This window comes from Parasteatoda tepidariorum, chromosome 2 (genome assembly GCF_982258835.1).
Source record: "Parasteatoda tepidariorum strain Cologne lab strain chromosome 2, Ptep-v5.0, whole genome shotgun sequence".
NCBI lineage: Eukaryota > Metazoa > Arthropoda > Arachnida > Araneae > Theridiidae > Parasteatoda > Parasteatoda tepidariorum.
The window spans coordinates 98,574,724-98,718,902 of NC_141756.1; the positions used below are offsets into that span (position 1 = coordinate 98,574,724).

The 144,179-nt window shown below is 29.2% G+C and overlaps 6 protein-coding genes and 2 long non-coding RNA genes across 9 annotated transcripts in view; 1 reads left to right on the plus strand and 7 right to left on the minus strand.

Annotated features, from left to right (window-relative positions):
* Positions 1 to 1,646: 1,646 nt before the first annotated feature.
* On the minus strand, positions 1,647 to 15,522 carry Trs23 (trafficking protein particle complex subunit 4-like protein Trs23). The gene is made up of 5 exons (XM_043046267.3): positions 14,889 to 15,522; positions 11,098 to 11,272; positions 9,784 to 9,887; positions 6,150 to 6,276; positions 1,647 to 1,998 (listed from the first exon to the last, which is right to left on the minus strand). Exons 1-5 carry the CDS (start codon positions 15,061 to 15,063, stop codon positions 1,926 to 1,928), a joined length of 654 nt encoding a protein of 217 aa, XP_042902201.1. The 5' UTR covers positions 15,064 to 15,522; the 3' UTR covers positions 1,647 to 1,925.
* A 512-nt stretch (positions 15,523 to 16,034) lies between these two features.
* LOC107438799 (uncharacterized) lies at positions 16,035 to 31,718 on the plus strand. The gene is made up of 3 exons (XM_016051181.4): positions 16,035 to 16,317; positions 25,013 to 25,182; positions 30,348 to 31,718. Exons 1-3 carry the CDS (start codon positions 16,191 to 16,193, stop codon positions 31,662 to 31,664), a joined length of 1,614 nt encoding a protein of 537 aa, XP_015906667.3. The 5' UTR covers positions 16,035 to 16,190; the 3' UTR covers positions 31,665 to 31,718.
* An 8,674-nt stretch (positions 31,719 to 40,392) lies between these two features.
* On the minus strand, positions 40,393 to 93,213 carry Spt6 (transcription elongation factor Spt6). The gene is made up of 37 exons (XM_087157842.1): positions 92,777 to 93,213; positions 88,592 to 88,709; positions 86,826 to 86,936; positions 86,609 to 86,682; positions 85,406 to 85,522; positions 83,251 to 83,323; positions 81,686 to 81,767; positions 81,343 to 81,436; positions 79,818 to 79,910; positions 78,032 to 78,118; positions 77,461 to 77,673; positions 77,292 to 77,381; positions 77,069 to 77,211; positions 74,008 to 74,497; positions 73,833 to 73,925; positions 71,865 to 71,969; positions 71,030 to 71,173; positions 69,415 to 69,548; positions 68,955 to 69,072; positions 66,609 to 66,685; positions 64,287 to 64,422; positions 63,701 to 63,838; positions 60,805 to 60,972; positions 60,375 to 60,502; positions 58,286 to 58,451; positions 56,106 to 56,295; positions 55,370 to 55,518; positions 53,809 to 53,949; positions 53,054 to 53,160; positions 51,618 to 51,706; positions 51,380 to 51,495; positions 50,210 to 50,332; positions 46,672 to 46,905; positions 45,889 to 46,093; positions 44,858 to 45,003; positions 43,557 to 43,711; positions 40,393 to 40,884 (listed from the first exon to the last, which is right to left on the minus strand). Exons 2-37 carry the CDS (start codon positions 88,698 to 88,700, stop codon positions 40,692 to 40,694), a joined length of 5,031 nt encoding a protein of 1,676 aa, XP_087013968.1. The 5' UTR covers positions 88,701 to 88,709; positions 92,777 to 93,213; the 3' UTR covers positions 40,393 to 40,691.
* A 2,215-nt stretch (positions 93,214 to 95,428) lies between these two features.
* LOC147815943 (uncharacterized) lies at positions 95,429 to 104,691 on the minus strand. Its single transcript, XR_015431472.1, has 3 exons — positions 104,406 to 104,691; positions 103,743 to 103,884; positions 95,429 to 95,694 (listed from the first exon to the last, which is right to left on the minus strand). It is a non-coding gene; the product is annotated as an uncharacterized LOC147815943 (long non-coding RNA).
* Positions 99,266 to 103,426, minus strand: LOC147815944 (uncharacterized). The gene is made up of 3 exons (XR_015431473.1): positions 102,756 to 103,426; positions 100,146 to 100,295; positions 99,266 to 99,354 (listed from the first exon to the last, which is right to left on the minus strand). It is a non-coding gene; the product is annotated as an uncharacterized LOC147815944 (long non-coding RNA).
* A 5,459-nt stretch (positions 104,692 to 110,150) lies between the features above and the next one.
* On the minus strand, positions 110,151 to 120,425 carry LOC147815945 (fatty acid-binding protein-like). The gene is made up of 4 exons (XM_087157843.1): positions 120,161 to 120,425; positions 114,720 to 114,889; positions 113,828 to 113,926; positions 110,151 to 110,452 (listed from the first exon to the last, which is right to left on the minus strand). The coding sequence occupies exons 1-4, from the start codon at positions 120,228 to 120,230 to the stop codon at positions 110,402 to 110,404; spliced, it is 390 nt and encodes a 129-aa protein (XP_087013969.1). The 5' UTR covers positions 120,231 to 120,425; the 3' UTR covers positions 110,151 to 110,401.
* A 10,928-nt stretch (positions 120,426 to 131,353) lies between these two features.
* On the minus strand, positions 131,354 to 132,600 carry LOC147815946 (uncharacterized). Its single transcript, XM_087157844.1, has one exon. It carries the CDS (start codon positions 132,438 to 132,440, stop codon positions 131,670 to 131,672), a length of 771 nt encoding a protein of 256 aa, XP_087013970.1. The 5' UTR covers positions 132,441 to 132,600; the 3' UTR covers positions 131,354 to 131,669.
* A 9,210-nt stretch (positions 132,601 to 141,810) lies between these two features.
* Positions 141,811 to 144,179, minus strand: part of LOC107444317 (vacuolar protein sorting-associated protein 37B) — a 7,780-nt gene continuing 5,411 nt past the window's right edge. Inside the window, exons 5-6 of one of the 2 annotated variants that reach the window (XM_043046270.3) lie at positions 142,509 to 142,925; positions 141,811 to 142,404 (exon numbers count right to left, since the gene is read on the minus strand). In XM_043046270.3, coding sequence (XP_042902204.2) covers positions 142,518 to 142,925 — 408 coding nt within the window. In that variant the 3' untranslated portion in view covers positions 141,811 to 142,404; positions 142,509 to 142,517. Of the gene's footprint in view, positions 142,926 to 144,179 lie in introns of both variants that reach the window. The other variant, XM_043046269.3, reaches the window with a different exon arrangement.

Here is a 144,179-nt window from a genome sequence, read left to right on the forward strand (position 1 = left end):
ATTAACTATCTATAATGAGTAATATATCTAAGTCTAATATATTTCTATGTTTTGTTTATTAGTAGTCAAGAAAGATGTACAAAAATGAGGTTTGTCATAGAAATTTTAAGAGATTATACAGTCAGAATAGGTGCCACTCTAAGAAAATGTCAAGACTGAACTTAATTTTGACTAATTAACACGATCCAACTTTATTTAGCAGAATTTTTCAGAAATTTATAGACAACTTTATACGAGAATTATAGCCAACTCGATTTTGGGTTTACAACTTTTAATGTTCAACTCTGTAGCCTTGTAATTTTGAAGCCAATCCAGAAGACAACAGAACTCTTGAATCAAGCATTGGGAAAAATTTGCTTTTGTGGAGGACTATAGTTTATAGCCATCTTTTTATACTCCTAAACAAAGAAAAAAGCTTCTAAAGGAATCTTTAATTTACGGCAATCATATCAATGATCTCTCTTTTAAGCATAAGAAATTTTCTCCCTAGCCCTCTATTGACTAAGGTTAGAATTTGAAAAACTTATTTGACAAAAAACTGTATAGAAAAATTTTTTTCTTTAAAAAATGAATTTTTCAATATTTTTCTTTAAACTTTTATCTTTTTTAAAAAAAAATACAAAGGAGGCAACATTAAAAGTTCCTTGATAAAATGCAGTCAGAAATTGAGTTGTTTTAAACACTTTTAAAAATTATCCACTAAACTAGAAAAATAAAAAATTGATTGCAAGCGCAAAGTCAATTTATAAAGACCTGCTGAAAAATAGTGAATACTAAGTTTTCGAGCTTATAGTAATTGAGAAAACAATGAACTTTCCTATTGACCAACTAGTCATAAGGAGTTCTGAAGGGAATTAAAATGTTTCACATCCCATGTGTGGCAACATGAAGAAAAAAATATTTGTTTTAATAATTACTTTGACACTTTCGCTAAATCAAACAACTCATTATTAATGTAAGAACTTTGTTTTGAAAGCACAAAGAATTTACACTTATTTATGAAGTGATTTACAAAGTAATGAAAAAAGGAACTGAATTAAATTTCAGTATCTGTAAACAATTCAGATAGGAAATTCTGATGTGTATCATAATTGCACTTATGGAATAAGCAAACAGGACTTTATGCAGTGATTATAAGGGAGGGTAAAATTCTCTAAAATGGAGTCTTGCTTAAGAGGATGGCATACTGCAGAAGAAAATTTTTGTTGCAAATTTTCTTTTTTCTTTATTACTAATTTAAAGTGTAGAAAAAGTGAGTTCAGACAAACCTAGAGTAAGCCATAAAGTTTCAAATACTGAAAAGAAAATTTTAAAATATACACACGAAAATAAATTATGAGATAACTTAAGATTATGCAATGGAGAAGTTCTCTTCTATAATTTGTTTGCATTTAAATATTTTGAAGTATTTTTTTCAACACTCTAAACTTCATGACTTACTCTAGATTTGCCTGAATTCAATTTGCCTTACTTTTTCTTTATTTTAAAATATTTTGTGACAAAAAATTTCTTCTGTTGTATGGCGCCGGTAAGTTCTCGCTACTTTAAATCCCTAAACATTTTTTTTAAATATTTGCTTTGTTTTTTTAAAAAAAAAAAAAAAAAAACTCGGTTGATTTTAATTCATTAAATAATTGACACTATGATTATCATAAAGAAATTTTAATAATATATGCATTTTCCAATATTTGTTTGGGTTTTTTCCCCCAGACAATTTATGATCAAGTTAATACATGTCTCCTTTAAGTAACTACCACTATTTTAATAAATAATTACTTTACATACACGTGATGAAAAAGAATCAGGAAAATAATAAAAAAATTATAAACATGTTAATTATGATCATAATTAAATTTTAGACATAACATGATCAATGAGTTTGATATAAAAAATGTAATTACATAAACATATTTCTTTATAGTAGGTTAAATATTGCTCATTCCTGTTTTTTCTACTTGTTCCAACACAGCTTGGAGATTCACATCAAACTGCTCACACCTGAAAATAAAAGTTTGTAAACATTAGACAATGTATTACACAAACAAAAAATAAACTAACATTAAAATTTGTACTGTATATTGTTTTAAACCAAATGCGTTATCTTTCCAATTGTTTCACAGTTTTGCTTTTTCAATATTCTGACACAATACTGACAAAATAGGCTGAATAATCATTGGCTGAAAGTGGATATAGTAAAATACATTGCAGAAACGTTTTGATATTAACTATAAATTATAGAATAACCTATTGATATGATCTGCTACCTTAAGTGTATTTGACAAAAATGTGGTTTACACATCCTTTTTGCTTTAGATAGAGGTATAAACATGTGAAATAATAAAAAAAAATTGTTTGAAAAGCAATTGAGAAGAATATTACGTCCAGCGTTAGCTGTAATATTTTTTTGAAAACTTTTGATGCTTGATATGATTAAATTAATAAAAATATTATATTTTCCATGCATTACTTAAAAATTGCTCCGAAAATTTTGGTTAATTTTATTGAATGCTTATTAAGCTAACAAAAAAATGTAGTTTCTTTTTATAATAATGTTATCTCCATGAATATTTAAGCAGGCTTAAAATTTTTTATTTAATTATTACATATTAAGAATGTAATTGATATATGTTAGAGAAGTTTATTGCTATAATTTCTGACATATTGCATTCAAAAACTTTTTTTTCATTTGTAATTTATTACTGGTCTCTCAAACCCTAAAAGCTTCAAACTTTATTGATAAGTATAATAAACTACAGTACAGAACCTGTTATCCGGAAATCAGAAAACCGGAAAACCAAAAAAACGGAACGAAATTTGATAAATTTTCCCGCTATTTTTAAAAAAAAAAAATTTTTTTTTTCCTCATAGGATTTTTCTTTCTTTTTTGAAAGATGTTCACCTTACCATCATTTTGGAAATAATCATTAGTGTATTACTTCATCGTTTTTTCTTCTTTTTAAGATTATTTCCAAAAAAAATATTTTTTTTTTAGTTGGGTTTAAGAATAAAAAAAACGGCTCTTTGCAGCGATTCAGGAAACCGGAAAAATCAGTTATCCGGAATAGCGATGGTCCCGATCGTTCCGGATAATCGGTTCCCTACTGTATATCAAAAACTGAAAGTATTTCTTCAATTATTGTAAGGTAGTGAGTGTAATACTGTTCTAAAAAACTGTACTGGTTTTTTCTTTGGCTATGAAGCCTATATTATTTTTCAACATGTTCAGAAACATAATAAAAAATAGGTATACAATTAAGAAAAAAGGGGAAAAAATAAAATGAGTAAAATCGTAAATATAAGGAATGCCTGTACAAACGTTTCTGTTCTCTGGATGTAAAGTATTTCTTTTAGCATAACTGAATGCTCCTAATTGGTATTTTTTTCATGAACTTTTACTTTAATGTTTAAATGTACATATTTTGACATAAAAGAAGACAAGTTCTTTAATTAATTATCTATTACTATTTTAGTTAGCAAATTCTTTTAAAAATATAGCATGCTTTTGCCAAAATTAGTTCAGTATTTATTAGTTATGAGCATACATGACAATTCTTTGACTTTTGCCACTTGTAATGAAAGTAAAAAGTATGTGCTTTTACTCGTTCTTCGTTACTTTTTAAATTTGTTACTTTTTTTTGGAAAAAGTACAAGTATTTATAACGAGAAATCATTACTTTTTTCAGAAATTTTTTAAAAATTTTCCTATTAAAAAACTTTTTTTTTTTAAATTTCTTTTCTTAATTTATAAATTTAATGTATAATATATTCTTTAACAGCTAACTTCTTTTTTCAAACATCTTTAAGGATTACAATTTCTAAAAAGGGAGACGGCAGTTGGGGGGAGGTAACGTGAAGCCCCTTCACTGGCTGGAAACTGAAAGAAGTCGCCCAGTCCAGTTTCCAGCTGTTGGAAGACTTATATTTAGATATGCTTGTCTTTCTTCCATTTAATCAGCTGTGAAAATCTTGCAAAAACATTTTTGGAATCTGTTGAATAGATTTCATCCCTATCGTAAATTGGCGAGAAGAAACACACATCCTTTCACGCCTGTCAAGAGTTTTGTAAATTAAGAACTTAGATTGGTGATGTTTTAAAGATAGTTAAATGATGTGCAAACATTTTTTGCACAAAAATTATATTTTTGTTATTTAAGTTTTAAAATATAACATTACACTTTATTTAATTAAAATATAGATAGCATTAAAAAAATTCTAGATATTTCTCTGCTTTTGAATGAAAGTTACTTTTCCTCCTTTTTCGAATTTCACCATGTAAACATTTAGTTCATCATAAGGATAAATTAAAAAAAAAAAAAAAAAACCTCAGCGCTTAATTTTTGATTAATTAAAAAATTAACAAATTAAAAAGCTGTCAATATTTAAAATTCTAAAATTATTTTTTGAAACTTTTATAAAAACGAAATACAATTTTTACTTTCATGATTTTAAGATGTTACCTATATATGAATAATTTTTTTTTTAAAATTTATGATGTTATCGAATTTGCTTAACAATATAATTTGTTACTACAAATTTCGCAAGTAAAAACAAAATTTCTAAAGTTTTAATAGATTTAAGATTAACATAAATTAGAACTCCTTAAAATATGCAAACATTGAGTTTTTATTTCTTGGTTTCCAGATATTTTCAACATTAACAATTTCAATAGAATTTTGTAACATTTACATTTATAGTTCTGCATTTTAAAGTTTTATACATTAAAATAAGTATTTATTACATTTTTAATGAAATTTGCAGTTACTTTGAATTTTCGATTTCCTCAAAATGTACTTTAAAATCGTAAAATTTTTATTTTGTACTTGTACCTTTTAAAATTAAAACATTTTACTCATAACTTTTTAAAAGTAATGTTATGTATGGTTATGAGCCAGAAACAAACCTTCCAGCACGGCAGCAGGCACTTCAAAAACCAATCTACTTAATTTGCATTATACTGGTTTTTATCTATCATATCTACAAAGTAACTGTGAAAGTATAGTAATAAATTTCATTTGAAGAAATTCTTAATAGGTACAATCATAAAAAATAAAACAACTTTTTAATTCTTTCATTTGGGACGAAAATATTTTATTTTATTAACCTATTATCATTTTTGCAAGTTCATCCTTTTTTATTAATAGTTTCAATCTGATTTTTTAACCGTACACACAGGGTTGGGTTTTTGCCATCAAAAACTGGTTTTTGACATGACAGTGGTAGAAACCGTGTTTTTACCGATAAAAACTGTCAAAAACCTACTGTTTTCTTTAATTTATGTCATATAGCGGACAATATATTATTTTCACTTAATTGCCTTTATAAATGAATGTTGTAAACAATTGCTATTGATTTTGCAACTATATACATGTATTCTTATAGAAGGATATAGATTCATACAGAAATATTGTAATATACTTATTGAAAATAGTGATACTTAACTTTTATCATTATAGCTTGATTTGCAAAGGATTAAAAATTTTGCACTTCTTAATTGTTAGAAATAAACAAACAAACAAACAAAAAAACTTGGAACTATTAATAAATTCAAGAACTAAAGAGAAGAATTTAAAATTTGGCATTTCTTAAATATTAGAAATAAGCTAAACAAAACTTTCAAAACTTGTAACTACTAACAAACTCTAAGTCAGGAATGACTTGACATTCTTCAGTAATGTAATATGCCAAACAAAATGATGCTTGGAAATGTTGAAAATTTTGTTTAGTATCCTAATATTTTACTTCAAGTAGTATGATTTGATATAATCATGTTGGGAAAATGTAAAAATCTGTTCTTAAATATCTTTTAGCAACTTTTTTTCTAATTTTATTGCCCAAAAATGAATTAATTTTAAATCATAAGCAGTTAAACTCAAAGTAAAATGCAGTTTTCTCAAAACTATGGGTTTTTGACAGTTTTGACAGAGGGTTTTTTGGCATGACGGTAAAAACCATGGTATAAACCGGTAAAAACCGTCATGTGTCAAAAACTTGCCAACCCTGCGTACACAGCATATAAGCATCTGCTTATTTTAGTTTTGGGCAAACCTAAAACATGATTGTATAATAATTAAATTAAATTTCAACAAATTAGAGTCTTTGTGTTATAATACTAAAGAATTTGAAAATTTGCTACTTATACAATGTTTTACCTGATCGGCATTTCTAAAGCATAGAATGGGTTCTTCAAGGCATAATCTGCATAAAGTTCATGTATCTTCTTAAGGAGACTTTCTATTCCACTTTGCTTAAAATCTGCTACAACCATAAATTTTGTACCTAAAAAAGTAGCGGTTGTAAATAGTATGCCAAATTTTCAAAATAGAATTACAAAATAGCATAACAAAAATATTAGAAGTAAAAAAAGAATGGCAAAATTTTCATTTATAGGAATCATGGATTGTTTGGCAAGTTTCAACCACAGTGGAAAAAATTACCTCAGGAAGTAATAGCTTTTTTGTTAAAATTCATTTGCTAATCTTTACACATAAAAAATAGTTTCAAAATAATATTTTAGTAAATTTTTTCATTGATTCCAAAAATTCTCAATTCAATCACAAGTTAGATCACCAAGCTTCAATTTAATCAGGAAGCTATTTCGATCAATTAAAATTGACTTAGGATCGTTTTAAGCCTACCCTTCAGTAAATCTTTTTAATCCATTTAATAGTTACATTAATTGCATTTCCATCTTCTTAATGTATATTGGACTCTGCATGATGATACAGGCTGTGTTGCCAATTTTTTCAACAAAAATAAGCACATTTTAAGCACTCAAAAAATATCATAATTATGATATGTGCATTAATAAAACAGTTTTTCTTCCTATTGTTGGAAGTTCTTCATATATATGTTAACAAAATGCAAAATAATTTTCAAAGACTTTACATGATCATGATAAAATAACTACTTTCTGACAAAGAATTCTTTTCTTGATCATCTAAGCCTTTCTTTTCTTTTGCCTTTAGGAAAAAAAATTGGAAATGTTTAATTGGTTCCCGTGATCAGCAAAAATTCAAGAGATTTTTTGGTTCACATTCAGAGGGCGGAAAATGAAGGCTGAAGTTGAGAATCTTTTGCAAAATGCAGCAGAGTTGCTCATGAGAATGCAAGAAACCTTCCCACAGAATACGCACACGCAGACGTGCGAGTATTTCATCTAACATGTAAAATGATTGGTGGTTTAAAAAACAAAAATAAAAAATAAGCACATTTAAGCACTTTTTAAAAAAGCTGCGCAACCTTACTCAGAAATGTAAGTAATCTACTCTAAATTGAAATTTACAAACTAATATATTTTATATGTATAAGAGATGTGAGAATTAAATAATCGAACTGTGCATACCCCAGCTGTTAGTCTTGTATGGAGTAGTGGGAATAATAATAATAATAATAATAATAAAAAAAAAAACAGAACTGTACAGGTGGCACATTATTCCGTCTCTCTATCTAGTTTAGTTTGTTTTTTTATCCTTGTATCAAAGGATTATTGTTAGCTTTTTAGACTGATATTACACTAATTTCAACAATTATGGATAATTAAAGATGTATGTTGAGTTTCAAAATGACATTTTCCTGGCATGTCACAAACAATATTTGCAATAATTACTTTCTTTAAAACTCTCTATACATTTTCTCTGTCTAACTTTTTTTACATCTAAATGCATAAAATCATTTCTGGAATCTGTGCACAAGGACTAATTTTAAAACACAAAAGTGTGTCACTTTCAATAACCTAAGTAGCTGTGGCTAGTGTTTAATTATTTTGTTTTCAAGTTTGATTTTTAAGCCATTTTGTTATAGCATGCCTTCCCAATAAGAACAGAGAAGAAAGTTTCCGATAAAAATCCATTTAAAGAGATTTTATAAAGCAAGTAGGTTCTTGTGTTGTAATTTTCTGCTTTCTTAAAACCATGATTCAGTCCGGGCTCATGTAGAAAACTAACAACACAAAGTAAAAGAGTTAGGCCCAAGAGTAGAAGAAAATACAAGTAAAAAGTTCTAAAATTACAAACCTCATTTTAACTTAAATGCTAGAAAAATGACAAAAAAGTAGAAATATTTAATTTTGTTTTTGGTGTTTAAACTTTCCACAAATGGTTACTTGAAAAAAAAGGAACAGGAAAAAAAAGAATAATAATAAAAAAAAAAAAATAGAATTAAGAGGATTAAACCACGAACAGTTTTGAAATTAAAATAAGAACATTTGAATACTTTTAACTAGCTGTTGCTGCAATCAACATTTTAAAAACCATAATTTAAACAACTCATTTATTTGTTAAAAAGACAAGAATAATTTATAATTTTTATTTCTCTCCTTTTATGTCTACCAACAGTTTTAAAGTAGGAAAAATCAGTATCAGGGAGTTATGAGGGAAGTTAAATCTTATACTCAGGACAGAATATTTACATTTTAAGTGGGATGATGGTGCCCACTGATAAGCCACTTGAGGAACTCCTTTCAAGTGGCTTAGAAAAGAAAGGAAGACATCTTTGACTATGACAGGTCTGAAATACAGTGGAAGATATTATCCTTAAATTTCTATTGAAAAAGAGGATACCAATTTTGGTTCAATGACTCTCTTCAAAATTGCTATAACTTCACAAAGATCTTATATTTAAATACGAGTGATTATTATTTTATTTAAAAATAATTTTCATAGTCACTTATTCATTATGCATGTTTTATGTGCTGTGATCATGGATCTGCTAATAATTCTAAATTTTTCTGTCATTTTCCTAGTGTTTAAAATTTAGTAAATTTTTATTTTAAACAGGGTGCATAGCCAGATTTTTCAACAAAAATTAAGCACCTTTTAAGTACTTTTTTAACACTAAAAAATATTTTTAATTACTTTCCAAAAAAAAAAAAAAACATATTTAGGAACTGTGCAGTAATAAAAATTATTTTTTTCTTTTAAATATATAACATAAAATCAATAAGAATCAAAAACATTTTCACAAACTTAACATAATCATGATAAAATAACTAGTACCTGATAAATATTGCAGAGAAAATTGCGAAAATCATGCATTTTTTTGTAATTTAGAATGGCAATCGACACGGCAAGAAAAAAAATCTCTTTTTTAAAAGATAGAAAATTAAGCATTTTTTACAAACCCCCAATATAAAAAAGCACCTTTAAGGGCCTTTAAAAAACGTAAATCAAAAATAAGAACCTATAAGTACTTTTTAAAAATGCTACTCACCCAGTTAAATATTTTCTTGTGTAAATGCTTGTAAAATACACGGTTCTCTATAAGATATTAATTAGAGTTACTAAATAAATATTTAAAATAAATAAATAAAACTATTCTGAAAATGTTAAACTGAAAAAAAAAATTTTCTCCTTAAAATAACATAATTTTTGGGAATTACTCATACATTAAATTTTCCAAAAAGCTGCTGCGAACACCACAGATGATTCCAAACATAACAACATGCCATTTCTTCTTTACTTTATTACCATCCACTTCCCATCTGATTGAAATATGTTAATGGTTTCCTAGCTGCAGTAAAATTCTAATATGGCACCCCAGTCCCTTGTTCACGCACTATGAAAGGATAGTGTTTCAAAATAATCAAAAAGACAAAAAGGCTTGCACCAAAGGTATGAAGAATATTAGGGAAAACTGACGAGTAAACAACAACGGGCAATGGCAAGTGAGAAGCCTATTTCAAAATATTTTAATATTGTATTAATCCCATTATTAATGCTTTAAATCTGACTCACTCACAACCCTGTACTTTAGAATATTATGTTATGGTAATGATATCGATATTACCTGTAATAGTTTGATAACAATACAGCTTGAATGTATCAGCCTCCAAAACTTCAATTCCAGAGCAATGGGGTTCAGGAGATAATTGGGAAGCAATTGCAAATAACCTGAAAAAGAAAAAAATTAAATTGTAGTTCAAATACTTTTTGGTCCCGCAGTGGACTGATCGTAAAGACACGGTTCCCAATAGAATACCAAATTCAAGCATCACAAACTGCAGTCAGTAAGCGGTTGAGTGACCACTTGGATCAACCCTGTGTAGGGAGTAAGGGTGCATGGTATCGGTTCTCGTTAAAACTGTTCTACCGTAAAGTTGCTTGACTTTGTCAGGCTACCAAAGCAAGGGAGCTATCCCTTCAGCAGAAGATCAAAATTGCAATGGTATGTCTTTGGATCATCCTTAGGGATGTTTCCCAGACCGCCGCCAATAGCCCATTGTACTGCTCTAGTGCAACGTAAATATATTACCTACCTACTACATACTTTTTAAAAGATTGAATGATAGCTATAATGAAAAAAATTTTACATTAAAAAAAAAACCCATACGAGAATAACAGGGCATTTTTTTTCTTCTCAATTCTTACTTTTTTTATTACCTGTCTCAATTCTTTAACACTGTGCCTCAATATATATACATAAATTATAAAAAGGTAGACTGGAATTACAAAGTAAAAAGACTAAAAAAGGCTTGCTGCCAAGTGGAATAATGTTCCTTTTTCAATTCAATTAAGAAACTTATTCCCCGGTGGAATAAATGCCTGGGTGGAAAGAAATTTGTTAAATTTCATATTTTCTTAATTATAAATCTCCTGCAATGCTATATTATTAAATTAATTAGCAATAATCTCCCTGGGTTTTGATCTTATGATAAATTATAAATATTTACAATGCAAAAATGATTTTATTTAAATCATTACAATATAGTTTCTTTTTTTAAATCCTTTGTTTAAAAAGTATCAGTTTTATAGAATTATCATATCACAATACGAAGATAAGTATGTTTCTGTAGTCCCTACGATATAGGTATTAGTTCAAATTATGCATTATTATTTTTTTTAATTAAAAGTTCAGACTTGAGTTCATGCATTTTATGTTTTGCAATCTAAATCTATCCCTTCATTTAACTTTTTCTGGGTGGGTAATTTAATTAGATATAAATTTAAGTATTAAATTTTGCCTAAACCTTTTTGAACATTTTCAATTTTTTTTCTTTTTGCTAAAGGAATTTTTTAAGAAGAAAAAATTCATTAGCTTATACCCTGCATGCTTATACATTGTATATAAATACTTCAGATTTAATAATAAATGAATACTTACGAATGAAATGTGCTGGCTAATACAATTTTCTCATTAGTTCCCAATTTAGGCCTACCAAATTTGATACTTATAGGATAGTTTTCTTCTGATTTCAAAACTTCCATAACATCACGATTATCAGTGAGTTTACGACCAGAAAGTGGAATGCCATTGACAGACAAAATTATATGGCCAACTATAATTGAAAAAAAGAAAAGCAATTACCTTCTTCATGTAATTACTTTTGTTAGTCACATTTATTTTTGTTCAAATAAGCTGAGGCACAGACAAGATATTATTTTGGAGGAAGTCTATAAATTTTCAGGCACTAAAGTGCAGTAGAGAGAAACATGTTAGCCATTATGAAAGATAAGAAAAAAAGAGCCTCAATGTTTGCCAATATACATACTAGATTCATTCATCGTATTTGAGTTAACTTGTCGAAATTTTTTTGTTTAAACTGTTGGTTTTAATTTTTTTTGTACATGAAAATTATAAAAATGAGAGATTATAGAGGGTGACAATGATAATGCTTTCATGTATCCTGAACTGAATTGAGTAAATTGTTATTGCTCTAACTAGAACTGTGAAGATGGTTTGACTAAGACTTATATTTTATAAAAGCTTTTACCAAATCCTCAGAAACTATTAACACTATTACAAAATAAACATTAATTTTAAATAATATATTTCAGTACAGTAGTTGAAAAAAATAAAGAATAAAAATATATTTGTTCAAAACATTGAAATTGTGCTTATAACAAGATTCTCTCTCCTATATAAAATTAAGATCAGTTTATTATAATTATTACACAGGAACTTCTATAGTTTAAAGCATCATTAAAAACTCTTCAAGATATAGAAAATTCAATTAACCGGAAACTGTAGAAAATGTTTTTTTTCTTCTTTCAAACACTTATGTCTATACAGTGTTTCCATCATAGAAAAAAAATGGGTGAGAATTTTTCACCCTTTCTCAAAAACAGGGTGAGATTTCAGAAAGTTAAGTGAGATTTCTAAAAACTAAAAAAACACAAATGGACTTGAAAAAAAATCATTTCTTCTATTTTCTATTTTTCTCATTCTTCTATTTTTTAAAGCATTGAGCATTTTTGCTGCATCATCATAGAAGATTTTTCCTTTACTAGGTATTTGTCCATCTTACATTAGTGCATAAAAAATTTGAACGTCTTACATGAAAAAACCTTACCCGCGGTAAACACGTGGTTGCCGAGAACCGTGGTTCGGAGGGGTTGTGTTCTGTTGTTCGAAAAAGTTCTGAACAATACTGGTTACTGGTAAATAGGGAGGTTAGATAATGGGGCAAATGTTGAAAATAATGAAAGATCCAGGAAGAAAAGTGAAACGGATTTTATTCTAAATGGCGTAATTCGAAGCTTTTTCCAAAATGCGAGAAATTCGCGAATTTTGAAATTGATTTATAGAATGCGCGAATTTCTCACCGTAATAATTTTTTAATGCGAGAAAAGAAAAAAATATGCGAGATTCTCGAGCTGTAGTGAAAACACTGCTATAAAATATAAGTTTCAATGATGGGTGGAAAAAAGTCAAGCTTGATACGTTGCAAAGTTTGAGTCACTTTAAGACGGGCTGAACAATTGTCAATACATAATAAAAAATTCTTTTTAAATGCTAAAATTTGCACCAAGTTTTCATAACAATTCTTTAAAAATTCATCAAATAATTAAGGTTCCCACTCAATTTCAGAAAGAAAAAAAATTCTCCGACTTTTCCAGGCATAAATTGAAACCATATTTTATCATACCATGCAATTTTGCATCAAAAAACTTTGATTTTTTATTTTATTTGAAGTATCAAATATTACATTTTGTGACCAAAAACATATGAGAATCATAATGGAAACATAGAAAAGTTTCACTAAATAGAGTTTTATAAAATAATAGCAATAGATGATAGAATTATTTATCTTGACTCTCGATAGCTGATTACTGTTATTGACAATTCTGAGACTGGCTACATTCCAGGTCTTTTGTAAAAATTGTAACTTTCCCTGCTTTTTAGAGTTAAAATTTTCTGACTTGTAGGAGCCCAGTAAACTTTCATGTTAGAGGCAAATCATGTGTTCTTATTAAGTACTCAGAAATAAAAATTTAAATTATTTCTGAAAAAAATTTCATCAAAAAACTGATAAACCCCAAGTTTTTATTAAAAAAAAAAAAAAACCTAAGCATGCTGGAATTTTTTAAAAAAATTGCTGTTTTGTTAAAACCCTCTTTATTACAAAACTGTTTACTTTTTAGTACAATTAGGAATTTGAAAAAATGATACTGTTTTTATGAGCTTATAGCTATTATGAAATATTAAATTTTTAATTCAAGTTTTTTAGAAATAGTTTCTGTTATAGATAAAATTTTTTCTGTTACTTTTCTTAGGACTTAACTTTGCTACTTTAACCATGTGCGCTACCAGTAGAACTGAATGACCTTAAAACTGTCCCCCTCCCCTAAAAAAAGCAAGATCTCTTCTATGTGCAGTATCCTTCTTGTCCATGCCCTATTGTTTTCTTATAGAATGATTTTCTTTCCTCATGGGGTACCATTCTAAGCAAAAGAAAGAATTTACAATAACAGAACCAAAATATTAATGAAAGAAGGACATGATTTCTTCCCCATCCCTTCTTGTCTCTCTAAAATGCTCTACCCTTGATGCATGGTTTTATTCCAGGTGGTAAAAGAAGTAGTTTTTGTTTCTAATACTTTTGCAAGACTGAAAAATTGTTCCTATCAATTATAGGGATACTGAAAATTCCAATATTAAGTACTTTTACGGGCCCTTATTTACCCAAATAAAAATTAAACAGTTTTTAAGGATTGCGGGAACTCCGTAAGAGGAGCAGTGAATACTTGAGTAACTAGAAAAGATCTTTTAGTTTTTAACTGATATTCTAAATTATGGTTTTCTGCCAAATAATGGTTTTAATATTCCAAACTTTATGGTCAAAAATTTTTTTTACAAGTTTACAAGGCATATTACTACCATAGCCACAAACTTCTAGGAGAGATAGGGCATATCATAAGGATTAACAATTGCATACAAAGCCATGACTGAAATTGTCACCGTGCGCTGCTAGGGGCACTTTCGAATTATAAACTGTTTATACAAGTATATTTGAAAAGGTAGTTTCATTTATCTAAATTTTATGTTTTCTAATAAATATTACCGAAATTGGCTTTAAATCAATTTAGTATTAAATTTTCATACTAATTTAAAGATTTAACGAGCGTGTTAAACTCTTGATTGAAAATGTTATCACGCGCTGCTAGGAGCACTTCCCTATCAAGAATTGTGTCTACCAGTGTCTCTGAATAGGTACTTTTATTTACCCAAATAATTTTATGTTTTCTAATAATTATTGTTAAAAAAAAGAGGGGACTAGTTCCTTACTGTGACAGTTACAATCGCCAGGGTAAGAGATTTTAAACTTGTAAATTTAAAAAAAGAAAAAAAACAGATGTTTGCCCAGATGTGGCTACCAGTTATACCTTTCAAGTCGGTCCTTTTCTACGATGTTTTTTTTTTTTTAGTTTCTCGCAGGCCGCTGCTCAGAAATTGCTAAGACCTTGGCTATTATTCTGCCACAGATCACAATACAGAAATCTCCCCAAAAATTAAATTTAATTAATTCCGCATCAGACTTCTAATACTAATTTAGAGATTTGGTGAGCTTGTCAAATTAAACAGCACAAACAGACATTTACTTTAATTAGGGACATTAATTTTTAAAGGTCCACATAAGAAAAATTATTAAAGTATCAAACTACTTTCCAAACCTTTGATATTATCCATTTGTCCAAAAGTGACAGTCAAACGATTGTTTACAAATTCTAGGACTAAGTCAAGAGGAAAGCTAAAAGTTTTCTCGTATTCAATAGTAATAGGGTTATGATCATATTGATATATCATTCCACCCGCTTTGCTAATTATATAAACACTTATAGCAGCCATACTTTTAAATAAATTTTTTGCTTAAATTTTAATCAACATAAAAGAATTCAAACTGTGCATTAACTCCTTAAGTACATATCACGTCACAGTTAATGAAACAATTAAAATGCTCAATATGCGTAAAGAACATTAAAATTACTGATTTGCAATCCTTAGAAGATGAGACATTTTGTTTTAATGATTTTCGCACTTAAAATCTTATTTAAAAAGTAACTTAGAAAGTCGGAAAAGATTTAAAAATTAGAAATTAAATTCAACTCTGACTTGATAAAATGACTATTTCTACAGCTTTCTATTTATGACATTAAATGGCTTACAGCTCATGTGTCAAAGAAAATGTACTTAAATGAAAAGTTATGGAAAGTGTTTTCTACACTAGGAAGCGCTGCAAACTCTTGACTGCATATACTTCCAGGTTACACTTTTTAATGTGTTTTGGAGCCATTTGGCTCACAATGTGTTCACAGAGCCTGACTAAGGCAGGAGCAGTTTCCCCATGCACCCACATCAGAGGGATTTTATTTTACGTTTTCTTCTTTAATGAACTTTTTTAAGATCCGTGTAAAATCCGTCACTTTTATGTTTACTGCTTCATGAGTCTATAGTAAAAACACCACGTGTATTTCGTAAATCCATGGCTTTCTACGGAGCGGAATTGAGATCAGAAATCATCTAATTTATTTCTTTTATTGAAAACAAAATTATCCGTTTGAAAACATCGCCTATCAGAATAACATGTAGTAAGCAGCTGCAAACTTTTTAACCGGAACTAGACTAGGTGCCGAGCTCGAGATTGTTAACCATTAAAAAACTCATTAAAACTCAAAAACCATTAAAAAAACTCAACATTGTTAAATATGTAATTTTAAATGAAAAAAAAAAAAAAGGCTGCAGCTGCCAAATTTAGTAAAAATGAACAATAATTAAGCGATGACGATGATAAATTTATTCAATAGAATCAATTTACTTAGCTGTTAGCAGTGGCTGCTAAGCCACGTTCAATTTTTTATTTATCCATGGAACAGTTAGTGTTAGAGAATCACAAAAATAGGTAGCCATAAGCGTATATCATATTTTAGCTAGTTAAGTAAAGTAAATAACAAAATATCTACCTCTTGAATTTTAAAATGAGTTCTGATATTAAATCATTGCAAGAATTAAGCTTTGAAAATATTAGAAAGCATTTTTCCCGTTATACAGCAGCTTATAAGCATACAACAAATGAAACTTTAACAAAGAATTTATTTTTTTTGCGTAAGTCTTTAAATATATTATGCACTTGTCTTGATAAACTACTATATAATGTTATCATACTATATATCATTTTTTAAAATATCTTCTGGGGATCTGTATCGTGATCTGTCGTGCCAACTTTAATCGCCAAGGTGTCAAATGAATTAAAAACTTTAAATTTTTTCCCCTTCTGTGATGTTTTTATTTTCAGTTCCTCGCTTGCAAGTTGCCTAGTCTTGGTGATTATTCTGCTGCGGAATTGGGATTATTCTGGTGATTATACAACACGGAAATGTTCCCTATCTTCTCATGTCTGTTTTTGTTTTTTCATGTCTATTATAGTTTATGTTTTGTTTATTTTGATGAAACATTATTTAATCTTTGTTACATGTTTAAAAAGGAGATATTTCCGGATCATGATTTGTCATGCCAATTACTATCCCCAAGGAGCAAACTGGATTTTAAACTTGCAATTTGAAAAAAAGAGAAACATGAAGAGATTTGCCCAGGGTTGGTTATGAGTTTATACCCTTGGAGTTAGTCCCCTTCTCTGATATATATTTAGTTTCTCTGGAGCCCATTTGGCAGAATTTTTTCTGGCTTTCTGCGACAAACCTTTTTAGCACTAATGTCTTTCTGCAAAGTACTTTTTATTACAAATATAAATGTTATTAATCAAAAATATCAAAAGGATTGTGTTTACCAAAAAAAAAAAAAAAAAAACCTATTTAGATAAAATTAAATTGTCTGGAATTTTTTTCATTGAATATTTATTTTATTTTATTACTTAGGGTAGGGGTGCACAACCTGCGGCCCGCGGGCCAAATGCGGCCCTTCGACTACTGAAGTGCGGCCCGCGAGAGTTTCTAAACACAAATTTTTTTTTTTTAAAAATGGCAATTTTTAATCACACTTTAAAGTCATCACGTTTTGACACAATCAATTTTAACAGATTCTTTAGTAAATGTACGTTTAACGCGCTTTCTTGAAGCCGAATTTATCGTAAATATTTCCGCTTTTCTACGTGATTTTGAAAATTCCGAATTTTTATAACGACGCGAGTTTCAGATCGCAAATTTAAATAATCACTTTTTGGGCACTTTATTTGTGACGATTTCATCTTAAATCTAAGTGATTTTCTATCTTTTTTTTTGCAATTCTTTCTTTTTCTTCAAAAATTTTTCTCGGCAGTTATTGCTATGCGTTCCTACGTATTATAAAAAATTCCAATTATTCTGTTACGACATGCAAATTTTAAATCATGCATTTGACGCGCTTTATTTGTGCTGAGTTCAGCATAAATATATTTTTTCCTAATTATTTCTATACTTTTCCTCGTGATTTTGACGATCCCGTTATTTAACTATGATGTTATTACGACACGTGATTGTTAATCACGCAATTAAATAATCACTTTTTGATACGGTATTACCGTACAGTTTTATCGTAAATCCTAGTTATTTTTCCTTCTTTTTTATTTCCGCAACGAACATGATTTGGTCGAATGTGGTAATGAATTGTGATTTGATCAAAAACCAAATATTCGACAAAAAGAAGAAGAAAAAATCTATTGAACGCCGTTCACTTGGGGCCAAATAGCAAAATCTTTTAGCAGTATAGCAACACTGAAACTAAAATTTCAATGCTCAGAATAATATTTCCTGGAAAAACGCTAATTAACTCTAAAAAATAAGGCCAATCAAGAACGTTTTTGAAAATGTCGAAAAGCAAAACAGAGAACATAAAAATCAATCTTAATTTGTGAAAATTTTTTTTAAAGCTGAACATCTCAATTTTTCAATTACCAGAAAAAGCCAAGAAAAAAGAATTAAGTCAACAGAAATGCTATTAAAAATTACTGCGTTATAATGAAAACGTAAAAAAAAAGTTTTTTTTTTATTTAAAGAAAATAAAAAGATAGAAAAAATGTTCTTAATTTTTTAAGTGAAAATCTTATGCCGAAAATCTCAATTTAAATTTTTCTCATTGCCATAATTTTAGAAGAAAAAGAATTGCTTTAAAATTTTTTTTTATTTGTAACTTTATTTTTAAAAAAATGCTGAGTCATAATAAAAATGCCTAAAAAAAGAAAAACAGAAAAAACAAATTTTTCTTAGTTCCTGAAACAAAACTTTAATGCTGAAAATCACACTTTTCTATGTTACTGGTTATTTATATTACAGTACAGGGAAAGAGTGATAATAAATTAATAGTATGAGACGTTCTGTTAAAATGCTGGGTTATAATAAAAACTGCAAAAAATGGATCCTTCTCAATTCTCAAAGTATCGAAAAAATGACAAAATTGACTTGTCTGATTATAATTTAAAAAAAAAAAAGTAATATCTATAAAAATTCAAAAATAAAAAAAACTTAGAAAAATGCAGTTCTAAAAAATATTTTGCCAAATATTTGACTGATCATTCAACCAACTGAATTTTTCACAGAAGGGCCAAATACTCGTTACATCCCTCCCTAATTTAAATGCAATGTTATTGCAACTTGAGAAATTCATAAAATGGCGGAAAACGTGAATTTTTAAACTGCTTACTGTTAGTAGTTTAGATTTCAATTTTTTGTTGCTTAAGTGATCTTTTTCGATAAAAAAAAGGAAAATGTTTACGATATAAAAAATCTAATAATTAATAAAATAAAATAATTAAGTACATTACAAAATAAGCATTGAATTTTATTTTGAACTATCACAGTTTTGTTTTTATTTTAGGCTTTTGTTTAAAACCTATAAATTTTCTTCAATTAAAATATTTAATTTGAACTTATATTACTTAATTACGACTAAACTTTTTCCTACTTTCATTCTGTGGGCATCGCAGTTTTTTTTTAATTTATTAGAATTTAATTCTACAATGAGTTTTCATATTGCATGATAAGATTAAAAAAAAATATTTCTTTTCTTCAATGTTTATTTATTTTGATAAATCTATTGTTCATATGATAAAAATAGCAATTTTTTTTTGTAAAAAAAAAAAAAAAGTATTAGTTTTTTAATTTTTGAATGAATTCTAATAATGGAACACTACTAAGTTATTGATATTACTAAGTTTATTAATAAAAAAATGTTTAAATAAACATTATTACATTTGTCATTAACATGTCTAAATACATGTGCGGCCCTTCGTCAGCCAACCTGCTGTGCAAGTGGCCCTTCACTCAAAAAGGTTGTGCACCCCTAACTTAGGGCGACATTCCCGAATTTTGTAGAGGAAGATACACTAATTATTTCTTTTTTCGCATTATGTAAAATAATCATCACTTCAAAAATATAAATAAATAAAATCATTAAATCTAACTACTGAAAAAATGATCGGCGACAAAATCATACAAATCCGATTCTTCAAAAAGAGGTTATTAAAGGTTTTTTTCCTATCAATATTTGGTTATTGTCTAAAATAATATCGTATTAAAATGATTAAATTTTAAAAACTGAGTGAAATCAATAGCAATAAATGCCAAAAAGTCAATAGAATCATTGTGTTAAAAATTAAATATTCTATTGCTCTATTTCAATTTCCCATATAGTCAGAAATATATCAGAATATTTTAAAATCATGTGAAAATCAATCAGGGTTGGGTTTTTACCAGGGAAAAACCAGTTTTTATCAGGACATGGTAAATACTATTAACCCTTTTTTATTTATTTACAGATATACCAGTTACTTAGAACTGATAGGAATATATAATATATCCATACCAAAGCTAATTGTATTAAGAATTATTAAATATTACGTTTACATTTATATACTTGTATTTCTGCAATTAAGTGTTTAATGGACAAATGTTTGATGGAAGCTGTCTGCTAAATTGTAATTGAAAAGTTATACTTCATGGTCTCCTCGTATATGAAATAGGGCGATAGTCAAAAAAGTGGTAATAAGCAAATGCACATTTTTAATACACAGATGTTATGTTTTTCCTCAGTAATCTTCATTAAAACTAAAACAATTTAGTTACTAATAACGAACTGCCAAAACAGCCTTTGCAAGATGCAAGGGAAAATGAAATAAAGTGCAATGGCTTTTAACTTCACCAACACTAATAACATAGAATGTAATAGTTAGCTATTTAAGCGGCAAATAGTCAACATGATCGATTTTAATCGACAAAAGGGGCATATACTTTTGAAGTGTGCAGCTGAATTTCCATAAAACAGAGAGGAATTGTTTTAGGAATTAAAACAACCAGTGGTCGCCGACCTAAATGTCGGTTAAGATTAAAGTGAAATAATGTTTGTTTTTAATTTTTCTTTATTGATAAAAAAAAATGTCTTTTTATTTATCTTTATTTAGAGCAATATTGCTCACTTAAAAATTGAAAAAGGTTCCCCTGAGAAAATAAATTGTTGTATTAGCAAATGCCTAGTAATTTTTAACTTGTTATAAACATGCATTTATTTGTACATTTAATATTATCATTTTGAGGGGGATATCATAATTTGCCATACTCATTTAATTGAGCTTTCACTGTAATATAGAGGAGTCATTAAAAATTTCTATGACAGAAAAAAAAAGTTAAAAATTGTTATGAAGGACAAATTAGGATATACTTTTTATTAGGAATATCAGGAAATTTTTTTATAACGTTAGTTCCTTAAATGATCAGAGAATCTACTGCAATGCTTACAAGACTATTTTTCTATTGTTTCCGTGCTATCTTAAATGTTCCCAAAAAGCTTTGCAGTATGCTTTAAGATGTTCACAAAAGTATCAGGAACAATAAGAAATTTTTCTGAAGATGGGAAAAAATATGTTTATTTTTAAAAACAGTTAAAACTCTAAACTAAACTAAACTCCGAGGCACGACAGCCCATGAGGGCCAAGGCCTACTGTGCCCATCTCAGTTTTCTTGACCTTGGGCTCTGGGGTGCAGGAGCAGATGTTCCGGTCAGGTGGTCAGCCGAACGCGGAACCCTCAATGTTTAGTTCCCAAGCATGCTTGGTACTCATTTATTGACCCACAGAAGAGATGAAAGACTGAGTCAACCTTGCCTGGCCCAAGGATCGAGCCAGGGACCTGTGGCATGACAGCACAAAGCACTACCTCTCAGCCACGGGGCATAGTTTAAACTCTAGAGAAAAACAATTTTTATAGACTGTAAAATCCATGGAAAAAAAAAACAAGTTTTTCCCTAGATGGTAGAAACCATGATAAATTCTGGTAAAAACTTCACATGGTAAATACCATGCCAACCCTAAAACCAATATCAATAAAAGCCAAAAATGCATTAACATGTATTTACGATACTATTAGAATAAATTTGGCATGTCGAAAAAGTGATTATTTCAATGCGCGATTCAAATTTTATGTGTAGAAATAATATGAACTTAGAAATTAACTGTAATTTTAAAAACTATGGAAATAGGTAGCATTAAGCAATTTAAAAAAAATGATGAAATCGTCACATTAAAAGTAAATAATCAAATAAGATATTTGACTTTTGGGTGTAATAAAGTTGTATAAAAAATGTCCAGGTATGTTTTTTGTTAAAATTTGGGAGATTTTGTAGCAATAACTGTCTAAAGAAAGATTGAAACACTGTATAGATTAACGAGGATATCGACACAAACTGAGTGTGTAAGTGATTTCTTGAATCAGCGATTCGAACTTGTGCCATAGTAATTAGGGATGTAACGAATATTCGGCCACTATTCAGTGTTTTTGCTGAATATTCGGTGTTTTGCTATGAATCACTTGAATATGACTGAATATTTGACCTGATATTCGGCCGAATGTTTGACCAAATATTCGGTAAAGTATTTTTCAACAGTGTTTTTTTCGAAATTTGAATTGATTTAATAAAGAGTTGTCTGAAGTCGTATTTTTCACTATGCATTATAAAAATAGTTCTAAAACTTGCATATTGTTCTGAAATTCCGCAATTTTGTTCTGAAAGCAATTGGTAAAAACAAAATTTGAAGAATTTCAAATAGATTACTTTATACTGGACCACACATTTTGTACAGCTTATTTTCTTTGTACAGCTTATTTTTATGCTAGCCAATTTCATTATTTTTTCAACACTTTTTGTTTTAAATATTGAGAATACTTTTGTTTTCCTTTTTTAAAATTTTTAGCTGTTTTCTGTTTTGATTGTCGCGAATGTAGATAGAGGCTAGATTTTGTTTTTATTGTAGCCAGATGCTCAATTTTAATCTTTTCATTCAAAAATTATCTATTTTTATTTTTACTGTTATGTGTATAAAAATTTTTTTATGGGCATTTTTATAATAGCATGACATTTTTAGAAGAGTTTTCTAATAGACTATATCTCTTTTAATGTTTCATGGATACTTTTTTTCTTTCAGAAAATATTATTTTTAGCATTAAAGATTCATTTTAAGAATTCTTTGCTTCTATTTTTCATTTTTTTTTCAACTTTAGTTTGGTTTAGTATTTTTTTTTTAATAGTTGTTTTATTTATCTAAAATATTTATGATGGATAACTATTGTAGTGTTTTTTCCCTTTACTCCATACCAATAATATAGCTAAGTTTTCAGCTGTTTTTTTTTTATTTCTTTAAGATTTTCCATCCTCTAAAACAACAGGGTTGCCACTCCACAGGGAAAACAAGAAAAACTTGGAAAAGACAGGGAATTTATAAATCACCTAAAATATCAGGGAAAATGCAAGAAATTTTGATTTTTTCTTTACAAACTGGGAAAATACAAGGAATTTTGTTACTTATTTTTGTCTTTTAAAAAATGATGACCACTCAAAACGTAATTTATGGGATATTTAACCATGATATTTCAGCTATACTAACTATTTCATTTACTATAGCATTATTTAAGTATGTTTAGCTGTTTTTACAGCAATTAAAACTGATAACTATAGTTTACCCAATATAGCTTACACGCTCATTGAGTGTTTTTAAAAAGTGCTTAATTTTCCCTTTTTAAAAATGAGATTTTTCCTTTGCTATATTGATTTTCACTTTGAATTAGACACAGTTCACATTGTTCTATTCAACGTTTTCACAATTAATTCAATCCCAATCTATTTTAGTGTATTGTCAGCAGGGTGTATAAAAATCATGATTTTTTTAAAAAAATCAAAAAAATCGGATTTTTTTGATTTTAATCGGATTTTTTTGATTTTAATCGGATTTTTTTGATTTTAATCATGATTTTTTTATAATTTCAATTCTATGGAATATAATCAATTTTGTGTACCATAGATTTAAAGTTGTATTGTATTACTATTGTTACTTATGATGGTATACATTGGAAATAAACATTACTAACCATTATCAACAAAATATTTCTTAATAATTTAAAAGCAAAAGGTGAAATAAGAAATAAACAATAACAAAGTGATTTCAAACTACAAATCAAGAAAGAAATTGTTTATCAAACAATATGTGATAATTATTAATTCTACATCTACAATATCAAATTATTTAAACAATCATTTAATTAGTTTTATTTAAAGATTTAAACATAAGGACTAATTTAGCTGCCTTTTCTACACCCAATTGATTCCGTAGTTTAGTATGTACAAGTCCAAAAGTGGAAAACATGCTCTCTATCCCTGCAGTTGTTCCTTTTGCAGTACATAACAACTGTATTGCATCAAACTCTTTTTGACCTACACAGTTCTTTAGAAGCGCAATTGATTTCCACCATTCCAAGATGTTTAAAGATTCTAGAGATTCTTTATCAAACAAAGCTCCATTAAACGGAGGAGAGCGTCAATGAATTTTAGCAAAACACTTAATAAGGAGGTTTCTCCATACTTTTCTTTAACAAAGTTTACAGCTTGATCTTTTTCATTTAGTGTTAAACATTGTACTTCAGAATTAGGATCCAAGAGGTAAGCTAGGAAATGAGCTGGTGTTAACGTTTTTTCATATCGTTTAGTAAAAAAATTTTTGCAGCAATTATTATTAGAATCTTTCAGATTCTAATAATAATTCTTTGTTGTTTTTGTTTTGTAATGTTCCATGCTGCTATCATAGCTGTAATCATATGTAAACTGTTCAATGAACTATAAATATAATATGTAAACTGTTTTTAAAAGCAAATGAGTCACATTGAAAGTAGAAATGTTGAATTATATGAGTGAGATCTGAGAAATATATAGAACAGTCTACTTACTTGTTTATGTTTGAAACTTAGAAAAATATACAAAAAATGTTCAAGACTATACACAAAATTGTTTTTTTTTGATTAAAATCAGTGATTTTTTTAAAAAAATCATTTGATTTAAATCATGATTTTAATCATTTGATTAAAATCATTTACACCCTGATTGTCAGTACGTAGCTTATGTTTCCAACCCTGCCTAATTATGATATTTTTTTAAAGTGCTTAAAAATATTTTTTGAGTGCTTGAAAAGTGCTTAAAAGGTGCTTATTTTTTGTTGAATAATTTGGCTACTCATCCTGATATTGTTTCTAATATGTGCAGGGAAAACACAGGGAATTTTTTTTCAGATATAAGTGGCAACCCTGTTTTTTTCACTACCAATATTTTTTTTCACATACCTAACTATTTACTGAATTACCAATGGAAAAACTTGTAGAAACTCTGATATTTTTTTCCTAGAATGAACCCCCAACTCATGCTTTTAAGAGAAAATTAGAAAAATGATTAAATAAGAAACAAAAAATTAGAAAAAGGATTTTTACTTTGCATTATTACTAAATCTTATTAACAATTATAATCTGACTAATATTTCTAAACTGTTTCATTGCAGAACGTATCTATACACGCAGTTTGTTTTTTGACTTGGAACAAAATAAAGAACTCAAGGAAGAGCATTTTGATTTCCTGTTAAATGAAAACCTGAAGAAATTAGATCTTGGGATTTTGCTCAGCTGTTCTACTAATGAAACAATTCTTGATAAAGTTCTTCCAATTGCTCATGTAAGTTGTTACAGGTGAAAAACATGAATTAGAATGTTTGTTTTCATTGATTAATTTTATGTTATAACATGGTGCGTAGCGTTTTTAAATATTGCTTATTTTCGTTTTTTAAAAGCCCTTAAAGGTGCTTTTTTCATTGGGTGTTTTTAAAAAGTGCTTAATTTTTCCTTTTCGAAAATGGGATTTTTTTTTCTTTACCATGTCCATTTTTAACACGTATTATGCAAAAGCATAATTTTCACACAGCTCTATTCAAAGTTATTACAATTCATTCAAATGATGCATTTCGACGTACCGTTGGTCCGTAGCGCATGAAAGCGCCAATCATTTTACATGTTTAATGAAATACTTGCGGGTCCGCATGTGTATGTACTAAGCTGGGTTCAGTGAGATTCTTGCATTCTTATGTGCAAAACTCTGCTGCATTTTGTAAGATATTCTCAATTTCAGGCTTTATTTTCCACCCAACTGAAATCGAACTGAAAAATCTCTCGAATTTTTATGGTGGCTAATATAATCACGAAAAGAGTTCTTTGTCAGAAACTAGTTATTTTATCATGATCATCTAAAGTCTTTGAAAATTATTTTGAATTTTTTTTTAATGTATATAAAGCTTTAAAAAATACTTAAAAGGTGCTTATTTTTGTTGACAGATTTGGCTATGTGCCCTGCATAAGGTCGGCTTGTAACTGAGCTGTGTCCTTTCTTTGATTTCGTTGGCGACAAGGAACAGCGATAATGAAATATTGAACCTTATCATTTATTTTAATAAAATATCGATTTTTTTTTTTTTAAAATTGGAAAGACATTTTTTGATCCAAGTTGTTTTTTTTTTTTTGTACGTAATAAATTTCCCCACTTTGTAATTTTTGCATATTTAAGTCTATTTAATAAATGTATTGAATTAACAATTTTATTGAAAATAATGTAACTAGGGACTATTCACTTAGTTACATATGTTATGTGATTTAATGTTTGTGTTTCTTTTCTTCTTAATTCATCTTATTTTCATAAGCAGTGCTGGTGGAAGATGTTTTCACGTCGCGGGCAAGACAGAAAAAATGGCGCCCTTAACTCAATCTTAGAAAATAAATCTGAATTTCAAAGGGAAATTTTTTTTTCTTTGAATGGTCTCCCTGGCGTAGTCTTAACACTGTAGAAAATTACTTTTGATATTTTTAATTGCAATATTTCTATCAAAAATGTAATAAAATCTATATGTTGATTTAAGAAACATAGATATGAACAAAGCAAATAATAATTAGTACAGAAATTCTCAATATTTTGTGCCCAAGCATTTTTTTCATCGTTAGTAGATCATTTCCGAGCCCTAGTCTGAAGTCCAAAAATTCAAATAGATTGAGAAATAGATAGATTTACTTAGCTTTAGAATATTTTCTGAAAATTTTTAAAAATTAAATTAGAAATGTTAATGAAATATAAATAAAAGTAGTTGTTTACTTTCATATACTAAAACTAAATACTTAGCATCCTAAATAAAAAGAAAACGTAATTCACTTAATAATAAAGCTCAATTAATGTACCTGCATTGGAAGAAAAAAGAAGCTCTAGTTAAAATAGTCTGACATGAAAAGAGCAGTTTTTAAATTTAAGATGAGATTTATTTTGATATTTTCAAATACTTGTTTTCAAATTTAATAAAGTAAACGTGTTTTCAGTCTCCGAAGACAGATTAATTTTTTGTGCCTCCATGTCGCAATATAATTCATATAAATGAGAAAAAATCAGCTCATTTTAATTTGCATTACAAAATGTGCATTTAATGTGCTTTTACAAATTTTAAGTGCTTTTTAGACAACATTTCCAAGATCTATAATTTAATATATTTTTATTCGTTTTAGGTAATTTCATAGCATTTTTATATTCAACTTGGTGGTTTCCGGTGCACTTGAGATGTTTCAAATCGCATTAATGCTTAACATAAAATTTTAAAGTATCGTACGTGCTTAAATACTATTTTAAAGGTACTTAGCAGTCACCATTTGACCATACCGTGTCACTATTTTGTTAAAAGTTATTGTTAAAAAATGAAAAAGTGTTGGCGTAAATTGCTAATAACACAATTTATAAGTTAAAATTTTTATGCATTTATCAACTCATTCACTGATTTGACTATCCTCGAATATTCTCTACCCAGACTAATATAGATTTATGAAACTATATACAAAAAATAAATAGAAACTTACGTGCAACGGAAATTACAAAGTAAATGTTTAAATAAATCAGACGATAAAAGAAGTTATTGCATCCCCGGTCTTTGGTAAATATTTGTAGAGAAAAAGAAGTCTTTGGTTTCTCAGAAAATCACTCCTAGATTAGGCTTTGGGGCAAACTAGCCTTCGTGGAGAACTTTTTAACAGAACTAACCCGTATTCTGCCTTACATGGAGAGGAGAATTACAAAAACCTCTCACGGTTAGTCCAACGGCAAGGGGATTGAAACTCATGATCCATCTACCTCTGAAGATATTTATGTCAATCTTGTATGTCCGGGGAGCAAAATTTGTAACAACCAGCCAATGTCGGGATGAGAGCCTGGGTCGCCAAATTAAGAGGCGAGCGCTTTTCCCAGAGCTCAATATTTTTTTTTTTTTTAAAAAAGAAGGGAATTAATAATTTTAAGAGCTCTCGTTCAGCTTTCCGTCATCCGGCGCTCTGAGAGATTGCTTGCTCCTTCCGCCGGCCTTTTTATAAGTAAGTGTCAAGTTAATATGGAAAACAAAGATTTTTTGTGTTTTAGAGGAGAGTATTTTAACTATTAGAGTTAAAGAGTTAACTAAGAGTTAAAAGTTACTTCGTTGCGTTTTTTTCCTGACTGCAATTATTAATTTTATTTTGTTACTTATTTATCTTTTAAAAAATTTAACTGCAAATTAATGTAGTTTTTCCCTTTTTTCATGTAAGAATTTTTTTAAAGGTGTACTTTTTACAAAAAGAATTGGTCAAATAAGGTACCCAAGTTTGAGTACTCGGAAATTTTGCATATCCGTTCCTTATGCATTCTAAATAGATTCGCTTTTTTAATAATTGCTATATGCATGAAATTTCTAAGTTCGTTTAAAAGCTTAAGAAAGCTTTAGCTTAAAAAGTTAAAAGCTTTTTTTGCTACATTAGAAGGTTTATATTTTTTGTTCTCACAATTAAAAATCTAAAGAATAACAAATGATCTAAAACATTGATTTTTACATTACTGTTTTGAAATGATTTTTATTTTTCAGAAAATCGGATTATTTAAATTACTACTTTTGATCATTTTATTTAAATCATTGAAATTGCAATACCTGTTAAATTTATTTATTTATTTTTTAAATTGCCTGTTTGAATTATCATAAGATTTGGATTTTTTTTGTTGATCTAATATCTTTTTATTTTAATTAACAGTTCATTCAGAAAATTACTTTTGAGCTCAAATGCTAAGAGGTACACGCATTGTAAGACGTATACATATTGTTAAGACTCTCTGTATTCATTTTCGCCTTTTTTTGTCATGTCTGTCACAGCATATTTTGGTTGGTTGGTGTCGTATCCTCTATTGAATTATATTTCATGGTGTGCTTGAATAGTTTTTGTTATTTCTATGGCATTAAATGAATACAAATCCTCTTCTGTGGGGTAGTTTAAGAACAGCATATTTTTATTTTATTAATTAAAATGTTTTTCGCCTAAAACAAATGTTTTGCATTTTATGTAATTGATTTAGTAGCTAAAATTGGGGGAAATGTTTTCTGTTACTACAGTAGGGAACCGATTATCCGGAACCATCGCTATTCCGGATAACTGATTTTACCGGTTTTCTGAATTGCTACAAAAAGCCATTTTTTTTTATTGTTAAACCCAACTAAAAAAATTTTTTTTGGAAATAATCTTAAAAAGAAGATAAAAACGATGAAGTAATACACTAATGATTATTTCCAAAATGAGAGTAAGGTAAAAATCTTTCAAAAAAGAAAGAAAAATCCTAAAATCTTATGAGGAAAAAAAATTTTTTTTAAAATGAAATGGCAGGAAAATTCCTCGAATTTCGTTCCGGTTTTTTGGTTTTCCGGTTTTCTGATTTCCGGATAACGGGTTCTGTACTGTATATATATCGAAGAGTCATTACATTATGATCACCCTGCTAAAAACGTGTAGGACCACCTTAAGCCCTCAAAACTGCTAGCACCTGCCGTGGCATTGATTCCACAAGGTACTGATAGGTAGTCTGAGGTATCTGGTACCAAGCGCTCACCAAGCGCTCCCTCACATTACGAGGGGGTAGCGTGGCAGCACGAATTTGGTTTTACAAGTATGACCACAAATGCTCTATTGGATTAAGGTCAGGTGAATTTGGGGGCCAAGACATGACTTGAAAGTCACTGGAATGTTCCTCGAACCAATCCATAATGATTCGACCCTTATGACATGGTGCATTATCCTGTTGGTAAACACCATCCCCCGCAGGAAAAACTGTTGCCCTGAATGGGTGAACCTGGTCTGCAACTATGTTCAAGTAGTAGTTTACAGACGTCAGGGATTGTTCTATGAGGATTATGGGTCCTAATGTGCCCCATGAAAACATTGTTCCTGGACGAGAAACCATAGAAGCCTGGGCGAGCCCATATTATAGATGGAGGGTGGTCATAATGTAATGGCTCTTCGGTGTAGTTGACCATTATTTAAAAATACTGTTCAAGAATTAAAAAAAAAATTTTTTTTATTAAAAAAATAATTTTATTCACTTAGCTATCACTATTGCAAAAAAAAAAACAGCTGAGAAATAAATAATTTTAATTAATTAACCTTGATGAGATATGTGACACTATTTGTGCTCTACGAGACTGCTTTAACACACGACAGTTTTAGCCCTAAATTGCCCTCAATTTTTGAGTGGTGCCACGTATCACTAGTACTAGTGCATTGTTCTGAAAAATTGGTATTAGACTCCAGGATTTATTTTAGCAGACTTCTGACCAGCATCCGCAACTTAGTACTACGCTGTCATGGGTTGAGAATTTAACTTCAATCTAACATCAGAGTTAAATTGCTTTTTTTTTAAAAACATAGTAATCAACTTAACTCCAATTGTATTATTTAAGTGTCATTGTTAATGGTGTTTAATTCCAAACACAAAATAACTGTTTTTTTTTTAATTTTATTTTGTTTTAGAGCCTACTTGAACTGTCTTGGGATTATGATCACAGAAATGCAGATGATTCTATATCTATATTTTCAAAATTAATCCCTCTTTCCAATAATGTTAAGAAAATAAACGTTCCTTACATCTGCGACAACGATTTGCTGAAACTGATAAGTTCTTCATGTCCGAGCCTCGTTGAGCTGAGCATTGAAGATTCAGTTACGGTCACAGGTGAAGGAATCAAAGCACTCTGCTCGAATCCCGACGGCCAAATTCAAGCTAAATGTCCTCTGAAGTATATGAATCTGGCTCATATAGAGGACGTGTCAGTCGAGGATGTTGCCTTTCTCTTAAAGAATTTACCAACTCTTGAAGACGTTGTTTATCCCAAATTGCCCAATGCCATAGAATCTATACATTTATTAGATATTGATAATAATATTGTGTCAGAAAAATTCAATTTACAGTGTCTTGATTTTATTCCGTATGAGGATTCTTTGGAAATAACTAGACTTTTGACTGTGTGTGCCGAAAGATGCCCAAAGATAAAGAAGCTTTCGGTGCCAATTTCGAGCGAGGAGGATTTAGAACTTGTTGCTCGTTTTTCGAATGTCGAAAATCTTACTATTGTATGTTACGATGTGATGGAGTTGAATAGCTTTCTGATAAGTAAAGGAAAGAATCTGAAAATTCTAACTGTAGATAGTTTTTCGTTATCGGTGTCGATATTAGTGGAGAACTGTCCAAATTTAGAAGCGCTTACCTTAAAGACTGTTCAATACCAAGGGCTGAAGGATAAAAAGTCGACCAAAGTATTGAACCGATTGAAGACCCTGCAGTTGGAGAGTGTTGTTTTCTTGGATTATCACTGCACGGATAATGTGATGATGCTTTTGAATTCTAGTCCCAATTTAGAGAGCCTTTCGCTGCTCTACTGCGATTTCAGTGAATCCGACATTGTTGCAAAACTCTCAACATTCTCTCTGAATTGTAATCTATCACATTTGCACTTCGACTTCTCTGACGTTGGAGTCGACCTTCTTCAGCAGTTTATCCTGAACTGTAACTCACTCAAAAGTCTGTCTTTGGATAATTGCGAAAATATAAGCCTGGATGACATTTGCATGCTCAATCAGACCATAGAAGCTTCCAACAGGAAAATTCTGATAAATTTCGCGGATGAGAGTGACTTTTCATATAGTGATTATGAAGTGGACTACGATGCTGATGAGAACGATTACGATATCGATGATTACCCTGGATTCGAATTGTACGATGAGTATGATGAATACGGTGACTATGATGATTATGACGAATATGACAATATTCCTCACGAGTTTTGGTAATAACATAGTTTAAAAATATCTCTTGATATGTTAATAAATTTCTTCTATTTGTTATTTGATTCATCTTCTTGAATATATCATTTCAATTTTATATTAACACTCAACATTTGAAATTGATCAATCAAAAGTAATTCATGATATTTGAAAGCCTAGTTTGAATTGTGCACAAGTCCAATTTGGTTCATTTTAAGATGTAGGGCAGGGGTTCCCAACCCTATGCCCGCGGGCACCATGGCGCCCGTCGATCGGTCTAGTTGCGCCCGCTGCTTGTGCCCAACGATAAAATATTTCAGTTTTCCATGTTTCCCATAAAATGATATGCAAATAAATACATAAGTATGATAGCTCAGTAAAGGCAAAGTATTTGATAGATTTCTTCATTTAATTGAAGAAATAAAGAATTATCTTGAAGCCAAAAATCAAAGTTTTAGAACTAGGAGATCCTCTTTGGCTAGCATAACGGGCATAATGGAAAATTTAAATAATTTAAACTTGGAGCGGCAGGGAAAGGGCAGACATAGCAAGAATGATAGGGGCTATAAAATCGTTCAGAGCTAAGCTAGTTTTGTGGATATTGCAGTTGAAAATGAAGTCTCTTGTGCATTTTCCAAACATTAAAAAAATGATAGGTGGCAGTGAATATGACTTATCAAAATTTGTCATAAACCTCCAATTGCTTCAAGATCAATTTGAAAAGCGCTTTCAATAATTTAACATCATCGAGCTTTTGATCACCTTTTTTATAAATTCTTTTACCAACCAAATAAGCGTAAACGTAATAGCAACATACATTTCATAATTTCTTCAAGTAAGGCGAGAAGAAGTGGAGATAGAAATTTTGGATCTTCTGAATGACATTTTCCTCAAAACTATTATATCAGATGAGAAATTCTGGAATATTGTTAACAGAAATAAACATTCTTAAAAAGACTAGCATTTAAAATAAAGTAGTTTTTTTTGGTTCAGTATACTTGTGTGAATCATGGCTTTCGACAATAAATATCATAAAATCGAAATATAGATCCCGACTTACAGATGTACACCTTGATGACTGCTTGCGAGCAGGAATTTCATCGTTTCTTCCAATTATGATGCGCTGGCCAGTGAAATATACAATGCCAAAGATCACATTGGCTGTATATTATATATTTTATAAATAATTTTTATACTTCGTATGTTTTGAAAGCTATTTAGAAATAGTTTATTAAACACAAGAATATTAATACTAATTATATTCCTATGTTAAATTAATTTTCAAAATTAAATATTTTGTCCATTTCATGTAGTGTGTATTATTACCTATGTCTATTAACTATAAATTTATCTTGAAAAAATAAATGGTGCCCGCCATTCGACCGATATTCTGGTATTTGCTCTTAGGTACAAAAAGGTTGGGGACCCCTGATGTAGGGTCTTATGTTTTAATGGATGTATGGTTTTTCAGATCTTGTCTGATTTTTGGTGACCGTTTTATTGCAAAAAAAAAATAAACAAAAAGAGATTAAAATTACTTTTATGATGATTGGGGTTGGACCCCTTCTAAAAAAAGGCCATCATTTGTCAACATTCACCTGAAATTTAAAAAATAATTGTTATAAGTGTAATTTCAACTATTATCAGGATTCGTCCCCTTAAAAAAAAATCTAGTTGTGAGTTTTTTCCCCACGTTTTACTAGTTGAATTTGCTAGTCCAATCCATTTCTTTACAATTTTCAAACCTATTTGATCTTTTAATTTATCAACTGAAAATTATAAATTTAACTTTAACTAGAGCTACAAAAATGTGTTAAGTAGAATATATTTCAGTAGTCCTATTACTCTAATTTTTTGAAGCAAAACAAAAGAACTAATTAAATAACAAAATGAAGTGTGTGATTAAAAAAAACAAAAAAAATTTTACTAAATTAATGCAACACTTCTATAAAACAAACTATGTACAGTATGCATAACACATTTCATCATTTACGTTCATTGCCATAAAAATTAGCGCACTGAGAAAGAGTTGAGAGAATGAAACGGAATTTTAAATATGTAAGTACAGAGATGATATAAGTATTTATTGAAGGAAAAAATACAAATAAATGGAAGTTATAGTACTCTCTTGGGGCTACCTGTAGTGCGAATGCAGGAGGTGAAATGGTCATTAAAAGTTTCGATTTCCTGCAGTGTCTCGTTTCACATTTGCGTTAAAAACACCATTTAATCCACTAAACTGTCCAATTTGGCTGTCCTAGACATGCTCATCTGTGGATCAAGTAGGGAAGGGTGGTAATGTGGTACAGGCATTAATGTGACACACTTGTGTCTGTCCGAGAATTTTCTTGTTTTATTTAATTTTATCCCCTTCATTGACCCATTTTTTTGGGTTTACGACTACTTATGTTCAACTCCGTAGCCTTGTAATTTTGAACCCAATTCAGAAGACAAGGGAACTCCTAGATCGAGTATTTTGAGAAATTTCCCTTCGTTGAGGAATTTTTGATGGAGCTAGCCGCATTTGTGTTACATGTAGAGGAAGACTACGAGAACCTCCCACGGTTAGCCTGACGGCAAGGGGACTCTAACCCAGGATCCGTCTACCATTGAGGATATTTCACGTCAGCACTGTGGTGGGTGCAAGCCGGATACGAAATTCGTATCGACTGGGATTCGAACCCGGTTAGCCGCATTGGAAGGCGAACGCTCTATCCTCTGAGCCATCGCGGCTCTGGGTCAAATATTGGGAGAAATTTGTCTTTGTGGAGGACTATTGATGGAACTAAATCGCATTTGCATTACATGGAGAGGATAACCTCTCACTGTTAGCCTGACGGCAAGGAGACTAACCTATGATCTGTCTATCATCCAGGATATTTTTACGTCAGCACTGTTGTCGGTACAAACCAGACATGTAATTAGTATCGACCAGCCATCGGTGGGATTCGAATCCAATACACCTCATTGGAAGGCGAACGCTCTATTTCCTGAGCCATCACACCGCTGCTGGAAGCCCAGACATGAATGGATGAAGACTGTCATGAATATACTGCTAGGCTCGTATGGCGCAGTGGATTATTAGGGGTGGTCTTGTGTGATGGTATCCCATGCCATCACAGTTTGGCTTAAAAATAAACAAATATTTTCAATATTTAAAATTTTTAACTTTTTTAAACAGGATTTTTATAAATTTTGTTATTAATTCTTAATTTTTGTGAGCCCAAACCATGCAGTTGTAGAACGAATTTTCAAGCATTAAAAAATTTTCATAAAACAGCACTGAAAAAGTAACTAGGTATTAAAAGCTTTTTCACATGCTAGGTGAATTTGTGAAATAATAAATAAGCGTATTTAAAATCTTCAGATATTATGTATATATTTTTTATCATATCAAAATATTACTCTATATAGCTAAAAAAGATTTTGGTTAATGTTTTAAATAAATTAAAATAACCCGGTTTAAAAAATGAAAAATCTGCTTTTTTCCAACCCTTTTATAGAATTATGATTAGTATACCAGGGTGGCCACCCACCTGGAAAACCTTGAAAACCTGGAATTATCAGGGAATTTTTTTTATACTGGAAAAAACCTGGAAAAATCAGGGAAATATGGATAAAAATCTGGAAAACCTGAAAATTTTAAAGAAAAGCTGGAAATTTTTTCTTATATATTTTTTTTAATTTCACTAATTTAAGTTATTTGCTAATTTTCTTAATTTAAATTGTTTCATCCATTATACCCACATTTTTTAGACGGAACAAAAAACAATTAACTATGCTAAACTAAAAAACTGTGAGTTTAGATTGGAATTCTTTAAATGTTTTAATTTCAAATAAGAAAATAAAATCAAAAAAGTATAAATTTAAAAGAATTTTTTCTATTTTTTTTCTTCTATAGAGTATAGAACTGAAAATTAGACAATTTTACAATTCTGACATTTATTTTTTTATACTGAATCCCTTAAAATAAAAATGTTATTTTAAAATGCCATTATTTAAAAATTTGACTTGAGATATTGGTTTAAGGAAAATATGATCAGTGAATTTTATAAAAAGCACTGGTAAGATGAAATACAGTATACATTAAAGCTTTATATTGAAATGTAATTACAGTGATTCACAAAAGTGTTGATACACTTATGCAGGGTTGCCACTCTACATGGAGAACAGGGAAAACCTGGAAAATACAGGGAATTTAAAAATCACCTAAAATAACAGGGAAAATGCAGGGAATTTTGATTTTTTCCTTGCAAACTGGGAAAATACAGGGAATTTTGTTTCTTATTTTTGTCTTTTAAAAAATGGTACACACTCAAAGCGTAATCTATGGGATATTTAGCCATGATATTTCAGCTATACTAAACTATTTCACTTACTATAACATTATTTAAATATGTTCAGCTGTTTTCCCACCAATTAAAACTAATAAATATAGTTAGCCCTATATAGCTCACAAAAGAGCACAGTAATTGTTGTTTCCTTTTAATATATTGTGTATAATAGTACAGGGAAAACACAGGGAATTTTTTTTCCAGATTTGAGTGGCAACCCTGTTATGACTTTCAATGAAATAAGACTATCCATTAATTAAAATAAATGTTTCAGAATATATATTTAATGATAAAAAATGTGTTCTTATCTTAACAAAACTGAAATATTTTAAATGACAATATGAAATATTTTGAAAACAAAGGAAAAGTTTATTTTTAAGGAATCAATCATCAAAAAGTGACAAAAACTTTATCCCACAAAAGTCATCATACACTTTTAAAGTAAAAACTCAGTCTATTAGTAAATCTAATTTTTCGTTAAATTAACATTTAGTGGAGTTTCTTTTAACATCTACAATAGCTTTTAAAGGTTGAAAATACGTGTAACTAGTTTGTTTTTTTTGTCTGGTGAAATTCGTGCAGAATATTTTTTAAAAATTTTTACAGAAACTTTTACAACACTCAATTGCAAATTTATGAATTTTTTTCCACAAAATTTATGATTTTAATCTCTGATATGAAGTCCTTCTTTTAAGCATTTTATCACATATTGCGCAGTTCAATTGAATACAGTAAACTAATTTAACATATTCATTACTGATTTACCTCTTATGAAGACAAATAATCAAATTTGGTCTATTCTATTACGACCACAAGTCATTTTTAAATGATAAAATAAAATATTACGGAGTTAGCAAGCAAAAATTAAAATATAATTTTGCTATTATAGGTTTGATACTAAATTGCTAATAAAGAAATGAAAAATAATTAAATAAAAAAAGCAATTGACGATAATTTTAATTCTGAGATCCAAAACATTTAAATGTACGATGACTTTCGTGGGGTAACATTTTTGTTACTGTTTGATAAAAAATTTAACGTTTGCTTTGTTTTTAAAATATTCCGTGCAGTTTTGCTAAGAATAGATTATACATCTTATTATCATACCCATTGTGAAATATTCATTTTAATTATTGAATTTTTATTTCCTATTTCAATGTAAGTTATAAGTGAGTGTGCACTTTTGGGAGCCACTGTAATTATTAAAAATTATTAATATATAATCACCTGAAACGGTTTTCTTTTCCTTAATGAAAATATATTAAACAATACTTATACAAGGTTTTATTGGTTATTCTGATTTTGTAGGTACACTTTGAGCAAATACTACTTAAAGTAACACATTAAATTCAATAAAAACAATTAAAATTATTCAATAAAAACAATATATTCTGCAAGCTAAACATATTATTTTCTCCACGTCTTAATTTTTTAGAAATTAATGTTGTACCAGAACATTAAAAAATAATAAAAAAATATCTTGTAAAAAATATTTTTTTTTTCAAGATATGTTTTAAAAATGACATTTTGAATAAGATATTTTTTAATGCAGACACTCTTCTTGTATACAGCCTACACTTTATAAGAAAAAAGGAAAAAAACACAAACCTGGAAATTTTAAGATTTTTACCTGGAAAAGTCAGGGAAATTTGAACTCTGTTTTGAGTGGCCACCCTGTATACTAACAGTGTTATAGAAAATCAACTGAAGTGACAGAAAATAATTTTTTTTATATATTTGACATCTTTGATAAGTTGCACATAAATATTTTCTTCTTCTTTAAAAATCGTTTTTTTTTTAATCAGTTTTCTAAAAGCTTAATTTAGTGTTAACATCAGCAAAGGTAAGAGAAAATAGTTAAGCCACTTTTCTTCAAATCTATTGCAAATCACTGGCATTATTTTTTCAATTGCACTACATTATAAGCAAATGTATTTTTATACAGGGGAACTTGTAATATATTATTTCAGCGATTAACTTCAACATGACATCCTAACATATATTTTTAGAAATTAATTAGAATAATAAATTTCAGTTTCTTATAAATAATTTCTTAATCTATCAGTATACATAAACATATGAAAGACATTTAATTTTCTCATTTTAAAATTTATTATGTAACACTTACAAACATATAATTCCTTATTGTTGTTTGTCACTTTGAATTTACAACAACCCAATTATGTTGCAATTCAAACATTCCGAAATATCGGGTTATTTATGGGGCACATAGCATATTAAATTCTGGACACAGTTTGATGCTTCTGGAAAGATTAAATGTCTTCTCGATGTTATGAGCAATGGCTTCTTTCCCCACTGTCTTGTCCATTATCTCATGTATCTTGAGGTTTTTATGAATTGAAAGTTCAACTAGTTTTTTTGGAACTATTTATCACAAAATGTCTTTAAAATTTCCTAGCTCTCCGAATAACTTGCATAACAGTAATTCTTTACTGTAATACTATAATCTTTTCAAAAAAAAAAAAAAAAAAAAAAAAAAAAAAAAAAAGATCAAAGAATATTTTAAGAAATTCATTTATTAAGAGCCATTATTTTGAAAATCAGAAATTTTGATAGTTGTAATTTTTTTTTCTATGAAGAAGTAGGTTATGAAAAATAAATATAGAGCTAGTCAAAGTGGCTGAATCTCAGCGCACAATATTCATTTTTCATAACCTACTTCAATATAAAAAAATACAACTATCTCACATTGTCTGCAGTTCAAAATGGCTCTTACTTATTGCAGCTTGAACTTTTTAATTGACATCTGTTTTTAATAATGAGAAAGTGTATCCAAACAGCTGTCTCAAAAGCCATTCAGAAGAATAGATAGGCCCTTTCTAGTTTCCCCATGTGCAAGCTTTCTACACTATTTCCCCAATTTAGTGAAATTTAAAACAATATATTAGTTATACAAAATTAGGAAAAAAATATTTCATTTTTCAACTTAGGAAGATTTTAGAAAAGCATTATATTATAATGCTGGATTAATTTAATTTATTTTAGTGGTTAACATACAAGATAGACAGGTGGTCAGGCTATGAAGTTTTTGCTCCCTTATGTAAGATAAATTCTGTTCTTTGTAATCCAGCTTTACAGGTTTCTCTATATTCAATTAATGCTTTTATTCGTCTAAATATTATGTATCAATGTATAAAGGGATCCTTATACAGTATTTATATTAAAGAAAACAAATAAAATAAAATGCTAGTGCGGAATAATTTTATGGAAGCTTCTGCAAAAGCTATTTAATAAAAAGTAAGCAGAATGTTGCTTGGCATAAAAAAGGAGATGGTTCAAGCAGGGGTCTGTCCAGACATTTTGTGAAAGGTCCTGTTTTTGTTAAATTGTGAAAAAACTACTCATAATTTGTGAATATAAAATGAGCGTTAAGTCACATTCTTTCAACCAGGGTCCTGCTTTTGTGAATTTGTGCAAATAGGGTCCTGTTATTGCAAAAATTGCTTAAAAACTTTTCAAGAGGTTTTTAAATTGTAAATAGATACAAGATTCTGCTCAACAATTGCTGCTACTAAATTAGATATGCGACATACAAATATTTGGTATTTAGCCTATACTGTTCAACACAGAATATTCATTTCGGACGAATAATGGAAACAAATCACTCACATTTTTAATAATTTCAATTGACATATTTTAAATAACACAACTCAGTAATGTATCACTTTTAATGTGTTACGCATTAAGTAAACTTAAACAATTCTTAAATTTATAATATTTTATTTAAAAAATTGCCAGAAATTAATTTTTATTTACATAATATACTAGTAATTAATTTTATGAATAAATATAAATTGATCAATTATTTATTTACAAAAAAAATTATGATTTAATATTAATAAGAATGTGCACATGATGTTTGTCAAAAGTAGAAATATTTTCTTAGAATACTACATTTGGAATTTAAACTTAGGGAAACTTAGTTTGCTTCGAGCCGTCTTTCTCCTCCACGGAAAGGGTTTATTCGATTAACAGAACGATAACGAAGATAAACAAATTTGTGAAGGGTCCAATTAAACGATAAATATTTTGTGAAGGGTCCATTAACGGACCCAAATTTCTTCTGAACAGACTCCTGACAAGGTTATGCAAAAGGTGTTTTCTATCATTAGAAACGTTTTGTTCTGGAACGGCCCCAAGATGATCGATGGTGTGTAATCAGTAAACATACTCCCTAGAATTGATGGCTGTTGGTGATCATAATACATGTCAAAATAATCCATTCTGGTTTTAAATTAAAAATTTATTGATATTATTCGATTTGAATTAAGTAATAAAGATAAACATGCTCTAAGTAGAAATAATAAGATAGTTTTTTTTTTCTGAAACAAAACATTGTTTCAAGTTTTGAAAAGTGTTTAACATGAAGAAGAAGAGTACTATAACATTTAATTTAGATGTTTTAAAGGTGAAAAGAAAAATACAAATTTATTTACAAATGTCTATATACAAAATCTCTTGAATGGCAAAATTATCCAAGTTGAAATCTTTGAGCAAGTCATAAAAGTTTTTTCTTCAGCGGTCAAGGGTTTAACAAAACGATATTGTTGCAAATGTAAAAACAATAATATTACACCTGCTCATCATGTGTGTCGTGCTAATAAATTTATTTAGTGTAAAAATATATTCTCACAAACATTAAAAAAGTAGAGCACAAATACTGTTCAACAGTCTTAGTGTGTTAACTTATTTTTCCTTCTTAGTATTCATCAATAAGAGGAGTCGCATCAGCAGGTGTAGATTCAATCATCATTGGACTTGGTGACCCTCGCATGGGAGTTCTTGGAGTTATTTGACCAGGCACAAGTGACTCTTGCCTATTTTTAGCCCACTGTTCTGCCATTCGTTTCCAGTCTTGTACAGAGGGTGGATTTGTATTCACTGGCGGAGCCCTAAAAATAAATTTAAAATGTAAGTTTTTCAGTTCCCAAAACATCGTTAAGCTCACATTTGAAGACTTGAGTGAGTGTATTGAAGGATAACGGAAAAAATGTTACTCTTTGCAAATGTTGACCTCATTTAGCAATACACCAAGTCAGATTTGTTTAGGCTTATTATAGCCAGTCTACTCTGGCAGCAATCACGAATCTTGGCTCAATACGGGTTTAAAGGGCCATTATTTTCTGATACTGGGGCCATATATAAGATTGTCTGATTCACTCGATATTTTACAGCCAATTTACAACCAATATGGGCCGTATATAAGCCGATATTGGCCCTATATAGGCCGAATATTAAAAAATCTAGACATCTCAATATTAGTCTCTTGGTTCATATAGAACCCATGTTCAGCCAATTTTAAGCCCAGTTGGAGCCATGGTGAAATTGTTGCTAGGGCATTTTGTCTAATTAAAAAAATGTACAAAGATTTACCTAATTCACTTAAAATTATTGTAATGAGTATTGAAATATATATTTTTTTCCTGCTCAGCTCAGCTTTTGAAGAGTTAAGTCTAGTGCACCAGACTAGTTCAATAAAGAAAATGTATTTTTAATTAGTTTTAAAATAGCTGAGCTCATTTTAAATTTTAACCGTAGTTGAACAACTGACCCAATTTTTGGGTTTACGACTACTAATGTTCAACTCCGTAGCCTTGTAATTTTGAACCTAATCCAGATGACAAGCGAACTCCTGGATCAAGTATTGGGAGAAATTTTCCTTTGTGGAGGACTTTTTGATGGAACTAACCCGCATTTGCGTTACATGGAGAAGAAGACCACGAGAACCTCCCACACTTAGCCTGACGGCAAGGGGATTCTAACCTATGATCCGTCTACCACTGAGGATATTTTACATCAGCACTGTGGTCGGAATTCTAATCAAACAGCTATTGCAGGGATTCGTCTCATTGGAAGGCGAGCGCTCTATCCCCTGAGCCATCGAGGCTCTAGCTAAGCACACTGTAAACAGCAAGAATTGAGTAATGAATGATATATTCGCTTAATAGGCTAAAAAACATTTGGGCTCATTGTAATAAGCTTAAAAAGTGCCGAGTTGATTTGAAAATACCGAGAAGCAATTCAACAAGTCATGTATATATTGACAGTTAACAAAGAGCTGGGATTATTGTTATAAAAACTAAAGAAGCTCATTTCAAACTCTGTCAAATCATTGCTGAGAGATATCTGTTACAGAAAACATTTGATTTGGAATTCAAACTTGCATTCATTTTGCAAAGACAAACTATTTGAAGCACTGCGCTTTTTTAACTTGTGTCCCACCAGCCAAAATGCCAATAATTTTTGTGAATATTTAAATATTCAATAATTTTTGCGAATATTTAAAATTAATAGAAGTTCATATCAACATAACTTTCTTGAGTAGTTCACATAAATACAATTTCAACATACACATTCTCAAATATTTACACTAATCTGACTTAGTAACGTTACTCGGTAATTTTACAATTTCCATAATGCATTATTTACATCAGTGGAACCTATCATCTAAAATTCTTTTAATTGGTCACTTTTTGTGTTTTTTTTTTAGTTTCTCGCTTGTTGCTGCCCGGAAGTTGCCAAGACGTAGCGATTATTCTTACTTTCAACAATAAGAAAATTTTTATTATTGCCCATATCTTAATAATATTATCATGGTTGAATGAATTGGGAAAACTTTGAATAGTATGAAAACAACGCTTTTGGCATAATTCGTGACAAAAATTGATGTGATAAAAAATATTTTATTTTGGAAAAGGGAACATTTAGAACTTTTTAAAAACGCTACGCACCCTGAGTTAGTGGAACAGAATAACGTTCACCTGCGCAGAGCTCATTCTAGGCAGAAAAAAGGGCAGGGTGCAAAAGTTTAAAAAAAGGGCATTATTATTCTAAAAAGGTAATAATTTCTTTTTATGGGCTTTACACGTTCTATAAAAAAACATTGTCAATAGTAAAAGAATTTTTTTTTTTACTTTACTAAACGTAGCAAATCAATCATATTAATTACTAATTTCTATTAATAAATTAACATATATATATCGAGTTAATGAGCTAATTAGCTTAGAAATTTATTTAAAATGTATGCATATATTAATAAAATATATGTATGTTTTTAAGTGTGTGTAGTTATGATTTAATAATAATTATGATTTAATGATAGTGGAAGTAACTGCAAACTTGCTAAGACGAGTGCAACAAGGGGGTGTGATGGCTATTTTTCCTTTCCCATAGAAATCTATGTATTGACAGCAATGACAATTTAAATAAAAAGAGTTAAAAATAACAAAAGTTTAAGAAATCCGTTGTACAGTTTGGGGGAAAAATAAAAAGGGCTGAGGAAAGAAAGGGCAAAAAGGGTATGGTATGGAGTCTATTACATCAGTGCACTAATTTACTTCAGGGGCAACAGGGTGGATTCTTTTGACTAAAAGGGTAGCAGGGTGCTGCGCCCTGTTTACCCTGCCTAGAATGAGCTCTGCACCTGCGCCATAAGCATCATGGTCTACTACATTCTATTTGTAAACACTAAGCCTAACGGCTAGGACATGCACAGCCCAGTTATTAAATTGTCAGTAGATAAACTGTATACTTCAAAAAGCGTAAATGTTAATAATGTACTTACTTGGGTGTGGTTCTGGAAGGTGTTTGAGATGCCCAGTTCTGTTGGGGTGTTTGTGGATACCTTGGAGTGGGTACTTGAGAGTGAGCAGGAGTTGGTACAGCATGATAAGATGGGGTGACCAGGGGTGTAGCAACAGGCTGAGAAGGAGTATAGGGCTATGAAAAAAATGTATCATGAACAATTAATTTTAGAAAATCAGTTAACTTAGTTACATTTTTAAATTATCAACAAAGCAATATTTATGCGCACCCAAACATTTGTAAACAAAAAAATAAAAGCCGCCAAGATTCTACAAATAACTCTTAAGCCAGTTCCTTTCCACACCGCAAAAAGGCTAATAAAAATCTCTCTTCGAACATTTGAGGCAAAACTCCAAGAAGCAAATAAAAATAAGGACTGGTTGGAAGGAATTAAAGATATTCCGTCATGGCCAAGAGAAAAATCTGCGGTCCTTTTTTGCCTCGCCACTGGCCATGACTGTTTATCAAAACACCTGTATAAAATCAAAATCTTTTCAAGCCCCTTTTGTCCATTATGTAACCTACAAGAAGAAATGGACGATAACCATCTAAGACGTTGCCCTAATCTTCCTCCTGGGCCCTTGTGGGAACGATATTGGCGAGCGAGATGCATTATTACAGACCTATAGACTCTTTATTTTTGTAGCTCTTGTTTCCGTTTTTTGTTCTTTCTTTATATTGTTCTTGGCTACAAATTTGTCTTTCATGTCTGCCATTGGAAATTAAAAAAAACATTAGTAAAATAATAATAAACGGCACCTTTTTAAACAATTTCTTAAAAAAAAAAAAAAAAAAAGTTATTCAATCATTCAAGCTTTGATTCTCAAACCAACAAACTTTTCACTCAATATTTATGTTCCTAAAAACTTTACAAGACAGGTTGGGAAAAAAGGCTTTAATCCTATCTTAATACCTAAATATTTTATGTCACACATTCGGACAAATGAGAATTTTAGAATTATTATTTGATATTTAACACTCATTCACTTTCACCAGCAGTAATAACAGAAAGAAGCTTACAAAAACACAAGGCACTTTAGTAAAAAAATATAAAATTAACAAATATGAACATTAAATATAATACAACAGAGGTGTTAATATATAGCTTTTGGGGTTTACATATGCAGACAACATACCACTCCCAACTGTAATGAAATATTTGAGAGTAAATATGAACAACAACTTTAGAAATATTATAGCACTAGTTACAAACATATTCTTTGTAAGCATTTTTGAGATCATCTAAAGATGTGATAAAGACTGAATTTTCAAAATACATACTTGATAGCTATAAGCACCACCAAAATTCGCAGTATAGTTGCTTGCACCTTGAAAAGCAGGTGTTTGACCAGCAACTTGTGACAAAGTATTGTAGAGCTGATTTGGCATGTTTGCGGCAACTCTTTGAATAGACTGAATATCAAAGGCTAGAAAAGAAAGATATTAAATGTGATTTGACTTTTGATAATAATATTTATTACACAACAAATATATATACTCTGACGACCAGCTGGTGCACCTTTTCATATCAAGTCATAACAGAATTTTTATTAAACATATTCTTCAGATTTTTTTTCATTATTCCATATTAAGTTAGGTAAAAAAAAAGTGAAAAATGTTACATTTAGCTTTTTAATAATTTATGGTTATTAAATACAGCATGAAACACCTGTTTTTTTCTGCCTTAAGGCAAAAGCTTGTAAACACTTCTCAACAATAATTTTTCAAATTTGCAGTTATTAGATCCAAGAGGAACAGCTATTCTTCATTGAAATTTCCTTAATTTACAAAATTGAAATTATTAATGAATTTTTATATATGAACTAAAAAAAAAAAAAAAATTTCTGACTACTTTCTTGGTTTTTATATATTTGTACAAATATAATTCTCTTAATCTAACAAATATTTGTTAGTAACTATTGAATTATTTTTATAATTAAAAAATAACAAAATATATTTTTGCTTGTAATGAGGGCGTCAGAAATATATACATAAAAGGGATAACCGTGTCCCATCTGCATCAAAGAGATAACTAATAAGAATAAAATTTAATATTGCGATGTCTTGTGAAAAATAAATCATAATATTTTCCTCATTAATCTAATTTCTACATTGGTTTTGTAGTACTACAACAAACAGAAAATACACAAGATTTCTAAAAATTTATTTTAAAACTTAATACACAAATTCTTAAATAGGGAATGAAAAAACAAACAACTTTATTTAAAAAAATCAGAAGAGGAAAAAAAAAACATTTATAGACTGCACTTAACTCGATCAAAAGAAAAAAAAAAAAAAGAAAGAACACGTACCAGCAATATTTCGGCTTGGTGTATTGCCAATATAAGAGGACTGTCCCATAGGTGTACGTGCAGGTGTTCGTAAGCTTGGAGTAGCACCTGGTGGCGCATCTCTGAAGTGTCTTTTGAACCAGCCAAACAGTTGATTTACAGATCGGAACTCATGACCTCGATAACTGAAACCCTCTGGCATAACTGTTATAAATTCATGGCGAACCTAAAACATTCCAAACAAATTATTATTTAGAAGACAAAAATAAATCAATATTAAACAAACTTTTTCAGCTGGAAACTTTCAGAGACAAATTTATTGGGGAAGACTAGTGAAACTAGAATGTGAAAAAAAATAACCTTAAATAAAACATTTTAATTAATTTATTTGTAATTTTTTTCTTTAAATTTGTCAACTTTTTCTATAGCTTCGAAAACAAAAACAAACAGATCAAGTAGAGTTTCTGAAATAATAAAAATACATGCACGAACTTGTAAACAATATAAATAATATTTACATACAGATTATAATAACTAATATCCAATATAATAACCATTAATTGCTAGATTTTTTTTTTGTCCCTAGAGTCAGAAAATTTTGGATTCTTTACTAATTGTTAATAAGAAAAATCAATGAATTTACTTAATTGAAATGCATTCAATCAAAAATTACTAATTTCTTCCATAGACTGTAAAATTAAAATTAATTTTTGATCTATTTAATTAGTCAAAAAATTCTTTAAACAAATTATGGGCAATTATTGTAACTGTTAGAATATTTTACAAAGAATCTGGTTTTATTACCTTATTCCTAGGAAGATAAGAAAGTAGAAACTTTGCTGGATATTCTGCAGAAGCAGAGACATAATAAGGTATTTTTTGAGGTGCTTTGCTTTTCTCTGCAGTTAATATTTTTTCCATTTCCTCTTTTTTACCTCCATTAGCATCAACATAATATTTAAAATTCAGCAATTCTCTTGCATAACCGGCCATGGGTTGCACATGCCTCGCAATTATTTCATCAAGGTCTTCAAATGACTAAAACAAACAAGAAATAACTCATTATACAAACATGAGTAACTCATTATACAAACTCATTATACAAACAGTTTATATAAATGAGCATTGTTTATCTAGATTGCTCAAAAAAGCTTCAGCTGTTTAGAAAAAATTTAACTTTAGTTTAATTTCAAACTACACTGGTTATCATAAATTAAGGAAAATTCACAAAAATCGCGATAACTCAAGAAATTACACATGGAATTTTATGAAACTTACCCACAATATACAACACATAGTAAGGTATTAAACAACATAAAAAGAAATTATCAGACATTAATAGTAGTATAGAAATTAGCACATGTATAAAATAAACAAATTGGAAGTATCGGTTTGCAATAGAAAAAGTACCTTTAATATGGAATATGATTGCCTCTAGAAGCAATACAGCACAAACAGCGATGTGTGATGCTTTCAATTATGCGGTCTATCAGTTCAATAGGAAGTGAGAGCCATTGCTCTTGTAAAGCAGTTGCAAGCGTGGCAAGGGTCTGAGGGGGCGGATTGATGGCAGATACACGCCTCCCTAGAGCATCCCAAACGTGCTCGATAGGATTCAAGTCCGGGGATCGAGCTGGCCACTCCATGCGAGTAATTGTTTCCTGTTGAAGATAATCATCAACAATGCGAGCTCTGTGTGGTCTTGCATTATCGTCCTGTAACAGGAAGCAATCACCAATTGCCCCGGCATATGGGCGCACATAAGCATCAAGGATGTTGTCTCGATAAACCTGAGCATTCACGGTTCCCCTTGGAAAGACATGGAGGTATGTGCGCCCTCCTAAGGATATGCCTCCCCAAACACAGACACTGCCTCTTCTGTATGCATCTCTTTCACGGATGTTTGATGGATGATAACGGGTCCCAGGTTCTCTCCATATCAAATAACGTCTACTGTCACTTTCTAGACTAAACCTGGACTCATCCGTAAAGAGAACAGGCCTCCATTGATCTGACGTCCAGTGGACATGTTGTCGGGCCCACTGCAAACGGTCTCTCCTATGGCGTGATGTGAGCGGCACGCAAATGGCTGGTCGTCTCGCATACAGACCACCTTCGTGGAGCCTTCTGCGCACAGTTGACGTTGACACCAACCTTCCGGTGGCTGCAGCAAGAGAGGATCTAAGATGTGTCGGAGTAGCGGTTCTATTCCTGCATGCACTTAATGTCAAATATCGGTCATCGGCACTGGTCGTAACAGTTGGCCGTCCTTGACTGAACCTCCTAGATGCCGAATCTGTGGTTTGAAATTGCCTCCAAAGTCTATGAACCACAGATGGACTCACATTTAGCCATCTGGCCACTTCTGATTGACTCTGCCCTGCCTCTAGTCTCCCGATGGCTCTCCATCGTAGTTCTTCAGGCAAATGATGCCTAGAGGTCATTATTACGAATTGGCTATCTCAGATTTTCAATGTCGCAATCACAGTAAAATTTGTGTGCTTTCTCTCAAACTTGGACTTTTATGCTCCAGGCAGATGACGTAAGCCGAGTGCAGCGCCACTAATTTGCATATTGCAATTTTACTCAGCTACTCTTAGTGGACAACATATGCAAATTTTGCACGGTTTGGCTTACTTTTGAAAGAGTTATCGCTATTTTTGTGATTTTTCCTTAATTTATGATAACCAGTGTATTATTTAAAGTGAAGTTTGCATGTAATAGGGAGGACATATTGTACAATTAAACTAGTTTGAGCCGTGATGGCTCAGGAGATGCAGCCTTCCAATGAGGTGAACCAAGTTTGAATCCCAGCGATTGCTGTTCGACACGAATTCTGCATCCGGCTTGCACCGACCACAGTGCTGATGTAAAATATCCTCAGTGGTAGAAGGATCATGGGTCAGAGTCCCCTTGCAGTCAGATTAACCATGGCAGGTTTTCGTGGTTTTCTTCTCCATGTAATGCAAATGCAGGTTAGTTCCATCAAAAAGTCCTCCACGAAGGCAAATTTCTTCTGAAACTTGGTTCAGGAGTTCCCATGTCTTCTGGATTGGGTCCAAATATCAAAGCTATGGAGTTGAGCACTGGCAGTCGTAAACCAAGAAATTGAGTTGGTTGTTCAACAAAGGTTATAAAATAAAATAAAAATTAAACTAGTTTATTGTAAATGAAACTAGTTTATTGTTCATTTTTAACAAATACTTAATATAATGTTTCTCAATAAAACCACATTGTTACAAGCATATTTTAGATCTAGCAAGGTTTTTCTCTTTAATGTTGCCAATGAATAAGGTTTTCCCAGTTTTTGTGGTGAAACTTGTGTATAGTTACTTATAAATAGATAACTATAAATAGCTTAAAAATTTCCATTTAATTGAAATACTACAACGAAAGGCAATGAAAACTAACAATGCGAAATCATCTTTTATCTTATCAAATTATTACTACCTACGATTAGCCTATATGTTTTAATTAAGCACGATATGAAAAATAAGAATGATCAAGAACTTTAAGTAAAATCAAATTATACACTGTTTTAGGCATTGCTTTATTTTTATTAGCTAAAACATCAAACAATAACTATTCCACCCAAATAAGCCGATTGATTTTAATCTTAAATCCCTGTTAAAAATGGTTTTGAAAACAACTTCACTCTTTTTGTTTTAATTTTTACAGCATTTTAATTCTTAGAGAAAATAAAGAAAAGGGCTTGAACAATTAAAAAAAGGGTCAGCCATTTTTTTTTAAATTAAAAGCAAAGAGGTAAAAAACAAAGTAGAAAAAAAAGAATCCTTTCTAAACGTCTTTTTTTTTTATTTAAAGAAAAATTCTCGTTTATTCCGATTAGAACTGGCACGTTTTAAGATAAAAACTCTTTTAAAAAATAAAGACTTAGCCGGCATGGAAATACCAAAACAAGTGCAAGAACAAATAAAAAAAAAACAGTGTATTAAATTTTTATATAATGAATAACAAATTATAATTTACACTAAGTGTTCAGAGATTAAAAAAATTGCAGAACAAATAATGTATTTTAAGATTTTATTTATAGTGAGTACAAAATCCAAACCACACTTATTAAAATTGAAAGCAATCAAGCTATCTATCTAAATTGCAAATTTTTTTTCATGTTTTACAGACTTATTAAAGAATAAATTAAAACAGGTTTAAAAAGTTTTAGAATAATTTTATGATTTCAACACACTGAAAAAAAATGCTATGTAGAGAATGGCTCTTAAATAAATAAAGTTTTTGCAGTAATCAAATGAATTTTATTAACTCCAATTTGACCAAAATTGTAAACTAAACTTTACATGCATTGGTACAAAAAAGTTGTTACCTCATCTCCAATAATTAAGGAATGCCCCAAACTAAAATCATTTTCTTTCCCTTCCTCTTTCACATCAATATGGTGATTGATGTTGTCTGCAACTTTCCAAGTAACTGTTAGGTGATTATTACCCTAAAATGAAACAGAATATAATAATGTCAGACAATTTCTTATAACTTTAATTAACTTATTTAATTTTATTTTCAAATCAACTTTGTTAAAGCGTTTTCAGTCGCAGGACTTAAAGAATAAGATACGATTTATTGGGTGCAATACATGACATGAGTCAGGGTTGATACTCAAATCCGCAAAAAAAAATTCTGTGTTTTCCCTGTGCATATTATATATACAATATATTAAGAGGAAACACAATTGTTGCACTCTTGTGTGAGCTATATTGGGCTAACTATGCTATTTTTAATTTTTGGAAAAAAAAAATAAGGAACCGCTGAACATACTTAAATAATGCTGTAGTAAATGAAAGTTTAGTGTAGTTGGAATAGCCCATAGATTGTGCACTGAGTGGTCACCATTTTTTAACCCAGAGGCAGTTTAGCAAAAGGGCAAATTGGGAAAATGCTTCTCCCCATACACTGTTCCCCTATCCATTAACATGAAAAAATTGGTTCTGCTGCAAATTAAAACGACTTTTTACGTTCAGAACCGCCAGTGGGATAAAAGACGAAAATAAGAAACAGAATTTCTTGTATTTTTCTAGTTTGTAAAGGAAAAAAAAATCAAAATTCCTTGTTATTTTAGGTGATTTTTAAAGTCCCTGTATTTTTCAGTTTTTTCTAGCAGAGTGGAAACCCTGTAAGTTACAAAATTTGCATTAATTAAAAAAAAAGGAATTATACTCCTGAAAGTAAAGTAAAGCATTCCCGCAACAACCCATTCAGTCATTTAGGTTGAAGATCCACTTATTTCATAACCAACGCCATAATTGTGGTCATCATTATGTACAAGCTGCCTTTACTTCCTACACAAATAGGCATCCATCAATCTGAAGTAAGGAGAACTGTCACTGTAGATCGAACTGCAGTCCTTCACAATGATAGTTCATTGCATTAAACCACTGAATCATTTTTTTAGAACTTAAAATTGTTAAACAAAACTTAATTATTCAAACATTAAAGATTTAGAATGGAAACAGTTTGTTGAGAGAAAAATAAAGCCTACCTTACTACTAGGTCGAATAATGACGTCACCTTGGTCCATTGTATTAAGTAATGCTTCTGCCTCTTTAAAACTGACATTTTTAAAAGATGGGTGGATAATAACTCGCTTCAGGTAGACTAAAAATAAAACAATGCATTAGAAAATCCATTATTTTTTTTCATTATTAACTGCAGATGCATTCTTAGCAAATAAAAAAAAAAAAGAATTTGGCATAGTTGATAAATACTAATAAACTCACCTTGCCTATTTTGTTTCTTATTACTGTCTTCAACTTTTTTTCGATCTAGTTCTTCAGCATCATAATCATAATATGAATCTTTTGGTGGTCTAAAAAGAATGTAATAATTCTTTATGACTGGTAAGAAAAGTAATTAATAATAAAAACCCCAACATTTTCTCACATTTCTTACCAAATTTTAAAGCCCGTAAAAATGTGTAATATGAAAATAAAGATTCAAACTTCAGTGAGAGTTAGACTTCAGATGGCCATTGTATATTAGCAAATCTTGTAGCAGGCAACAAAAAAAGTAAATCAGGTCAACATTTTTCAGTCAACAGGTAATTTTTTCGAGTTTTGTGTGAAACTACAGAAAGGCGCTTTCTCGGGCCGGGGTGTTTTAACAATATCTTAAAAATCTAATAAAGTGATACCATTCCATTTTTGAATTAACAATAAAGAACTGAAATATCAAGTAAGTGAGCAGGCATAAGCATGAAACACAAAAAAACATCTTTTGGACTGGAAAAAACATCTACTAAAAAAAAAAAAAAAAAACTAACATCAACATTGAATTATTCTTTAAGCCATGTCTTTCTAAGGAGATATTCCTGAACTCATTATTTAATCAAGTTTTATTCCTATTGTATTACCAAACTGTTTTAAAATTTACTATTTAGTATGTACAAAGCAAAAAAAAACAACACCCTGGATAACTTTTGATCTAATGATCGGATTTTCATGTACTAGGACTTAATGGTTTGAGGGAATAATTTCAAATAAGATAATTAGTCAGTGCAGAGGATATTTTAAGTAACGAAATCAGACATTTCTCTGGAAAAAAAACATACCCTTTTTTTTAAAAGACAGATTATGATTTCTGACCCCTAAAATAAAGGGAATAGCCACAATCTGGGAAATATGGACCTTACACTATAATCAGGAGAGTGATCTAATTTTTTCTCCAATTTTTTTTGCAAATTTTCACATCATCTTGAGAAATTTGTAAGCGATTTGAAAAATTTTAGGACAGAATTATAAAATTTGTGTTTTCAAACATAACTTCAAGCAAGAAATAATTTTTTCAAAATTATTCATATTTTTTAATATCTTTAAAATTTTGTGTGGACAAAATTTTTATGAACCATTTATTCCAAATTTTACACTTCAAAAAAGTATACAAGATCAGAATGAAGAAACATATCCAATGAGGGAGCGAAAGAAATATGAAGGAAACTTAACAGCAAAAGCAGTTCAAGAGGTTGGTCAACATTAGCGAGCAGGTGGCAGAGCTAACAGCTTACTCATTGGATTTTAGGATTTGAAAAATTCTATTATACTAGGTTAGTATAGAATCTAATAACCTGTAGTTCATTGTAACTGGCAAAAAAATAACAGGATTCCTAGTAGTTAGAGATTATCTGCAAAGTATGAAGTGAAATAATAAATAACATTACCTCCATTCATTATTTTTATCAGCGAGATCTGATGACCTAGATGTCAAATCAACAGCAAATCTTTCAACATCAATTTTAGTGATTCGAGCATGAAGAGTCATTCTCTCCTGAAATAGCACATATCAACATTGAATATAGAAGTGCAACTTAAATTTAACATATTGAAAAAATGAAAGTATAGTTTGCCTATGGTAAGAACTCCCCCCCCCCCCCGCAATAAAGTTTGAGGGCGTCTGCCGCTATGGAAACAAAAATAGTGTATTTAAGGGAGGGAAGGTACTCCTCACTCTAAGGCTAACACGATAGACCGCAAGAAAAAAAGATTCCCTTTCTCTCGCCGACCCGAGCCAGAATCTGTCATAAATGATGACCTCACGATCCTACTTGAAATAGTTATACCTCGATACCATAGTCACAGCCACGGGTCCAGACAAATGGCATGGGGAGTTCTTACTTTAGACAACTATAAGAAGCCCTATTAACAAACTCAAAACAATTTTTGTTCTTGTGAACAATATACAGCAAAAAAAGGAAAGAAATAGAGTCATACTTTTTCAACTTGACTTTTCAATAATTAGAGACAATTCCTTATTACATTTCTGAAGAAACTATTTGTTTTAACGCTGAATATTGTATCCTCAGATTGAAATTTTTAAAAATAATCCTCTAACAATTTGGTGGCCAAAACATAAATTAATCTACTTTGGTTTTCATAAATTAAGCGACTTAAATACTATAATGGATAATGAACTTACCCTAACTCTATCTTCAGGATTGGATACATGCTTGTCACTTAACATTTTTGTGTGAATAAATCCAGATAAACCATTATCAAGCCTAACTCTTACTCCCACAGCTTGGCCAGGACAATTACTGCTGTCGAAATGGCTCCACACCTGAAATAGATTGAAAAATTAAACACAGAAAACAAAATCAATGGAAAATGAATTCACCCAAGAATAATAAAGAAAAAACACCAAAGAATAATTGCAGGAAGTGTATATGACACTCTTCAAATAAGTAAGACTAGTGTCAAAATAGCCAAATATTTTTATACCAAATTAGCTGATTTATCATTGGCTTAAATTCTCAATAATTCCTGTTATTTTCCGTGCATACAAATCTTGTTACAAGGAAAAAAAAAACATTTAAACTTTACATTACATTTCAAGAAAAGTAAAAACATAAGGTTTTGTCGATGAACAGTTTAAAGTTTTTTTGTGCATCAATACAACAACTAGGCTAAGCAAAATGAACAAATAAGAACAGGCATTTTGAAATTTGCATTTTTATTCTCTTGCTCCACACTTTTATACATCTTGCATGGTGTCCCTGCAGCAGAATTTTTTCGAGCTATCTGCGACTAAACTCTCTATCGACTAAACACTCTAAATATCTTTCTGCAAGATACTTTTAATTAAAGCAAACATATATGATACTAATTTAAAATAACAAAAACGCTGTGTTTACAAAAAAAAAACCTGTGATTTTTTATTTTGATTGAACATGTAATAATTTTTTATTTTAATATTATGGATGATTCTCACATTTTGTTGGGTGAAAACACAAAAATTATTTGGGCGTCTCTTCAAATTATTAAATTTTGTAAATAATCATTGCAATAAAAAAATCATGAAATCCATAGTAGTAATAGCCGAAAAAAAGATCAACGACGAAACCATGCGTATCGGACTCCTCAAACAGGTGTTCTGTTTTGAGATTTGGCTGTTGTAATAAAAAAGTATCATATAAAAAATATCGTACTTAAAACTATGGAGAAATCAATAGCAATAACAGCTAAAAGTTCAATAGAATTATAGCCTTAAAAAGTAAATACTCAAATGCAAGATTAAAAATTTCCACATTGTTTGAAGTGAAGTATATTAGGATATTTAAAAACCATGAGAAAATCAATATCAATAACAGTCGAAAAAACAAACATAGCATTACCCTTGATTTACGATACTATCGGCGTAAATTGAGCATGTCAAAAAGTGATTATGCATGATTCAAATATAATGCATAAATTTTTGTAGAAAAGAAAAGTTAAATTTTTTACTTTTCAAAAGAAAAATCTTTCTGCAAGAACTCTGTAACGTTCTGCGACAATGTCGCTCAGTTCTGCCACGAGGCTTGGTGCTAAATGGTTGTGATTGGAAGTTTGTTCTGAGTCTTTGATAACTTTACGAATTTCCAGATACATGTATAAACACATGTTTCTTAACTCCCAGAAACACATAAAAATTTAACTGTATTGCTAAAAAAAAGAACTTAATAAATAAGAGAAATTAATCATAATATAACATAAAAACTTACATCACTCAATTCAGGAAAGTTCTTTTTCAAACAAAAAGGACACTCCCAAAGATTAGTTTCAGCATTTCGAACTGGATTTGCATTTTCAAGTTGATCATGTTTTGGCTTCCTTCTAGCAATATTAATAACAAAACATAACACTAATTTACCTGAAAAAAAAAAAACAACTTTTTAATAAGTAGGCAGTAAAAAAACTGTGTATACAGGGTGTGAAAATCTCAGTTCTTATCCTTAGTAAGTTCGGGTTTCCTCAGTTCTTTTAAGTACTTTTTTAAGCACTCAAAAAATATTTATAATCACATTTCAAAAAAATTAAAAAATAATAATTAGGATCTGTGCAGTAATAAAAATATTTTTTTCCTCTATTGATTAAGGTTTTTAATTTATAAACATAAAATCAGCAAAATTCAAAAACATTTTCAAAAACTTTACATAATAATGATTAAATAACTAGTTTCTGATAAATATTGCAGTGAAAATCATGCATTTTTTGTAATTTAGAATGACAATCGACACTGCAAAAAAAAATAAATCTCTTTTTAAAAGATAGAAAATTAAACACTTTTCACAAACCCCGAATAATAAAAGCACCTTTAAGGGCTTTTCAAATATGTAAATCAAGAGAAACACCTCCAAGCACTTTTTAAAAATGTTGCACATCCTGATATAATACCAGCATTTAAAACAATTTTAAGTAAGTCAACTAATGTCAAAAAATTGTTATTAAACACAGTACCTATATAAAATGTTTCAGGTGATTCTTTAGTTAACATATTGAAAATCTCTTCAGGACTAGGAGATTTATATTCAGATCTCAGATCTTTATATTTATGATTTAGTTCAGCTCGAATATCGTAAAGTGTGATGCTTTTATTTCCATAATTCTGTCTTTCTAATTCCTCAGCAAAAGCATCTAAATCAAGATCCTAGAATAAAGATAGTATATAATGTTTAGTAAGACTGTAAAAAAAAAAAAAAAAAAATAATAATAAGAAGAAGAAGCTAATCAAGTTTCTTAGTAAAAAAGCAGCAGAAAAAGTTCATTTCAAATCTTTATCACTTAAAAGTATTATTAATTTTATTAAAAGCTGTTTTTAAAGAATTTTGATAACAGTTATCATTCTATTAATTATTACCTTAAAAAGTAAATACAGTAGGGAACCGATTATCCGGAACGATCGGGACCATCGCTATTCCGGATAAATGATTTTTCCGGTTTTCTGAGTCGCTACAAAAAGCCGTTTTTTTTATTGTTAAACCCAACTAAAAAAAAAATTTTTTTCTGAAGAAGAAGAAATCTTAAAAAGAAGAAAAAACGATGGAGTAATACACTAATGATTATTTCCAAAATGATGGTAAGGTAAACATCTTTCAAAAAAGAAAGAAAAGTCCTAAAATATTATGAGGAAAAAATTTTTTTTTTTTTTAAAATGGCGGGAAAATTTATCGAATTTCGTTCCGGTTTTTTGGTTTTCCGGTTTTCTGATTTCCGGATAACGGGTTCTGTACTGTACTCAAATGCACGATTCAAATTTTTAACATTGTTTGAAATTTATCGGGATTTTAAAGACAATGTGAAAATCAATGTCAACAACTTCAAAAAAATACAATAAAAACATTACATCAATTTACAATACTATCGGCGTAAATTGAGAGCATCCAAAAGAGATGATCTAAATACATGATTCAAATATTACGTCAATTTTACGTTTTTTAGGCAATTTTACGAAGATTATGTTGCAAATTTCTATGGGAAAAAAAGTAAAATTTCTTACTTTTTAAAAGAAAAATGTTTCTGCAAAAACACTATAACATTTGGCGACAATGTCACCGTGGCGATGCGAATCTGCCATGGGGTTAATGATGAGTTACAATGATACAATTGCGAGAATAATACTTATCTCGAAATACAGAGTCATTTAATATTTTGATAGTCATTGCAGGACTTTTTAAGTCTTAAGGCAAAACTTACCCAAGTAATTTTCTAACTAGGCATATTTTTCAATTTTATATAGTACTAATATAAATGGAATAATAAGGGACTGTTAAGTCATTTTTAAGGCTATTTTAATAAAAAAATTACTTTATTAAAAATTATTAATGTAATAATCAGTTTAGGATCTCTAAGAATAAAAAATAAGTAATAACAATGGTTACAAATGTAATATTTAACCTAGGCTCAGGACAATTGAAAACAGTTTAGGACACGTGACACACTTGCGTCCTTTTCAAAATCCACTGGATATCAAAGACCTGCACTTAACAGGGGTGATTGTGAGCCCAAGTCAAAATTCCGGAAAATTTCCTAAGTTTAAATTTAAAAAAAAAAAAAAAAAAAAAAAAAAAAACAATTTAAATTTAAAAATTACAAAAAAAAATTTAAACAAGGTTTTTTCTCCTTTTTCATAATATTTCTTAGTTTACTTAAAATATATTTAAAATTTTACACATACCTATACCATTTACACATACCTATAATGACCTGGAGAAATAATTAAAATTTACAAATATGACTTTCTTTTTTGAGTTTATGATTATAACAACTATTTACTGATAAAAAATGAATATTAATCATGAATATAAGCTTATAAAGTATCTCTCTGGCTCTCCCTTACAAACAAATAAAATAAACTGTGTTTTTAAGTTCTACCTTTGAAAATTTGATTTCCGGAAACTTCTGTGATCAAGGATTTTTTTAAATGTCTGGATCTTCGATCTCAGAAAATTTCCGGATCACTGCTAGCGAAAAATCCGGATTTTTACTGGAGCACAATCAGCCCTGACTAAAACCTTAAAAAAATACTAATAATAAAATAAATAAAAAAGATTCTTTCTAAGAACAATTGGTTCAAGTTCACTATAATTAATTCATAAAAAGGAATTTCTTGCAGAGAGAAATGAGTAAGATTAACTTGCCTTCAGTTTTTCTGGATTTTCTAAAATTTCCTCTAAAGCGCCAGCAGGATTGACATCATCAGATGTATCATCATATTCCAGAGCGTCAACAGCCATTTTACGAGCCCATTCGTATGCTTCTGGGTGAACACGAGATCCGTCTAACACTTCAACATATGTCTCCGTACTGAAACATTTCAAACAATGTCCATTAACATCTCTTTAACAGTTGAACATGTTTCTTTACAAGTGCCACAGTTAAAGTTTTAAAATACTTTCCTGTTTTACTTTATTATGGATATTTTATTTTTGGCTATCAAGTTTCAGCAAAAGAAAAGAATTAAAGAGGACTTTGGAGAACCATTCATAGTTAAAAATCATTTGCATTCAGGTACCGTGATAAATGATAACATTAAAATTAAAAATACACTAGCTTGCAAAAGTCTTTGGTCAAACTCAATATTATAGATGGTTGATTGGAAATGTAATAAATAATGTATAATTTTATTCCTAAACATACTTAATATGCTTATCAACCAGAAGGCAAAGTTAGCGCTTTGAAAGTAACTTTGAATCAAATGCAATTTTCATAGCAGTCGGGTGTCTGTTTTTCGTGACGCGATTTTCTTACATCTAAGAATTGGATGAAAATACAATTGAAAGATACAATTTTAACAAATAAGTATAAGTTTTGCATATTTATTTACGGAAATCGTGATTTTAACTTTAATTTATTACTGACATTCATTTTTGAGGAATTAGTTCTTACAAGACTCAAATTATATAAAAAAAGAAATATTCAACTGAACTGAGTGCAAAGATTTAAATTTTATCTAAAGAAGAATACATTTTCCATTAAATTGCAAGAAAAGTAAAAATTCTGAAATCAAGAGTAATATATATGTTGGCTTGACTAAATAAAATGGGAATCAACCAGTCCGCTCCGGCTGTCTTTTGATCTCCATAAATGCGTCCTTGTCTTTTTTGTAAAAATAAGCTGTCATTCCTTAAAATTGTTCCCTCTTTCTTTAGGAAAAGGTTCTCATAAACAGCTGTTTTAATGAAAATTCCACTTCTAATTTATTTAATTACTGATAATTACTTAATTTCATTTCTTCATTTTACTAATATTTTTCTTATGTTGTCTAGTTATATAGTTTGAATTCACACAATATGACGACCCCTGAAATATTCACTTTTTTTTATTTGGTATAAAAAAAGTGGTAAAGTATATTCTGTATTATATACTTATAATTAAAGTATATAAAGTGGTAAAGTAAAATAATGAATTTTTTTGTGTTTTCAAATTGTAAAATTATTTTTATTAAATAAATACCGTTTATTTAAAAATGCACCATTAAATATTTATTTGTCATAATTTTCAGTGTAAAATAGAAAGAGTGAGAATTACTTAGTGAAATATGCACATACAATAGTATACAATGGTAGTTTAAAAATTGAGCAAATTTTGTTATTACATAATATTAGATATTTTGATCAATTTTATCAGTGGTAAATGAGTGCCATTCAAAATTCAAATTGCCCATTTCTGTGAGGAAGCGCCCTGCCCATATTTATTCTCAGGGAGAACTCTGCAAGTTAGCATGAATCACAATTTTAATGTAATTAAAACAATTTTTTAAAATAATTTTCAATTTATTCAAAAAAAGACCAAAACACTATAAAGAGAACTAAAAATGGACTTTGGAGGGAAAAGAAGCATATTAACTGGAACCCCATTGGTCTATTAATGGCCCTCCTAATTCTTTTCTTACTATTTCACATAAAGAATTGTTGGTGAATTGATCAAACATTGGTTTTTTAAAAAAAAAAAAAAAAAAAAAAAAAAAAAAAAAAGGAAGAGAAACTGAACTTTGTGTGACAATATAAAAATACCAAAATATGTTTTCGAAATTATAAATGAAATAATTTTAATTACAAGATAAACTATGATAAAAATCGCTTCTCAAAGGAATGACCATATTAAATAAACATAGTTATTATAGCAAATTAACTAAACATAATTTAAAAATATTTTTTTTATGAACATACATCAGTAATTTTAAACCATAAAGAAAGATTAAAGCAGCTACGAAATAAACCCACAAACCTGTCTACTAAAGAAGATGTGTCAATCTTTATGAATCCAGCACAGTTAACAAAAACTTTGGGTCCCATCTTGCAAAAGGTAATTAACTGTGTTCTGCTTTCTAATTGTTGATTGGCTGTTTTTAGAGTCTAAAACAAAATTTCTGTGATCAGTACTACATTACAATAAAATAAAAATATAAAAACACTTAATATTTACGTTTTATATGATACGTTTTACAGCAGAATAGTGGTGAAACACCAATATGTTCAAATAACTGACTTTACATATCTTATTTCAATACAATCAGAATTATTTTTAATTGAACAAAATCAAGTTTCTTTTTTATAATTAATCATAATATATTTTTCACTGTAAATGTATATGTTATTTTTCCACTGTAAAAAGAAGCTTCATTAAAACAACATTGAAAAGAAATAAGAAATCTTACCTTGACTAAAAATGTCCCTTTTCTAGGTCCCAAGCCACAAACAAACTGTACTAAATTAGCAGTATGATTGAACTGGATAGCTCTGTTGAAATCGACGCCAACTTCATTTGTTCGATTTACAAACTCTAAATTAAGGGCATTGACAAGTTCATCTTTATTCACCTCCCCCTGAAAAAGAGAAAGTAAAAAGCATAAATTATATCTCACATTGAGGCTTTAAATTTTGATCATTTCATTTCACCAATAAAACAATAGCAAGTACTAAAATTTAATATATAAACAAGAAGAAAAAAAGCTTAATATACGGCCAACCGAATATTCAACAAAAGGGCCAAATATCGAATAGTTGCTGTAATTTCTTTACATCACTACTGCGCATTTTGCTTTATTTTAATTAATTATCAATTTTAAACAATGCTTAATGGTTTTTGTATTTTTTCCTCACTAGCACAACTCAGTCAACTATGCTTTAAATTATAATAATTTACTAAGTTTCACAGATTATTTTTTGAATGATTAAATACTACATGAAACTATTCCTACTTTATTATAGAATGAAAAATAATCACATTTTAAAATTCTTATTTAAAATTTCATTTTCACTTAACTTTTTTTAAATTTATTTCAGTTAGTAAAGCATGACGATGTTTTTTTTTTTGTAATTTTCCTTTCACCTATTATTCACTGACATACACGCGGCAAACATATTTTCCTCATAAATGGAAGCAAAAATTAAATATAACATACCGCTCCTTAACATTGTTCTCATGGTCGCTGATCGGAGGGAGTAAATAAGAATTTGACACTTCCCCGCCTCCTTCACAAGGAGAGAAAATAATCCTCCCTTTCCCATGTACTCTGGAATCTCTGAAAGCTTTAAATCTTATTGCTAAGTATGTAAAATCGCACGAACATCCTTAAAGTTATAAAATAATCCTTTAAGTATTTCTCGAGAAATTTAAAAAAATATTGTAGGGTAGCGTATATTTTTAATATATTTTTTTAATTTTTTGGGATTAAGGTATTAATAAAAAATATGAATCTGCATTATTGATTAATATGATAAAAGAAATGATTTTAAATTTAATATAAATAAACCAATTACATGGAATTTTAATGTTTCCAAAAACATTTATTTCAATACCATTTATAATCAAATAAATAGAATTAAAAGAATTTGTAGTAATGTTTATTTATTGAAAAAAAAACAAATAGACGAATATTTCCAATATTTAATTAAAAAAAACAAACAATAGATATACAACTAATGAAATTAAATTATATATAAAATCGTTGATTTGATAGTAGATTATAATTAAAAATTTCTTTGTTAACAAAATTTATAATTTTATCATGTGCAAATCCATTGCCAAAAATCTCCTAATATTTAAAAGACATTTATAATTTTTAATAAATATTTATAATTTTTCTAAATTCTACAATATAAAAAAATTTTATAATTAATTTTCAATCAATTTTCAATTGTTGATTGTTGTCAATAATCAATAACATTATTTTCAAATCCAAATATTATCCAATAATTCTAAGTCAATAACAAAGACAACAAATAATAAAAAAAAATTCATGGATTTAATTGTGTTGGTATATGGCTTATACAGGATTGCCACTCAAATCCAGAAGAAAAAAAAATTCCTTGTACATATTTTTTTAAAAATTTCCAATGAGCTGCACAATCGGTCTTGCCGATGAGCAGACCTAGTGCGTTCTCCAGAGGTGGTATCCACTCTTTCAGGACCACCACAATGGGTGAGATACCGTTGGTCATGTTAATTTGGACGTCTAGTTTCTGCCACACTAGATGGCAGCACCGAGACTCTATTTGGATGCTAAAGTGCACCCTGTACATATTATACACAATATATTAAGAGGAAACACACAATCACTGTGAGCTATATTGGGCAAGTTTTATTTAATTGCTGGAAAAACTTTGAGGAATAAGAAACAGCTGAACATATTTAAAAGAAATAATGCTGTAGTAAATGAAATAGTTTAGTATAGCTGAAATATCATCCTTAAATATCCCATAACCCTTTGAGCGATCATCATTTCTCAAAAGAGGAACATACAGGGCATCTGCTACATTTCAGATTTTCAATTTCATGATTTTCCATTACTAATTCTAAGAACTTTTCATGACTTAATGAAGTTACTATTTTCTCTGACAAAAACACAACAATAAATTTAAAAAAAGCCTTATATTAACATTAATTGAAATGATAGGTATAACCAAAACTGTTATACTCTGCATATTTATATCTATAGATTTTAAATTAAAAAATCAGACTTAAGAAAGAGTTGAAGCAATAAAATAGCTGAAAAAAATTTAAAAGAAAATAAATTTTTTTCTTCAGAATTAATTCTAAAGATACTTTTCTTTTTCATCGGAAAGGAAAGAAATACTCACAATTTTTCTGCTCTCATTTCGGAATTAAAAAAATTTGCCAATGACTGGCTTGCTTTAGCTGGAATTTGAAGTTGATATAATAAAGAAAATAATATGAACAAAAATTCTGACTTCGGCGACCTAAATCCATGACTTTCCATGATTTTTTTTATAAAAAAAAAAAAAAAAGTTAAAATCATGACAAATTTTGTTCAATACCGAAATTCATGACTTTCCATGATTTCTCATGTCTTTCCAGGTGCACAAATACCCTGAATATAAGAAATAAATTTCTCTGCATTTTCCCAGTTATTTTAAGTGATTTTTAAATTCCCTGTATTTTCCAGCTCTTCCCCTATTCACCCTGTGAAGTGGCAACCCTGCTATACAATATTAATTTATATTGGTTTATTACAGAATATGAAGAATGGTCATTCAACTTGAATATTTACAAACAAATAACGGTGTTTAAATCAAAGTTGATTCTTTTACCTGTAAAGGATGATACTTTAGACAGAGAATTTCTTCATCTGGGGTACAAAGCTGTGAAAATTCTATGAGTGGATCCTGCAAACGACGAGCAAGAGAAACACCTTGCCTTAAAAGCTCTGGATAATCTCTAAAGTCACTCTGCAAAGAAAAATAATTTAAAATAGAAATTAATCATTTCAAATTAAAAAAAAGTTTTCTTCATGTTTATAAAGACCAAATGCTCATTGCACAGTAAGAACAATCAGTCCACTTAACATAGCTGTAAGAATTCCCACTGCAAAAAAATATTTGAGTTTAAAAATATCTATTTTTGACTAGGTAGTCATAATTTTGAAAATTAAGTTTACAAATAATTACAAAGTTACACAAATAATAAAGTAAAAAAATTAAAACAGCGATTTTCAGTTATGTATCTTAATTTTATAAATGTAGAAAAATCAGAACACTTAAATTTATTAACCAATAGAAAAAATTAGATGGCACCACTGGGAAACAAATACAATCGCACCCCCAGTGCCTTAATGGCCAACAACAACAGAAAAAATAAGTTGGAAGAATAAATAAAAAATATGATACAAATACATACAACTCCTCTATTTGATTTGGAAAATAAAACTGCTAGTTCATTGTCCATAATTTCAACACTAATGGGTGGGAACTGCTCACTATCGATTAAATCATTCACTATTTCCTTAACATCTGCCACAATCATTGATGCTTCCCTAGAAATCAAATTTTGTATAAGTTATCAACAATGAAACAATAATTTTCACACAATAATTTAACTGAAATTTAATGAAATAAGAACTTTTACAGTTAATTCATTTTTGGAAAAAGAATCTTGTTGGGAAGCTTTTTACTCTTGACACGACACAAAGTGCATGTTAAAGAAAGTAAACAAATCCGAAAAATCCACGTTTAAGAAAATGAACACATCCCAAAAAATGGTGTTTAAAAAATTGACACATTCCAAAAATGCCTGTTTTGGAAAAAGGACACAAACCAAAAATGTGCATTTAAGAAAATGAACACAACTAAAAAATGCCTGTTAAGAAAATAGACGCATGCTAAAAATGTGTTTTTAAGAAAATGGACACATCACAAAAAAGCATGTTAATGATCTAGGAATTCTCCTAAGAATATTATTCTCTTTTAAAGAATTAAACTAATGGATTAAATAAATTTATAATGCAACATTGTCAATTTGTCCAAAACACTAGGACTTTTTAAAAAAAAAGATATTAAAAGTCAAAAGTTATGTTTATAAGGTTGTCACAGGTCCTACAAATTTATAATTGTGATATTAACTTGATGTTTTCAACAATTTAGAATTTTGTTTCAAACCACCATATCATTTGATGTTCCGAATGCAAAGACATGCCCGAAAAGTAATATCTGCAATATACCCAGCCTCCATGATCACCAAGTCTGAGACTTTTTGCCTCAATAATTATGCCTAGAATTAAAAAAAGTAAGAAAGAAATTCCTCATTTAGCTGTTAAATTAGTGTTGAACACTGAAAAGACATATTTTTTCTACGTCCATTTATTTACTTAAACACGCATTTTTAGGATATGTTCATTTTCTTATACACATTTTAAGCTGTGTCAAGAATAAAAAGCTCATTGACAACAAGTTAATATTAAAAAAAAAATAAGTTATACTTTTAATGATCATTTTATTAAATAGGCTACACTATATGGTCAAAAAGCACTAAATACTTGAGGATTTTGACACATTTTCTTACTTCTTTAAAGTATTAAACAATGCTATGAAAGGTTAGGTTTATGTAATTTAGATATGAGAGGGATCGGGGAATCAGCAGAAAATATGAAACCAAAGTTTCCGATATTTAAAACTTAAACAAAACAATTCTCATATACATATTTTATTACTCGCGAGTCTGATAGAATATTCATGCAAAAGTTTAACACATTGGAAAATAATTTTCGCTTCAAATTTTGTGATTTGTTGTAATGCTTAAAATGCTAAGACAATAAATAAATGATGCTAGTAATTCTCGAAATATCTGTCTTTTTTTTCTCTTCCTTTTCTTTTGTATAAAAGACAGTCGGACTTCTATTTAACGAACTTCCATTTTGCAATATTTTTCGAGGAACCAAGAACATTTTGGAAATCTTTCGTAAATAGCTTCAAAGTAATATAACTCAACTAAAATAACTTTTCAACTTTCGTAAAGTAACTAACAAACTTTTCATTGAGATCCACTGCCCTATTTCTTGAAGATTTCAAACTTATAAACGCATATTATGGGGGAAATGAACTTGAACTGATTTTCAAAGCCACTTAATTTTCAGAGAAAGCAGTATAATCTTTTTTCCCTTTTAGTCTGCATTTCAAACAAAAAACTCAGACTAAATTTAATGGATTTCATTCGTAGCAATTAAATTTAAGAATGCATGAGGTAATGAATGTTTAAAATTGCTTTTATAATAAATCCAGATATAATTTTACACATAAATTTAGCTTTTCTTAGTTGAAAATGTATGTAGCATGATAGTGTAACATTGGATAATGTCTTGCTCTATTCTTGCTTTCTATGCAGATTTCCTTTATGGTTAAGATTTATAAAGTAAATTGTAGATACTAGCTTGCAAGATGTAGCTGCATCAGTTGCTATTTTAATTATGTCTATAATTTAAAACTTGTTTTGTGTTGTTTAAGTATTTCAAAAAGTGATTTTCTATTTAACGAATTTTCCATACAGCGAACTTATTTTTCCGATTTAGTGACTTCGTAAAATAGAGGTTCGCCAGTATTGCTATTTTTCACAAAAATTAAGAATAACAAATAATGCAAAATTAAAATTGCAACAACAAAAAATAATTTATTTTCTTTAAAAAAATGAGGACTTAACAGAAGATGGAAAAAAAAAATTATAATATACCTCGATTCACCAGCTACAACTACAACATGAGGTTTTTTCTTAAGAATGAGTTTTCTTAGCACATGCAAGTCTGCCTCCTAAAAAAAAAAGTTAGCAATAAAAGCAAAGAAAAATAAAGGAATCTGTTATAATATTATACATACATGTATACACATACACACATGCATATATCCATACATACAGAGAGCGATTTTGTTGACTAGCAAAGTAGTAGATTGCTAGTTAAAAAACAGATGCTAGTTAAAAAAAAATGCAGATTAAAAATTGCTAGTAACTTCTTATGGCCAGGATTTTGATAATTTTTTCATCCCTTTCCAAGTGGTTTTCCAAATTCTGATTTTTAATACAATGTTATTACAACAAGTGAATTTCAAATTAGAGTTATCTCTACTTGACACGCTTGATTAACAACAATTTCATTGTTTCAGATGCCATTTTCAGATTGTTTTATTGGCAGCTACTTATCACATTCTCGGCTATTTACATAATGATTTTAAAAACTCCAATTTTTAATCATGATGTTATTATGACGCACGAATTCTGATTTCACCACTTTTTGACCGGATCAGTTCGTGACTGTTATGCTGTGTATCCAGGTCATATTCTGACTGTCTTTTTGAAAGTTATTTATCATTTTTTTGACCATTATTGTTTTTCAAGCTCTGATATTTACAGTACAATGTTGTGATACATAAAGTTCTAATTTGAGTAATACATTTGAGTAACGATTATCAGATCTGACTATGAGTGGGGATTTTGCTACAAATTCAGATGTGATTAGATAAATTGCATTTTAAAAATTAGATTTTTCGGCAATCTAAACCCAAGACTAACCCTGATTTTATTTAAAATTTTTTTTAGCTAAAATCATGACATTTCATGGCAAAGTTTGTTCAATACGCAAAACCCATGACTTTCCAAGTGCGCAGATACCCTGTATTTATTAAAAATGACACCAGCCTAGCAGGGATTCATCCCCAATAAAATATTGTTTATTTTACATGCTTTACTTCCTAATACCTACACACTTTTTTGTCTGGACCCACATTGGAAAGGTATTATCATTGTGTGAGGAGCACTCTAAAAAATTTAAACGAAAATAGAACACATTAAGTTAAAAATATATACAAAATAAAACAAATTGAGCAAAAAACAGAAATGTAAAGAAATTACAGAACAGTACACAAAAGGAAATCTATATAGTGAGGAGTGAATTAAAATGAACTTATGCATACTGGACATTTTCAAGAATGATTTAAAATATTTTCGTAATAAGATTGCCAGATTACAAAATATGAAAATAGAAGCATAAATAAAGTGATATCTTATGGCACGTTCTTACTGCAAAACTGAAGCCCGTCTAATTTGTTAGTTACCTTGGATGGGCCTGAAAATGGATGTGTACAAGGTAATATATACACACAATACAATTATACTATGGCATACCTGCCAACTTTTAATTCCTTCAATTATGATTTTTCCCAGTGGTATTAAAAACGGAATTAAAATTTCAATTTTAAGCAACGAAATACGTTGTAATTGAAAAAATCTTGAGTAGGAATGATTGAGAGTAATGCATAATAATATATATGCGCAAGATTTTTAAAAATAGTGGTGATCAAAATCATTTAAAAATTAAGTTTATAAAAGAAAAATATTTACTACCACTTTAAATGTAAAAATAAAATTTTACGCCAAATGCGTAAAAGTTGGCAGGTATGCTATGGCACCTTTGAAGGTTATCAAAGTTTAGATGGTAGTTAGTGACTAAAAAGTTCTTATGCAAGCCAATGAGTTTTATTTGTAAGGTTACTTTTTTCCTTGCCAATATGAAAGAAACTTTTACTTTTATAAATTTGTTTGAGTTACAAGAATATGCAAATCGAAAATCACACATTTTAAAGAAAAAAATAAATAATGGAAAAGTAATTTAGTGCATATTAATTAGATGACTAAAGAGGTAAAGACTTATCGAACGATCAACGTTATAGAATATCTATCTTTCTTTCCCTTATGTCTCGGAGACTTCCTCTATGTTTTAATTTTTAAAACATCGCTTAAAGAATCTAATTTATTTTATTTCATAGTTAAACTTGTATTCTATGAAGAAGATTTTAAACTTTAAATTTTTAGCAATAATAAGATATTTTAAAAATAAAAACAAAAAATATTCACTCATTATGTGTATCTTATAAACAAGGATACTGCTTTTAATTAGACTGTGCTTTTGGTAAAAAAAAAAAGGAAATCAGAAAATTGAACCCATATTTGGTAAAATCCAATGGAATCACTGGGAGGTTCATATTGCACAATTTTACTTGCAATTTCAAATACATAATAGCACACCTTTTTTATACGGTCATCTTCTCTGCGGGAATTTCTCCTGTTCAATAAATATTTAAGGCGCAGAAATTCCATAACTTCTCCGTCTCCATCAACCATCGCACAGAAAGCTGGTACATTGCTATAAGTATATATTTAGACATTTAAGGCAAAAGAAAATTTCTCAGAAAAAAATTATTTTTTTGAACACCTAAACAAACAATGTACAATCTAAATACAATATACAAACAATGTACAATCTAAATAAAAATAAATACAACACTAGATTTAAAATTTTAGACTAAAAAGTTCCCATCATTACAAGTGATAGAAATAATTTCTAAAAACTAGGTAATGATATTTCTATCACTTAATTCATTGTTGCAATAATTTAAAGAATATATAATTGCTATTTAAAAAAAATATTATTGTTATATCTTTTTATGCAATCTTTTAAAAAAAAAATAGAGAGAGAGAAACTTACTTTGCATTTCCTTGATAAGCAATGGAAAGCACTCTCACTCCTTCTCTGGTGTCAAAATCATCTTCATCCTCTACCTGGGGATCTACTTGGTAAGGAGCAACTTTCAACCAGTTGTATAACTTTCGACAGCAAGCCTAAGACAAAAACTTATGTAGCTGGCAATTTTGAAGTAAAATTTACCAAAAATAATTTTCTTTTAATGTTCACCAAACTAATGCAGTCTTTTTCCGAGCTATAAGCTGCAGTCTTTACTGCATAAAAAAAAAACTAGCTATGAAAAAGTGATGTGCAATACAGATGCTCAATGTTTGAGGGGTTGACCTCCATTTTAAAATTTCTCTCTGGGATTGTATTAGAACATGAAATGCTTATAACGAGTGCATGTCTAGTAGAACTTAAAGACTTATCAGGGTTGCCACTCAAATCTCGAAAAAAAAATTCCTTGTGTGTTCCCTGTACATATTATACACAATATATTAAGAGGAAAAATACAATCACTATGCTCTTGTACGAGCTGTTATTATGCTATCTACACTAGTTATAATTGCCGAAAAAACTTAGAGAAAAAAGGAACTGCTGAGCATACTTAATACAAATAATGCTATTGTAAATGAAATAGTTTAATATAGCTGAAAGATCATCTTTAAATATCCCAGATTGCACTTTGAGTGGTTACCATTTTTTTTTAAAAGATGAAAATAAGAAACAAAATTCCCTGTAATTTCTTAGTTTCCCTGCATTTTCCTTGTTATTTTAGGTGATTTTTAAACTCCCTGTATTTTCCTGTTCTCCCTGTACAGCGGCAACCCTGCTTATTATACATATAGTTCATTAAGTACTTTTAAGGTATTTAACTCCAATTCAGATAATAATGCAAAAGTGTTTTGTCATATCCTATGTATGATAAGAAAATACGCGAATGATTTATTTAAAGAATGGATTACACATTGGGAGAATTAAGAATAGAAGCTTAACTTATAATAAGAAAGGGTGACTTTCTATGAGCAACAAATTACCCAAAATTAGTTTAGGCCCTGCTTACAGTAGATTTGCTGTATTAAATTATGTTGAATATAGTTATTGTAAATAAGTCCAATGAAATTAAGGTCCAGTGTTAACGACTCTAAAAGATCAGCATGATGGAAAAAGATTTGACAAAAAGCGGAGAAAATTTTGCTTCTTTTTTTCCCCCTCATACTCTGTCTTACGTAATTCGTTCATCTGAAGCTTGGGGGTTATCCGCTTTTTATTACAGTAGCAGATTTCTATCGCTTTTTAAACAAACCTTTATTGTAATTTTTATTAGAATATATTTCTCCTAAAAAATTATTCTGCAGAAGAAAAAAAATTTCTTTTTCTTTCTTAAAAAAATTATAAAATTTTAAAAAAAGGAAAAATGCAAAATGTGTTTGAAAAAGCAGAGTTTCTGTTCTGTCAAAATGCGACTCTTTCGACAAAATCAGAACAGATATGTGCAGAACATTACATATTTCTTGCTGAAATTAAAAGTTTGTGATAGAAGCCATCATATTTCAGAAAAAGTATTAAATTGAAACTTCAAAAATATTATTATGGATTAAAAAAAATTATGATTAAACATTTTACAGTTCCATACCTTGATAACACCCTCTTTAGCTTCATTTAATAAACGCAGCCTGAGTTCTTTTTCAAAGGAGGGATACAGCATTTTTGTTAAAGCAAGATCCAATGCTTGATGTCTTTGAACATTCCAGTCCAGAACATTTTTACTGTATTCATCCTATAATAAATTGAATTGCAATATTTCTAACAAGATTACAAGAAAAACTGATTTTCTAAGATAAAACAACTAGACTAAAACGTACAAGACAAAACATTTCTTTGAAACAGTGAATTGTGGACTTTAGAAATTCTTTGATTATTAAATTGTTAATACGGATCCATCATTTTTTTAATTTTCATTAATCATACATAAAAAATTAAAAAAAAGATAAACCATTGACAAGGGATTTATGAATCCGTAAAATAACAATCTAAACGAAAATGTACAAATTATTTTACAAAAAGCCTAAAAACGATTTCTTTTCATGAGTTATGTTATGAAAAATGTGCTTCATTGGAAAGTTAGTTTAATCATCTCATGTTAGAATTGAATATTTTAATTCATATAAATATTATTACAAATTGCACTTTTAATTTTAATAGTGATAATAGTAGCAAATAAATAAAAAAAAAAGAACATGAGTATGAATACCCATAAAAACTAAATTGAAACATCACAATCTAAAATGCAGCCAGCCTCTTTCCTTTTGGTTATTTCTTTTGTATCATTGAAACAATCTTATGCTTTATAAATTTAAATTATCACAATAACTTTTTATTAAATAAAAAGCTTCCACACTATTTGATGTATGAGTTGTATATAGCATAAGTTAAACAATTTAAATATATATCATTTTAATGAGACTTACTCGCTCATATAGCTGCTTAATTTCCTCTAAATAAACATGCCGACTATCTTTGCCTCCTTGGTGTTGCATAGCTATGGTAATTTTAACCTCTTCACTTCTTTCAGCCTATAAATTTTTGAAACATTACTGTCATGTTCAAAATTTATCTAAGCAATTAGACAATTTATATAGAAAAACACAAAACACATGATATGTAGAAAAACACAGTATATTGAAATTTTGAATTGTACAAACATTTATAAAAAAGCGGTGGGATGCCTTCAGTAAACTCGGAATAATTTATTTATTTTTTTGCAGTTTTTCGTAAGGTAACAAGAGAAGAGGTAGTTTTAAGTAGACATACTAAAAAAAAGCAGTCTAAAAGACCAACTTTTAAAAAAAAAATTAAAAAAATTTCACTAGGAAAACCTATTTATTTATTTAATAGGTCAAATATTAAACTTTATATTAAACATTAAACAAAATATTCCTAATTTAAGATATGGAAGAATGCTGAAGAAGTGGAGATATGCAATACTGCAATTCAAAATTTTACTCGCTACTTATCACTATATTACCATATGAACAGATAGCTATTAAAGATGCTTTCAAAAATCAATATTAAACAAATTTAAATTTCAAAATAATAATAAAAAAAAAAAAACATACATTTATCGATTGTAATATGCATAGCTACCAATATGGATAGGGAAAAAAAATCCAGTAGATTTTACGAAGTAACATAAATTTTATGATAATTGCTGTATAATGTACTAAATATTCTAGGGAATTCAAGGGATTTTTGTAATCACTAAAATAGAAATACTGCAATATTTTCCAGTTATGATTGACATCAAACATAAATGTTATGTATTATATTTACTAATAATTTTGAATATTAATAGTTACTTAATTCATCAAAGATAGTTAAAAGATTTTTTTAGTTAATTTAAATAGAGAGTTCTGAATAAAAATAAACTGAACATTTTAGAACAAAAAATGTAATGAATTAATTTCTTTCTATAAATGAGGTTCGCTTCATTATGTATTAGTAATACTTATTTAAATATTCTAGCAAGCAAGCAATAATCCGTTCAAAAATTCTATTTCAATAGGGATTTTTTGGGGGTATTTACTCAATTTTAGGGAATTTTAATTAAACCAGTAGATCTGGAGAAATTGGCAAAATTCAGTAGAGTTGATGACAGCTATGCATATGAAACCCATTTAAGCTCTTCACAAATGTTGCGACAAATGGTTTCGTTTCTGTTTTGATTGCTATCATTCTGCACTTCTCCAATTTCTGCAACCATCTCTTGAACCAACACCAGCTGCTTCAAAATTTTCATCAACTGTTGCATAACCATCAAAAGTGATGTTTTGAAAGTTTTTCCTTCATTTTCTTCTTCATCATTAGTATCGGGAATTACCGTGCGCTTCTCAATTGGAAATACCTTCAATGTTTTTTTTTTAACATTGGTGGAATTTCTTAGATACAATTCTATGATAGATAACCCACAATAGAAGGAGAGTTTGTTGATTTCAAAAACAATCTAAATGGGTATTATTAACATTACAAGAACAGTATTTGCGAGAGAACCATTAAAACAAAAAAATACATACAAGAAATGATGCAAAAATATGGATCGAGTTTCAGCAATTGGATACTACATTGGTAATTCTTCATATCAAATGAAGAAAGAGGAGAAAATATGTCTTGATTCATTCCACAAAAAAAAGTTAAACTTTTCTGCTTACTTTTTCATTTTTGTTTAAATATTGTATTAGTGACATTAATTTTATATTAAAAATTTTACAGTTAATTAAATGATGCTTGACCAATAAATTTCTTTTTATTTAATAAAACATTTGTTAATCTTATTGGGAGAAATCTATTGATAAATATAGAAGAGGGGAAAGACGAGAATAAATGAACAACAATTGAGACACAAACGTCTTCTTATCAAAACAGAAACAATTTCTTCTTACCATGCTTAATTTTAAAAACTGCTCTCCACGTAAATCTTTAACAGATTTGGTTAAATACTTCATACTATAGCATGGATGGTTTTCATCTATTTCCTAGAATAAATAACAAGAAAATAAATGAATTACAAAATAAAAAACAAAAACTTTTTTTTCTAGATATTAAAATTGCTCATACTTTGATTCCTTTCTGAGTGGGCCTCACAGTTATTTTCGATCTTTCGAAAAAAATTTGTCTCACGCATTTTCGAACTGCTGGTTCTCTTGCTATTTGAGTAGCCACCATAAATTTTGCAACAGTCAAACACTCGTCGGCAGTGGGGAAACGCTTGCAAACATAATCTGATGCTACTTCTTTAGGTTCAACAGGATACTGATCAACCTCATGCCTTTGATAATTGTCACGTAAGTTTTCCCCAAACTGCTCAGGTGTCAGACCAAATTTCTTAGCAAGACCATCGATTCCAGAAAGTTTGCACACAGTATAAGCATCAGTGTGAGGAACATGCTTGATTTTCGTATCTTCCTCTAATTCTTCGCCATTTTCCATTTCTTTTTGCTGCTTCTTTCTCATGTGTTCTTTCATGGCTGGTATGTCATGACCATAATACAGCATGAAGTGAGAATAACAATCCTGGATTTCCTCCATGCTTTGTGCCTTTTTCAATCTAAACGAAAAAATAAAATTTTGCACTCGAGGGAGATTTACTTTCAAACTAAATAGCTACACCACAGAGAAATACATAAAGAGATTCTACTCAAATATTACAGCATATAAAAAGGCAAGAGAGATTTTTTTTTAATGGGCAGTAAAATGGCAACACTGGCTCAAATGGTTTTAGTGCTACAATACAGCAAAAAGCTTAACTACTGCAATGTTCTCCATAAGCGTTTTTAGAGCGGTGACTCGCTTTATCTGCCCTTTGGTCCCTATAAATGCACCTTCTTTACTCTTTTTGAAAAAATAAACCACCATCCATAAAAAATACTACCTTTTTACTCATATTCAATTTAAATAACACTGTTTTAAATAATAATTACACACTAGTAAAATTACCTTTGTTTATAGGTTTATTTCTAATTACTATTACAATTTTTTTTTTTTAAGGATTATACTCAACTGGTTTAATATTTATAAATTTCCTTTTTTTTTAGGAAGTATATTAATAAATTTTTAAAGTGATTTTAAATTCTAAAATTATTTTTTACATAAATATTTTTTTTAAAAAAATGCAATTTTATTTCTTCAATTCATTTCTGCATAAATTTTAGTTTAAATTTTAGAAAAAAGCTTTCAAATAACTAGGCTTCATTTAAAAAAAAAAAAAAAAAAGCAGGTTTATCAATCAAAATTTTTTTTACTCTTTTTTAAAAAACAAATTTATGCTCATAGATTGTCTTTTAGCGTGTCTTTAACTATTTTTTAAAAACTCTAAATTTTTCTCTTGTTTTGATAATGTGTGAGAACTACTTTTTGAAATGCACATATATAATAATATAAGAGGGTAATTTAAAAACTGTTAAGGATCAAATTCAATTCTTACATAATTATAGATAAATTTTTACGGTGTTAAGTGAGTGCTCTTTTTTATTTCTAGGGAGAAATCTGCTAATAGTTATAATAATGAATTTATTTTTTTCAGAATTTTTAATTAAATTTATGAGTTTTTTGTAATCTTTTATTTTTGTTCCATGACATATTTAGAATATAATTTGGTAAGAATGCTGTATGTTAATGATGACAAAAATACATTTAGCAGTGTAAATTACAATTTATTTTAAATAATTCAATTTCTAATCATACTTTCTGTTTTTCATTCTATCTCAGTGTTGAATAAAATACATTTCCATTTCAATGCTATTTACCATTACTCCTTTTAAAGTAAAGAATAAATTGCAAAACCACTATTGAGGAAGATTTCTTTCATTTTCTCTGCTTATAGTAGAATTTATTGTATGACAGGATGAAAAATAAGAGTAAATATAAGTAAGACAGAAACACTTTTCACTCATAGGAGAACTAAGATATAAGATTGGAATTAATCTGAAAATTTTACGCTTCTACATAAATAGACAGTATAAAAAAATTTCAAAACACATTAATTCACGCAATCCTATAATTTTCAATATATTCAATAATTTTTACTGAAATGAAGCTTTAAAACTAATGCCACTCAGAGATGTATTTCATTCTTTCATATAATTATCAGATAAAAAAAATTTTTTACATAATTTTACAATTAATTTAATTTTTAGTTTACATAATTTGAATAAAAACAAGTTTATTAATCAAATTAAAAGTTTTTTTTTTTCAAATTACTTTGAATTAACTGCTGGTAATGAAAAAAAAAATTTTTTTTTTCAGAGCAAAAATTAAAACATGGATTGACAATCTTTAGATATGATTTTATGACAATTGTAGACATGATAATATGATTTTTTTGAAATCAATTTCTACATTGTCAAATGTAAATGCCTTCTTAAAGGAATATTAGTGACCTATTAGTGAACTTACATTGCCGCACACAAGGTATTGCAAATACTTTTACTTATAATTAACATTTTTCAGTTATTCTGTAAATAAAATAAATTGTAATATATTATAATGATAACAAAATAAGTTGTATGGTTCTGAATAATTTGTACCCATGATTATAATTTATTACTATTCCAGACCATTTATTTTTATAGTCCAAGAGCTTATTTTTCAATTCATTAAAAAAATTTATGATAAGCTTACCTATTATATTACAGGGATGAGAGTAGACAGAAAGCAAAAAAGAAAAAATCTAACCAAAAAGAAAACACGATATATCTAAAAATTGAACTAAAAACGAGTGATCCATCAATTTCAAAAAAGAAAAAATTTAAAATCCTATCTGCAAATGTACAGAAAAATATATGAATTATCAATGAAAGATACAGGACATTTAATACTTATTAAAAATATTTTTTTAAACCTTAAATTTTAATACACATGATTGCTATTTTTTGTTTATAGTCAATATAATTTTCCCAAACAAATTCATGGATTATTACAAAAAAGTTTTTAAAAAAATACTTTAATTTTTAATATTAACGCTAAAAGGCAAAACCAGTATTAAGTTATGCTTCTTTACTTTTTAAATAATTATGAATAATTATATTTCCTTTTTAATGATTTAAAAATTTTTTTTTTTTACTGATCAGAGCATTAAAACAATAGAAAAATGATATTTCATGTGATATAAACCACAAACCTTATAATATCAGTGACTTCAAGTGCTCGAATTCCCTCTTCAAGAGGTTTGTCTGGATCAGCCATAATGGTATCACATTGATACTGTTGCATTTTTTCAAACAATTTACTCAAATTATTCTTCCTTGTTCTTAATTGATACCACTGAAAAAATAAATAAATAAATAATTTCAATTAACAGACAGTTAAAAATAAAAATGCTAATGGATTTTTTAAAGATATACCTTTTCATCCCATTTATATACAGTCCATAAATCATTAATATTTAAATCTGGCTCTACATATTCTTTTCTATAAAATGCAATAAAAGGAACCTATAAAGAAAGAAAAAACATTATAGGTCTCACATAATAATTTAAAGTATTTGAAGAAAAATAAATGGATTACAACAACCTCAAACTTATTGTTACGGATAAATTTTAAAGCTTCTCTTATCTTTCCCACAGCGCTGGGATTTTTACGGCCGGCAATAGGTTGGTGACCAGTTCCAGCATGCTCCCCCTCTTGAAGTGATATGGTAGGAATGCTGAAGGCTTGCTTATAGATCCATTCGGCTTCCTCCTCGATTTCATCATCTTCAGCTTCCGTTACAGGTACTGCTCGCAACTAAGTGATAGAAAGTTGAATTAAGAGAAAACACTTTTACATAGATTTCATTGTTGTTTGTATACAGTAAGAACTTCCCACGCCACAAAGTCTGAGGCCATCTGCTGCTGTGGAAACAAGAATAACGCATTTCAGGGCCCATAACTTCTCTTCACTCTAGGGTTAACAAAATAGGCGGAAGGAATCGATTTCTTTTCTCTCGCCGACCGGAGCCATAATCTGTCCTTAACGATTCCTTGAAATAGTTGCTACCATAGTCACCGCCATACCTTGTTACCATAGTCACCGCCACAGGTCCAGACGAATGGCTAGGGAAGTTCCTACTTTAGACAAACTATAGAAATAGCCTGGAAAATACCTGGAATCTTTCTGGTATATCAACAGCTTTAATCTCTTTGTCAAGATCTGTCATATGACTTCTCTCCAGTTCCACTGGTTCAAATATCTAAATTAATAAAAATTCTATTTACTTTTTATTTAACTTAGCATGATTTTAAAATCACTTAAAATTTCATTTATAATAATAAAAGAATATTTAAAAAAAAGAATTCATTAAATCATATTTAATATTTATGATGAGATAATAGGCTTTAACCTTCATATATATTCAATCAAACCTAGTTAAGACGAAGAAAACATTTACCAAAGTTCTTTTCGAATTTACTGAAAATTGGGATGATTTAGGAAGATTTTAAAAAATAAATCACTTAAAACAGAGATATCAACGAACTTAAAAGAGAAATATTTTACGTTAATTTTATTTTAACCAATGTTTTTATGCAAAAAGGTAAAATTGTCTCAAATCGAATACCAATAGCAGTGTTTTCATCATAGAAAAAAAATGGGTGAGAATTTCTCACCCTTTCTCAAAAAGTTAAGTGAGATTTCTAAAAACTAAAAAAACACAAAAACTCTTTTAAAAAATTATTTTTTTAATTATAATAAATTTTTAACGTCTTCTATTTTTTAAAGCATTGAATATTTTTGGTGCATCATCATAGAAGATTTTGCCTTTACAAGGTATTTGTCCATCTTACATAAGTGCATAAAAAGTTTGAACGTCTTACATGAAGAAACCTTACCTATGGTGAACACGTGAAAATGTGCTCTGAAAGGGATTCCGTGGTTGTGTTCTGTTGTTCGAAAAGGTTCTAAACAATACTGGTAAATAGGGAAGCTAGATAATGGGGCAGATGATGAAAATAATGAAAGATCTAGGAAGAAAAGTGAAACGGATTTTCTTTCTAAATGGCATAATTCGAAGCTTTTTCCAAAATGCAAGAAATTCACGAATTTCGAAATTGATTTATAGAATGCGCGATTTTCTCGCGGTAATCATTTTTTAATGCGAGAAAAGAAAAAAATATGCGAGATTCTCGCGTTCTCGCGCTGTAGTGAAAACACTGCCAATAGTGACATGAAGTAAAAACTCAAATTTGAACTTCATAATAAAATAGCATAATTTGAACTTAGGGAAAAGGGCAGAAAAAAATGATAAATAACTGCTGAAAATATATTATATAGCAACATGAATATACGATGGAATTGTCACGAATTAAATGCTTAAAAAAGTGATACCTCAAATTCGAAATTCGCTTTTCTTAATAACGTTGAATAAAAAATAAGCACCACGAATTGAACCCTTCAAAAGTGATAGCCCAAATTCTCATGTTGTGATAATTTATTAATTATATCGGAATTTCAAAAATCATAGGGAAAGAACGATTAATTACAACTGAAAAAGCAATTGGATAATTCAGGACCACTGGGAAGAAATCTGGAGGAAAACTTGTTTGTGTCATTCTCAGTGAAATGTCGCTAAAGTGATTGAAACTTTTGAAGGTTGCTTGTAGGTTTAAAACTTTTACTTGACTTACTAAAATTTTTAAAATATTCCCTGATATTTCTAGAATCAATTAATTCCTATAAATTTCTCAGTTTTACGGATTTTCCTTATTGCAATACACTCTGTCATAACATATAGTTATGATAAACATACAACTAAAGGCAAATAATAAATAAAATTTAAAATTGTAAATATAAGTTTAAGTTATTTAGCCAATTATCTTCCAAATTCAATGACTAAAAAGTTCCTATTTTCTTAAAAATAAAAAAAAAGATCAAAATTTAAATAAAATTCTTACATCATATATAGTTTTTTTGGTAGTCTGTTTGCGAGCTGTTTTCTTCTGCTTGGGTCGAGTCTCCCCATCTTCGTCTTCTTCCTCTTCTTCATACTAAAATTAAAATATTAGCTTCAAAATGAATTCTCTAAAAGTACACTTTTAAATATATATATATATTTTTTTTTAGACTTAGAATAAATAAAATTTAGCTACACAGATTTATTGCAGAAAGAATATGTTATAAAAATCAAAATATATTGAAATAGTAATAATTTATTAGATTAAATTTAGGATCCTACGCCGAAATTTAAGGAATTCTGACTAATAAGTGCACAAATTGATATACAATGTTTTTTAACAAGGAAAAATTTTACTAAGCTATAAAAAAAAATTTAGACAAAAAATTTTCCTATTGCTGTCTGAATTTCTCTCAAAACCTCGCTCGCATGATCAGACACATTCAGCAATTGTGCTGCACTGCACATAACGAATATTAAGAATCAAGAAGAAGAAAAAAAATTATGAGTTGAGAACAGACAATTATTGACGATAATTTCAGTTTGATTTAATCTATAAAACCTGCTAAAATTGTGGCATAAAAGAATTAAAAGCAATATTTAGATTGATAATAATTAACATCTCATAATTATTACCTACTTGTAATATAAACTGCACAGTTATAATATAGTAAAGTATATTTGTTTTAAAGTATTATTTTAGAAAAATCAATTTATAGTTTCAATAATTTTGGTAACACATTTCATAAATAATATATAATATTAATCATAATTTAGTAGTATATAATGCAAGTTTTGTGCATAATTTAATGTTGAATAAAACATCCCAATGTCAAAAAGAAACTTGATTCAATTTTTTAACAGTTTTTGATATTGTTTGACAGATATTTAATGTGACATGTCAAAAACAAGTTTTAGACAGCAAAAACCCAACTTTGGCTGAATGGCTTAAAAAAGCTTTTGAATAGTTGTATAATAGAAGACGTACAAAATGCAATTCCATATTCAAAAATTCACCATAAACCACAGTAACTTTGTAGAATTAAACAATGAAAATTGCAGTTAAGAAATTTCTGTATCTCAGCAAAAATTTTTTGCATTATTAGTTTAATTATTTGCTAACAGGTTACAATTTCAAAAGTTAAGCTTTTTTTGCTTGTTTATTATTAGTTATAATGTTGTAAGAAATTTCACCTTTGTTCTGTTAATGATATATATCTAAGTGCCTATATGTGTTTTTTTACGTAATTCGTTTTTAAAACTTAATTTCAAGCATTTTAAGATTGATCTGTTCCTGATTAATATTAGTGATGTTTAGTAGGCAAGTTTTAAGATATGCAAAATATTCCGAATATCACAAACTCTAATAAAATGCTCACTTCGTGTTTCAAAGTTTGCGTTATAAAGATCTTACTGTGGCATAAGAGCTTAAACATAATAAAATTACTTAAAACAATAAATTTTCATTAGTAAGAGTAAGTGTGCAGAGTACAATAAACAAAATAAATATGGATGAAAATTCTTACATCTTCATCATCCTCATCATATTCATCTCCTTCCTGAGCAAAATCGGCATAATCAAAATCAACACCAAAAATTTCTTGCGCTTCTTGTAAGGCCCTAGAAAGTAAAGTAATAGTTTAACTACATTTTTGCAGAATTCAGTTTAACTGAATTAAAAATTCAGTTAAAAAAAAATCGCTGAAGGATTTTTTTAAACACAGTGAATTAATTGATATTTTGCAGCAAACAAATTATATAAACAAGTTCTAGAACTTAAGGAAATTGATTGCACAAAAGAACTCTTTTCCCAGTAAAAAAGCAACTCAGCAAGATATTTTTACTAAAACTTTTTATTAATATACTTACGCATCATTATATTTAATGTGCCTTTTTTTCTTCCCCTTTGAAATTGGCTGCCCATCATCATCAACAATAAAATCTGACTCATCTACAAATAATATTAATAACGTTTCAAAAATCAGTAATGAAAAACATTACAAAACAATATATAAATAAAACAAAATAGGTTCTAAGAATACCAATAATACTTGATACTAATAATACTTGAATATCGTTAATTATATTTTTAAAAAAACCTTGTGAATGTGAATCTCTTTCAAACCCTTTTTTTGTCTTTCAAACTTAAATTTTCTTGCCAAAAAACCTCAATCAAAGGTGTAAAAATGACTAGTCCTACTATATATGAAATCTTCAGTAAATGAAATTATAACTATATAAAAAACACAAATTAAAAAGAAATCAGTCTGAAAGAGATCTGTTGCACAGAAGCTTTGAAGTATTTTTCAATTAACTAATAATAAATAAGCCTTTCATAGCTATCACAAAACATCAAATGAAAAAAACTTGCTTTTTTATTTTACCATTTTTTATTGCCTCAACTTAGTTGCTTAGCAATGGAGATTAACTGGGTATGATTTTTCCTCTCAATCACATAGTTAGTCTTCAGTTATCTTAACTTACTCTACATAAGGTGACAATATTGTTTGGTCCTTTTTTGGGACTATTGCCAAATATAAATAACTTCATAGCTTCCCAATTTAAAATCTAACTTTTTCAAAATTTTGGCTACCCCCATATTTTGAAGGTAAGGAATCGACATAAGTAAAGAAAAAAAGTTTACTCAGAGAAAGTAGGTTTTTGTGTCTGATTTTTTAACTCAATATTTAGTTACCACTAATTAATTAGCATATTTTATGTAACCCCTTGGTCAACTTTTTTTTAGCACTGTGCACTATACAAAGATGAAGCTTGAACAGTCTAATTAACTTGTGTATAAGAATATTTTTAGCGCCTACCCTACAGCCCCAGCAGCAAAATAACATGCGCGCATTACCAAGCTTATATCCTTTTTAGGGTTCTATGTTTTTAATGGCCATATTAAGAATACCACATAATTTTGACCATGGTCAGACAACATGGACATTGCTTGAGATGGTGCTCCCCTTTCTCGAAATTTCCACACCACAACCAACAAGAGGACATCCAACCACAACAAAGTTAATTTGCACCTTGCTCAGCATACACGCCAGTTGTTTTGTCTGCAGTCACAATCAAACTCACTATCTCCAGTTCTCTAACCAGCGGCGTGTGTGATGCCTTAACCGAGCTTGCAACTGGAGCACCGACTTTTCACAGCGATACCCCAAACACTATTATATAGTTTGTTTTAGCATAAATATTAAGTTTGTTTTTATAAAAACTTTTTGGCCTTTTTTAAATGAAAGTAAACCCACAAGTAGATTTTGATCACAATCCACGTCATTTGTTTTTATTCTTTATTTTTCAAGATTTGTCTTTTTTATTTCAGAAATTAGTTTAAACTCCGATACATTTTCTTGTTCATTAAAATAATAAATAAAAGAAAGAAATACTATATAAATGAGTAAATAAAAGAAATATAAATATTATACCAGATTCTTCGCCTGATTCTTCTAAATTACCAAGTGTATCTTCTGCAACTCTGGGCTCATCCTCTTCTCCCTCCTAAAAATTTTAAAACATAATAAACTAAAATTCAAAATTTGAAGTTTATATTTATAATACAAATTTAAACAAATGCTTTGCAAACAAATTTAAAACTGATTTCAATTAAATTTATCCGAGCAAAATATTACACATTGAAAATTCTGCTTAAATAGGAAAAATGTAAGATACATATTTAAAAAATAAAAAATCTAACAAAGACAAGTATCTAAGAACTTAGCATGATGTGTGAATTACATCAAATATTTCCATTATATTTCTTCTAAAATTGGAAAACAGCAAGTAAGTAATATACATATTTACAAAATTAAAAACCTAATAATAAGATAATTCAAAGAATACATTAAGTAGTATCTAATAATATACAAGATGAATGAACTTTAACAAATGTTTAAGTTACAAAATTTCTTAATAGACATTTTTTATTGCCTCTTTTTTAGAATCATTGCGCGTAACTATTATCTTAACTGTCTAACCCTATTTTGCATGGCATCCGGATAGAGCTACACATAACTGCCCATGACCAAAAACGGAGCTATTCTGATTGATGAAAAGACCAACTGTACTAAAAGTTTGACCTAGGGATTCATTATTAGTCATGACAAATGCCAAGCAAACAGGAAATTGTGTTCGATGAAGAACAACTCTCTGCAGACCATAGTGCTTAAGGTTATTCTTAGGATGCACACAATATCACCAGTCATGATGGTAGAAAATAAAACTGATTTAGTAAAATTTTTTTACAATCAATCTCTTGCCATCACAATTGAACCTTCTTTGAAGCACAATTTATGCAGTGGTAGTCCAGTTACACTTATTTTTGAAAGATACTCAGGTTGAAATCTCAAGAGGATCCCCCATACTGAGGGAAAAACTATTTGTCACAAATTCTGTTTCACCTCCATAACTAATTTAAAATAAAGAAAAATGAGTTCAGACAAACTTAAAGCAAGCCATGAAGTTTTAAATACTGAAAAAAAAATTTAAAATATCAAAATAAAAATAAATTACGAGCAGATAACTTAGGATTTCGGAATGGAAAAGTTTTCTTCCAATAATTTGTTTGCATTTTGATATTTGGAATTTTTTTTTTTAATTATTTTTCCCTCGGCAATTGAAACTTTGTGACTTATTCTAGACTTGCCTGAACTAAATTTTTCTTTATAAAATTAAAAAAAAAATTAAGTCATGGAGGGGAAAGGGAATTTGCGACGAAAAGTTTCTCCCCTGGTATGGCGTCCTAAATTGTATCATCATCAATGTCATCCCCATCCAAAGATGCTGCTTTGTCATAAGAGTAACATACAACTATGTCACCTGGCAATCTGTTCAGAACAGAGATATTCAAATGATTTACCTAATCATTAATCACCTTCTCTAACTGAATCAGCATTAACTTGAGAACCAAAGGTTTCAGTGAGCAAGTCCTCCACACAGCATTTTAGAGACATTCACACAATCCAGCTTACCACTCCCAATAGACAATAACCAACATACAAATGTGTGCTGTTACTTGCATGTTCCGTGTGAGATGGAAATGATTAACAATCGACTACAATCCCAGAGATTTTACAGTACCACACTTGATCTTTTCCAACTTGATTAACAATAAGTACAACTTGCCTAAAATAAAATACATTTTCCACCAAATGGAAGATCAGATTTCAACAAATCTCGGAGAGTGATATCTATCAGGCTTAAAGCAATAACAGTAATCATGGAAGCTTCATCCCAAATTACGTAATGAGTTTTGACTAAATTCTTATTTGTATTGTGATCTAAATATAGAGGAATCAGTTGTTCTTCGCAGCTGGAATTTTTATGGGTAGTCTGAAAACCGTGTGGGCAGTTCGACCATTTGGTAATAGTGTAGCTGCCATTTCTGTTAAGCAACACACAATATGTTCTAAGGATTAAGGAAATATTTATAAGGAAGTATTAATAGTTTCAATCATAATAGTGTTTAAAAATGAGAGCTTAAACTTTTCTAAATTTAGAATAATTAAAAAATCTGTGGAAATCTTCTAAAATCTCAAATTTACATAGCAAATAAGTAAAACAATAATAAAACAAATAACATACCCCATCATCTGCATCAAAGAGTTCATTAGCGATAGCTTCTCTATCTTCACCTTCTTCTGCTTCTTCATTATCACTTTCTTCATCCTCAATTCTTCGTAATCGTTTAAACTTTTTTTTCTAATGTACAATAAAAGTAATACATTAGTTTCCAGAATACATTTCTTTATATAAATGCCATATAAACCTACACGCACACACATATAGATCACAATAAAGACAAAAAGGAGAAAAAGAAAAGGAAAAAAACGAAGAAAATTAATAAGTTTTATTTACTGTGCATAAGCTACAAGCATATAGAACTCATAAAATAAATTAAAAATACAGAGAAAACATGGAAAATATTAAAGATTAATGAAAAGAGAAGAAAAATTACCAAAAAAAAAAAAAAAAAAATAATAATAATAATAATTAAAAAAATTGAAGAAAATATGAATATAAAGGATATTAAAAAAATTGTGAAGAATTACAAACTTTAAAAAAATTAGATGTTTACAGATGCAACATCTACGTTGCATGTTTCAAAAATGCAAATTGGCAATCAAATTTTTCAACAAAAAATAAGCACCTTTTATGTACTTTTTAAGGACTCAAAAAATATTTTTAAGCACTATATATGTTAACAAAATCTTTTAAAAATTGGCATTTTTTGAAAGAAAATATAACATTTCTAATAACAATATATTGAGTTAGTTATAAAAGAACTCAAGCGTGATAAATAGATTATTCTCAGTCTTTAATTTTATATTTAACCCCTTGAGCATTATATAAATTGTTTTCTTTTTATTAAATAATGTTCCACTATTACCATAACTTTATAGCATTTTTAGTACCATATAGGAGGAACTTGCTTAAAAAGTTAAATAGCATAGAAAACTTTTATCACTGTTTAAATTTTTTAATATTTTAATAGTTTTACAGTTTTAATAGTTTTACAGTTTTAATAGTTTTACAGTTTTAATAGTTTTTAATAGTTATCTTAATAGTTTTTTAATATTTTAATAGTTAAATTTTTTAATATTTTACTATAAACTGTCGTTTTTAGTTATAAAATTAGATTGTAAAAAGAGAGAGAGAGACAGGTGAGAATTTTGCATAAGGTATAAGCATAAACTCTAATAAAAATGATAAGTATAGAAATAAACAAATATCTAATTAAGTTAGACAATATTATAAATTTTGAAGTTAACTATAAAATAAACTTACTCTTTGTACTTTAACCCCTAAATTTTCTTCAATTAAATCATAATCTTCATCTTCTAAAGCATCATCATAATCATCTATAATAAAATGATGAAAATGCTTATAAGCAAATTAAATAAATAAAATATTACTTTGCAATTGTTTTCCTTCACATTGAAATATTTTAGTGCAAAATAATGTCATTATGACAGATTGAAAAAAATATATTAATATAACTTACCATGATGTTTCTTTTTCTTTCTTACAATTTCTCCTTCATCGGAATCTTCCTTATCCTCTTCTTCATCATCATTAATTAGATCTTTCATCTCTTCCCTTAGCTTTTCTTCATCTAAATTTTTAATTAAAATATATGAAATACAAAGAAGAAAAATTAATCCCCACCAGAAACAATTTTTAATTACTAGTTTTTTGTCAAAAGGGTAAATAAATTATTTTCTATTATAACTTGAAATCGCTGTAAATACATAACTCAACAGATAATCCTAAGCGTTACCTAGCGGTAGGTGTATGAACTCTTTCAGTAATATTTATATCGAGCTAGAACAAAAATATTTTACTACTACAAACAATTAAATGACACACCAGATAATCAGAAACTTATTTATATTTGTTCATAAGAGAAATTAAGTCTCACAAACACATTTTCAAAAGCAAAAAGATGTTAAAATCCATGTCAACAGTAATAGTAAAAAAATTAATGTAACAATATCTTATGTGAGAAATTTATCTATAAGTGTATATATAAAATATTAATTACATGAAATTAAACAGCAGTCAATCATTTAACAATAAAAACTAAAAAAATAAGCAAAAGTTCAAGTATTTATGTATTTTCAGGATAAAAATGCATTTATAATATAATATTATACTGTCAAACTGGTTTCACTTAAAAACATTCACTAAACCCACTGAGCCACTTCCTCAGTATGAATCTAGTCTGTTAGTACAAATGGGATTTAAATCCATTTAATTTTAAAAGAAAAAAAAATGACAATTACCATTTATTCCTGCGTCATCCACATTAGAAAGCATAAAAAATTAGAAACAAACATCTAATAAATTGATAGCAGTTTAATACAATAAAATATTTTTGCAAATACAGTGCTTTTAATTGTAGAAATCAAATGAATAACATATTAAAAATCCTCAAAAAACTATAGAAACAACAAATGAATAAAATTGAAATCAATAACAAAGATTACGTTCTAAAAGTAATGTCGCTTAGTATTTTCCCCCAATTAAATAAAAGCATTTGAAAAAAAATAATTTATTTTTTAAGATTACAATAAATTTTTTAAATTGTTAAAATTTCAGTGGTAAAAAAATGTATGATAAATGTGACAAAGGCAACTAAAATAATATCTACCAGAATTTTTTTTTCTATTGTAGCATTTTAGCTGACAGTATTAATTAAACAGAGCAATAAGTTTTTAAAAACTACAGATAATTATACAAAGCTAATTGAATGAGAAATGAAATGTCTAACCGTCTTCTTCTTCATCGTCTTCTTGTATTCAAATTGTATTTTTTAAGATTACATTTAATTTTTTAAATTGTTAATATTTCAGAGATAAAAAAAATTATAAATGTGACTAAGGCAACTAAAAAACATCCACCAGAAAATAATTTCTATCATAGCATTTTAGCTGAAAGTATTAATTAAACAGAACAATAAGTTCTTAAAAGATACATATAATTATTATACAACGCTAATTGAATGAGAAGTAAAATGTCATACCATCTTCTTCTATTCAAATTGTATTTACAATAAATTTTACAATAGATTACAATAAATTTTTTAAATTGTTTTCAGTGATAAAAAAATGATAAATGCGACTATGGCAACTGAAAAACATCTACCAGAAAATAATTTTCCATTACAGCATTTTAGCTGAAAGTATTAATTAAACAGAAAAATAAATTTTTAAAAACTACAGATAACAATTATGCAAAGCTAATTGAGTGAAAAGTAAAATGTCTAACCGTCTTCTTCTTCCTCTTCATCGTCCTCTTCTTCTTGAAATTTACGTTTCCTGTTGATGATGTCCTCATCTTCAGATTCTTCAGCTTCACTTACTACGAAATCAGCCATTTTTCAGGTCTGTGAAACAAGCAAAATATTAAAATAAATAACTTTGAAATCGACAATTATGTCTAAAAAAGTAGGAATTTGCTGGCAAAAATAATGCAAAAAATCTGAGGATAATACATATCTGAATCAAAGAACAGATATAAACTAAAAATAATTTAATATACTTATTATTCTATTTTAAGAAATGATATGCATTGTCCCAATAGCTGAAATCATGGAGTAAAGCACTGAAGATAATCATAGCACCTGTTGAGTTTAAAAAAAAAAAAAATCTGGGACAAAAATAGGATGATTAAGATCAAATTAAAAAAAAAAGAATTTTTTCTCCTCTCTTATTCCTCCTTTTGAACCAAAAATGAGACACACTAATCTTAATCTAACCCACAGATGATTACCACTGGCAAACCATATTTTCTTCGAAGGGAAAATTAAGCAAACATGTGTTTAAATTTACACATAAAAAGTCCATCCACAATTTACTTTTAGTTAATGCTCTACCTATACTTTTATCTGTTCTTGTAACATTAAACATTGCATTCAAGTAATTCACTTAATACTATTGTAATTATTAACTTTTTTTTCTTCCTTTAGTGATGGGAAGATAATTTTTTTTAATAGTTACAACAAATCAATATAGCATCAAATACAAAAATAATAATTTTTGAGCGTAATTTCAATGTGCTTTATCTATTTAAATTTTGAAGTGCGAATGTTAAATTAAGCCTAAATTTTAAAATAATACAGTGGCGTACAGAGATTTGGGAGGGCCACCTGAAAGATTTACAAATGTGTCCTAGTCCTATTTTGGACTTATAACTTAATTTCTGAAAAATCATAATATGAAATAAAAACACTATGAAAATACATTCCGGTATTTATAATCATTCATTTTATTTTAATTTATAAACTTTAATGGATCTTTTTTAATTTAGATGAATAAGGAATCACTATTTGCGATGGAAAGGCGGAATTTATAAGCAGTACTAAAGTGGAACATTAGATACATTTTTAACAATTACCACATTTAAATGAGTTTCATCTAAATAATACGAGAAAATAACTCACTCTGATTATAATTATATTCAAAGTTTAGAAAAAGGTTATTATTGCTTGTAAAGTGAATTAAAAAAATTATCTTGTAAAAGAACAAAAATATTTTTATTGTAATTGATATAATATGGGTGTACAACCCCTTTTAGAATGAAGGGCCACATGCTCAAGTACCTAGATATGTTGATGGAGAATATTTGCATTGATGGAGGTTAAATTTTAACATAAATATCAGCATTTCAGATACAATTCTTTTTATCAATAATTTTTTTTATCAATTATTCAATAACAATCTATCAATCAACATATTTGCAAGAAATTAATTTCTCTTAAATAATTATAATCCTTTTTTTATTGGCGTAATTCGTTTTCATTTTCAAAAATTTATTCAAAACTGAAAAATACCAAACTGATATATTTCTAAAAATTATATTCTCTTCTTATCAAAAAGCAGTTTTGCTGAAATCAAATAAAAATATGTCATTTGTTATAAATATGTCATATCATATTATATAAATATGTCATATTAAAAAAATATCACTTAATCCTCATAATGAGGAAAAAATGATGGTTTTTTATCACATCACGTAGTAACACAAAAGATTATTTTAAAATAAATTAACTCTAATGTAAAAATTAAAAAATAGATAAAGATTTTATTAAGCATCACCCATGTAAATTAAATACTTGAATTAAAGAGATTGTATACTGCTACTAGTTATTTCCACATTTTTTTTAAATGATTGAAAATAAAACAAAAGCATTATAGCTTTAAAAATGATTCAACATTCAATTAGGATTCAGTTTATATTAAGATTTAGGGCATTTATATTTAGAGAATTAAAAGAAATTTTAAGAATATCAAATCTTAAAACAGCTTAAACTTTTTTTTAAGCTACAAAAAATTAGAAACAAAGTTCAAAAACAGTTAACAGCTTAAGAAACCCACATTGAATTGCAAGCATTATAATAATATTGTAAAAATAAAGAGATTTTAAAAAAATAATGGAAATAACTACTAGCAACTAAAATAAGAAAAAACATTGAAAATAACTTAGATTGACAATTAAATCAGCGCAAATAAAGCAAATTAGAAGGGCTGAATAAAAGCCCTGATTCGAAAATCTCAGGCTGTTATAACACTGGTCTAAAAATATAAAAATTTTCGAAACTACATGGACAAGTGTAACAATAACTGCTGAGAAAACAATAAACAACCTTAAGATTTGTGATGAGATCGGATTTACTTAAAAATTGATGACACTTGAACTAAGCAATATTGACATAGTTGATTTTTATAGTTATACTTAGTGTCTAAGTATATAGTTTTTTTAACTTAAAAACTAATAAAAGTTGAAAAACCTAACTCGTGGGTGATCCTTTTCATCAACCGAAAAACTTATCACAATACTTAAAATTTCAAGAATTTGTTATTATTTAAACTTAAGTGGATGAGTTTCTTTGCTTCATTATTATATTTAAAAAAAAAAAACTTAAAAATAGGTAAGAAAAAGGTTCATTACTTCATTTACATTAATAATTATAATATTTCATTATACAGTAGGGAACCGATTATCCGGAACGATCGGGACCATCGCTATTCCGGATAACTGATTTTTCCGGTTTTCTGAATCGCTGCAAAAAGCCGTTTTTTTATTGTTAAACACAACTAAAAAAAATTTTTTTTTGGAAATAATCTTAAAAAGAAGAAAAAACGATGGAGCAATACACTAATGATTATTTCCAAAATGATGGTAAGGTAAACATCTTTCAAAAAAGAACGAAAAATCCTAAAATTTCATAAGGAAAAAAATTTTTTTTTTTATAATGGTGGGAAAATTTATCGAATTTTGTTCCGGTTATTTGGTTTTCCGGTTTTCTGATTTCCGGATAACGGGTTCTGTACTGTAATATATATCAATAAGCACACTTGATACTTTTGCTTACTTTTTAGGTTAGGTAAGTAGATTAACAAAAATTATGCATCTTAATATAATTTCTCAACTTTTTTCATAGCAAACCTTTTACCAAATAGATATTGTGGCACAAGGTTATCAAACTATTGCTTGTTTTTCTTTATTTTACCTACATTTATGTCTTTTTTGTTAAATACTCAAAAAATTTAAGTGTGAAGAATTAAAAATCTAAAAACAATCAACTACAGTTTTTTATAAATTTTCGTTTGAGCCGAGCTAACAGAAAAGTACCAGCATTGACTTAATAAAATATTGTTTATTAATAACAGAATATAAATATTTTGTCTAAAAATCTAAATTCTTCATAATTTAATGAAGAATTAGATAAAACCTGCCATTTTATTTTAATAATATTAATATTATACCACGAATAAGATATGTTTTAAGATTTTCCATACTTTAAGTTTCGAACATCAAGTATATTTTAAAACAGTGGCAGTTTTCACAAGTAATAACTTACAAAGTAATACATCCAAAGCTCTAATCCTAACACTAATAGCATATTTCAAATTTAGACTTATTTGGAAGTTGTTAAAATCATTCATTGATAAGGTAGCTAATTATTTTCCAAAAAAGCCCTCAATGAAAGCAGAAAGAGAAATAATTTTTAACTGTTTACCAAAGTTGTATTTGAGTAGTTATTCACTGCTAGAGTTACACAAGAACTGATACCAAGAACATTTAATTCTATTAATTTAGAAAAAAACCTAAAAAGCTTATCTCCACAAGAAAAATGTGCTTCGAATCAAATTAAATTCCCATAAAAGAATTATAAACAAATTGGATTCAATACATAGCAGAATGAAGTGACTAACAGATTTTTACTTATTGGATAGGCTAACATATTTTTACTTATTGGATTTTTTAAAGATAATATAATGCTAAATACTTATTTATAATTACGCCTTTAATATAATTACATGGGAAGAATCCATTTTATTGAACTAGGAAATGAGACAACACGAGAAAATTAAACACAAAAGATGACATAAAATCAAGTAGAGAATAAAAATTAATACTGACAAGCAACAATCAAAAACAGATACTTACAAGCAATTTGAGTAAAACGCCAACACTTAAAACCTAGTTTTTCATAGTAACTTTAGAGTGGCAGTGAAGTTTTTATAATCAAAAGAAAGTAAAAGAGTAAATCAGGTGATAACTAATAAGGAATAATGTTTCTCAAGATGTAATAAGCAAATTTGCAATATCAACCATTAAATATTTTTTTATTTATATCCACATACGAAATATGATTTGAAGATCAACATAACATAGCCAGACTTCGTCAACTAGCCTTGCTTGATATTTATTGATATTAGCCTAAGATTCAAGGAAATGAAGATCGATTTTTGAAGATGGCAACGGAAAAAGGGTTACCATCTTCAATTGTTGCTGCCACTATTTTTACAATTGGCAATTGAAATGGTCTACAGTTGACGCAGAGCAGAACTGTCTACCAGTGGTACATGAAGGAGCGTTCAGACGATCAAAGTACTTTAAACACAGTATTCGTGCGAATTCAAATTGCATTATTAAAGAAAATAAAGCAAAAACTGGAAACGAGGAATGGTACGGAAACACAAAGGCGAAAAAAAGTAACACACTGCAGTTGAGAGTAAGATATATCAAATGAATAATCTCAGAATCCGTGATTTTAAAATTCATTCTAATTTTAAAATTATTGAATAAAGATTAAAAAATAAAATCTTATTTTATTATGCATTCAAGTATTTTAATCAGCCATGTGATTTTATAAAAAAAATAAGAAAAATTGTAAAAAATGCTCCTTGTATTTTTAATTGTCTATGTCTACATTGAAATAGAGATAATTGAGCCAATTATGGGTATTGGCGATCGAAATGGGCTGCAGGTGGCGTAGAGCAGAACTCCCTACGTATGGCAACACTTCACAAGCTTTCCCCATTAGCTTGTGGAAAGTCATAGAGGCTGTTGTTGTAGTTCATTTACGTCGCATTAGAGCTGCACAATGGGCTATTGGCGACGGTCTGGGAAACATCCCTGAGGATGATCCGAAGACATGCCATCACAATTTTGATCTTCTGCAGAGGGGATGGCACCCCCGCTTCGGTAGCCCAACGACCTGCACGCGAAGTCGAGCACTTTACGGTAGCACAGTTTAACGAGGACCAATACCGCACACCCTCGGTCCCTACGCAGACTGATGCAAGTGGTCACCCACCCGCACACTGACCGCAGCCAGTGATGCTTGACTTCGGTGATCTGCTGGGAAACGCGTCTTAACGATCAGTCCACTGCGAGACCATAGAGGTAGGAAGTACGTTAGTTTTTCTCTTTATTTTCCTATAGATTAAAATCTTTTAAATTGGAAAACTATATGGAACTATAAACTACATTAAACATAGTTCTAATGAAAAATATCACGAAAATTTTAAAATATATTTTCATTAAATAAAATTAAAAAAAATATTAAGAAAAGGTGAAAAGAGGAGGAGAGGGAAGGGAGAAGAGTTAAAGGCATGAAACCGGTCTCTCCCCAGATGGCGTATTCGAATGTTGCAATCACCAATCGATAAGAGATTGCTGTTGACGTACATTCGTACAAGTTTCATGGAATGAGGTAGCTAGATCATAACTTTACTTTAACGGTTACAATCAAGTTCATCACAGACTTCCCTTATGAAAAAATCGAGGTATAAATGAGGTATAAACGAGGTATATTTTAAAGGTATAAAGGAGGTTGTTATTTAAATACGTCGTAAAGGTTGAAAAGGGTGCAAATGAATACCTCAAAATCAACCTCAATTATACCTTAAATATACCTCCAGAGGTATATATGTTTCAGCCTGAAGTATATTTTTTTACACTTGTGGAAGTATTTATTCAACAACCTAAGGTGTGTCATTTCACACTTCAGGTTATTATAAATCAACCTCAGGTGTATTTTGTTCGACATCAGGTAATTCTTTTTCAACCTCAGGTATATAATTTTATGCTTGTAGAGGTATATATTTTTCAACCTATGGTGTGTCATTTTACACTTCAGCTTATTATAAATCTACCTCAGGTGTATTTTGTTCGACATCAGGTAATTGTTTTTCAACCTCAGGTATATAATTTTATGCTTGTATAGGTATATATTTATCAACCTATGGTGTGTCGTCTTACACTTCTGGTTGTTATAAATCAACCTCAGGTGTATTTTGTTTTACCTCAGGTAATTATTCTTCAACTTCAGGTATATAATTTTATGCTTGTAGAGGTATATATTTTCAGCCTAAGGTGGGCCATTTTACACTTCTGGTTGTTATAAATCAACCTGAAGTGTATTTTCAACAATTGGAAAGGTTATTTTTAATTAGCGCCATGTGCTCCATGTTCTACCTTAAGTTATTATTTCGTAACCTCAAGTATATATTTCTGTATTTTTAGAAGTGTTAATTTATCAACCAAAGATGTTTTTTTTAGCACTTACGAAGGTGAGGTGTTATACGGACCACCTAGTTTATTAATTTTTAGACTCACTATATAAAAAATATAATATATATATAAAGGTATTATATATATTATATGAAGAATAATGTACATTACATTTTTTTCACTAGTAGAGATAATTTATCAACCTGAAATTTTTAATATTAAACCTTCGGCAGTAATTGCTTCCTTTGTTAAGCTATAAAAGAAGATTTCAAATGCATAATTCTTCTATAATTTTAATAGATTGATTTAAATCATCTTAAAATAACACTTATCCAAATTCCACAGTTAGTAAAAATTATTTATGGGAACTCATACTCGTATTTTTAGAAGATAGTTGTCTAAGGTGCTTGAATTTTTAAAGCTATAAAACTACAAATTTAAATAATTAGTCAGCTCAAATTCGAAGTACTTTTATTTAAAACTAAAATTTCACTTTTTTTACAAACCAACAAAATTATTTTAAATACTGCTTCCGTCTACATGTTGAAACTTGTAATTATTGGAACCTAAAAGGAAAAAAAATATAAATTAGTAACAAAGTCATATTTACAATAATAGTGGCAGGTCTTAAAATATTAGAAAGTATTTTTTTTAATGATTTAAATTAACTGGATGAAATTAATTTTCCTTTTCAGATAAATATCTTCTGCCATTTCTATTCAATCCTCGTAGCTAAAAAGCATGACATGTATCACAGACACAAAATAAAATACACTGAAGACAGTATTACCATTAACAACATTTACAGAAATTCAAATATACAGGGCGTTTATAAAGTCTCGGACCCATTTTGATGTTTAATAACTCATAAAATAATAAAGATAGATTAAAATTAATAACATAAATGGTTAGATAGACTCAAAAACTTTCATGAACCTTGTCAATGAACTTCCACGTGTTCCTCCGTCCTTCGTCGCACGGAGAATATCAAGTCGATAGTCAATTTCACGCCAGGTAGCGGCAAGCATGTCGGCATCCACAGAGGTTATTGCGGTTGTAATTCTGGCTTTTAGGCCATCAATGTTCGACACAATCCTCCTGTAAACATTGTCCTTTACAAATCCCCAAAGAAAAAAGTCCAGCGGCGTTATATCAGGTGATCTGGGTGGCCAAGGAATTGGACCTCTTCGCCCAATCCATCTTCCTGTAAAATGGTCATTCAAAGAACTACGAACGATGATACCCCAATGAGGTGGTGCACCATCTTGTTGCAAAAAGACATGTGGTTGAAGCTCTTCTAGTTGGGGAAATACGAAGTTTTCCAACATGTCTAAGTATACGACTGATGAGATTGTCTTTTCTGTAAAAAAGAAAGCTACCTCTCGTGAAACTGACCATCGACTTGATATTCTCCGTGCGACGAAGGGGGCACACGTGGAAGTTCATTGACAAGGGTCATGAAACTTTTTGAGTCTATCTAACCATTAATGTTATTAATTTTAATCTATCTTTATTATTTTATGAGTTATTAAACATCAAAATGGGTCCGGGACTTTATAAACACCCTGTATAATTCCAATCTTATTATGCAATTTTAACACTTTTTATTTTTCTATACATCTGTAACATTATGGTAAGTTTAATAATTAGATTTCCTCCCCTTTCTTTTTTAAAAATCTTTAAACTCTATAAACCTAGTCTATATTTTTCAGCTTTTTGTCAGACTTCATGAAACTAGCAGCTTTTTTTAAAATTTTTGACGCTGATTCTGAAAAGGACTTACGTTATTGTCAATCACATCAGAGTTTCTTAAAAAATAGTTATTTTAATAATTTTAAATCAATGTAATCTAGAATCTACAATCGTTTAATAAATTAAAATTTTAAAGTTATGTACCAATTTTTATTCTTTTTTTACACTCAATTGAATAGAACAAATTACATTCTGATAAGGAGCATTTATTTTAAAGTTGTGAGTAATTTTATGTGAGGAAAATGTCTAAGAGAGAATGATTTGAAATAATACTTTTAAAATAAGTTGAGTATAATATCTCCTATATAACTTATAATACCGAGCAGAATAAAACTAATAGTTAGTTGTTACAAACACTTGTTTAAATATAAATACACATCCCATAGGATGAAACTCAAAATAATGCATATTACTTTCAACAATAAATGTTTTTATTTGCAATTGATTTTATTCAATTCAGGATTAAAATTGCATACTATTCTGACTTATTTCTAAAATATTTAAGATTTCCGAAAGTCGCACATTTTTGAAGTAGTGAACCATAAACAGCTGCATGAAAAAGCTCATAACCTTGAAACAAATTGTCATATAAACTTGAAATCGGATTTAATTTCATTCTGCCCAATATTCTAAAAAGTAATAACAATCTGCTTAGTAAATAATTAATGTGGGTAAAATGCGAGAAAATAACATGTAGTGAAAATAGCAGTTTTGTGATCAAACATGAAGAAGTGAACTAGTACAGTTACTAAACTAAACTCAGTGGCGCGACAGCCTACCCTTATGAAAAAATCGAGGTATAAATGAGGTATAAACAAGGTATATTTTAAAGGTATAAAGGAGGTTGTTATTTAAAGACGTCGTTGAGGTTGAAAAGGGTGCAAATGAATACCTCAAAACCAACCTCAAATATACCTTAATATATACCTCCAGAGGTATATATGTTTCAACTTGAGGTGTTTAATTTTACATCTGGGGTGAGGTAGATATTTACTACTTTAAAGTGTTTCATTTTCAACCTTAGGTTATTACTTATCAGCTTGAAGTATATTTATTTACACTTGTGGAAGTATTTATTCAACAACCTAAAGTGTGTCATTTTACACTTCAGGTTATTATAAATCAACCTCAGGTGTATTTTGTTCCACTTCAGGTAATTATTTTTCAACATCAGGTATCTAATTTTATGCTTGTAGAGATATATATTTTTCAACGTATGGTGTGTCATTTTACACTTCAGGTTATTTCAAATCAACCTCAGGTATATTTTGTTCGACCTTAGGTTATTACTTATCAGCTTGAAATATATTTTTTTACACTTGTGGAAGTATTTATTCAACAACCTAAGGTGTGTCATTTTACACTTCAGGTTATTATAAATCAACCTCAGGTGTATGTTGTTCGACCTCAGGTAATTATTTTTCAACCTCAGGTATCTAATTTTATGCTTGTAGAGGTATATATTTTTCAACCTGAGGCATGTCATTTTACTCTTCAGGTTATTTCAAATCTACCTCAGGTGTAATTTTTGATAGTTGGAAAGGTGATTTTTTACTAACGTAAGGTGTATTATTTTTCACCTCAAATATAGGTTTTTATGCTTGTAAAGGAAATTTTTTTAATCAAACTAAAATATGCCATTTTTCCCTTCAGGTTATATTTTTTTATGCTAATGCTGGTAATTAAATATAATTAAAATATTTCTCCTTAGACTGCTAATTTTTAACCTAAAATATATATCTTTTCACTTGTAGAGGTATTTATCACTCTGATGGTTGGAGTTTTTAATGTTACACATTAGGTGGTAATTACTTATTAACTTTTTACGGTCTGTCTTAATTTTCACTGCTAATCCTGATGCTAAGAAACTATTTTCTAAACACATAGGCGGAATACGGATGAATCTTTCTTTCGAAAGAATTTTCGACTGATTTCCATGTATTGTGTGAAGAAAAGTAAAATGCAATGCAAAGAATATATCTTCCTTTAATTTTGAAATACAACCCATTGGAATGTATTCTTCCTCACACAATTCAGAATAGGAATTTTCCCTTAACGCCTTTAATTTATAGTTTGTGAACCTTGTGCTAATTTGCAGTTAAATAGTTCATAAAATTTATTAATCTTGAATTAACATGTGGAGTTGAATAATGTTAAGTATGCTGACTCATAAACCTTAAAAGAGCATTTCAAATGTTTCTGTAATTTTAATAATTTCAATTAAACTATCGTGAAAAGAGGATACATTTGTTTCAGAAAAATGTGGGAACTCATTTATATAGAACAGATGTTAAAGGCGCTAATTTTTTGTAAAAGCGAAATAACAGCAAATTTAAATAATTTAGCCAGCTTACAAATAAAAACTTTTATTAACAAAAAAAACTTAATTTTTCGTTCAAGAAATCAAAATTCTTGACAATTACTCTGCTTCTTCTGCAAGTTTGCTGTGCTTACGTTATTTGGAGCATTGGAACCTATAAATTAAAAATTTGAATTAGCGAGAGTCATATTTACATTGATAATGACAAATTTTAAAAGATTAGAATAATATTTTAAAGCTTATTTCGTTGCATAAATCACCTTTTATTATTATTTCTATTCAATTTTGAATAAATAAATGGTTTCTTTAGTAACAGCAGACGAATAAGAATAATAATAATGACCTGCAAAACTCTCCTCCCAGTATATTTCAATTCTTTATTTTGACTGTTTAAACATATCACTTAAAAAAGCTAATTTTTCTATTAGATGCATATAAAAACTGCTGTAGAAATAACACGCTTATTGAAATTCTTAATTTTCCAATAATTCAACCGACCATTTTTAATTATGGATTGTTATGCTGATATTTAAATTTTTTTCTCAACAAATTTTGAATAAATTCAATTACACTGGCCTGCTTGTTTAAATTTTTAGTCCAATTTCGCAAAAGAAATTGTACTAAAACCAATTCTCAATGCTGCTGATTCCGAAAATAATTGTCTATCACGTAAGGTTTTTAAAAACAAAAGGTCATTTTCAACCTTTTATTTAATGTGATCAAGAATCAATCATCTTTTAATAAAAGAATGTAGAACATCAATGTTTTGTGTTTTTCATGCCCCATCGAAATAAAAGCAACATTAAGTTTATATGTTTACTTGCCTGAGAGAATAATTTAAGATAATGCTATAAAATAATGTTTTCAAAAATCAAAGATCATGCAAACTTTATCAGTAATTTTTTACGTGAAAAGATTTCATTGAATCAAAGGAGAATAATTTACTTGTCTTTTTTCTTTTTGATGTATATTTAGAGTTACTCCCAGGGGAAGGCTCTCCAGTTACTAGTCTCCACTTCCTCCTAGCTGCAGAGCACGTATTAATGACAGCCTTATTCAAACCTTGAAATTCTGGATGCTATTTACGGAGCAGCTCTGTAAAAGTTGCATGTTCAAGTTGAGTAAAATCAAGTTATATAAAAGTTGCATAGCAAGTTTCATTTGGAAATTTTCAGATGAGATTTTTTTTTAAGAAATTGAAGGAAATTGAAATATATATTTATCTAACTTTGATAAGTTACTAATGTTGACAACAAAAATCCAGAGTCAATAATACTTTTAAACTTTTTTAACTACAATATAGGCAGATTAAGTATAGGTTCACCAAAATGATTTTAATATTTAATTGAAATAATAAAATTATTTTTTTGGAATAGCTGTACTCAGTAAATTTGTTTTATACAATATTCTTTGTGGATTAAAGATAAAAACTATTTTATTAGAGCACACTATTTATACGAAAAGTTTTCATGTTCTTTTAGTCTCTTTACGAGTCTTCACGAGTCTCATTAAAAATAAATTGAAAATCATTCCAAAATATTAAACTGCATCATGTTGATCTAGAATAATATTCAAGATTTTGCCTTAGCGGACTAAAAACTAAAATAAAACTAAACACAGTGGCGCGACAGCCCATAGAGGGTCAAGGTCTACTGTGCCCATTTCAGTTTTCTTGACGTTGGGCTCTGGGATGCAGGAGCAGATGTTCCGGTTAGGTGGTCAGCCGAACGCGGAACCCCCAGTGTTTAGTTCCCAAGCATGCTTGGTACTCATTTATCGACCCACTGAAGGGATGAAAGGCTGAGTCAACCTTGCCCGGCCCAAGGATCGAACCCAGGACCTGTGGCACGGAAGAGCGGGGCGTTGCCTTAGTGGACTAAACGGACAAAAAGTTTGAATTTTGCATGAGAATTTTTTAAATGGATGCCAGTTTTCCTTCACCTATAGTTGCCTTTTTGCTAACTAACTTCAGATATTATTTAATAGGTGATACACATACAAATACTTTTAAGATACTCAACTAAACCAAGCTTATGTATAAAAGGGCAAGTAAACTTAAACTAGGCTGCATTAATTTCTTCGTAAAAATTTTAGTAACTTGTACTTGTCAGAATTCAATATGCTGTTGCTGGAATTATTATGGTGTTATTGAAGAAATGATTTCTGATGAAAAGATGCGTTCTCTTAATCTTAATTTTAATGTTGAACTAAGCCATATTACACAAGTAACTAATTCTGGCAACTTTAACTTAATTCCTGTGACAAATATATCTTCTGTTTGTATTTCCATCCAGTGCGATGACACTGGAAAAATTTATTTTGCTAATGTGGTGAACAATCTAGAATTAGAATAACTTTTTTCTCTCTAGAGGCAATGTATATGTAAGTTCAGTAATCCCTGCTTATATATAATGTAATCGCTGTTAATATCAATCACTTATTATTACCGAAATTATTCGGTTCTGATTTTTTTTTCATTGATATTATAGTTTTCTGTGATCCTTACATAATTTAATGTTATTAGAATTTAATTTTCAAAATTCTTTATTTATTAGCGTTATATTTTTACTTACTCTGCACATTTAAAAATAAAAAAAATTCTTTTCTTTCTCTGCGATAATGTTAGAATTTCTAATTTCTCATCATTTCTGGAGTTTAAAAACAAAATATTTTTCAGATTATGAAAATTTATGAAGTTTGCTTTATTAATTTGTGAGGGGGGTTAAAAAATTAGTTCACTAAAATTAGCTTGAATCTTATCTCATATTACATATATTTTTATTAAAAAAAATTTCAGATTTTATTAGGAATTCTCATATATTTTTTTATGAAATTTGTTGATTTGATATGGTAAACTTGTTTCCTACCTTAGAATCACCTGTTAATAGTAAACATTAATTTAAAAAAATGAATATTTACTTCGAAAAACAGGATTGTTTTTTTTCTTCATGTTTGTAAATATATATTTTTATGAAAATGCAACTTTTGAAGAAATATTAAAATTTTTGTGTGATGTATTTACCCTGATTGCAATTTTTATTGTATATGTTTATTTTATTAGTTAAATATGTATGTTAGATTTTTGTTGAAGGCAACAAATATGCATTTCGTTCCTTACAATAGTATTATTTATTTGTTTTATTACCTGCAATACATAAAAACTGTTAACTTTCAATTTTCAGTGATTTATTTATAAGAGAAATTATGAACCTTTTACTCAATCAGCTTGCATACTGCTACGTTAAAACATATACATTTAAGCAAAACAAAAAGAATAGTTATATTTGAATAAATTACAAACAATAAAATATACTGTGCGTAACCTGCTGTAACGATTCACCAGTAACGTTACCCTAAACAGCGACGAGAAATATTTAGATTGATCTGTCTTATTGCTAAGCCTACAACAATAGCCTCAAAGAATATCCTCCGACTTAAATAATGTAAGATCAGGACGCGTCTTTAAAACAAAAATAATGAAATTTAAGTTTGAAAATTGAAGCATATTTGATTAAAAGTGACAAAGCTAAATTAATAAATGTCAAGCACACTTACCGAATTTTAAAGAAACTTTCGATTGTAAACACACACGCCATTTGCCGGCTAGCACGGAACTCTGGGAAGTGAGCTAGTTGATATGAAGTGTACTTTAAACAACCTTAAAACAACCTTAGGTATAAATAAAATGACTTCATACATCTCAATAAAGACCTCACTCTCTTTAGTTGAAAAAATTATATTTTTTATACCTCGTAAATACCTCTTTTGTTACAAGTGTAAAAAAAACAACCTGGTGAACCTTAAAAACTGCCTCATGATTCTGGTTGATATGAAGTGAATTTTAAACAACCTCAAAATAAGCTTAGGTATAAATAAAAGGATTTCATATACCTCAATAAATATCTCACTCTCGTTAGTTGAACTAAGGTCAATTTTTTATACCTCAAAAATACCTCTTTTATTACAAGTATCAGAAAATCAACTTGATATACCTTAAAAATCACCTTATCAGTCTGGTTGATTTGAAGTGAATTTAAAACAACCTCAAAATAAGCTGAAGTATATATAAATCAACCTCGTACACCTTAATTACAACCTTTACGAGGTATAATTTTTATTTCTGTTTTCTCTGCAACCTTAAATATACCTCAAATATACCTCAAAACAACCTTAATACCTCAAAAATACCTCAAATCAACCTTAAATATACCTTAAATTTTCATAAGGGTATAGAGGGCCAAGGCCTACTGTGCCCATCTCAGTTTTCTTGACCTTGGGCTCTGGAGTGCAAGAGCAGATGTTCCGGTTAGGTGGTCAGCCGAATGCGGAACCCCCAGTGTTTAGTTCCCAAGCATGCTTGGTACTCATTTATCGACCCACTGAAGGGATGAAAGGCTGAGTCAACCTTGCCCGGCCCGAGGATCGAACCCAGGACCTGTGGCACAGGAGCGAGTACAGTTACTAGTTTTCAATTATCAAATATCTAGCAAACTATTGTTATCAACAATTACATAAATTCTGTAGTTTATTAGGAGAGATTACTTTTTCTTTTAGGTATAAATTCAGAACTATATCCTAGGGGAAGGCTGAGCAGTAGCTTGCTTGTCTCTTCTTCTGCGCCGCCGCGCATGTGCTATTTACAGCCTAGGCCATCTCAGTAATATCAGGGAACTGTGGATAAGCTCTGTAAATATATATATATATAAAAACTTGGTATATATATATAAACAATAATATAAACTTTGCAACAAATATCCAAACGATAAGCATACAGCTATAGTAGAATTTCAAAGCAAAATTGCTATTTTAAAAATCTTTCAATTTTCAATGATTTATTTATAAGAGAAATTGTGAACATTTTTCTCAATTAATCAGCGTGCATACAGCTACGTTAAAACATATACATTTAAGCAAAATAAAAAGAATAGTTCTATTTGACTGAACTACAAACAATAAAATATACTGTGCATAACCTGCTGTAACGATTCACCAGTAATGTTACCCAAAACAGTGACGAGAAATATTTCGGTTATTCTCTCTTATTGCTAAGCCTACAACGATAGCCTCTAAGAATATCCTCCAACTTAAATTATTTAAGATCAGGACGCGTCGTTAAAACAAAAATAATAAAATTTAAGTTTCAAAATTGAAGCATATTTGATTAAAAGTGATAAAACTAAATTAATAAATGTCAAGCACATTTACCGAATTTCGAATAGACTTTCGATTGTCAACACACACGCCATTTGCCGGCTCGCATGGAACTCTGGGAAGTGAGTTAGTTAATATGAAGTGTACTTTAAGCAACCTTAAAACAAGCTTAGGTATAAATAAAATGACTTCAACACCTCAATAAATACCTCACTCTCTTTAGTTGAAATAAGGTATATTTTTTTATACCTCATAAATACCTCAATATCGTTAGTAGAAAAAAGGTATATTTTTTATACCTCGTAATTACCTCACTCTCGTTAGTTGAAATAAGGTTGATTTTTTTATAGATCATAAATACCTCTTTTGTTACAAGTGTAAGAGAAACAACCTCGTACACCTTAAAAATCATCTTATCAGTCTGGATGATTTGAAGTGAATTTAAAACAACCTCAAAATAAGCTTAGGTATAAATAAAATGACTTCATATACCTCAATAAATACCTTTTTATCGTTAGTTGAAATAAGGTAAAAAAATTTTATACCTCAAAAATACCTCTTTTGTTGCAAGTGTAAGAAAATAAACCTGGTATACCTTAAAAATCTCCTTATCAGTCTGGTTGATTTGAAGTGAATTTTAAAGAACCTCAAAACAAGCTGAAGTATATATATAAATCAACCTCGTACACCTTAATTACAACCTTTACGAGGTATAATTTTTATTGCTGTTTTCTCTGCAACCTTAAATATACCTCAAATATACCTCAAAACAACCTTAATACCTCAAAAATACCTCAAATCAACCTTAAATATACCTTAAATTTTCATAAGGGTGACCAGTAAGAGGGAGGGTGACCACTTCGGTCAGCTTGCGCAGGAACTGAGGGTGCGTGGTATTGGTCCAGGTTAAATAGTTCTACCATAAAGTGCTCGACTTCACACGCCGGTCGTCGGGTTATCAAAGCAGGTTAGCCACTCTGCAGAGGATCAATATTGCAATGGCATGTCTTCGGATGATCGTAAGGGATGTTTTCAAGACATTCACCAAAAGCCAATTGCGTAGCTCTAGTACGACGTAAATAAGATACCTACCCTTACGGAAAAATTGAGGCATAAATAAGGTGTTTTTCAAACGTATAAGGGAAGTTATTTAAGTACATCGTTAGGTTGAAAGGGTGCAAATGTAAACCTTAAAATTTACCTTAAATATACTTGCAGAGGTATACATCTATCAACCTGAAGTATTTAATCTTACATCTGTGGGGAAGTAGATTTTTACTACTTTAAGGTATTTCTTTTTCATCTTTAAGTTATTACTAAACAACTTCAAGTATATATATTTTTATGCTTGTAGATGTATCTTTTTATCAAAATAAGGTGCGTCATTTTACATGTCAAATTATTATAGAGTAACCTAAAGTGTATTTTTCGACTGTGTTGTATAGGTTGTTTTTTATGAACGTTTAGGTGTTCAATGTTCTGTTTTAGGTGAATTTCTTCAACCTCAAGTGTCCATTTATATAGTTGTTGAGTTGAGATCTTCATTTATCAACCTGAAGTTTTTGATTTAACGTTGAGTTTGAGTAACGTTAGTTTTGAGTTCGGTATTAATTGCTTCTTTTGTTAAGCAATAAAAGAAAGTATCAAATACATATTTTTCCTGCAATATTAATAGATTCAATTAAATTATCTAAAAATGAGAAAAATCTAGATTCACAGTTGAAAAAAATTATTTGTGGGAACTCACATTTTCATAAGGTAGATGTCTAAGGTACTTGAATTTTTAAAGTTATGAAAATGCAAATTTAAATAATTAGTCAGCTGGCATTCAGAATACTTTTATTTAAAGCTAAAATTTCATTTTTTTATTTAAAGCCGAACAAAATTATTTTATATATTAATTTTGGCTCCCTGCTGATGTTGTTGTTGTTGTTGTTGTTGTTAATTTACGTCGCACTAGAGCTGCACAATGGGCTATTGGCGACGGTCTGGGAAACATCCCGGAAGATGATCCGAAGACATGCCATCACAATTTTGATCCTCTGCGGACCGTTTCGGTAGCCCGACGACCTGCGCTCGAAGTCGAGCACTTTACGGTAGCACAGTTTAAGGAGGACCAATACCGCACACCCTCGGTGCCTACGATGACTGATCCAAGTGGTCACTCACCCGTACACTGACCGCAGCCAGTGATGCTTGACTTCGGTGATCTGCTGGGAACCGTGTCTTAACGATCAGTCCACTGCGGGACGGCTCCCTGTTGAAACATCGAAGTAGTGGAAACTAAGAGTAAGAAATATGAATTAGTAAGAAAATCATATTTACAATAATAGCGGCAGGCTTTGAAATACTAGAATCATATTATCTTCAACAGAATTAATTAAACAAAACATTTTTTTTTCACGATTTAAATAAACTGGATGAAATTAATTTTCTTTTTCAGTTAAATGGCATTCCACTTGCGTCATTTCTGTTCAATCCTCGTAACTAAAAGAGTTTAATGTGACGGATACCGTCAAACAATAAAATGCTCTAAAAATAGTAATATAATTAACAACTTTTACAGAAATTCGAACACATGATTCCAATCGTATTAGGAAATTGAAACACTTTTTATTTTCCCATAATTGAGCCTACATCTTACATTATGGTACTAATAAGTTTCATAATTAGGTTTTCTTTCTTTTTTCTTACATATCTTTACGTAAACTCAATGAGACTAGTCGATATTTTCAAATTTTTTGTCAGATTCCATGAAACTAATAGTTTTTTAATCAATTTTTCACGCTGATTCTGAAGAGGGCTTCTGTTATTGTCAAACACATCAGAATTTCGCGAAATAAAATTTTAAAGTTAGGTACCAATTTTTATGCATTTTTTTACACCCAGTCGAATAAAACTAACCACATGCTGATCGGATTATGTATTTTAAAGTTGTGAGCAATTTTATGAAAGGAAAATGTTAAAGAAAAAATGATTTGAAATAATGCTTTTTAAAGAGGCTGAGTAAAATATTAAGATTTCAGATGTAACTTAGAATATCAAGCAGAAAAAAACTAACTGTTAGTTGCTACAATCATTTGTTTAAATATAAAAAATGCATGTAACTTTCAAACAATAAATTCTTCTATTTGTAGCTGATTTTATTCGATTCAGCCTTAAAATTACATAAGAAATAATACTGACTTATTTCTAAACAATTTAAGGTTTCTGAAATTTTTGTTAATTTTTCAAGTAGTGAACCATAAGCAGCGGCAAAAAATTCTCATAACCTTGGAACAAATTAGGATATCAACATGAAATCAGACTTTATTTAACTCTACTTAGTATTCTAATAAGTAATAACAAGCTGCTTAGTAAATAATTAACATGTAAAGCATGTTTTACAGACTAACAAATTCAACTGAGATTTTGATAAAATAGGCTCATTTCTGAAAAGAATTAAGAATACACTTTAAGATTAAAGATTTGAAAATTATAAAAAATATAAAATTCGTTAGAAACCCATTGTAAGAAGAAGAAAAATATCAATAAAAGTTGCGATATAGCAATATTAGTTCTTATTTAAATCTGAAATATTAAAAAAAAAAAAAAAAAAATCAGCTGAACTATAAACTTTGGAGTAAGAGGGAGGAAAATAGATGGTAGCAGAATTCGCTAATATATATATATTTTTAGTAATATATATATATATATATATATATATATATATATATATATATATATATATATATATATATATATATATATATATATATATATATATATATATATATATATATATATATATATATATATATATATATATATATATATATATATATATATATATATATATATATATACAGTCAATTCGCTATAACTCGAAGTACGATAACTCGAATATTACTATAACTCGATTTTTTTATGAGGTTCCAACCCTTTTATCTTCAATTTCATGTTAATTATTCTCGATTACTCGAATTTTACTCCCTTTAACTCGATTTTTTTTTTATCTTTTAAAGCAAGAAAAAAAACCTAGGAGCTGATATCTTGCCCCTTCCTTTGCAACACACACACAATGTCTTTCGCACTGTTCATGGAGAAGCTAAAGCTGTCCCTCTTGAAGTATATGAGCAGTGGTTAAATGAAACGTTACCAAATTTACTTCAAGGATACAGTGAAAATGATGTTTTCAATCTTGATGAAATGGGTTTATTTTTTCAATGTCTTCCAAATAAGACTATGATGTTTAAGAAGGATAACTGCTCAGAGGGTAAAATGAGCAAGCAACGTTTGACTGTCCTAGTTGGTGGAAATGCGTCTGGGACAGAGAAATTGCCCTTACTTGTTATCGGAAAAAACCGAAATCTCCGATGTTTCAAGAATGTAAAAACGTATCCTTTGGATTACAAGTCTAACAAAAAGTTTTGGATGACATCAGTTTTATTTGAAGACTATGTAAGAAAATTGGATTGGAAATTCTTCGCTAAAAAAAAAACAAGTGATACTCTTTATGGATAAATGCACAGCACATAGTGATCTACTTAATTTGAAAGTAGTAAACTTGCAGTTTCTCCCACCAAACACAACAGCAAAGTTGCAGCCGATGGACCAGGGAATCATAAAGTGCTTCAAACAGTCTTATCGTAAATGGCTTGTCAGAAAAATGATCTTAAATATTGTAAGCAATTAGAAGATTTGTAATTAATAAGCATTAATTAAATAATCACACAGTATTTTGAAAGTCTAAAACCGAAACTAACGGTAAGTCGAACTTCCGATATGTCGAAGTTTTTCGTCAGTCCTATCAGATTCGAGTTATCGCGAATTCACTGTATATATATATATATATATATATATATATATATATATATATATATATATATATATATATATATATATATATATATATATATATATATATATATATATATATATATATATATATATATTTAGTATTGCTAAGTAAATAATGTATGGAATGACATTATAAAACTATTGTTCTATGTTTTACTGCTTCACAGCAATGCAGAAAATTAAGTAAAATTATATCGCCAAATTATTTTTTTCTATCCAAATCTTTCTCTTGCTTACTCTAAAAATAAAAAGCAACGCAAGATAATATCAGAAAATACAAAATCTAATATTATATAGCATCAAAACTAAAAACTAAACTCAGTGGCGCGACAGCCCATAGAGGGCCGAGGCTAACTAATGCAAAATAATATTACGGAGAACGCTAAATAATATTAGTTTGCACAGAATCTAATATTATACTATACAGGGAAAACATCGATCTTTTGTAACTTTCTAATATTAGAAGTTGTGCAAGATAACGTTAAATTTTTCTGATGTTACCTAATATTAGGTGCTACTTGAGTTGTTAATTAGCATGTTTGAAATAACCTCCTCAAGACATTAAAATTGAGTCCTAGAACGTGAAGATCCGATCATTAGATTAAGAGTTATTCAGGGTAGTCTGTTTTTCTTTTCTTTTCTTTCAATTTTCATTTAAAAATACATAACACGATGTATGATGTTTTTAGATAAAGTAGACAGAAAAAAAAATTCACTTTAAAGTTTTTTCAATAGTTGAGTACATTAAAAGATTAAAACAAAACGTCCCCTTTCATTTAAGATTAATATTTCAATTTTCTTCTACTCTGCTCTATCACTTACAAAAACAGGTAAATTTGAAGGTAAAGTTCTAAGATTTCAGCGAATGAAGTTTTTAATCAGGTAATACTTTTCAGTTACTTTTATAAATTATCATGTCTCTTTTTTTTATCAGTGGTTTCTAACGAAATGACGTAACAATTTATAATTTCAATATTTTATTAGACATGAAAAAATTAAATAAAAAAATCCAGATGTTATTTCGTTTGTGCACAGACATTTTTAAAATGTATAAGCATCTTTATAATCGACACAATTAGTTCAGAGTTACACAAATATCGGCAAATCAAGACATTTCTGATTTTATATTGGAACCGTATGCTGTTGGGTGGTACTTGACCGATGAAAAATGTGTCCAGATATCGATGAGATGACTACTGAACGACATGCACTTATTGTCGTTTGAAGACTCTTGTGGAAACAACACTGCCAACTTCACATGTCTGTAAAAAATGATAAACGTAATTTTAGACTATGTACAAATTTAGAACAGGCAGTGTTCCGTGCCAAATTTACTAACTTAAAACAAGCAGCGTCTTATGCCGATTTTACTATCTAAAAATCAGCAGTTTTATTTCATATTTAGCTTGGAACAAATTTAGTTTAAACTGAAGACAAGCAGTTTTAATCCATACTTACTTAATAAAGAAAATTTTTAATTCGAAACTTATAACTAATCATGTATGGAAAAGATTTGATGCGGAATTTAGAAAAAGGAGAATTTGTCGTCACAATCCAGCTAAAATGAGCAAATTTTGCCTCGAGCACTATGCTGGATGACAAGACAAGTCTCAAAGGCTGAATTGTGAAGAGCGGTTCCATTCCTTAGCCCCTTCTCCCTTCCCTCTATTCCTCTTTTCAGTTGTTTAGGAATGTACTACGATATTTTTCATTTGCTTAATATTTTTCGTCTTTAATTAATAAAAATATTTTTTAAAATTTCGATGGTGCTTTCTTTTAGAACTATGTTTAATGTAGTTTTCAGTTCCAGATAGTTTCCCATCTTAAAAGATTTTAATCTATACGAAAATCAAAATAGAAACTAACATATTCCTTTCTTCCATGACGTTGAAGAAAGCATGCGAAGTGTTGCCATAGGTAGTGAGTTCTGCTCTACGCCACCTGCAGCCCATTTCGATTGCCAATTGCAGAAACGAAGTTTCAGGAAAACCCCAATTCTAAAGATCTAGTTCAGCCTTGTCTAAGTTAAACCTACTCTGAGGCATGTTTAAATGTTGGAAAAAGGATAAACCAAGGCAACCTTGTTTGCCAAGTTTAAACCAGGCAGACGAGTTCTAAACCTCTATTGGCGATCGAAATGGGCTGCAGGTGGCGTAGCGCAGAACTCTTTTTCTATGGCAACACTTCACATGCTTTCCCCATTAGCGTGTGGAAAGTCATAGAGGAAGGAAGTACGTTAGTTTCTCTCTTGATTTTCATATAGATTAAAATCTTTTAACTTGAAAAACTATATGGAACTGAAAACTTCATTAAACATAGTTCTAAAGAAAAGTATCACGGAAATTTTTAAAAATATTTTTATTAAGTAAAAAGGAAAAATATTAAGAAAAGAGAAAATATCGTAGTACATTCCTGTATAACTGAAAAGAGGAGGAGAGGGAAGGGAGAAGGGCTAAAGGCATGAAACCGGTCTCTCCCCAGATGGCGTATTCGAGTGTTGCGATCGCGAATCTTCTGTTTGCAATTGAAGCACGCTTATATCGCTGTCGTCATTGTTTTGTTTTGTATTGTTTTAACATTTTTAAATTATAAATACGTTCATATTAATGAGAAATCATAATATAATTTCCAGTAGTGAACATCGTATGTCTTTCCCCCTCCCCTGGATATCCTGGATTTTTAAACCTCTTTTCCTCTTGGATTTTAATATTACACATTTAACTTACTGATAAGCTGGCGTATCATGAAATTTTTTATATTTTAATTTAACTTAATTTTAAATTCTTCTCTTAATTCTAAATAGCCGAATTTGCTGCGAATTTTGCTTATATTTGAAATGAAAAAATTTTAAAAGTACTCATATATGTTTTCAAATTTTTCCCTCTTAATTATCCTTTTGTATTTTAATTCGTTTGGCAAGTGTATTCAGAGGTAGCTTCCTCCTACATTACAATTAGGACAATAACTATTATATTCAGTGTTTAATTAATAAACGAAGATCAAGGGGGTGGAAAATGGCGCATGTCCATGAAAGCTGATTCTGAGAAAAACCATTTTCAAGGTTCGAGAATTTTCACTAGCAAGCATATGATTGCAATCGGAAAAATTAAATGTATCCAAACATTACTAGTATTTGCTTAATTCCCTTTAAAATTTCAAACCAAAATTTAAAATTTTCAATGACGAAAAAAAAAAAAAAAGAGGTTGAGCAAGAACCGTTTTTTCTTCATAATCCCTCCCCAACGAATACTTCCTTACTAGTTTCACAAAACTTTTCATTGTTTTGCTCGTCTACCCGTAGACATGAACCTCTTTTCCCAAGCACAGCCTATCTGTACTGTGTATTAAATAACTCTCTGCGAGAACCGATTTTCCCCGTTATTGATTTGCGAAAACTTAGAATCCTCAAACTGTACAAGATGACGATCTAATCAAACTTAATTCTAAATGTCAAATACTTAAAAAACTAATTATGTAAAAATGGGTACTTATCGGTTATAAGACCCATGAAGCCAAGCTTGCCAATACGTAAGAGCAATGCCAGGTTCAGACTAACGCAAGCCGCTGGCTGTCGATAATACATATAGGTATATCAAATTCAATAATATTGTGATCAGTATCGATAGCTGCGTCTATCAAATCTAATATATATATAATTCTCTTACGTGGCTCCCAAATTTTGGCTGTATTTCTTTTCCGCCGGTGGCAACGTTTGCTTTGTTTTGTTTCCGTTACTATTTCTCTTACACGGCGATAAAAAAAAAGCCTCATTACAACTCCCCGAATGGCAACGCTAGAAAATCGACCCATGATTGCCGCTAAAAATGTCACATGTCAAATCTACTGAGGTGGCTCAACATATAGCGCTTTTAAAAACGGAAACTGAAATAACCAGAGAGCATCAGCTGCGGCAATCTCATACTTTTAAGATAGGCAGAAGTGAGTAGTCTTTGTCGATAGATCTCGTTTTAGTATTTTGTCGAAAGCGCTTTTTTTCACGAATTTATATATTACGAATTTATTTGACGATTTTTGATTTATATCACGAATCATACTATAGCTCATTTCTAATAGGTTTAACGAATTACATGTCATTTATTTGAATTCAAATTTATTTTAATGACTTAGTATTTACTAAAAAGATGAAATTTTTTTTAAAAAAAAGTTTTCATATGGATTCGAATGATTGTTTTTAATTCTTAGAATTTGTGTATTTGCAATGTATCTAAGTTAGTAGCGAGCGTAGGGAGCTTGGTTTGCGAAGCAAACCATATAAGATTGCGCAGCAATTTTCGGGGGATGACGAGCGTTAGCGAGCAGGGGGCGCAGAACACTAGTATGATTATAATATCGTAGTAGTTAGTGATATAGTGAAAATTATTTTTATTTTTTGGTAATGAAAATATAGACTAATGCAAAACAACAAAAATTAGCTGAATATGAAAAAATTTCATGACATATTGTTAAACGCCTATATTTTTTGACAATACGTTGTGATATTAAAATTTGTACTTATCAGCTATGGCGACCAGAGAACAACTCTAAAAAAAAAAAAAAAAAAAAAAAAAAAAAAAAAAAAAAAAAACAGTGTCTATGACTGATAAGTGTCTAAAAATGTGATGAAAGACAAAACTTACAACTGTCATGGTATCTCCAGAAAATTCGAAGACTTTTTTTACTTCCTTATCCCCACGTTGAATTTGAATAAGTTTGTTTCCATCGCGTGTAACCACCATCTGTAAGAAAAACATTCTTTAGTGAGGCAAGGGAAGAATTAAGTTAACAATTATTTCAAATAATTTTGAAAAATCTTATCTCCTCATGTTCACATCAGCACTTTTTGTGCCAATTAACCCCTTCTGAACTGTGATCACATATACTGATTATCCCTTTACGAATATAAGCCTCTCTGACTCCAGCGGCCCGAGACATGATCTCATTTTTGTAGACTGGTATCTTTAGTAAGTATAATCTCGGAGTTTGTGGGGTGCTCTCTTTCTCCTTCTGCCTTTTCTTTAGGACAAGCGGTTAATTTTAGGTTAATTCCAAGGGGCATTTTTTAAATATGAGGTATCAAGACTTGATTAAGAAAGAATAAACTTCGAGAAGGTTTTATCCCCTGATTAAAAATGTTCGATAACGTACATACTGATGTTTTGCTTTCAAACGCATTCTGTTGTATTTGACAAATTAGTTTGTTCATTCGTCAAGTCAGGACTGATTTGACGCATTAAGGAGATACTGTTTAACATATTAAGGGAATGAGCAGGATCATCTGATGGAGACAGCAAAGGATAAATCAATTGGTTAAATTTAGTGTATAATTACCCCTAAAATGGTGTTTGAATGGAAAATATTTGATTTTACGGACTAAGAGTTCCCGATATTATTGGGATAAAATTCAAACCTAACCGTTGCATTCATCTACATTTTTGATTACTAAAACTCTTGCTTAATTGTTTGTAATTCAAAGTGTTTTCAAATCATCACTGAAAAAAGGGGGGGAATGGTTGTAAAACTTATTCTAACTTTGACTGTGGCACCATCAATTCTCTTCTCTTCGAACTCTTGGCCAAGCTTGAATTTAACTTCAGAGTTTTTGTTGAAAAGGATCTTGATGGAGTACTCATCCCCCTCTACCTTGATCTCCACAATTGGGTGTGCTGATTCAGCCAATTTGCGAGCCTCAGGGTCAAAGCCTGCGGATAAATAATTAGTGATTATCATAATATCAAGTTTAAGAAGTATCATAATATGGTTCAACTTATACCATTTAAATGCTGTATCAAATTTGAGCACAATTATGGCTTCTAACGGTATTAACTTGAACTATTAGAATAAACTTATCTCATATACCTTTTTTTTTGTAATGAACATTTTTTTTATTTAGAACTAGTCGCCTAAGGCGGCCAGCTGTCCGCCACGCTAAAGGTTTTCGCAAATAAAGTTTTTTAAAACATAGCAGGAAATCTGAAGATTAGTGGACAATTAAAGTGTTCCTGTCCTGCAATTTTGTCTTCATATCCAGTTCTCCTGCAGATGTGTTATAGCTCTTGAGGATGTTTGAAGATGTAACTTTGCTATGGTAACCTAACCTATAATATAACTATCCGGTGGAGACTTGTTTTTTTTTTTTTAAAGAAAAAGGCCTCAGAAAGTGTATTGGCATACAAAAGTTGCTTTCGAAATTCGATCATGTTCCATCCTTCTTTGACGTTCCACAGACGTTTCTTGGACCCTTCTTCTTCTTTGAGAATTTCTTAATATCTTTTTCTTTGACAAAATACAAAGTTTCTTGGAAGGCGGTTCTGCCATGTCAGTAATCGGGTTTTTACGAAGTCAACGAATACTTTAGAACAACAATTACTATTAAAGCAAATCATGAAACTTCAATATTAAAATCTAAGTGCTTACCTGCAAACTGAAACTTTCTGAAAATAACTAATTGCATTCAATAAAAACTGTTGAAATAAAAAATAGAAAAACCAGAGAGATCCAAGGTAAGTGTGATCGTTCCTTCAAAAACAATTAAATTCCTATTTTATATATTATATAGCTACAACGCTTAAGAAGAAAAAAAAACTAAAATGCTAAATACGTGAAAAGAACGCGAAAACGAATTAATTTTTTATGGTATCAATTTCTATTTCTATATAATTTTTCATGGTATCAATTTCTATTTCTATATCGCTACAAAAATTATAGTCTTCGCTTAAGAAAAAAAAAAAAATAGAGCGAGGAAAGAAGAAGAAAAACTTATTATAACAATTATGAACAGCGACAAATATATCAAAGTGAAGCGTTCTATTTACGTATCGAATATGTTGCCACATTTTTAATACAAAAGTTAAACTTTTCTCCACTTTGATAAATGTAAACTAATGCGAAATTTGCAATTAAATTATTAATTCCTTCGTATATCATTGGTTTAAGTTGTCGAAAATTAATATTTCAATTGTAAGGTTCGCATCAGCATACATTTATAAGAGTGGAGAAAAGTATATGCATTTTTTAATAGTTTTTTGAATATGGCTCTTTGAAGACGAAAAAGCATAGATTTTCTTACAAAATGTCTGATAATTAAAAAACTAATCCAAATTTTTGAAAAAGAAAAAAAATACTTCTTCATTATGTCAAAACACAATTATGTGCCGAGTTTCGTGCCTGGGCGAGGCTTCTGGGGCGATATATTGGGATTACAGACAGACACACAGCCGCGTTTATTATTATGTATATAGATTAGCAGAACATTTCTTATAATATTTGTTGATTATAAAAAAAATATAGTGCGTGGAGTCCCTCCGCGCGTAACAAGTGAAACTTCGTAATGTGGAAATGAAAATAGAAAGGGGGTAGAAATTGATTTTTAGTGAAATCATATTGTTTCTTTAAGACAAACTTTATTAACAATACTTACAATTCACAATTGATCGCATCTTTTAATTTTCATTTTCGAGTGGAGAAATATTCAAATCTATAACATTTACAATGGGATTATGATAACTAAAGTAAGATACGAAATGTTTGAGTTCTATTTTTTCAATATTTCTTGCAAAAACTGCATCAATGGTAGTTACCCCTTTGGTTGTTGGATCATTTCTACCATTTATCATTTCCAATCCAAATTTGTCTTTAAAGAAGGTTAATAATGTTTCAGCTTCAGGTAACGAGATATTCACATTAAAATCTCCTGCAAGGATCACAGGCAGCTCACAATAATCAATTTCTTCACCAGCAGCGTCTGCCAGAACTTGCGAACCTGCAGTGCATAGTGGCAATAAAGATTTCGCAATAAATAATTTAATATCCCTCATGGCTGCATTTGGTGAAATATAAATGACAATTAGAAAAGAGAAATCCTAACAATCAATTGATATTCACAAGAGACGTACCTTGACATAACCTTAAATCCGTCGCATTGTCCGTGAGATTGTTTTCACTCATTTTTTACAATTCGCGATCGCAACGAACTATAGGGGGCGTTCTTGTATGAGACGCTTACCTGCGATTTCTATATGAACCGTCATTCAGTTACTCTGGAGACGTCGTTAATGTAGCGTGTAGCATTGCAACGTTCCTTCTTTAATGTGGCTTATTAAATTTAAAAAAGAAAAATGCTTGATCTTCTTTCTTGTACAACCGAAAACAAAATGGTATCTCTTTTCATTAGAGAAGGAACATCCAAAACACATCGGAAAAATATTTGTACATTAACAGAAAAAAATATGTATATTCTTATAAGAGTTAAAACCTAATGCCCGAGAAATAGTATTACTAAATTTAATGATATAACATGAAAGGCCCATTTAAACTTTACATTCTATAGTTTTAAGAATCATATTAGTTCAAAAATTAAAATGAACAAAAAGTATACATAAGCCTCATAATTTTATGAAATTTAATTTTGTAAACAAAGTTTTTTGACAACAATTTTTATCAAAAAATTTCAAGTTTCAATAAAAATCATTATTTAGAAACTAAAAAACGTAAAATAAAGAATGCTGACGAAACAAAAACAAAAAAAAAACAATTCTTTTTTGTCGCCATTTTTAGTGCTACGAATATTCGTCTTTGGGATTTGCCAAAAACAAAACAAGATGCAATTTTATTTTTTCAGGAGGGAAATATTTTACCGAAAAAACGAAAATGTACCAATTCCCACAACATAAAACTTTATCTTGGTAAACGTACGTTTTGGAAATGTTATTTCATTTGGAATCTTATTCATCAGAGTTCATATGGCGATGTGATTGTTTTGAATCTATGCTAAACTCTATATCGGCTCATTTTCCACCGAAATCCGATTAACTATTTTGATTTTAAATAAAGTGTTTTATTTTATGAATTGTCGCAAAAATTTTAAGTTTAGATTGGCGGCACTTAAAAACCGCCAAATCTTTTCTGAATCATATTATTTCAAACATTGGAATATACAAGAAGTATACATAAACACATAATGTTATACCATTTAATTTTTCAAAAGTATTTTGAGAACAATTTTTATCAAAAAATTATAAACTAAAAAACGGAAAATAAAGAATTCTTAGGATAAAAAAAACGATTTTAAGAATTCTTAACATTGAAATAAAAACTTTCATATTGTTTCTTTTTTTATTATTCTTATAGTTCTTAATCAGACGTAAAAAACCATTCCGTAGAGAACCATCATCAAATGAAAAAAAAAATATTTACAAGCAAATTTTTTATTGTAAAAATCATTGCACTTACCTGATTTATGATTCCCGGAGAATTCCAAAATGATAAGTTCCTTGTTTGAAAACTTTATTCTCAAATAATAGATACATAGTTTATACCTTCATTACTTTTAGATAACATACTACACAGCAAAATTTTATAATTGATATGAATTTGAATATGTAGCTAAAAACAGAATAGCTGAATTCTAGTTGAACTTATTCTTTCAAAATTAAAAAAAACTTACCAAGAAAACGATTTAAATTAATTAAGAATCAGCACAAATGGCACTATTTCAAGTAACTTGGATAATTTTTTATTGTTGTTTTCCGAATTATATGGATACAGAAATATATACTATTCTATAACGAAGAAGAATATGCTATAACTATTACAATTCTGTATGTTCTGAATTCATATTTATTCACTGGAATGACGAAAGCAATGTTGACTTCACTTTAATTCGTAATGAATTGAAGACAGAAGAAATGCATTTTACCTTACTACACACATCTGTAACAGTATCCGAAATCGGAAGTCATCAGTTGCAAGTTTGTTGATAATAGAAATTAAAAATTATTGAGGAATTTTTCTTCAAATGTTTGGCGTGTTCTGTTCATGGAAGATTTACTAATATTCTGGAGATTTTTTTCAAGTTCTTCGGCCTTTTCCTTAGGGAAATTTTGTTTCTTATTTGCTGCTAAAAAATGGCGTCTGATTCAGTCAATGACTTTGATGGAACTAAATGAAAACGTGATAAATTAATGTCCGATATTTACAGGCTCCCGCTAGACGGCGTACTCGAGCGTTGCGATCGCGAATTGTTATCCACTAAGTTTGAAAATAAAAAATACTACCCTTTTAAATTACATGTGTATCTAATCAAACTAAAATATTTATAGAAAAACAATACTTTTATTATTTTTATGCTAGTGAGAACCAAAACAATATTGAAATGAATGAGGGAAAACTGGATCCTACCACGTGATTTCCCGGCCAATAAAAATGTAGCGTTAAACGTTTAACGCGACCTTGTTGGACGTCGCATAAGAAGTATAACTTCAATAATTTTTTGTTTAAATAAAGAGACTTCAATGAATTTTTTTAGAAACATTTATGAAATTGTTCTGTTAATTTAAGATTAAAAAAAAATGTCCCGTATTTGGAGTTATATTATTTTATTTTTGAGTTCTTATTCAATTACAATAACAGCTTAAGACCTTGTGATCATCAAAAAGCTCTTTCAGCCTCCAAAAATGAACTCTCAGGATAGAATGAATAACCCCTAATTTATGTCATTTTTTTATTATGTATATAATTTATTATAATTTATTTTTTTATTATGTTTTATTATGCAATAATTATTATAAATATTATTTGAATATAGGTTAATGTATTAATTAACCTATATTCAAATAATATTTATAATAATTATTGAATAGTTCTTGGGTGTAACTCAAAAATTAAAGTTATTGAATATTAAAGAAAAATAATAAGAAAATGGATAGCATGTTTGGCTTATCGAAATATTTCACGTGAACATAGAGCTTCCAATAAATAGTTTCGGAAAGTATATATATTATATTGAAATTTATGTTTTACAATAACTAAAAATACTTTTTAAAAATTAATTTTCATTTATTTCAGAATTACTTATCATTTAAAAAAAAAAGTATAAATATTTGAAGCTAAAGGAATGAAATAAAAAAGTATAAAAACTTATAAATGACAAACGAAATTAAAAATTTATAAAAAAATTTAGAAATAAAAATTACCAATTTCCGTCAAAAATTCTCCAAAATTTTCACTGGAGTACAACTTGTATCTTCCTTGGATATCAAGCATTTTAGAAATTAAAATTATCGTTTGACGAAAAGCTTCAAATAAAAACTTAGCCTAGCAATGAGATGGTGGCAAAAAATTTTTCACGTAATAAGCTTTAATCTTTAGAGATCCAAACCATAAGCAGGACTTGTATTAGAAAGATATGACTTAAGCAACCGGTTTTTGACATTTCAACCAAAAGCAATACAGGTATCTAAGTAAACACATTTCAGCACAGTGGCGTAGCGAGCTTAACTCGCGCCCGGGGCACAATATCCCTTTAGCGCCCCCCCATTCGAAAACCACATAATCTTATATGTTAAATATACTCTCAAATTAATAAATAAATAAAGTAAAATAAATAAAGTCATATACTCTAGCTAGGTTTTAAATTTGAGACAAAAAATGTAGTTGAGAGAACAAGACTAGATTTTGAAATGTATATGATCATCTAGAATTAGTTCAAAAGATACCTATTATTTATTTTACATATTTATAAAGAAATATTTTGAAAACACGCAGTTTTAAAACAATAAAAGAATAAACATTTATTATCTCTAAGGAGATACATATATTTAATGATCATATGATTATAATACATTAATAAAACTAATTACTATGTCTAAATTTTCCATGCTTTTGATGAAGCAAATGTATCAATAATATCATCAAAATTGATCATTTAAACTTTTACTCTTTCCATACTTAAAAATGCTAGGTCACTTAGGCGATCTGTCAAAATTAATTTTAATTTGCTGAATGAACGTTCGCAGCTAGCAATTGATACTGAGATAGTCAGGAGTATTTGAAATGCCGCTCTCAGATTTGGAGAAACATATTCTCCATTCGAGATTGATTATAAAAGTAAGAAATTCTAATGGAGTTTTAGGTTTAATTTCTTTTCTACTGCGGAGTAACATTTTGCTGTCACATATTTTGATAATAAGTTCGATTACATTGAAATCTGTATTATAAAATTCACCCAGATTTTTACAAATTTTTTTCAAGGTCGTTATCAACATTATCCTTGTTTAATAAATTTTCAACGTCCAGTAGAAATCCAATTTGAAATTAAGGTCACTTAATGGTGTACACATTTCTTGTTGGAGACAATCAAGAGTGCTTTTCATAACGCGAGAAATTTCACTTTCTGCGGAAAGACCACCATAGCCAATTCTCCAGGCACGTATTGTTGTATCCATATCTTATTTTTCACAAAGAGACTCTGCTTTTTCTATTGCCTCTTTACAGAGCTTGTCTCAAATTTCGGCTAGTTCAGTCGCTAATGATTCAAGATCATGGAACACTTCTTTAAAATTCATTCTAGGATCTTGTAATCTGAGCTGCACACGATCAATCCTTCTTAAGATTTCATACCAGAAATGAACTAAAGTTATAAAACTAAAGGTTAGTATATTTTGCAACAGAATTGTAGCTTCACTTCTGTTGTCACTTGTAGTGGTAGTGTGCTCTGCTAATTTTTCTATTAGTTCTTTTATATTCTCTAGCTCATAGATGATAACGATAACCGCTTGTATTCTGGCGCTCCATCGCGTTTCAGATGTGTGACCTGCCATCACGGCAGCATTATCGTAACATTGTGATCTGCAGTTTGTTAATGAAATTTCATCGTAATTTAATTTCTCTAAAATTGTATTTTCGATCGAGGCTGCATCTTTAGCATGTATTTCAATAAAACTCAAAAAAGATTCTTTGATGGAAACTTTTTTATTGATAAAATCAGCATCTACATACCTAGCGACTTGGGACATTTGTTCTCGATGAGAGATATCAGTAGTTGAATCAAACAAAAGTCCATAATATTTATTTCTTTTGATATCGTTTATTAGTTTATTTTGAACTGTAGATGCCAGAAGATGAATGAATTCATTTTGAATCTGTAGTGACAAATATGAGAACAGAACAACAAATTTTTCTGTTAACAAATTTTTTCATACTCTATTCACTTAATAATAGAATCGTCGAGTAGATGTAGTAAGCAATCTTATTTGATTTATTACTTACCAAGAATGCCTTGAACTTGAAAGGTAGTAACATAGTGAAATATGCAATATAATTTATGCTGACATTAAACTTATATATAACATTTAATATTTATTAACATTTCATTTTTATTCTAAGCAGAGCTCGATGGCAAGGACGTGAATTAAATATTGAAATATATTTAATATGAATATGAATTTAATATAATATTTAATATGAATTAAATATTAATTATTATGAATAATATTTATGAATTGACATTTATTATATTACACTGGCACTAAGTTAAAATATATTTTCCAGAAATCAATTATAATAAAAAAAAATTATTCAGCAATATTTTGTTTTGCGGACCATTTGGCGCCCCTTTGTGAATAGCGCCCGGGGCATGATGCCCCCCCTTGCCCACCCCTCGCTACGCCACTGTTTCAGCATTAAATTATTTCAAATGTCAGTGATTCAGCATTAAATTATTTCAAATGTTAGTGATTCAGCATTAAATTATTTCAAATGACAGGTAAAATTTTTAATGTGATTTGAGCTATTTTTATCTGCAAATTTTTTGAGAAGAACTGTGTTTTATTTATTTGTTTACTTTTAAGAAATGTTTTTAAATCGATATCAGAAATGCTCTACTAATGAACAGTCATTAAGAAGTTGGTTACAAATCGTTTGCAAAAATTTCAGCCAGAAAATCATGTGACAACAATCATGTGTTAAAAAATCAGGAACTAATATGGGCGATAAGGACACTTCACTTTCCCCCGGAGATTTTGAAAAGCAACACGCTAATGACACACCGGTTTTACGCACAAAAAGTAGCACTCGCATCCTTAATTATATTATTTTCTGACATCCCCGCCGTGTCTAAGCATTGCGCGTAATCAGTGTTGATTATTAAAAAGCAATTTAATTTAAATAATTTTTTTTTTTAAATTTCTGAAAACCAGTATATTGCTTAACTCGTAGTTTATTGAAGTTTTAAAACCAGAGATCATTCAAATTACGGGCAATTATATACTCAAGTTTCGGTTTTCAGAACTTGGGTTAATTAAAACCGAAAGAAGAATATTTGCTTATTCAACCATAGTTACTAGTTTGAAGTGTCTGGTTCTATTATAACTGAAGTATAAATGCTTATTTTATCATTTTTTTTAACATTTAAATATATGATTTAACAGAACGAATTCAAAACTAAAACCTTTTGAATTTTATTATTATTGTTTTAAAATCGTTATAATTAAAAGTGCTTTATATGACACATTAAAAAAAAAAAAAAAAATAAGCAATGCAACCGTAAATTTTTTAAATTTTCGTATGAGAATTAAAAATAAAAATCTTTTTCATCAAAATAATTATTCCTAACATTTATTATGAATTTGACTGCATAGAGCAGAGGTTTCCACCTGGCCCCGCGAAGCCTTTTTTTGTGGCCCGCGAACTAAAAATATTAGTTGTAATTTTTATGCGGACAATTTTAGCAAAAAATCTATATGGGTTTAAAATACTTTTCTCGTTAATAAAACCCTAATTTCTTCGTTTCTGTGAAATTTATCATACCAACGGTGTAAAAAAAAAAAAAAATTATTTCTCAGGTTTTGCATCCAAGAAAATATTTATTCAAATACAAAAATAATCGTGCATGTTGCTCTTTTTTATTTCATTTTTTTGTATTTTGAGAGTATAATTTAGCATGTGTGTATCAGAAATTTTCTCGAAGAAATTCTCCGACTTAACTTTTTGAAACCACTCATTTTGGACGAAAATATTTACACACTCATTTGAAAATTTTAAATGTAAATATCTATTCTCTGCTGGTTGCAGCAAACAAACCTCAATTTTGTCATTGAACATTTTGTGTGTTACTATGTAAGTTTTAATACCAACCTTTTTAAAGTTTTAAATCTTAACAATTGGATATCTGTTGCACTTTAATTGTTTAATACATGGGTGCACATTAAAGTTATTGTAGCCCGATTTTTTTAACATGCAATTAAATATTTTTAAAAATCTACTTACTTTAATTTGTAATTCAATTCTTTTGTTTTGCACAACTTGGCAAAAATCTGACAGTAATATTTAATATTCCTTCAAACATAAAAGAGTCCTATATAAAATTTTGATAAAGTTGCGGCCCGCCATTTGATTTGTGTTTTTAATTGTGGCCCCCGCCCTCATGTAAGTTGGAAACCCCTGGGTATAGAGTATCTATCAATTTCCGATCTTTATAAATGCCTTTGCACAAATAATCATTTGAAATATATATATATATATATATATATATATATATATATATATATATATATATATATATATATATATATGAATTGCAATCAATCAAATGTTATTCATTTTGTTTTGTTTTAACAAGAAAGAAAGATAAAATAACTTATAATTTATGTAAATATTTAAGCATTGATGTCTTTACGAATGTTTTTCGTTTTAAGAAAACAATCATATTTTGCGTTACAAGGAAGTCACGAAAATATCTTTCTGATTGCTTGACGTTTACAGAATTCTAGCTAAATGCTTAGAAATCGCAATGCATTTTTTTAAATATAATGAATCATTTTTTAGCGTCTTTGACAGACAGCCAATCATCTTTGTGACAATAACGAGATGCTCTTCATATTTTTTGTAATTTTTAACTCAACCCAAAAATCAAAGTAACTCGCAAATTAAGTATCGGTGTAAAACATTATCTATTAAAGTTATAAAAATAAATTGTTTTAACCAAGATTAAATTGAAATTATCAAATTTTGCGTTATACGCAAAGGAAAACCACGAAAATACTGAAGATTAATAATAGCCTCAATTTGAAATGTCATGGGAATTCTCCATTTTTTTTCAGTAAATAAAATATTTAAAACATTGTTCTAAAATTAAGGAAAAATTATCTATAGTATATAAAAAAAACATTGCCTTGTACAATGGGGGTGCTTGAAACCTACGTCCCTGAAAAAAATGTATCGCATAAAATAAAAAAATATTTTTATTGTAATTCATGTGGTTGTGCACAGCCCTTGAACAAAGGGCCGCATGCCCAGGTACCTAGACATGTTGACGTAATTATGATAAATTTTAATATAAATATCAGTGTTTCAGATCCAATTCTTTTTATCAGTCAACTAAGTAAAATATTTGAATAAAATTAAATTATTTGGTTTCTTATCATCAGTCAACTTAGTCAACATCATCATTATCAGTCAACTTAGTAATATTGGCGATCGAAATGGGCTACAGGTGGCGTAGAGCAGAACTCTCTATGGCAACACTGCGTGCTTTCACCATAAGTGTGTGGAGAGTCACAGAAGGTGAAAGTACGTTAGTTTCTGTCTTGATTTTCATATAGATTAAAACCTTTTAAGTTAGGAAACTATATGGAACTGAAAACTACATTAAAGATAGTTCTAAAAGAAAGCGTCATGAAAATTTTAGAACATATTTTTGACAGTGATGGGTGATCGTGTAAAGCTAAGGGCGGTGGCGCTAGTGGTAAAATTGCTCTTTTAAGACTTCCGGGTTACTGCTTCCGATATATTTTTATGTCCGCAGATTGAAAAAAACGCGCCATCATATTATTGCATCATATCTTTTGCAGTATTTCACATGTACCGAGTTCTTTCTTTCAGCCTATAAACTTCAGCATTATCATCTTAATATTATAATCATTAGAATATTTTCTAATTAGGCTAACTTAAAAAGATATTTTTGGCGACATTTTATTCAAATGCAGCCAAATAAGGGATAAAATACAAAACATGGCAAACCTTAAGAATTATTCACAATGAGATATAAACTTTCCAAAATTTTTTTTGGCCTTACGACCTCTGAGAATCAATACATTTCTGAAAGCTCTATGTATCGTACAATTATGTTTAGATTTGAACCCAAATTACAATAACAAAACTGCATAGAATATTAGGCTTGTTCACACATCGCCTCGTAGTCATAGCATAAGCGGAGGGATACACCGGAAATTTTCTAAATTTCTTCCGGTTTAAGGACACTTGCTATTGTTTACATTAGACCATCCATCCATTAAGAAAAGGGAAAATATCGTAGTACATTCCTATACAATTGAGAAGAGGAGGTTAGGATCAGGACATGGAACCTGTCTTCTCCCCTGATGGAATATTCGAGCATTGCGATCGCGAAAATTTGCCTAAAATTAAATTCTTTTAAATGTTAAAGAAAATTTAAAACACAAAAATACCAAACTGAATCTTTTCAAAAATAAAATAGCTCCTTAATATTAAAAAACAGTTTTGGCAAAAAAATGAATGAAGACGAGGGAAAAGTGATGGCTTTTTTCATCATATCACGTAATACAAAAGTTTATTTGAAAAGAAATTAACTCAAATGTTTTTAAATGAAAGTAAAAAATGGACAAATATTTTATTGAGCAACATAAATGCTAATTATATTTCAATTAAAAAAAATTGTATGGGGTCTAAAATGAATTGTAATAAAACTATCGCATCATAGCTCTAAATAAGATTCAACAATCAGTAGGGTTTCAGTTCAGTATATTTAGTGAATTATTACAGATTTCATAAATGTTTAATCTTAAAACGGTTTTTAAAGTTCGTTAAGCTACAAAAAATTAGAAACAAAGTTCAGAAACAGTTAACGGTTTAAGAAACCCACGTCGAATTTTACGCATTTCATTGTATTATTATTATTATTTTTTTTTAATGGCGGGCACTTGGAGCTACTGTCCATTGGCCACAGAAAGTGCCAGAACTGCTAATTCTCTTTTCGTTACCCAGTGGGCACCTGTGGCGAAGCCACGGCGGTGGAACAGCGTCGCCCACGTCACACTACCACAACCCGTTTATAGGGCGGGTCACATTCACACACAAAGGAGAAAGGACATAGAACACAGATAGAGAGAAAGAAACATCCATGCCTTGCCCGGGATTCGAACCCAGAACCTTTCTGATGCAAGGACAGTTCCCTGCCCCCTACACAGACTGGTCGGCTCATTGTATTATAAATATAGAGATTTATTAAAGAAATAAAATAAAAAAAGAAACGCGGAAATAACTAGTAGCAAGTAAGGGAAAGAAAAAAAGATTGAAAAATAACTTTGATTGAACGAAATCGGTACAAATACAGCGCGTCAAAAGTGAATAAAAAATGACCAATTCGAAAATCGCTAGCCATTATAATACAGGAATAAAAATGTATTTAGGCCTTGCAGTAGAAGAGCAATCGTAAGGACGCAGTTTCCGAAAAAACACCGAAGTCAGGCATCACTGGCTGCGATCATTAAGATGGTTGGTGACCACTTTGGTCAGCCTGCGTAGGGGCCACCAAGGGTCCTCGTTAAATTGTTCTACCGTAAAGTGCACGACTTCACGCGCACGTTGCCGGGTTACCAAAGTAGGGGAGCCATCCCCTCTGCAGAGGATCAAAATTGCAACGGCATCTTTTCGGATCATCCTCAGGGATGCTTCCCAGATCGTCTCCAATAGCCCATTGTGCAGCTCTTGTGCGACGTAAATAAAGTACCTATCTACCTACGTAAAAACATCAAGATCTTCGAAAGCCCATGGACAAGCGTAGCAATAACTGACTGTTATGAATTTTTTAAAAGAACCAAAATGCTTCTTTTATTGCAATTAGAGCAGTAGACAGCAATAAAGAATTTCGCTTTAGTATAAAAATTATATAATAGTATTTTTCTAATTAATAATAAAAATACTTACAGTAAATACCTAAAATTAGTTTCAAAATTACGCATGACACTGTCAACTAATTGCACGCAAAATCACCCAGTCGAGAAAAGGACCCTGTCGACGAAATGACTCATCGATAAAATGAACTAGATCCATTAAACAGTTTTTTTTTAAAGAAAGCGCCTTAGAAAATGTTTTTGACAATTAAATGCGAAAAATGTTACGGTAGGGGGAAATTTCGTAATACATTTCTATTCAACTGTGCAGAGGAGGAGAGGGAAGGGTCAAGACATGGAACCGGGACAGCATATTGGAGTGTTGCGAATGTACACAACACCACCATGAACCAATCAGATATTTTTCAAAAACGTGAAACGGCCCATTTTGGAAGGCATTATTTTATAAATCACCCTACAGTTGTGTAATTAAATTAAATGCCACCACGCGTTATGTAACAAATGTGTCCTGTGATTTCTGCATGGTTGGCAATGAATTAGTCATTGCATTAAGTTACTTAGTACTGACGACATAGAATATGTTTTTTAAAGTGATTGTAAATGCAGGGTATCTGCTACATTTTAGATTTTCAAATTCATGACTAATTCCAAGAATTTTTCATGACTTAACGAAGTTACTATCTTCTCCAACAAAAAAGCATAGTAATAACATTCGCAGAAATGACAGGTATAACCAAAACTGTTATACTCTGCATCTTCATATTTATAGATTTTAAATTTAGAAAACAGAGTAAAGAAAGAGTTGAAGCAATAAAATAGCTGAAAAAAATACAAAAGCAATTTTTCTTTTTTTCTGCAGAATTACATTTTAAAGATACTTTTCTTGTTCATAGGAAAGGAAAGAAATACTCCTGACTTTTCTGTTCTCATTTCGGAATAAAAAATTTCATCAATGGCTGGCTTGCTTCAGCTAAAATTTTAAATTGATAAAATAAAAATAATAATAAAAATTCTGAAATCACAGATGTTTAAAAGATAATTCACTCTCGAAATGATCCATTTTCTTTCATTTTTAAAAAGAACACCATAATTTTTAAAGAACATGATAAAAACATTTTATATTTTAATAAAACATGACTGTGAGTGGGGATTTTGTTACACATTCAGACAATTGGGGGGAGAAGTAAAATCCATTTTGAAAATTAGATTTTTCGTCAACTTGAATCCATGACACTTTTATAAAAAAAAAATTAGTTAAAATCATGACAAATTTTGTCGAATACCTAAATTCATGACTTTCCAGGAGCGCGGATACCCTGTAAATGTTTTAAAAGTACAATCTTCCAAAACTTGGTGCACAGACCGTGATTAAACAAAATTGGTCACAATAAGGATTACCCAGTTTTATTAACATTACATGTTGGTAAATTTCAAGTGATTAAAAATTAGCATCATGGGGAGCTCTAATGCTATTTATAAAGCTTGCAAATGCTGAAATAAAAATTTTTTATGGTTGGCACCTAGAGTGTTTTGGTCATAAATAGGAGATCTACCCCACTTTTTTGTACAAGTCCAAATTACAGTCCAGTCACTGTGTGAGTTGAGTGTGGTGTTTTGCATTGAATCAACTGTTTTTCAAGGTATTCCTTGTGGAATTAGTGCCAACATTTTGTGTTTAAAGGCTCAAATATGTCAATCAAACACATGGAACGAGTGTAAGGATCATGGAAGGACCAATCTACCAAGTCTGAAGAAAAAATGAAGCTTCTAATCTTCAGACAAATTTTAAAAATGAGTTCAGAATCAGAATTTGACGGCTCATTCAATACTATTCTATAAAAAAATAGTTTTGAAGTCCTTTGTTCTACAAGTTCTTTTTTCGGTTTTGCATGAATAAAACTGAATATCCAAACTATTATTTCGATTGATGATGAGCTGCATGGACTAGAATATATACGAGTATGTTCTGAAACTATTCTAACATAATAAAATAACATGCAATTAAGAAATTTATTTCAATAACTTTGTAAAATATTGATAGTAACTTAATTTAGCCCCTGAATTGATTAATTTAAAAAATTATTAACTCATTTAAACAAACTTTTTAATTTTTTGTATATTATAATTAGTTTTTCATCAGGGTATATATTCTAATCATGATATAATGGAAATATTCATGGGCATATAAGCAGGAGTGCAGAAAATTCTCCGAGCCTAACATTTCCTCAAAACAAAGTTTTTTTTCCAAAATTTCCTTAAATATTTTAGTTTTTTTTAAGTTCAATAATATTTTAAGGATATTTTCGGATAGTAAAGTTCATGCATTGTTAAAAAGTTTTGAAAATAAAAAGCAAAGAAAAAAATTGATATGATTTTCCCAATTTTTGAATAAACAAGTATATGTGTTAAAAATAATAGAAATCAAAATATATCGAAATAGTAATAATTTGTCAAAATAAATTTAAGGTCCCACTCATAAACTAAAGGAATTCAAACTAATAAATACACAAATTGACATATAATGTCTTTTAAACAAGGAAAAAGTTTGCAAAACGGCACAGTTTTCTGGCGAATTTAGTTGACCTGAACAAATAAAAAATAGAAATATCCTGCTTAAGCCTTCTTTTTTCCTCCAAAATTTATTAAAATTAATTTTGTATGTTGATATTTTAAGCAGCACAAAATATCATATTTTTTCTGTGATAACATATGAAATATTACGTATCTATTTTCCCTCTTTAATCAAAATAACTATTTAGATACTTGGTAAATCTTTGTTCAACATGGGAAAGATTTCCATAGCGGCACCTTGCCAAAAACTTTTTTGCGTCAACCAAGCAGTTGCATGCTAAAAACAAATAAAACACCACAGAATGAGACTAACTGGAAAAGTATTTACCACAGAGTATCAAAACAAATGAAGAATATTTAACACACATTTCTTAAAATTTTTTTAAAAGTACAAAAAGTTTTTGTTAATTTTAGTAGGAGGAGACAGGTACCAATGCAAAAATAATTCCTTATTGTGAGGGTATCAGTATTTGCATCAACTCTCATCCCTGAAGTGCCAAAATGTTTTTTACCGGCAAATATCTAAAAAAAAAAAAAAAAAGGTAATGGTTTGACTATAAACCTTATGAGGTGTCAACTCTCATCCCTGAAGTTCCAAAATGTTTTTTTACTGGCAAATATCTAAAAAAAAAAAAAAAAAAAAAAGGTGATGGTTTGACTATAAACCTTATGAGGTGGTCTCTTTCTGTGATTTTATTTTTAAGTTTCTCATTTGTCACTACATAGTTGACGTCAAAATTTACTGTTACCAACACAAAATACCTTACTCTGTGTTGTTTGATATTGAATAAAGCAACACTGACAGAAAACCTATAAACACTCTACCAAATCTGTTCCCCTTAATCCTAAGACATGCTTAATGTAAATTATGAGATTATTTAATACATGAATTAAAAGAGTGGAAAAAAGGAAAATAAGTTTATAGAATTAATCACAGAAATGCATTTTTAATTACACTCTACAATTATGGTATAACCATTACATTAATAAAATAATTAGGAGGATTTCCATATGTTGATTGGTAGCAGAATAATGGCCAAGCACTGGCAATTTTCGGGCAAACTTCTACATGTATTTTTCAAAAAATTGCAAGTTTAGAATTCTTCTAGCACCTTGGCGATAGTAATGGCAGCACAGATCATTATATGGAAATATCCCCCCAAAATTTTTAAAATCTATCTATTAACATGTTTTGAATATTAATTAGATTATTAATTAGATTAGCCATTTTTTGTAAAAAAATTCATTTTTCGCTAGGTTCTTCATCACTGTCTTCCTCTTTTCTAACTTTATAATAAATTGGCTTGGGTGGTACTTTAGGTTTGTCAACATATGGGGGTGGTACCTCCAGTTCAGGAAGTGAGAATAAAAAAAATATACCCCACAAGGACAAAAAATAAAGTAAATATTTTCTTGAAAATGATTTTTTCCAGTCTTGCCATTCATTATAAATGTTTTGTTGTTTTTGTTCATATTCTGTCCAATCAGGTTTCTCGCTAAATGGGTAGCGCCGTCTGAAATCAGCTTCCCATCGACGTTTAAAATATTCAAATTCAGCTTGACGTTGTTTTTCATATTCTTCGTAATGTTGCTTGTAATGCTCATCGTAATTGTAGTACTTGCTTCTTCCAGTTCTAGGCTTCGACCGCGGTTCACTATACTGATAGGATCTAGGTGAATAATGTTGACGTCTCCATTCCGATTCTGAGTACCGATTGCTTAAACTTTCGTCGTAAATTTTCTTCTTGCTTTGATTGCCCAAGACCTCGTAAGCTTCTGAAATTTCTCTAAATTTTTCCACCGATTCAGCACTTCCTTTGTTCTTATCGGGATGATATTTTAAGGACAATTTATAATATGCTGACTTAATATCTTGGGAAGATGCATTCGATTCTAATCCTAAAGAGGCATAATGCGACTTGTGTCTGAACAAAGATATATCGGAATTCTGTTTTATAAGCAACAAACGTGTAGAATGTCGGTAATTTTTTCCATTTCCTATAGCTCTAAACATTATTTAGGTTAGATTGATTCCAGACATCTTTATTATTGCGACGTTTTAAGAATTTGAAAACATGCTAGTACTTAGACAATTCCATCATAATTTCAAAAGCATTTTGTTTGTTTACATTTTGATGTCCCTGTCTGTTTTTAAAGTCACTTACTTGTTGCCAAATTTAAAATTATTTTTTGAGTTATAAAACTAAATAATATTTTGCAGTTTGTCTTTCAAAGTTACAGTAATAGGCAGTCAAAAACGTTCCTCTTAGTGATCGGCAACAAATAAATATATCTAATATAATTTTAGTTAACAATTAGTTACTCTTTATATAATTCAAGTATCTAGTTACAATAAAATGAGATTTAATTGTTCTGGATAGTTTTTCTTTGTTCAGTATTCTGTAGTGTTGAAACATGTTCAAAATCGGCTCTATTTTAGCTGGTTTTCGTGCGATGAGTTTCAACAAAATTATGAATTGCAGGTTAGTTTCTAATTTGTCTCCCAACTATTATGCTGTTCTAGGATTAGAACCAAGAGCATCAGAGGACAATGTGAAAAGTGCCTATTATGAATTATCTAAGAAGTATCATCCTGATAGAAACTTAGGCGACGAGACATCAACAAAAAAGATTTTTGAAATTAATGAGGCCTTTGAAGTTCTTGGTAATAAAACGAAAAAAGTACAGTACGACGAGACTTTCTTTCCTGTCAAAGAGAAAACTGTTCATAAGGCGCATTTCATTTATGAACACAGCGAGTTTTATGAACCACCCATTAATGACTCTAGAGTTTATAGAAAAAAGAATCCTTATTCAAGTATACAATATGTGCAGTATGCAAGGCATACCAAAGGAGTAAAAAAGAGAAAAAATAGACATGCACATCAGAAATACGATTTTTGTAAATGTATGGGTACTAAAAAATTCTCATTTCTGTAGTGATTGGAATAATTGCTGCATTAAAGAACTCTTTGAAATAATTTCTTATGTTTTAAATGTATAAATATGTTTTATGGAATAAAATGCTTTATTATATTACATACATGACATAATCTAGGGAAGATTTCCATATCAGTACCTACATCAAAATTGTAGCCAATTCTTTTGTTATTTTCTTTCAATAGTTGTCTCTTGGGCAGTGGCATGCAAAAAACTAATAAAAAAAGGTACACAAAAGGTATAACATGTAACCACCCTGACACGACTAGTCACAACATGTTCTGTGCAAGTACAAAAACCCTTTGGAATGAAATACACCAATACGGAAATATCTTTATGATATTTTATTTGTCGCTGGTATCTGACAAATATGGCAAAATTGCATGCTTAGTGAAAAGCAATAGCAAAGATGATATAATGTTAAAGGAGAAACATAGTTTTGAAGACATATTAATTTGTGATTTAATCATGCAGGGATCAATAATTCACTTGATTTTCGTTAAAAACTTTATTCAAGCTTAAAGAAAGTAATTGATAGTAAATGTTAAACATTATCTGATCCTCTAATTAAACCATATTTCTATTAAATGTACCTTATTTAAAACTGATTATATAGAAAAAAAACTTAATTCAAGATGGATAGTATGTTATGTACAGTTTCTAAAATAAAAAATGGACCACCCTGATTAACTTTTGATCTAATGATCGGATCTTTACGTTCTAGGATTCAATCTTTAAGGTTCAAAGGGGTATTCTCAAATATGCTAATTTCTTTGTGCAGACAATATTTTAACTTACAAAATCAGTCACAAAATCCTACTTTTTCTAGGTCAAGTTCACGACCCCCAAAGTATAGGGGGTAGCCGCAATCTGGAATATATCATCCAAACAGTTTGGTCAGCAGAGTGGTCCAAAGTTTTAACCCCTTAATGTTAATCTAACTCATTTCGTCATATCTTAAGAACGTTTTAATACGAATTTAAAAATTTTTGCACACAATTATAAAATTTATTTATCCAAGTATATTTCCTTGCGTAAATAACTTTTTAATAAATATTTATCATTTTTTATTATTTTATTTAAGTTTGAGTGTAACCGATCGAATGCTTCCTGAGAAATTAAAATTTTAAAATAAGACTTTTTCTCAATTGGTAACATCTTGTCATATTGGTTTTTTGAATTCAGTTTCACAATCGTGGCATTTATTTTCTTTCCTTTTTTTAAATATTTATTTCTGTTTATGACTTTATTTGTATTAATTTTAAAAAATAATAAAAGATATTATATTATGATATACTATACTGCTTTACCAAAGGAAATAATTATAAACAAATTAGGGAGCCCATAATGTGGCATAATATGTCTGTATATATTTCTATCAATATGTATGATAGCGTTAAAATGGAGAAATAATTGCTCATATACTTTACATATATATAGCCCCATATCTCCCATCAATATTAACCTATAATTTTCAAACTTGGTCAGGTGTTATATTATAACTTACTATATTACAATACTCAGAGAAATAATTATAGACAAATTAGGGGACCCACAATGTGGCTCCATGGGTAAACCACAGAAATAGCTTATAAAACTTGTTATACGACAGACAACCAGATATGACCAGTAGAGTTAAGTGATATGAGGCCACAAATTGCTAGTTCCAAGTGTCTGGGCTTCGAACCCCAGACATGATCAATATTTAACAATTATATTTTATAAATATAATTTTTTTTATATATATTTATTTTTTTATTGTATTAAGAGAAAACTATTATAAGTTGTTCAAATTTTTTATGAGCAAAGTAAAATATTTTTGCTTTAGCTAATTTACTTAAATATTTTTAAGTGTTGAATTTTTAGTTTTATTAGGTAGGTACTTTATTCACATCATACTAGAGCTGCACAATGGGCTATTGGTAACAATCTGGAAAACATCCCTGCGGATGACTCGAAGACATGCCATCCCAATTTTGATCCTCTGCTGAGGGGATGGCTTCTCTGCTTTGGTAGCCTGACAACCTGCACGTGAAGTCAAGCACTTAATACTAGTTTAGTGATGACTGCTACAGCCCACCCTCGGTCCCTACGCAGACTGAGCAAAGTTGTCACTCATCCGCTTACTGGCTGGAGCCAGTGATGCTTGGTTTTGGTTATCTACTGGTCTTTATCATCAGTCCACTGCAGGACTCAGTTTTTTATTAGAATAACTCAATATTTCGCATCTCGTTATAACTTAAAAAAACAAAACAAAAACATTTAGGACTTTTTGATGTTGTTATGAAACAATATTAATTGCATTTCATAATAAAAAGGAATTTCTACAAGAACTCATTCAAATCTGAAAAAAAAAGCCAATTTTATTTTAACTCCTCAATGATTAAAAGGTCAAAGTATCCTCAGAATAATTATTTAAAAAAAAAAAAATTAACCACTTTTCAGTTGCATGACGTGTACACTTTAATAAAAATTAATTTTCAAAAATTAATAATATGGCTCAAATTTTTTAAAAAATGAATTAAAATCTTCTAATTTTTAAGCCTTTAAAGCTGTAAGTTTCTGTAATACTTTTCGCAAAATTGAAACATTTTTTTTCCATCTTTACGGTTCCTGCTGTAAATCTGTGCATTCATTTGCTTATGTCTCTATAACAACAACTTTAATGGATCCCTTTATGTACTTTCGAAAAGTAAAAAAAATAAATATTGAATGGACAGATATAAATAACATGCTGCAAACATTTTTTTAATTTTCAAAACGCTTATTGAATGCACAATTTTATTTTAGGCTGATTGTGAAAAAAAAAAAAAATTACTAATAAGTTGCAGCTTCAACAGAAAAAAAACCACTTCCTTTTTATTTCTTACCAAAAAACGCCCAAAACTTTATAAATAATGCAGCTAGAGAAATGAATTTTAAATTTATATTTTATGTGAAACTTTATTAATTTTGGCAAATTGTTCGTGTGCGTTATGATATGAGCGAGGTTTTCTGGTCATCAGTATTAAACATCAATAAAGTAAGTTGTTACGAAGTGGCTTTGCTTAAACCCCAAAATTATCTCAAATGTAAATAAATAACCTCAATAAACAATTGACTCTAGTTTAAATGAAAATTTCTAAACCTCATATTCCACACTTTAATAACCTGTGTATACCTTAAGTGCAACTTCAAGCAAATTACGAAGTGGATTTATAATGCCCATAATATGAGCTGAAGTACAAATAAAATAACTTCATGCACCTCAATAAATACCAGACTATCTTTAGTCAAAATAAGGTAATTTTATTCCTACCTCCTCTATTGCAATAAGTGTTAGAAAAACAATCTATATGTTTTAAATTTTAGCTCATCAATCTGGTTGATATGAACTGAATTTATAACAACCTCAAAATGAGCTTAAGTATAAATAAAATAACCTCCTAATAAATATCTCACTCTCTTTACTTGAAATAAGGTAATTTTTTTTATACCGCATAAAAATGACTTTTGTTACAAATGTCTGAAAATCAACCTGCAAACCTTAAAAGTCACCTCATCAATCTGGTTAATATGAAGTGAATTTATAACAACCTCAAAATGAGTTAAAGTGTAAGTAAAACAACCTCACATTTACAACTTTTTATGAGGTATAATTATTTTGTTTTCTTACCAATCTAAAAATTATACAACACCTCAAAAATGTCTAAACACCTTAATTATTCTCTTAATCTCACTTACACACAGATTAGTTTGTTATAAATTATTACTATTAATTTAGACTCAATAGATTTAGTCTAAATTAATAACATGCTTATTTATTTGAATTAGCCTAATTTTCTTGGAAACTCTAACCTTTTAAGACATTTTCTTATAAATATATGCTATTGTGAGTGACCGAAATTGGTGGTTGTCGACAATCACAGTCGCTTTGGTAAATTTCTGAAATATATACTAAGTCTAGTTATGTGCCACTGCCCGGTATACCCTACACTGATGTTTTTTTAACGTTCAGTGCCACTGTCCGGTACTCCAAACACGGATGTTTCTCTTAATCTATCCTCAGCAGATATTAAAATATTGAATAAATATAATAATATTAATAAATAAATATAATAATATTGACGGATAAATTAATATCTACTCAGATGTAGCAAATATTTCAGATATTCACCGGTGAAAGTCGACATTCTCTTGATTTTGCACATGATAATATATTTACTCACACACATAATAAACATTTTAGACAAAATTTTAACTATAAGCAATGACATTAAAATACTTTGTTCATACTACCTAAAAAGAAACTCAAGTATTTAATATTTATATTTCTAAGGAAAATAGCTGGGAACTATATTTTTTATCGAAAATAAAAACTTGTTCTATGAGTAAAAATTACAGAGTTAATTATAAAGCTAAACAAACTCCTCAACTGTCTGTGTTCAATAGAAAAGAAAATCGATTTGCATTTTTCATCAAGGGGAAAATGTGAATAGAACATATACTAACTAACCAACTTCTTTTTCTTGATGTTTAAATGCAACAAAAGTGTTCCCTTTACTCCATTAGTGTACCTTAGTGAAGTTCTACGTAAAAAATCTGATGAAGGCAAAATTGGAGGATTGAGATGGAATTTTTGATATTTTTCAAGGACACCTTAAAATTTTCTAGTACTTCTCAAGACTGTGGTAACCCTGCTCAATTGGATTAGACAAAATACTCAGGAAACATTGAAATTTTTTTGCAACAATATTTATTTATTTTACAATCCAATAGTAAATAGTAACTATAAAAATACATTAAATAAGCCTTTAATTAAATGGGATGTAGGCTATAAAATGACACACAAAAGGCACAATGGCACATTTTTATGTAATATATCAGTGTAACTACACTAAATAGCTAATTAACATTGATTTTTGATTTATATTTTCGTAATATTTCTACATAAAATTCTTAATGGAAAACTTGTTAAGCTCTATTTATAAAATAGTTAATTAAGTTAAACATTGACACACAAAAAAAACTTTGGAAATTGTATACCTATAAGTAAAAAAATAAAGGTACAAGTATGTATACTCGATATATTGTGAGTCAAACATCGCACATAACAAAAATGAAATTTAGCATTTTTTTTATAATATATTTTTTCAAATGAAGAAACATATGAACAGTGTTGTGCATCAGTTCTACCAATTTTTGAGTTTAGTTCATTCTTTATTAACTTCTTCTGAATATTTTTTAATCGATCTTTATTTTAGATATATTTTTACTACATATCAGTGAAAGATAGTCAAAAATAGTGCTTAAAAAAATTATTATTGTATACCAGAAACTAGTTACAAAATATAGTCATGAATTGGCAAGTTAAACTCTAAGTATCTATTTTTTTTTCCTTTTAAAAAATTTTGATATAGATTTTCATTATTATACATTAGATAAATTTAATGAAGATTTTAAAAAAAATATATCATATGTTTTATCACACAAGTTAGAGGATAACATAAAAAACTAAGAAATGTTTAAAAAAAAAGTGTTTATTGTGTGCACTAATTTTTCAAACTTTTGAATTCAATTTTTTTTCCAATTGTTTTTATGGAATAAATAAATCAATGGGTTAATAAAAAATTGAGTACAAATATGTAATTTGCAAAATATAGACAAAAGAGCATAGATAGTACATTATGTACAAAAATTTGTCTGGGCTTTTAGAAATATTAAGTAAATAAATAAACAAGAATTTTAAATTTGTAACTATCCACATGAAATAAAAAATTGCATGTAAGGAATGTAAAACTATTTTTATTGTGAAACATTTTAGTTCTCTTCTCAAATTTGAGGATTTATACATACATTCATTTGGCCAAGTCAATAATGCTGAGAAAAAATGGAAAAAAATAGCATTGAGAAGAAATAAATATTTGCGAACATTAAAAGTCAAACAATTTTAATATTTTTTACCACTAATTAAGAGATAGGGAGAAAAAACACTTATGTTAGGAAAAGGAATGTACATATAAAGTAAAGCATTTTCACAACAGTTGCTATGGACCAGAAGGTATCGTGGGGATTAAGACTCCACTATTTCCTGACCAATGGTCATTGCGCCCAGGACCGCCCAATCTTTAACAATGGCAACTAAGTGATAATTGAGCCATTATACCTCGCTCTCCCTTTAATATATATATATACCATTTAAATATTGCAGCAGTTTAATATGTAAGAGTATAATATCAATGAGAACAAGTAAAAAAAAAAAATTATAAAGCAATTAAGATACCTTCTTAAGCATTTAAAACTATGAATTTAAAAATAAAAGGATCAAAACTTGCGTAAAAAAAAACACACACACACATTAATAATTTTTAAACACACTTCCGTCTAGAAAAGGTTTATATCACCATGTAAGTAAAAAAAAAGCACAGGAAATTTTCGGCAGCTCATAGTATAAAAATTTTAAAAAACCTAACAGAACAATAAACAGGATTAGTTGAAAGGCTACATATATTAATTACTTTGTTCAATACAAAAATAACTGTACAACAAGAGTTATTTTAAAAAGTAAAAAAAAAAAAAACATTTTGTTTTGACGAGCATAGCAATTTTATCGCTACTCTAACCTCAATGTCATTACCCTACCTGACCAATCACGCTAGTCTGGCATCAAAAAGGAGGAATCTATTTAGTTAAGAGAGTTAAATAAAAAACAGAATGGCTTAAATAACTTTTGGTCTAATTATCCCAAACTAAGAAGCGATCAAAAGAATCTGATTTTAAATCAATCTGAGAAGAAGATATTTTAAGACTTTTTTTCAATAGATTTAGATTCTTGACACTCAGCATATCCACCATAGCTGTCAACATACACAAGGAAAAATCCAGTAGATTTTACGAAATAATAAACATTTCATGACACCTGTTGCATAATATACTAAATATTTTACACATAGGGAATTTTAGGGATTTTTGTTGTTATCAAAATACAAGACTTTATGACACTATAAATGGTATGCGATATTTTAAATTTATGATCATAAAATGAACTTGAAGTGTTTTTTTTATGTTAAATAATAATTTTAAATAGAAATAGAGAAGTAATTTATTATTGATGGTTAAAAGATTTTTTTTTGATTTTTTAATATTATCCACGTATGAGGTTCAAGAAATTCAAGTCTATGGGGAAAAAAAAGTAAAGTTTATTCAGAGAAAGTACTAATTTTGTAACTTAAATATGGTCTGCATATATCTATAAATTTGGCAGCTGTCTTAAACCATAAAGATTGTATATTAGTACATGCTTAAGTTAAAAATTATTCAGATGTTTTTTTTCTTTCCACATTTATAAAATTTACAATCCAAAACTTATAGCAAGCTTTAGAGGGAAATTAGAAGTCAGAAAATTTACTCATAGATAACTGATTTGCTTCCTATGGGAATGTGATAAATGTAATTTGAGTTAGAAAGTAAGTTTTTAACAGCAGATAAAACTCGAAATGAAATCAGGCAAATAAAATTTTTTTCTGTTAAATTTCAAAAAGAGTTCATTATAAAATAGTTAATGGTGATTTGGGCTAAAGTGTGCCAGGTTAGTTCGTCAAATTTTGACAGATGAACACAAAGTAGCAATGGGTTGAGGCTTTTTTGTACAATAAGTAAAATAACTAGGCAGGATTGTTAATTATAAAAAGAAAGATAAGGATCAGAAAGTTTGAAGATGTGTTGTGAGGGAGGTCAAGTTCATTCATGTGTAGTTTAAAAGCAAGTAAGGATTGTTAATTTCATTTCACACAAACAGTAGTTGCGCAAATTTGGAAAAGATAATGAATGACATGGAGGTAGAATTTCAGAAAATTTTTTGCAGTTCTTTACTTTAAAATGACTCTTGTTTCGAATTGTAACAACAGTCCACTATAAGCTAACCAAGACAAAGCACTTGATAGCATCCATATCCGATAGATAGCACCCTATAAATGTCTTATGCTAGTTAAAAACTAGACAATGTGAAAATAACTTTAGTCAAACAATAGATAAGTAGCTTCTGACTAGCACAAGACTCAAATAAGCATAAACAGCAATGTACCACACAATGTTAAGAAATGTGTTTTAAAGTCTTTAATTCATAAATTACTTTTCATGAAATAATGTAATTATATAAATAATTACATTATTTGATTATATAAATAATTATCAAATAATGTAATATAATATGCAATAGCTATTTGAAACTGGTATGTAAAGCTTGGTCTATTTCTAAAAAGGTTTTTTTTTTTTGTTATGCTGATTGTGAAAATGGTTCACAATTTCAATATGAAAAAAAAAAAAGCCTAATTGAAAGCATTTATACATTTTTTTAAACATTTCTCAATCTATTAAACCAAGACTGATTGAGATCATCCAAATATTCAAAAATTGAAAATTACTTCATTAGTTTTAAAAAATTTTCTCAAGATAAAAAAAAAGAAAAGAACTCCAACCAATTTTTTTAATGACTGATAGCTTTTTTACTTAAATTTTTGAAATGCATGATCCATTTTCTTTTGATCTCTTCAGCAAGATAATAAACTCCAGTTGAAGGCAATTAATGTGCACTCTTTCTTGATAAAAAAGCAATCCTTTTTCATCACACTCATGCAAAATATATGCAAAAAACAAAAAAAAATTAATGAGAAGTAAAAGCAGTAAGCATAATTTGAATCTTACTATCAAGGATCCTCTTAAAGTTTGTCCAAAATTCCTAAAGGGGTGAACCAATTATTGTTGCCAAGACCTAAATGTTATATAAATAAGAATTTAAAAAACAAAGGTGGCTTATTATTTTTAATTCTCCTAGCCATATTTAATTGTTTAAAATTTTTTCTTATCACTATCACAATTACTGAGCATAAAAAAAAATTATAAATAAAATAAAAAAGTTGAAATTATAATAAGTTAATACATTAATAAAGTACTTAACATGTGTTCGAAAAATAGTGCTTAGCTTTGCAATATGTAGTTTCATTCAGGCACAGATGCTAGTAGGGACTTCTTCATTTTAATTCTTATTCAGTCCAGACACTCTTAAAACCAGAACAAATAGTCATTTAAAAACATTATCATATTAGACACACATTGAAAAATAGTAATACTGATAATCATAACAAGAAGTAAATATAAGGCTTACATGGAACATTTATTTGTACTGAGAATATAAGTTTGCAGGGGGTGGATTAGAGTAACCAGGGTATGGGGAAGGCATATAACTGAAAGGCTGGTATGGTTGAGCTGTTGGTTGAGGTGGATAAACATTACCAGGATATTGGTATGGTCTTGAAGGAACAGGAGGAGCTGTTCTGACTGGACCATATGGTGAATTACTTTGAGTGTTAGCATTAGGATAAGGAAGGGGTGGTGATGGTGCAGTTCTTGTCTTCTGCGGCCGAATAGGGGGAGTAATGTTCCGTCCTTCATCTCCTCTAATGATGTTTGCCAATTTATCAGTTTTGATTCTGCGCAGATGAGCACGTTTCCGTAACTCCAGATACTTCTCGAGGAAGTCTTCTACGGAAATCTCGTTTTTTAGAAAAAACTCGACAGAAGCCTGAAACATAAACATTAAAATCTTTTTAAGTAATTACTTTATCAGGGTGTGAAGCCAAATCTTTAAAAAAAAATAAGTACATTTAAAGTCCTTTTTTAGCACTCAAAAAGTATTTTTAAGCACCATATACATTTAGAATATGCAAAATAGTTTTCAAAGACTTCACATGATCATGGTAAAACAACTAGTTTCTGACAAAGAATTCTTTTCTCGATTATATTAGCCACAATAAAAAGATCTAGATTTTTCGGTTCAATTTCAGAGGGTGGAAAAGGAAGTCTGAATTTGAGAACATCTTGCAAATTGCAGCAGAGTAGCACATGAGCGTGCAAGAATCACACCAAACTCAGCTCAGTAGACGCACATGCAGACTCCCAAGTATTTTATCAAACATGTAACATGTTTGGGGTGCTATCATACGCTGCGGGCTGATGGTACGCCGAAATGGATTGTGGTTGAATGATTTTCAAAAACGCTGATGTGAAAACTACGTTTTTGAATAATATGCAGCGAAAATCGACACGGTAAAGGAAAAAATTTCATTTTCGAAAAGGAAAAATTGAGTACTTTTAAAAACACCCCATGGAAAAAGCACCTTTAAGGGCACTTAAAAAACAAACATCAAAAATAAGCACTTTTTAAAAACGCTATGTACCATGTTTATGCAAGGAACTACTAAGATTGCTGTCTTTGAATGCAGGGGTAAAGAAATATATTTAGATGCATTAATATTTTTTAAACAATGAAGTAGTACAAATGCTACACAATCTTTTAATAGTGTTAGTGGAAGGCTTTCTAGTGGTTCAAAATAAAAATCAGAACATTTTTTAGTGCAACACAAACAGTCTATTTTTAAGGTGGGAAAACAAATGTCTAGAAAGAATAGTGCAATGGGCAGCTTTGAAAATTTCATTTTGTACAGCATATTTTCTTATTCTGTACAACATTTAAAAAAAGACAAAAAAAAATAATAATATAATAATAATACGAACAAGTTTATAAAAAATGCCAAGTTTATAAAAAATAGTGCAATTTCATGGATACGGCAAGAAATCTCAAAACATGAATTTTCTTGATTTCGGAAATAAATTTCTCAATATAAAAATAAATCAAAATAAGTTTAAAAGATAACTAATAATTATAGTTATTTTCATGCAGCAATAAATTACTTTAAAACTAAATTGTACATAATCTAGAAACTAAAAAATAAATGTATACAAAAATAAGCAAATGAAAATATAATACATCATGATT

Coding starts and splice junctions, on each gene's coding strand:
- Trs23 (XM_043046267.3), bottom strand. CDS start 15,063: ATGGCTGCTATAAGTGTTTATATAATTAGCAAAGCGGGTGGAATGATA. Junction 11,273..14,888: donor ACAAATGGATAATATCAAAG/GTTTGGAAAGTA, acceptor TTTCAATTATAG/TTGGCCATATAATTTTGTCT. Junction 1,999..6,149: donor GCTTTAGAAATGCCGATCAG/GTAAAACATTGT, acceptor TTTTATTTTCAG/GTGTGAGCAGTTTGATGTGA.
- LOC107438799 (XM_016051181.4), top strand. CDS start 16,191: ATGAGTTCTGATATTAAATCATTGCAAGAATTAAGCTTTGAAAATATT. Junction 16,318..25,012: donor AAAGAATTTATTTTTTTTGC/GTAAGTCTTTAA, acceptor GTTTCATTGCAG/AACGTATCTATACACGCAGT. Junction 25,183..30,347: donor AAGTTCTTCCAATTGCTCAT/GTAAGTTGTTAC, acceptor ATTTTGTTTTAG/AGCCTACTTGAACTGTCTTG.
- Spt6 (XM_087157842.1), bottom strand. CDS start 88,700: ATGGCTGATTTCGTAGTAAGTGAAGCTGAAGAATCTGAAGATGAGGAC. Junction 86,937..88,591: donor TGAAGAGGAAGAAGAAGACG/GTTAGACATTTT, acceptor TTAAAAATTTAG/ATGAAGAAAAGCTAAGGGAA. Junction 43,712..44,857: donor GTGGTGCTTATAGCTATCAA/GTATGTATTTTG, acceptor TTTTTTTCATAG/CCCTATACTCCTTCTCAGCC.
- LOC147815945 (XM_087157843.1), bottom strand. CDS start 120,230: ATGCTTGATATCCAAGGAAGATACAAGTTGTACTCCAGTGAAAATTTT. Junction 114,890..120,160: donor AGAATTTTTGACGGAAATTG/GTAATTTTTATT, acceptor ATTTATCCGCAG/GCTTTGACCCTGAGGCTCGC. Junction 113,927..114,719: donor TTGATGGTGCCACAGTCAAA/GTTAGAATAAGT, acceptor TTTTTCTTACAG/ATGGTGGTTACACGCGATGG.
- LOC147815946 (XM_087157844.1), bottom strand. CDS start 132,440: ATGTTTAGAGCTATAGGAAATGGAAAAAATTACCGACATTCTACACGT.